At 40.9% G+C, this 126699-nt stretch overlaps 1 protein-coding gene across 11 annotated transcripts; it reads right to left on the bottom strand.

The window, feature by feature from the left end:
• Positions 1-28799: 28799 nt before the first annotated feature.
• On the bottom strand, positions 28800-116665 carry ZNF644 (zinc finger protein 644). Of its 11 annotated transcripts, XM_054164936.1 has the most exons (10): positions 116619-116665; positions 113818-114006; positions 59751-59792; positions 45851-45923; positions 42554-44591; positions 41544-42099; positions 40757-41362; positions 38107-38229; positions 30891-30993; positions 28800-29816 (listed from the first exon to the last, which is right to left on the bottom strand). In XM_054164936.1, the coding sequence occupies exons 5-10, from the start codon at positions 44558-44560 to the stop codon at positions 29624-29626; spliced, it is 3588 nt and encodes a 1195-aa protein (XP_054020911.1). In that variant the 5' UTR covers positions 44561-44591; positions 45851-45923; positions 59751-59792; positions 113818-114006; positions 116619-116665; the 3' UTR covers positions 28800-29623. The 11 variants fall into 11 exon arrangements, with proteins under 11 accessions (XP_054020911.1, XP_054020910.1, XP_054020909.1 ...); XM_054164935.1 differs by lacking the exons at positions 113818-114006; positions 116619-116665 and adding an exon at positions 81265-81321; XM_054164934.1 differs by lacking the exons at positions 113818-114006; positions 116619-116665 and adding an exon at positions 80955-81110.
• Positions 116666-126699: the final 10034 nt, after the last annotated feature.

Genomic DNA, 126699 nt, shown 5'->3' with positions numbered 1-126699 from the left:
GCTAGTTTTCAGTGGCAGGTCCTATTACCGAGGCTCGCTCTTACTAACAGCTGCCTTGCAGGCTGAGCTGGTGATCCGGTGCTGGATGCCTCAACAGTCCCCAGGCAACCCAAGGAAGAGCCAGGTCCTGGTCTGGGCTAAGACCATGCATGACACCTGTGCAGAAGAAAAAAGAACGCTGAGGTGGCCACAGTGCAATAACAGCACTTGTGGGCTCCAAAATGTATGCCTGGCAATTCGGAACAATTAACATATGGACAACTTGTCATGTAAATGAGGCTCATCCCTCAATCAGGGGTTAAGTGCCACAACAAACTCTCCAGGACAGGAGCAGAATCACCATCTCTTGAAATCCTTAGGACCAGGAGCTTTTCTGGATGGCACATTTCACTCAAACACAGATTATTGGACTTAATGCCTTAGGAACTGGATGAAATTATACACCCGGAGGGCAGGCAGATAATGTAATGGTCTCTTTTCTGGCCTTAAGAGATGTTAACTTTCCCACTCTACTTGTACAGAGTCATCCCCAGGCCGCGGGCTTCCCACTCGACCCCAGAAACCCAGTGTGGGGTGGGTGGGAATCAGCTTCCCCCTCACGGGTGGGTGCCAGACAGAAGCTGCCTGTGCAGCTTAGTGCTGACCCTGGCTCTTTGCGCCTGCCAAGGGCACTGGCTGTGAGGAAAGAGCCTGGCGGCACGTCTACTATTGCAGTATCATGATTTATCATCCTCTTTGCCCTCTGGGGACAGCGGGGTGGTGGGAGAGCACTACAAGGAAGGGGGAAGATCTGTCCCGCAAACGATGGTAGCGGGTTGGTGTGTGCGGCTGCGTGGCTGCCCTCCCCGTCGGGGACCTGGGGCTGGGCATGGGATCCGTAGGGCCGCCCGGGTACGGAATGGGGTGTACCCAAGAGATGTTCCATGACGAACTCGACAAGCGCCAGAGGAGATACCCCTCTGAGTGACAGCTAGGTAGGGTGTCTCTTCGGAGCAGCCTGCCCCAGGAACTTTGTCTGCATCTGTGGTGGATTGAGGGGCCAAGCTCCAGTGGACGAGGCCACTTACTCCCCATGTAGAGTGGATGATGGGTCTAGGGGTGGTGTTAATGCTGATCTATAGGGAGGGAGAGGACTGCCAATACCGCCTCGGCCGCCGGTGCGCTCCGGCTTCGCTTGCCCCGTCGACAGACTCCGGGGCTCCGAGCTGAGGTACTCCGAAGCCAGAAATACGTGCTTGCAACCCGCCGGCGTTCCTGGGCAGAGAAGGGTGCCAGCGGCAGGAATAAACCCCAAGTGCCTCCTGCTGCGGGCTCTCATCAGAGCCACACCACCGCAGTGTTGGGCACCACTGGCACCTTTAATTTTCATATGACAGCTCTAACGCCACCTGCGCTGGGCAGCGCCACAAAATTCACTAACCCGACCTTACCCAGCACTCCTAGGCTGTGCAAAGCACTGGCACGTCTGAAAACCGAGAGTTTACTTTTACGGTGTTGGGACTGCAGGGGCTTTTACAACAAAACGGTCCGGATTCCTGAGGACTTTTTCTCTTCCAGCTGCTTTCTAAATATAGCACACGACAATCCACTACCTAGTACCTCGCTTTTACACTCAGGGAAATTCAAAGTCAAGCTGGAGGAAAGAAGAAAAAAAAAAAGAGAGAGAGAGAGAGAGAGAAAGATAAAACAATATTAAGGAAAAAAACATTGATCATGGAGTGTTTAAAATCCACGTCTGTATTAAGGTCACCCAAACGGCAAAAAGGACCATCTATTCGTATTTTAAAACAGCTATCATTTCCACGGGGACAGTTGTTTGCCTCCTGACCCATCGATAGCCTATTAATACAATTTAATTCTGCAGTTGTTTCTGTTTAAACAGTGTTTGGAGCGAATTGTTTCGTTTGTTTATGATCAAACAAACGAGCTCTGGTAATCTTATGTTTTATCTCCCTAACATATGGAAAAGCTATTTATCCCAGCCAATCACAATAAAGTGAAGAAAACCCCATTTTATAGAAAGGTATATATCACAAGTTTGTTCATCATTAAAGATATGATTACCAGTGAAAACCCTCCGAAAGTGGCACATTTATGATTCCAGGAACAGATGGGGACATCCATTTTCCTTGCAAATACTTTTGAAATTGCTCTACTGGTAGCAGTATAAAAATGATATACAGATGCCAGTGCCAACGAAGCCGGGACAAGAGGTCCAGATTTACACAGTAAAAGCTTCACATGCGCTCTGTCAGTTTTGATTGATCTGCACTATACCTCAGAAACTTGTTGACTGAGAAAGGAAACAGCGCAAATAATTCACTGCAACAAGGCAGATAATTCACACAGCCAATCGCTCCGCTCCGCTTCTCCGGGCGGTGACATACGAGTCCTCCTGCCGCACAAAGAAGCATCATTCTCCAGCGTGAGCAGCGGTCGGTGTCACGGAGAGGGGGAGGAAAGGAGAGAGGGGAGAGGGGAGAGGAGAGAGGAAGGTGGGAGTAGCGCACACAAAAGGAGAGGCAAGACAAGGAGAAGTTGCGTTTGGGCAATGGGCACAGCCTTCTCCGCGCGGAGCCCAGGCCGAGCCATTCAGCCTCAATTGTCATTATCATATTGATTAAGTTCATCAGAGAGCAATTTTAGGTTTAACGCCAGCGGATTGGGAGAGAAAGCAAAGAATTATCTAAGAAAAGCACAACATTCTTACCGCAGGGACGTTTCCCTGTTCCAGTTCATTGAGGGAGTTGATTAAGTTTAAATGAAGCAGACACTGGATAAAAGTAAGGGTATTGACCACTGGGCAGCGCGGTCTGCGCTTGAAAAGACCTGATACATGCAGAAAAGCAAGATTTGCTAAATGCTCTAATCTTCAATCAAATCTTACATCAATACAGACAAAGTTTGGTAATGAGAGATTCAATGAAGCATGCGGGAGAAAGAATTAATCCTCTTGGTCTAAACTGGGTTCAACTTTGAAGCCTGCTCCGAAGGAAAGACAGTTATCTAAATGCTAAATAAGAAACTTATTGTACTTTTCATGGCATGCTAATCTTTTGTCTATTTCATCTCTATTATTTGTATGCTCATAGACGGCAGTTGTCATGGTGATTATATCAAACCACTTCTGTGCGGATGGCTGCGAGGAATCAGGGCCTCCCTCTAGCCTCCGCCGGGGCCAGCCCGGCTCCACTCCCGCCAGCCTCTGCCCTGCGCGCCAGTGGCAGTGCCCAGCCCCGGAGGCACTGTCAGGGCAGAAATCGCCTTCCCGGCACCGGAGGCGTTTTGACAACACCGGACCCGTCCTTTTCCCCCTTTCCCCCTCATCACCCAAACGAGAGCGATTTCCCTCCGTGAAGAGGTGTGCTTCTTTCCCTTTCTCTCTCTTTTTTTTTTTTTTTGGTGAGCTTGCCTTGATAAGCTTTTGATGTCACAAATCAAACACTCGCCAGGAGGTAGATAATGGGGAGTGTGATCTCTTCTGTTTGTACATAGACAGCGCTTTTGCACCGATGCTGCCTTGAACCAATGTCAAACTCCCCGGGCTTTGCTGGACTCTGCCCGCCGCCCCCCGGTCCGGGGACCCCGGTTCCGCGGGGCGAAGAGGGCCGGCCCTGTCCTAGCCCGTCCCCGCCGGGAGACGACGCTCCTCTGGGCTCGGGCAGCCCCTGCCAAGGGGAATTAAGATTCATGTTATGCAAATGGCCAGGTGAGTGCAGACACTAATTGCAAAAGGTTTGGAGGAAAAGCAGCAAGCAGGGCGGGGAGGGGCGGGAAGAGAAAAAAGGGAGCAGGGCTTTTTGGTTGGTTTTTTTTCAGGGTTGTTTTTTTTATTTTTTGGCTGGACTTGCAAGCAGCCGCCGGTAGCAAGCACTGGGCTCCGATCCACAGGCAGCGCTGCGGGCTAGGGGGCAGGGGCAGTCCCGCAACCCGCACTCAGCGGAACCAGGCAGAACTGTCGGGGGAGTTGAAAATTCCCAGGCAGACATCATCATTTCTCCCCCGAGTACCTGTGAGGGTCTAAAGGAGGCTTTTAGCACAGCTCTGGAGGGAAGGTAGCCAGCACAAATAAGTGGGTGCAGGAAAGCGGGGGCCTTCCCCTGTCTTGCTCCCTGCGATACAATCGTCTGAGCGCACAAGGGTGGCACCCGATCTTTTATGTCTTTTACAAAAGTTGCCAAATTAAGGCCGGATTAGGGCTCGCTTCAGGATTTGTGGACTCTTTAGAGGCTGGGAGCTGCCCATATAGCCCACCAATGCTTATGAAAAGCTTAAAAAGTAATAAAAGGGGGAGTGATCCCGAGAGAAAGTAACATGTATAACTCTTATTAAAGGAGCAGCAAGCGGGGCTGTGAACTTGAATAACTGTTTGAACTTTAATTTGTTCATTAACAGGATTTGCCCCTGACTGTGAATGTTATTACTTCTCTTAAAAGCGAGGTGCAAATGCAAAGCTTTAATGAAAGAGCCTGGCAAAAAGTTAAACGCCTCGTAATTACACTAGCCTCGTTGAAAACTTAAAGTAACACAAAAGTGAAGAAAACAGGAGCGGGGATGATATTCTCCCACATGCCTCAGCCTCGGATGGCGGCGGTGGATGACTCCGGGCCTCCGGCTCCCCACCATCGAACCCACTATCGTTCATATATCCGCATGAGAAAAGGCTGTGCTTGAACGTGCTTGAGCACCTCCAAAACTTTTTTTTTTTTTAAAGTCATGTTTTCTGTTTTCCTTTCCCCCAATGGGGGAAGCCTGCTTTATTCTTCTAACTGTTTTGAGTGAAACATGGTGTCTGAAGTCTGATCTAATCTGCATGTTTGTATCCTAAACAGGGCATATTAGCTCCTCTCTCCCCTCATCACAACGACAGTAGATAAAACTCTGGAGAACCGGAATAAAACAAACTACTGCTCCTCTCAGAAGGTATACGACTTTGTACTGATGCGTTTGCCAGTTAGCTCCGCGCTGACTGTTGTTTCATCTGTCAGTTATTCCTTTCCGGGGTTTGTCAACTGTGTTTTTATAGATTCGCTTGTCATCCGCATCCTTCCTCAACAGGAACATGCAGCCAGGTCGCAATTAAATATACAGATACAAGAGCTGTTAGCAAGATTTCACCCTCCCATCCGCAGCCGAGCCGGGGAGATGATTGCCCTGTCACTTCTTCTTTAGACTTAAAACGCCTTAAAACTCGCCGGCAGAGCGGGTTTTATCCGGGCGCTTGCTGTTGTCCGCCTCCCTCTCGACACCGACGGCTTCTTTGAAGCATTAACTCGAGCGGCCCCCGGTCTCCCGCCGCGCTGAGCCCGGCACCCCCGGCCCCGCCATCCCTGCCCCGCCGGCAGCAGGACGCGTTCCCTGCCCAATGAGGGTGGGCCGGTCCTGGGGGGATTTCTGCGCCGGGGAAAAGCGCTGACAGCGAATCCCGAGAAAGACAGCCGTGCCCTGCAGCCGGGTGGGCAGGCGGGGCTCTGCCCGCACGCCGATGGCAGCGGGCATCCCCTCCTATCGTCGGGCTGCACGTCCCCGCGCGGGTGGAAATGGAGACACCTGATCAAGCCACAGTTTGCAGTCGTGTTTCAGATCAGTGGAAAAGCAGCGCTCCATAGAGAGAGTGGGAGAGAAACTCCCTCTATTAGTTTAAAATAATTTTCTACTTCTACGACTGCCTGCACTTTGGGGACATTTTTCCATCTTAACACTACCCAAGTCTAATAATTTCAATTACACCAGCATAAATAAATAGATCCCCTTTTTTATAGATGTAATTATTTACATGCTATGATTTTTTTTTCAGTACCAGTAAACATAAAAAACCCCAAACAATCAAGCAAATAAAAAAAATCCACAAACAAACAAAAAGCCACCAAATTGTTCAGTCAAACTGGTATCCAGGGGGGAAAAAAAAAATAGATTTTTTTCAACTCTCTTTGTCCTTCCCAGTGTGGACAGTCAGCACTGTCACTTGAGAGATGGTCTCTAAGACCTGGCTACCAACTGAGATGCAGTAAATGCAGCCTGGGCTTCACTAAGATGACATCAGCTGGGAAGAGGATACCATGTTCTGCATTTTAACTCATCAGAATCTTGTACTAACTTGGAAAAGGAAAAAAAATGAAACCTTCTGACAATAGCATCTTAGCTACAAACCCCCTTCCTCTGCACCTGGAGATGAAGAAGCAGGTTGGCGAGGGCATGAAGAACATGTGGAGCAGATTTCCTGCAAGAAAGAGGACAAACTCATACAGCTGTGCTCAGTGCCACACCCAAGTGGCCTTCAGCTTCCATTGCCCTGCCCCCATATCACAGATACTGTGCCCAAGCAACAGGACAATTATCTCCAATGATGCGCCTGAAGGAAGAGTCAGCCTTCCCACCAGACAGAAAAGCATGAGTCTGGCAAGGTTTGCCAGTACAGCATATCCAAGCTGTAGTTAGTAACCAGCATCAAGGTGTCTTGTGACTAGGAGCCTCACTTTGGCCTTAGCCTTGCAATGGCCACACATCAGTACAAGCTGCCGTACTTGATGGCTGTATGCGACGTGGCTGCCCAGCATTTCCTGCAGCGTCAGAGCAGGAACTACTACTTCACTGTTAGGTTCTCCCCATTTAACCTTTGACAATTGCTTTAGATTTTAAAGGAATTTTATATAGCATAGATAAGTAACATCCAAGGCTTTGTTAGACACTGATTAAATTGTTCAGCTTCACTGAGTGGACTTGATGAACTGAAAACTTGGAGCTGGATGTTACCTTCACAGGAATATTACAAGCTCTTTTTTTTTTCCTGCTGACAGCCTCACTGGCATGCTGAAGGAAGGAAGACAAAATGGAGCCTACCAGAGCCACCCACCAGAAACCCCGTGGGCACAAGAAGCAACTGAGGCTGCTCAGAAAGCAGCCGATTAAGGGGAAAGAAACACATCCAGCAGCTTGTAGGCCCTAAGGAAGTCACCTGGTGGTCAAGAGCCCCTCGAATTCAGAAAAGATTTTAAAATACGAGTATGCATCTATTCGGTCAATAGGAGGCACTTCACACTTTTATCAGGGTAAGCTGCTTACCGCTCCTGAAAAGGGCTTGGATGAGGACCATGCACGGTAGGCTGCAGGAGCCTGTAACCAGAACAGAGGACCTTGCCACAGCTTCTGCAGGTTGGGGTTGATTGTGAGATGCGCCTTCTATCTTCTGCTCTAGTACACTTCCAACAACCTCACTTCTGAAGACAACATGAAGTTTGCTTATAAATATGCACTGGCAGAACAATCCTCTATGTATTTCTGATCATATAATGCATGCAATTCGACCTGCAAGATACATGGATTGTAACACTTCTATAGAACAGCATTTTACACAGCACCTCCTGCTCCCGTGAGCTAGCCTTCTCTTCAGAGCTGACAATTCCCAACATCATTGTTTTCAAGCACTGAAATAATGTGACAGCAATCAACTGAGTTAGAATATATATCTGAAAATAACTATACAAATACTGTACAGTGCATCCGAAGTTGCTTTATGAAATAGTCAGGAATTAAAATCTCGATGTATTAGCAAAAATAACTAGACCTCTAAAGCCAAGAATCCCTTAGGCTGTAGTGAAAAATCATTGAAAAGCATCTGTATTTTGATGATGGTGCAATCACATAGAGGAGAAAAACTAAAGTCGTAAACCTGTTTGTCTTCTCCTGCAGACAAAAAATAATGGCTTTTTTACACCAGCTGCATGAAATTCTTCCTAGTGAAGCATTTGCATTTTAACTTGCAGGTATTAGTGATTCAATTTCACGTCTCTGTAAAACTGCCCTGTTCCTCGCAGACGAAATAGTCGTCATGAAGGGGGGAGAGGAAAACAAACAAACAAAAACCCAACAACAAAAAGGCCGAGTCCTCGCTAGGAAGGGTCTGGCAGCCTGCGAGGATGGCTTCTTTTCCGGACAGCTCGGCTAACCCGGAGTAAGGCAGCAGCCGAGACTCCACGGAGCGGCGAGAGCTCTGCCTGCCCAGCACAGCGCGGAGGCCGGTGGGGCCGGGCAGCTGCTCACCTGCATGCCAGTGGAGGGGCAGGCGAGGGAGGGGGGCCGAATTGGGGAGAGGACCTCTTCTAGAGTTGCTGCGTGGGAGTATTGCTATCGCTTTCTCCCCCTTTTCTTTCCAGGAAAGCAGTCAACGAAGCCAGAAGCCAGGGTGTGCGCGTTGCTCCCGGAGGACCGGGGTGCTTCCCCTCCCTGCTCCCTCTGGAACGGACACGCTGTCCTTCGGCGTGGGACCACCAACCGGGCGGCAGCCCCCAACCCGAGAGCCCCCGCGGAATGGTGCGGGGGTCCGCAGCACCGCCGCCCTCCCCAGACTTTTTTCTTTTTTTTAAATGATATTAGCAATGCACTGGGCTGTATCACTAAAATTAAAATATTTTTAATGGCAAAAGGTTCACAGGGACTAAAGCCCGCCAGCGACGGCAGCTGCACGGCGGCAGCGGAGAGAATCGCCAGCGCCGCCGCACCGCCAGCCTCATCGCAGGCTGTCGGGGTTATGTTCGCGGCCATTCGAGTTGCCCGTCCAGACCAAATAAAGAGAGAGAGATTATATATATATATACACACACACACATATATAATTAGCAAACCTCCTTAGCAGGTTGCGGGGGGACAGGGAGTCGCGCAGGGCGGCGATAAGTGCCTCAGTACCGAGCCGGCGGGGGAGCCTCTCCTCAGCCGTGGGAAAGGGCCCGGCCGGGTGGAATGGGGTGGGCAGATGGCTGGGAACCGGGACGCAGTCCTCCGCATCAGCGGACAGGGCAGGGGTAGGTACTTACGGTGCGGCGGCCAGCCCTGCTGGGGGACGCGGAGCAGGCGCAGGCACCACCGGGACACGGAACCGCCGACACCTTCGCGCGGGAACGGCGCCCCCTGGCGGCCACAGGCTTAGCCGCCGCGCGCACCCCCGCCACATCCGTGCCCGGTGAGGCGGGATCGGTGGCAACGGCCCGAGTCCCGGCGTCCTTTTGGTGGCCGTCATTTGTGCCGCCCTATCCTTGGGCTAAACCGATCAATTAGCGCCGCGAAGGCAACTGCCTCACGTCGCGGTACGGCTGTCCCGTGCCCCCCGGAGGCGCGACTGCCTGCCTGGCTCCCCGATCCCGGCTCCACTGCCCGGCCACCAGCGACCAGCTCTGCCCGCCTGCCCCAGCACAGCTCGATGCGACTCTGCCCGAGCAGGGAGCCGTCCGCTGCACACACACGTACGCACCACACCGCTCATCCCCACTTCCCACCCCCCCCCCCCCCCCCCCCCCCCCATCTGGAATCCGCAATCAAGAGCCCAATTTTGTCATTTGGAAACACTAATTATCTAATCACGCCACGCTGCAGAGCGTACTTGTCTGCCCAATTAGCTAGGACAATTATTAAAATTCGGAGGCCTAATTATGTCTCAATTTAATGCTGGCAAACTCGCGCACGGAGCAGTAATTAAAATCCTCTCCTTGCCTCTGCCTTTAGGGCAGCGGTTGATTAGGACCTGTCAGGGGCTGCGCTGCACCAAACCAGCCAAGCGGATTGTGCAACATGACCCCGCATTGTTAAGTGTGTCAACATATTAACCTGAATTCCCTTCAGCCCCCATAATCACATTTGGTAGGAGGAAGGAAAGGGGCTAAAACATGAAGCATTTTATTAAAAAAACATAAATTCTTTTTAATTAATGCTGTAAGAGATCTGACGAGGCTTGAGTTACCAAATGCTGCGAGTCATATAAGGCTGGTGCTTCTAATTACCAGTAAAGGAAGGTTTGCTCTTCTCTGTTAAAAAGACTTCCCTCTCCTCTCATTTAAAGAAAATGATCTTTCTTTTGGCTAGTGTATTTTTTTAAACCCAGCTAGTTGGCTTCCAGTGATAAAGTTGATTACCAGTTTTTTGTTTGATGATGGAACACAAGTGAATATTGACTTCTGCGAGAATCAAACAGACGACCGGAGGCGTAAATAAAACGGTCAGGATTTAACACTTGAAAGAAGTTAATAAAGTTGAAAATTAAAAATCATAATATTGAGATAGTTTCTAAATATTTATTTTTGCTCAGCTCTCAAGTTTGATAGGAAGTCAGCATTAAAACATGGACAGACAAGAACTGGAGTCAAGCGTGTTGCATTCCTGCCTGGTCTAGCTGTCTTCTGACACGGACAAGAAGCCCCCAAGCCCAGAACTCCCCAGCAATGGCCACCACAGACAGAAAGCAGACTACTCCTGCTGGCCTTGCAGCCAGGAGCATTCCCCTTTATCACATGCCTTTTGGGTTGGAAAAACACAGTGCCAAGAAAAGTGGTTTCTTCATCTCGAGTCAGTGAATTCTCGGGGGTGTGGGGCGATGGAAACAAACCTCAGCTTCCTGAGCAGGGAAGGCCTGCCTGCTGCGCAGGAGGGAGGGGCCCTCCGTGCGTGCCCCACATCTTGGAAACAGCCCTGCTTCCCGCCTCCACGACAGCAAAACGAAGAGCAAATCTGTGTTCTGGCTTGTTCCAGTGGCTGTCAGGGTGTTTTCCTCTTGTCAGCAGCAATTGACTGGTCAGGCTCACCCTTGTACGGCGATTGTAACAGCTCATTGACAGACCAGTGACCCAGCCGGACCCGATAATGGAAAACTATTGATTTCTGTGGGCTCAGCAGATCTAAAATGAATGCCCAATATAATGTCATCAGCTGTCTTGGACTATGATAAAGAGGCAAAGTATTAAAGACATGCTGCCTGTCCTGACTTGTTAAAAACTGCTGTGTACAAACAAAGAATGAAGTGGTCTCTGTTTTCCACTAATAGGCAATGAGCAATCAACTCCTGGGTAAACCAGGATGAAGACTTCAACTGCCCCTTTAACCCAGGAGGCCCATGACACCCCCTCCAGGTTTTAAACACTTTCCACAACAGAATAAGTATGTAGGTGAGTAACACCAAACTCTAAATGGATCTGCTAGCCTCTAGAGAGCAAGTCACGGTGGAGGCAGAAAGGCTGCCAGGAGCTGTAACCCAACAGGAACCATGATTAACTCCTACCTCCAGGAAAGCAAAAAAGTGCGAACAAGCCCACGATGCTTGAACTAATCACACCCCCCTCCTGTGTCATAACAGATGCTCTGGGCTGAGGAAGATATTAGGTAGTAATGAAAAATCTTAGTAAAAATTTGGTAATGCAAGGTGAAATTTTGCATTTGTACAGCAGCCCTCATGCAGTTGAGGTGTTCATGGATATAAAAGTACTGCAAGGCCAATTGAAAATTTGGGAAGGGAGAGATATTTACTGATTTGCAGAATGGTTATAAATCATACCCAAAGGGGAAGAGACACAAGCATGGCAGCCTTCTTGGTAAACACTCAGCTTTGGGAGAACAAGCAATAGCTCAGGGATCATTTTCTTTTCTTAGGGAGCCAAAACATGGCTTGTCCTTCCCTAGTAGATCATTCCACTCAGAAGAAGCATCTGTTGCTTCCATATCCCTGTGGATGGCTGGAGAAGCTCAAACCTCACTAGTACTTAGGCACCTCAGGAAGTCAGTGGGACATTCACCAGCACAATGTCTGTGGGAAAAAGGATCAGACAGATGCTGGCTTTCTGTGGCATACCAAGTACTTCCAAGAGTTGTTTCACTGCTTCCCAAACTCCTCTGTAGGGTTTGGACCCTTCCAGAACTTAACTCCTTTCAGATTAACCAAGTTTCACATAAGATGTGGGTGGAGAAAACAGAGATACTTACCCTGACAGATGCCAGCATACATTTAATTCAAGATCTAATACCAGTGGAGATTAGAACAGCTTTGTGATTCCAGTGAAAAAAAAATTCAAGTGACCTTAGGGAAACATTTATTTTAATTATGAACAACTGGTCACTTTTATCACCACCTCTTCCTGAATGTTTTGGGTTTTTTTCATCTTTTTTAGCCTTCTGCTCAATGGCATCTCCCCATATGTGCATCATACCCCTCGTACCATTGTTCTGTCTAAGACATGCACACATATATGTATTGCCTTTACCTTGCCCTGACAACAGGCCCAGCCCTGTGATGTGCTACATACACTTATCAAGAGGAAATGACTGCACGGATTACATTAACATGACTGCAGCTGAATACATTTTGGTTTCCACACACTTCATTTTCTACACACTTCCCACTGTGTAGCCCTGGCTCCATCTCTTGCAGACAACTCCCAGACCCATTTACCTCCACTCAAGCTCTTACTTCGTGTTCAATTTCCATATGTTGCTGTCAAGCATTTCTCTCTTTCGCATAACTTCAGGGCCTGATCCTGTGAGATTAAATGTGCTGCACCTGAGAAGCATTAAGCAAGGCTGTGCAAATTGCTGTCTGTGCTTTAGGTTTTGTTTTTTAATGATGATTTTTAATTAAATAAAATGTAAACTCTTGAAGCTTACTGTTTTGTTTATCCAAAGCAAAATGTGCTGTACAGGAAGTTATTTTGACTGAGGATCACAGTCCACCGGTATGGGCTGAGATTTTGTAGGCAACTGTCCTCCAACGAAGCCCAAACTGTGGTTTTTAACATGCACAAATAGGTTTGTGCAAATAAGTGATTCTGAGGTAAAGAAACCATGTAACCTAACCAAACCAAAGCCCCTGAGCATGTTCCATTAGCTAGAATGAGGAACTGAAGTCCCTCCTACCTATCTCAGAGTTTTCCAGAATACCAGAACCTCACAGGTGATGCTCAAATCCACATATATTGTCCCTGGACAGTTTTCAGCTCTTATTCCTGTTCATTTCTTGGAACCCCAAATCTCATATTAAGCCAAGTGCGGATAACATCTACACTACTCCCTCCCTAAGTACAAGTGAACATATTCAGGGCTTTAGATAGCAAGCTCCTGAGGCTGGGATTATGCTCTGTTGTATTACTGTTGTCATATTTTCCCCATTGTAATGTTCCATGTACATTTATGTCATTTATAAAATACAATTAACAGACATATTGGAATCCACAATGTCCCAAAGAAGGGAATAATAGAAGTGGAGTAACTATGTACTTTTTCTTCCTACAACTATGCTGGCTGTGATGACCCACTCACAACCAGCAGATGAGCAGTAAAAATGAAACACAATCCTGAACATTTAAAGCATATGGTGAAGCCGTCTATAGTTCATTTAGTTTAGCAGAGACTTCACAATAGGATTCAGCTTCTCCAGCTTCTCTCTGACTGAAGATGTTGACCCACTTTGGCTTTACAGTGCACCTCACCTCTTTCAAGTGAATACCACAAAGTAAGGCACTGTTATGACCTGCTGGCTCATCCATCCACCCAGAAAGTATCCAAATATGGTCCTTCAAAATGAGCTACTGGAAGGCTTGTACCTTGCTGCTGTCCTTTCCTGAGAAGAGTCACTCTGACTTGTACCTAACTGCACCTTCCAAATAAATTCTTTAGGGGACCACCTGCCCCTTATTTACAGTGAAAAAGCATCAATGGAATATAGACTGCCATTTCTTAACTGATGTTTCTAAATCAGGGGAAATATATGTTTTATAGTGTTTGATATTTCAACAGTATGTACACATGCCTGTCTACTCTCAGGTCTGAGCCTATCACACCACCTCAGTGACCTCTGCTCTCCTGGGAGTTATTTTCACTGAGGATCACAGTCCACCAGCATGGACTGAGATTTTTGTAGGAAACTGTCCTCCAACAAAGCCCAAATTGTGGTTTTTAGCATTTACAAATAGGTTTGTGCAAATAACAGATTCTGCTGTAAGGCAACTGAATGAAATAAAAATTAACCAACCCCCCTTCATGTTCAGATCAATCTGAAATAACACTTGCTAGTTTTCTTTCCTCAAAGAAAACAAATCCCATAAATTTTGCAGTGGGGAAGATGCTCCCTTTCACCCAAAATGTTTCATTTCAGCCACTTGCAATAGGAAAAAAATGCAAAACACAAAGGAAATAAGAGGCTAGATTTGCCACAGCTGCTGTCATTCCATTTTTATCCACTAACCCAGTAATTAGGGCAGTGACCCAGGATGTGGAAGATCCATGTTCAATCCTTTCTCTGCCCGAAGGGATTTGAATCTCCATCTCTCATCTCTGAGGAAAGCGCAAGAGCTGTGGTGCCGGAGGGGCTCCTCCTCTGCTGTCTCCTTTTGCTTGCTCCCTGCTGGACAGGTGCTTCACATTGGCTGGACACCTCGTGCAGCTTGGATGCCCCATCTCACACAGGCACAGCTCAACTCCCAGAGTCCAGAGACACTTCTCTACCTTTGCCCTGCAGCTTGGTGAGTACAGAGGTGCTGTGTGCCAGATGAAGGACTTTCAGTATGTTAGACGACTCTCAGATACACTATACCAAAATGTTTAATGTATGTCCATCACCAAGGTAATTCCCCATCTGGGTATTGATCTCATAAGGCAGAACGTGAGTTGTCCTCCCTAGATACATACCATAATGCCATGGCTTTTCCACAGCAAATAAGCAATTGCTAGGAAAACACCAAAACCCAAACCAAACCAAAACCCCAAAACAAACCAAGCAAGCAACCAACCACAACCCTCCAAAAGTCTCTTTCAGATAAGTATTGTATGTCTCTAAGCCTAAATCTCTTTGAGCTTTTCTAACCACTCCCCTAATAAAGTTCTGTCAGTTACTGTAAAATTCCTGTGGTGTTAGGAAACATTGATGTTAAGAAGGGTTTCCTAAAACAAACCTATTACTATTTGTTTTCTTTTTTTCTTACCTTTTTACCATAGCTAATTTTATAAGCAGCCCAGGAACCATATAATATTGAGTATAGAACTGAACATGTCAAATGTCCAGCCTTATGTATATTTTGCAGGGAAGCTATGCACAGGCTTTTTTTATTCACCAATAACATTGCCTGAAGTCCTTTTTAAATTACAAATACTTGTCATCTTAATGTTACATTTCCCCCAACTTAAAAATTGTCTTTACTGATTTAATAATGCTATTTAAAATTGTTTTATAGTACATATTTCTATTGAAAAGAATATACTTTACTCAAGTTTTACTCTACTGTCTGTAGAAGGTAAATAAACTATCTGGCACTTCTTATGAGCAGACTTTGATTACTGAGAAGTTCATAATTTCTTGGTATTTGAAAACCTTTTATTAGGGCTGACCTCCGGGGACTTTGAAGACAAGTGTCACAGTTGGAGATGGGGCTTCACCCACCCAAGTGTGAGAAGGACTCCTTTGTAATGAACATTAAAAAAACAAAAATCCTCCACTCTCATTTTTCTTTATGAGCCTCTAGCACAGCGTATTTACAGAATAATAAAACAGAACTTCAGAACTTCTCATACATGAGTAACAGGATTCTCATATCACACTTGTATGCTCTGTACACGACATAATTTACTATATCTTGCTTATAGCTAACAGTCTCAAATGCACTAAATAAAATAAACTTTCTGATACTGTTCTCATGCAATAATTAAATCATGACACAAAACTGTCTGAGAACATCCTTGTGACAATTTTTGCCCTCTCCTCTTCCCATGCGTTAAACCAGTCTCAGCCTGGCATGCTGCCTGAGTGGTTCATTTGTTGTTACCTAGTACAAATCATCATTCTGATGGTTACTAATTAATACCAAGAAGAAAATTCCAGTGAAATCCCCAGCACCAAAAAGCTATGCAGATGCAAAACTATGATGCTTTTCTGCTCAAAGAGCTAAAACTTTGAACACACAGGAGCTGGGAAGAAGGAACAGGGTATTTGCCAGCATAGTCATCGCAGAGCTGACTGCATGTGCAGATGGAGGGAAACCACTGCTTCCAGAATTAACTTTATCTTTTCCTTGCAGTGATTTTAGAAATGATTAAAGAACTGTGAAATCACAAGTTAGAGAGAAAAACAGTGACTGAATGGTTTGTTCTGGGGAATAACATGAATCACAATCCATCACGGTAACTTCAGACCTTCATCTCAAAAGTAATAAATATCTGGGATTTTTATACCCACTGAAGTTGGTGAGAAAATGCTACTGTAAATTATCTGCATTTGTTATGCATGTGTGAAGGGATGTGTAAGTGTGTATATGTGTGTATATATATATGGATGTGTGTATATACATACTCCTTGTTTAATCTAATTTTTCTATCAATCAAAAATACATTACATGGTACAGAAAAAGTTACAGCCTTTGATTGGTTGTTTGTTTGTTTTGTTTTTCCCCAGGTACTTTTAATCTAAAAATTGTGCAAGAGAAGAAAAACCCCAAAGATCTGAGCTATTTTGAATTGTAAAGAGAAGTGGGGGTTTTGTGCTGAAGGTTCACAGTGAGTGCAAACCCTGCAGTAAGGCAGCGCAGCTCCGGTGCCCTGAAGCCCAGAGATGCAGCAATAGCCTGCAGTTGCCTAAAGCCTGGTACAAGGACATGCACACCCTTCTTTAGACTGCAACACCAAACCCACCACAATACTACATCTGGTTCTTGCGAGTCCTCTTTGGTAAGGAGAAACACAGGTGCTGAGGAGTCGTGGTGCATATTCAACCATGTCCTGCTGTCTGTGCTGGCCTGTGCCCACCCTTGGCCCAGCTAACACCAAGCAGGGTTGTTGCACCAGGGTTGTTGTACTGCATTGTAAGCTGTCTTCACAAACACATCCAGAAAGGAAGGAAAGCTTCACGCATCCTGCTTCCTTACACTCTTATCGGTTAGTCCAAATGTGATTTTGACATGATCCAGAATCATGGCTTGAGAACCCATCTCCAGAGTCATGGGCAGTGCATTAGTGTGATCCTACTGGCATCCTGCTTTGAAGCGAGGTGTAAAACATTAATGATTTCATTGGCCAGCAATAATCCCTGCCAAAAACTTACCTGCTCCTAACCACATACGGGGTACTCTTAATTTAGTTTCACTTGGAGGACCAGATGCCCTAATTACATCATCCTGACCTCCTACAAAGTGTACTAGATGAACAAATGTTACATCTGTAACAGTGACAAGTACTATTTTTAATTGCATCTATGATGGTTTCATTTCAGAGCTCAAGAATCCTCTCTAGCAGGCCCATTTTACGTTTTTACATGACCCAAGAGCCTCAGTGAGGAATTCCTGAGATACATTCACTTGTATCTGTTTACCAAAAGTTGCAGGCACATAAGGCCATGAACATTTCTTGCCCATCTGCTCCATAAATTTTTCTGTTAAGGCTTATTGTGGAACACAGTAAATGAGTTATAGGTGTTCAGCTGTTGCTTTCCAGTTTTGCCACAGTTGCTACTCAGTATGCTACAGATAGAACCCATACCTATCTTAGCCTGCTTGATACAATCTCTGTCCCAATGACAGTGTTAGATCCAGCATCCAAATTACTGTACCTGCATCACTCTTAAGAATTCTTTCATCCTGGTTATATACAAGTGCTAGACAGGACTTTGAGGTCTGCAAATTATTTTATTGGAACATTATAGAAAAGGGATGTTTTACCCTTAATCCTGATGACACATTTAAATGTATCTTGGGACAACTAGAAACCCAATGCCTTGGAGACTGATTATCAATCACGGATAATTTTTCAGATTATCCTTTTTGTATTCTTACAGTTGATATTTGTATCACTGCTTGCCTCCATCCTCTCAGAGTATAAAGAAAACTCCTGAAAAGTAGTTCTCTACCAACTTTAAGAATAGCCTCTACCAACTTTAAGAATAGCAGCAGTAACATCCAACACCACGAGTGACTGTTGAGAAATAACTCTCTCTATGAGAGACAGCCACTATCTCCATCAGCTAGGACACACAGCTCTAACACACTCAGTGTCAGTGCTCTCATTTACTCCAGGTCACATAGGGTAGAACTTAAAGAGCTAGTCTGTTTCCTCTCTTGATGCTTCTCATTTCAGAGTATTCGTTGTGCTTGAAAATCAACATACAAAAACAGTGAAATATAGGTTAAAGGGAGAAGCACAACCTAACATGAGGAAAACAAGTTCCTCTCTGAGCCACAAGCAGAGACACCCATTAAACTTCTCCCAGTCTCCACAGAATAGTTCATTCCACAAACATGATTTGCGGCAAACAAAAGGACAAACAACACAGTGTACCTTCTGCTCTGTAAGCATTGCCAGTTTTGCAGAATTTCAGGTCCTTTTCTTCACTTTACCTACTGTTATCTTAGCACATAGGTAGCTCTCAGTGTAGGCACTACTTAAGTCTTTTGGCCATTGATCCTGTCTGACCAATTAACTTTCCAAATTTCTTTATCATTGGAGTATCATCTGTGACCATGACTTCAGGAATTTCACACGGTGAAAGCTTTTGCTGCATCATCCCAAGCTGCCTTGTTTGTGCTCTGAACATAAGGAAGCTTAAGACACAAGTCAAAAGTATTTGGCTGGAATAACCCTTTGTGGTACTCAGTGTTCACAGCAGAGCTGAGAATGTGTTTACTGGGATAGAACAGAACAGAACAGACCGGGTTGGAAGAGACCTTCAAGATCATCGCGTCCAACCCATCAACCAATCCAACCCACCTAAACAACCAACCCATGGCACCAAGCATCTCATCAAGTCTCCTCCTGCCCCAACATTAGTTAACACCTGCTTCACCAATGTATTTGTAATTTTCACTAATGGAATCATTTGGCCCAAATAGAGCCTTTCAAATACAGGCAATAAAATACTATAATCATAATCTTGGTTGAAAAAGATTTTCAAGATCACTGAGTCTAACCATTACCTAACTCTGCCAAGTCTGGTGCTAAATCGTGTCCCTTAGTATCATATCTACACATCTTTTAAACACCTCCAGGGATGGGCATTCAATTACCTCACTGGAAAGCCTACTCCAGTGTTTGATAACCCTTCCAGTGAAGAAGTTTATTTACATATCAGAATTAAGCCTACCCTAATGCAGTTTGACACCATTTCCTCTCAACCTATCACTAGCGGGGAGAGACTGACACCCACCTGGCTCCAACCTCCTTTCGGTACAGACTGAGAAGGTCTCTCTTGAGCCTCCTTTTCTTCAGACTAAAGAAGGTGTTTTCCATAGCTGCTCATAAGACCTGCTCTCCAGACCTTTCACCAGCTTTGTTGCCCTTCTCTGAACCTCCTCCAGCACCTCAATGTCTTTCTTGTAGTGAGGGCCCTGAAACTGAGCACAATACTGCAGGTGTAGTCTCACCAGTTCTAAGTACAGGTCCTGCTTGTCATGCTACTCTTGATACAGGCCAGGATGCTGTTTGCTGCTGAAGCCACCTGAGCACACTGCTGGCTCATCTTCAACAACCCTTTTCTGCTGGGCAGCTTTCCAGCCACTCTCCCCAAAGCCTGTAGCGTTTCACAGTGTTGTTGTGACCCAAGTGCGGGACCTAGCACTTGGCCTTGTTGACGCTCATACAATTGGCCTTGGCCTATTGATCCAGCCTGACTGAGGCAAGAAAGGTGTTGAGTACCTAAGTCTTGTCCTCCTCCTTAACCTTTATGTTCCTCCCTGCATTCATTAAAGAACAGAAATTCTCCTTAGTCCTCCTTTTGTTGCTAATGAAAGCTATGGAGAAATAGTGCCAAATTCCCCTGTCTTTGCCACTACTGCTCTTCTGTAACTGCGGATATGTGTTACACCTCTGCCTACTTTCTTGAGCAAGAGTGTGATGCTTCTCCACAGCTCCATGCTGCCCAGAACATTCCTCACTGATTGTGCTTGTGAACAACAAAAACACAGGAAGAAGATTTATAGGTGCGTGCCCAAAATACACTGTCTCTTCGCTTTTAATCTCTTTTGAATGACGTACTCCCACACGAGGTGAAATCAGGGCCGTATTCAAGCTTTTGTTGTGAGAAGATGCTGCGTCTATGTTAAAGCAAATTTGGTGTGTCCCATTGGGTTATGTGTCCCTTGCTGTGCCACAGCCCAGCAGCTGAGCCAGATGGCTGATGCAGAAGCCTCTTGCAGGAACTCATCTCTATAGAGGAGGATGTTGCACCGTACTGAGTGACCAGGCTGTCACTGAATGCAGCTCCGTCATGGTATTTAAATCACATTAAAGCTTCCTTTTATTACATACCCCCTTGTGATTTTGCCTGGCTACATTCTAATTACCAGTCTTGCTGCAGCACACGCTGGTTCCACAGCTCACTCCCCCTGCTAATTTATGGGAAATTATTTATCTTGTGCAATCCTAATGCATATACTGAGGTGAGATAACTCTCTCCTTTTTATGCTGCATTTCCCATTCTATAGCAGAAGTTGGGGGTTGGGTGGGAGAGAGACAACAAAATGGTAAGGTTTACATATGCTTTTAAAAACAGCAGATACATCTCTTATGGGTCCCTGACGTACTTCAGTAATTTTTGCTTTTTTCCTACATAATACTTGCTCTTGAAATACCAGTATATGTTTCCACGTCAGATGTCAGCTGCACAGGTTAACAAGACACTGCATTCTGCATTCCTCACTCTTTACCTGTTAACTGCTCAAATAGAAGATTTTGAAGTAGATTAATTTCACTAACTTTTGATGACTTATTTTCATCTTTTTTGTTTGTTTAAGCAGCAGACACAATCCCTCTCTCCTATCCAGTTAGTTTCCAGCACTAATCCAGTCAGAAATCATGTGGACTTTAATGGAGAACTTCATGAAAGCTTAAGGACTAGGACATCACTTCATTTGGTGTGTTCACAGTAACATCACTTCCATGGCTTTGCCATTCTCCATTTTCCAGTTACAGCGCTAACCAGACCTAAACACCATGATGATTTCACACCACCTTGTTATTTTCACAGCTTCCCTGTTGAGTAAGATCAAAGTAATTTTGCCTGTTAACCAAGGCAAAGTGCTAACATTTATGCTTATTTAGTTTGGTACAGAACTAGAGATGGGCCTTGTTAACCTGTGCAAGCTGAGATCAGCTTTGGGTAGGGAAATAGTTCAGATCTGCAGAGTGAAGAGGGTTAAGAAATCTCCCTTTTGCAGTCTTCCAGAAGTAACACAGACTTCTACCAAGACTTTCTCTAGTTAAAAATGACACAACTAACACTCTCCCGAGGGCAAAGGAAAGTGACTGAGAGAGAAAAGTACATGCAGAGAAAATAGAAGTGCTCAGATATTATCTTGATAATAAATAAGCTCTCAGTGACAGCAGCAAATACCAGTGCTGGTCTGTGGGCAGCACGTACTGCCATTTGCTGGCAGCTGGACTATGAAGCAACTGCTCAGTTTTTATTGCTATCCCAAACTGGTCAGAGCTCTCTCTCCATGCACAGTACCAACAGCAGAACAGATTTGTCAGCTTCAGTCAAATACCCAGAGACAGAAAACTAAAATAAAGCACCTAAATGCAAAATCAGCCTCACTGCTTGAGGATGGAGATCTCTCACTAACTGCTCAGGTATCTGTCCAACACCAGGACACTAGCTGACTGCTGAGCACTAGATAGCCAGGATTAACATTTTCAGTCTGTTAAGGTAGGAAAGACAACAAGGTAAGTACCTCCAGCTTCAAAAGAAAAATAATGAAGGATTCATCCACTGTTAATCTTACTCCTACAGCAGCAGGTATCACACACATCTAGTCTGTAGTCATGCTTGTATAACATACCTGTTTCTTTCAATTGCTAAGGTAACATGAAGCAAACATAGTCTGGACCATCACACAACTTCCACAGCCCAGCACACGTAAGTTGCAGCAGGAGCAACTGAAAAACAAGGCTTCCCTCGCCTCTCCTCACTCTTTATGAAATTCTGTGCCAGCTGCTGCATATTGCAGGAAATTACAGAAACCTGCAGGGTGCGTATTTTGTTTGCTGCTGGCAGTGGAGGGGGCTGCTTACCCAGTCTTGGTGCATTTCTACATCTAAATCTGAAATCACAATTTAATTTCCAAAGACTTTCCTGTTATCACATTCATCATTTGCTAGTAAATGGGCAGAGATTCTTATCTCCAATGTTTTCTACCAGTTTGTAATAGACATCCTTGTTTTACTTTGCTCAAAGCAGCTAACCAGCTGCTCACCTGCAACAATCATCCAAGCAAATAGCACTAAATACTTCTAAGGTTTCAGAAAAGCTACAGGGGGGAAAAAAAGGGGAAGGGAGAGAAAAATTGAGAGAAAGGCCACTGATCCACCTTTATTCAAACAAAACAGAAAGATTGACCAAAATGCTCATGCTACATAAGCTCCCAACAGCAGAGATTTCAATCCCAAAGTTCTGGGCTGGTACCAACTGCATACCTTGTGATTTTTGTGTAATTCCTCTTCCAAAGTGGCTCTAAAATCTAAACATCTTCTTCCCCACCACTTACGTACAGACAGGTACTGCATTCACATAAAATGAATCAGAAATTAGGCCATGAGCTATGCTTTTAAGAACACTAAGCAGCACTCTGTGTTCACAGTGATATAGCTTACAAGACTTTCCCCCGCAAAAAAGCTTCATTGCTGGTAGCCAATGGTAAAATAAAGTCCTAAAGAACAAGGGAGATTCAAAATGAAGAATAAAAAGCAAATGTGGATATAAGCAACAAATGAGGAAAGGGAAAACAAACCAAGCTAGGAATGAAGATAATGAAAGCAGTCAGGTTAGTAGCCCAGTGTGATGCAGCTAAGTACTGTCCCCAGATGGGAACCTGGGCCTGAGGGCAAATAAATGAGTTTGGGATCCTGGAAGAACACTCATGTTCTGGGTCAGGGTCTTTAGTAATTTATTGGCAGTCATGGTCAGCTGCAGTGAGAGAACGCTGGGGTTTGTAGTGGGAGCTCTTTTAATGAGAAGAGAATGTTATAAAATGATGGATACCGTACAGCAATGGAGATTTTAACTTGTAAAAAAAAACTTTTTTTGAGGCAGCAGAATGATGCTTGAACAGATCCTGGAGAATTCAGATTTCAGTATGAATTTTGTGACTGAGACCATGTATGGGAAGTGCAGCTCACGTTCCCTTATGACTGGACCAAGTGTCTATGGATTTCTATGCAGCACTTAAAAAGCATCATTAAATGTTCTCCAGGTGGCAAAGGGAATGGGTATAGTCAATTTTCAAAAGAAGAAATAAGAATTAAACCCTTTTTACCCTGTCACTATTTCTTTAACAGTTTGGGTTTGGAACTTATTCTTTGGCTGTTCAGCTAAGGATAATATTTGCCCTAACCTCCTCTGTGCCAGGAAGCCAAATACACCCCTGAAGACTTAGAGGCTTAGCAAATGCAGCCATCAGCTGGATTTCAGGGACTACAAAACAAGAGTCAACCTCAGGCTTATATTGTCGTCTTCTGTTTAGTTTTTGTTTCAACCTATGGGGTTTTTGTTTGTTTGTTTTTAAAATACTTCCCCCTCTCCCTCACCCTTCTTTATTCAAATAAAGCTATTTTCTTCCTCCTACTTTCACACAATTGTTAGGTGTGGGTGGGGTTTTGTTTGTTTGTTTTTGTTTTCTTTCCTTTTTTCCAGGGAAGAGACAGATGAAAGAATTACTTCTTGTCAGTGAGACTTTTACCTGGGTGACATGTAACTCCTTATTTGGTTAAAACACAGGTTAATGGTGTTAGCTTGCATTCTGTTCTATCAGTCACTTCCTTTCTGAAGCTATTTCAAAAGGCACAATGGGATTCAGAGCTTCAGCATTTGTTGCTACACAAATGAGGATGGATTTGGATGAGTTTCACCTGATGAAATGTTTAAACTTTGTTAAAGGCTAAAAAAGATGTTAAATTGGTTTCCAGTTTCCAATAATCAGAGGGTTTAAAAAGTGGTAGATTTTATTTAGGAACACTAAGCAGGAGCATCATGCAAGTATGTCTCATGTTGGAGGTCTCTGAAAAGCAGAGGATTATCATCAGCAACTTGGTATGCAAACCCCAGATCTTGAGTCAGAAGGGTACTTCTAAGTGAAAATGTAAGGTAGAAAGGCCAGATGCACTGTAATTTATATATGTGGAATATAAGCATCTTGGAAGCCATGAGAAAGCTGGAAGACTCTCTTTGCTCTGATGCTCGACAGTAAGAGTTGTAATTTTGAGGTCTCTTGGGTATACAGTTACCAGGGACATTACTTGTTTTACTTATCATAGAATCAATAAGGTTGGAAAAGACCTCAAAGACCACCAAGACCACCCTGTCACCCAACAGCTCATGACTACTAAACCATGGCTTCAAAAAAAGAGTGGGCAGAGCATGCAGGAGAAAGCAGCAGAACAAACTTTGCTTCCACCTAGAGAGTATAGAGACACATTTATTCTGATTCTTATTTCTAGCCAAAACAACATCACATCAGTCTTCAGGCAACATGTGCAAACCAGCTTCATAACCAGTAGCACACCATAGACCCCTCCACCACCTGTTCAAGCTTGCTGGAGCTACCTGCATTTAGGCTAAAGCAGCCAGAATCACTTCCCCAAAGGGAAAGCATTGCAGCCACACCACTGCAACCAGACACCAGCTACTTGGACCACAAGGTTTTTCTATTTTATACTTTACTCAAGTGCATCAAATTAAGTTTTGTAAGGTTTTATAAAAAGATTGTTAGCTGGCTTATGTTAAAGTCTTAATATGGGAGGTAAGGCACTGAAGTTAGAGTGACTTTGTGGTTTGCTTTTACATATACAAGGTTCATAAATACAAGTCCATAGTGCAATTGAGAGGGACCAGTGCCAGAGTATCCACTCCAGCAAAACATCACGGAGGGAACTCCCACTTCAGCTTTTGTTTAAAAAAACCCCAGCCAAACTCCCCAACAATCTTTTATGCTATCTTTGCTCAATCTCTGCATTTTTGTCGTGTTTTTGTAAATGGTTGTGATATGGCACTGAATCCTTTCACGATGCAGCAAGAGACTGCGCAGAGTTGCAGAGTGGTAGGTAGCCTGGGTTTTCCAGAGTGCTCTGGGTCCAGGTGCACGTGGAAGCTGCTGTGGAACTAGTGCTGAAAGGACATACTGCTTCCAACTGGGAAAGAAAGCATCAGTGAAAGTAGACTGTGTGATAACTGGGAGAACACACACAGAAGAGAGCTGTTAATTGTGATTGGCTTCAGATTTGCACTCCTGGCTATGGCAATGCTCCCTCCACCACCAAACTTTAATCCTGGTCTTCAGTGCTGCAATGCAAATAACCTCCCCATAACTCATCTCCCTGAATTTTCTGAAGGCTACAAATTTTCAGAAGCCAGCAAACCTGCCCTCTCTGCCTCACCATGCAACTATTTGGTTTAGGGTGGGAGTCCTTGGTTTAACCAACACATTCCATGCAGCTCTTCTCCAAACAAGAGGAAGAACACAAAGAAGCCTTTAGTGTTAAAAAGGAACATTTTATTGCAAGAGATTACAGACCTGGCACTATGGCCAAAAGTTTCCATTACATCAAAATTGCTAGCCATGTATCAGGCAACAGCACCTACAAAGCATGGTGGATTGAAATATCTGAAATCAAAATGTAAAGAGCTTTTAAAGTACCATCCTAAAAAGATTTTTTAAAAAGACAATCCAAAACTATAGAAACCATTATTTTTTGTTTTTAACCATGAAACTGGTGTTAGGTATCCACACATTACCTACAGTGATGAAAAGTGGAAGTCTATTAACCATAGTGCTCAACTAAACAGGTTTTCCTCGCAGCCCTTACCATTCAGTCAAAAGCTAGTGCTTGTTATTCACGGTTAAATCTTTCCATACTTTTCAGCCAACATTTATCTCCTGTAGGTTTCCAGAATCAAGTACAGTTGTAAATTTAATTAATAACCCCTCTATAAAGCACTAGTGACATGCAGGAAATCTGGTCCAGAAAAAACACTGAAGTCAAAATAGCTTTGCAGGAACAGATCTCCCCATCTCAGTTCCATGATGCTGACCTTTCGAAACTTTGGATGGATGCACATCTCTGAGCCCCAGATCTTGACTTGCAATCCTCCTGTGATCTACTTACCTCAAAGAGCTTGGTGATTTCCCTGAGTGTGGCTGAAAAGGCAGGACTCTGAACAGCACATAGCTCAAACATGAAGTCTGGCCCAGGACAAAAAACCCAACTGCAGCATTTCCCCTCACTGGTGCACTAGGTACTTACTTTCCCTCCCCAAAGCCTAGTGTTAGGTATTATCTGGCCTATGCCTTTTCTCCCACCGAGGGGTCTGCAGCTCATATCCTGACATCACTGTCTGGGGTAAGGCAAGACCAGACGAAGCTCAGATCTGTGAACAAAGCTGGACCACCTTGGCTTGTGGGACTAGTCCACCTAATACAACTCACAATCCACATGAAGCAGTATACAGCAAAGAGCAGTAAATGCCCAGGGATCTCTGTGAACTGTAAGTTGTCATCTGCTTGTCTCAGCTCCCATTTTCCATCCATGCAGCCTGAAGACACTACCACTTGGCAGCAGCTACCACAGGCACTTTAAAAATCACCTTTTCAGGGTCCCACAGAAACATCACTTCAAGGAACTCAAACAGTATAATTTTTTTAAGATGCTTTTGAAACACCACTGGGACCAGGGAATACAGGCAAATCACCTTCTAAAGCATGAGGGGTGGTCCTCTACAATTTCCCAGGCTTCTCTAGCATGCTGAAAATTCCTTTTTCCAAAGGCTGCCAGTTAAGAGACCTTTACCAGAAACTAGGGTAACTCCAGGAACACGCAAGATTGTGATAAGGAACCAAAATCAATACAACAAAAATCACTATGCCACCGCAACCTTTACCCCAAAGCAATCTAGATAACGAGAACAGACTAACCACTTGTGTTTGCATGTGCAATTCAGGAAGCCCAGCTCCTTCGCGCAGGCTTCCATAGAACCTACCAAAGCCATGCATCCCAAAACATGAGATTCATGTAATAAAGTGACTTGACTTCATTAACTCTCTTCTACTAGATTATTTAGAACCTCTGCAACTCTGGAAAGGGGGATGTGACAGAAGATCTGGACTTCCAAACAGTAGAAACCAAGAAAAATAGTAACTCCACTTGAGGACTAGATGCTAAAGAAAGCTTAAGAGTACTCAATAGTTATTTTTATGTTAAAAAAAAAAATAAAATCTTCAGCCCACCTCAACTACATATGCAATTAATTTGATCAGAAGAGTTCTAGAACTTTCATATATATTTCACACTATATAGTCAAGGATCGGATACAAGCAGGACACAGAGCTCCAGTGCCACCTGCTCAGAAAGCATGCTGCTGAAAACTTCTGCTCCTCGTCAAAAGAATCTCATTTTGGAAACTATCAGGCCTAGAGCTCTCCACTCTTCAAACAAAACCTTGCATTTTAGTTTATACAAAGCAGCTCACGATCGGGGTTTAATGACTTCAATAGAATTAACTAGGGTTTTATTATTATGAACCTAATAGAGTTTTTTGCTACTGCTAAATTTCACACAGTATGGCTTTACCTTACAGGCATTCTTAACAATACTAGATAAATATCATTTGCACTTAACTGATTTTTTTCCCATCTGTTAAACAGCCACAAAATATGGCGCTCTCACAAGCACCTTTTTTTGGTGATAAGGGTAAACAAGCACTCTATTAAAGCATTATAAACATTCAAGGTGACTTGAATATTTCCCTCTACTCTGTTTCAACACATTGATGTAAATCTTCCATTTTCACAGCATATAGAAAATAAAAAAATCCCACAAACATCCACTTAGAAATTTGTTAGTCTGCATATACGTAAGTTGTCTGCACTACACTTCAAGATTCCAGATATCTTTCCTAAAATCTCTTATTTTCTCTCCTCAGCCTTTGAGTGTACTGATGCAGACCCTCCAGTTAAAAATTAAAAAAAAGGGAAAAAAAAAAAAAAGGAACAAATGTTGACAAAGCTAAAGTTATCTGTAGTAACTTGTACAGTATAACACCTGTAGCACTTACTTAACTACAACCATGGCAGAGCTAGGATGGCCTTGTCTCAGGACTCTGTGCATTTTTAACCCACCTATTTCACCAGAACGTTATCAAGCCTTGTGTCTTAACTCTGAACTGCACACATACAGGAAGACAGACACTTGTATTTTCCACCAATCAAATGTAATGCGTCTGTGAACAAGTCAGTTTATTGCAAGTAAATGTACTTTCACTTAAGATCATGAGAAGATTCTAATCTCAAGCAAGACAAATCAATTTCACAAACTTAATTCACACAATGCAAATAAATGCTTCACATTATAGACATTTAGATTTTCTTTAAACCTTTTTATTTAGAGATTTTTCTGGTAAGGAGATATACCATAGGAAAGCAATTTCACTGGCAGTGAGGTATGTATATACTCTACCAAAATACTCCTCTTGTTTGAGCTGCTTTTAACTTTATTTACATATAAAGAAAATATCAATGCATATCCTTGGCTTAACTACAGTATCTGTTACCCTATTTGAGCAAAATGAAATGTTACTTGCATACAAAATTGATTTGTAGAGGAACTGGATTTGATTTAAACAAAAATGTTCTGAAGACAGTTTAAATGAACAAACACAATTCAGCATGACCAAGACACCTGCACCATATTTCCATCCTCACAGCACATTTATTTCAGTAATTCTGTAAGTAGGTCCTTAGCATGAGCATAGTGTTACAGTTTTCATACATATAATCACATCCAAAACAAGCTCTAAATTTTACGTTGTAAACATTCTCTTCATATGTGGAAATATTTTATGTTCAAATTTTCTAAAATGATCAATCTTTTAAACAGAATTATAAATGAAAAGTCTACTCTAACCGTGTAGTGAGCAATGCTTATTAGTACATTTCTACAGTGTTAAATAAAAAAGTAGAGAGGCAAACTTCTGTAAGCAAGTCTGACTTTAAGTAAATCATCATAAAGAAACAAACTTAACAAAAAAGATGCTCTGTAATAAAGGAAGTTGGGTTGAATCTACTATGATACAAAAACATAAGGGTAAATGTGATCTTTGTTGACAAGTTGGAGGTAGCATGGATCCACCACTTTATTGTCAGTGAGAAATGCAACTGAAGTAAAGAATATTTCCTTACCACAAATTTCCAGTATTATGTACATATGTCTCTTAGAAATTTGTTTAAACAAGTTTCCCTCCACTTTTTAGTACAAAAAGCCTCATGTGGTTTTAAAAAAAACACTTACACACCTAGATAGAATAGTACTAATTGCCCTATTTGAATGAAACAGTCTCTTGAACTATGAAGTACATGGTATTTAATGCCCTAAGTTGAGTAAATTGTATTAGCAGTTCTTGGTATTATACAAAACACTACATACATACAAACAAAATAGAATAATATCTTATTTTACTATGTAATTCTTTTTGGAATAAACAGAGCCTTGATTTGGGTAACACTGAAGAGAACGTGGGGGGTTTTTTGTTTTATTAAAATTTGTCTTTTAAGTACCCATGTGCAACAATTTAAAAAATGGCTGCCATACATGTAATGGTCTTGTATTGATAGTGAACACAGTAACTGACAAAAACATAATAAACCTTAAAAACACATCTTCCACTCTATATAAAATATAAAGACTACTTACTGTAACTTAAGTATTCAGTTTATTTTGATGTTACTGTAATCCACTGCCTCTATTTTTTCTGTCCTTAGCATTTATAAACATAATTTAGTGTAGCAATTTATTTTAAAAAATGACAAAGTATTTCAAATTTACATCCAATTGAAACTGAAAATGTTGCCTTGTTCTATGATGCTGCCTCTGCCATCAGTAGAGAAAATGAAGTTTCAGTAATTGAAGCAGGCTTTTTAAGTAGTGATGTGACTTCGACCATGCCAGCTCCAGTCCGTGGAAGATTTGCGTTAACAATGTGTCGCTGCAAGTGCTTTATCCAGTCTTCTTGAACAGACAAAGGTCCTCGAAAGACCAGACCACAAAACCTATGCAAATATTAAAAGGATTCCATCAAAATATAATTTTTCAGTACAGTTACATATAAAAATATTATGTGGAAAGTCGTATTTTTCTTACAAGTTTGTTTCTACCTTAGTAGAGACTTAGTTCTAAACAAGTTTGTTTAAAACCTTAGTAATTTGAGTTAATTTACAGCAACCCTCTCCAAAAAAAACTCTGCAGTTTATGCAACTTACACTCTTGCATTTTTAACACTGGTAATAACAATCTGTTGATCTTACAAAGGGTTCCTTTTGAGAAATAGTGTGGCCAGCAGGAGCAGGGAGGTCATTGTGCCCCTGGTACTCTGCATTGGTTTGGCTGCACCTTGAGTACTGTGTCCAGTTCTGGGCCCCTCAGTTTAAGGAGGACATCAAGACACTTGAACGTGTCCAGAGAAGGGCAACAAGGCTGGGGAGAGGCCTTGAGCACAAGCCCTATGAGGAGAGGCTGAGGGAGCTGGGATTGTTTAGCCTGGAGAAGAGAAGGATCAGGGGTGACCTCATTGCCCTCTACAACTACCTGAAAGGTGGTTGTAGCCAGGAAGGGGTTGGTCTCTTCTCCCAGGCAACCAGCACCAGAACAAGGGGACACAGCTTCAAGCTGCACCAGGGGAAGTTTAGACTCAAGGTGAGGAGAAAGTTCTTCACCAAGAGAGTCATTAGTCATTGGAATGGGCTGCCCGGGGAGGTGGTGGAGTCACCATCCCTCGAGGTCTTCAAGAGGAGATTGGACGCAGCACTTGGTGCCATGATCTAGTCGTGAGGTTTGTGGTGACAGGCTGGACTCGATGATCCTCGAGGTTTCTTCCAACCTTGGCGATACTGTGATACTGTGCGTGACATGACCAAAGATTATAGCTAGAGAAACAGTTGGCAACCTGAGTATGGCCAATTCAAATCCTCTTGTTCAAATTAATTAAAATAGGCTATTGCTTCTCTCCCCTTATTATTCAATTTAATCACAAATCCATTTACAGGATAGAATCTTAAATCATCTTCTAACTAAAATTAGCAAGTTTCTTACTAATATGTTATTTCAATAAAAAAAATCCTATGTACCTGCATCTGAGTATGTAAACTTCATCAGCACTATGAGGTAATTGCAGCATTTTTTTCTTGCTTCCAGATCTTGACCTTGACTTCTTTTGCTTACAGTCTAAAGCTAAGAAGAGAGAAATTTTGATATGTGAAAGCGATACTTCAATGAGTGTTAACCACACAGAGATATTTAATAAACATCCCCTATAGCAATAGTGAAAAGCAATCTACTTCCTTGTTATTTTACATTTAATTATAATGTAAATCCAAAACAATTACAGCATGCTCAAAGAAATGCAAAACACATGAAGCTTTTTTTTCAGTGTAGCAGTGCTTGCTCTTTAAAAGACTAAATAATTGACACTCAGCATTAAACTGTTCTTTCAGTATCAGCAAACACCTACCAACTTACTGCAGAATTATACAGAAGCAAAGCACCACTGGAAATTCCCTTTCATGCACAGAATGCTGTCAAAATCCTTGAACTTGTTTTGTAGTTGAAGTATCATCAGGTAAGACCACTCATGTTCAACCAGTTACAACTTCAAAAAGTTGTAGCTTTCAGCTAATACAATCAAGAGTTTCTAGTTTGAATAAAACACCTGCAATTTGTTTTCAACATAAAGCAAAAGTTTGTCCTTTTATTTTAAGAATGTCAAAATAAGCTTTCCCCTTGCTCCTGTCTGAATTCTAATGCATCTTACAAAAATTATGCATTAATCCTTGGCAGTGGGAGCTGGTTTTAAGACAATCAACAGGAATGGCAAGGCCATTTTTAAAACTGAGTTTTAGCATTTGAAACTACATATGAAAATAATGTGTGTGAAAAGAAACACATAGCAAATGAACTCAGATAGCACGGGGTCTGTACCTCCCATAATAGATGTAATAGTAACCTGTAACAAAACTGGTAGATTCAAAGAAGCAGAGTTGGGGGATGAGGGGATTAAACTGAGTTAATATTGTTATGATGAAAACAGCTGATAAAGCTCAAGAAAACAATCAAGAACTTTGTGACTGCTTGAACTGAGAAGTGTATTTAGCTACACTCTAGTCGAAAAAACAAGACACTGACACTAGAACTCCACAGAAACCTGAAGGATGGTAACAAGTGGTACTGTTGATACCAAAAGGCACAACGCAATGCTAACAGTAAAACTAGGCGGGGAGGGGAATGGTTACACTTCTCTATGTTTTGACTCTTGTAATACAAACCAGAAGAATAAATCATAGTATTCTGAAGCAGAAGACATCCTCTCATGAGGTAAAACATGCTGTTTTAGAGAACACACACTCTTAATTGCATCCTTCATTTTGCTTGCTTCCTCCAAATGAGCAGTTCTCAAGGCTTTTAACATGTACCCAAACTTTTAACTTGTAAATACATCAGACATTTCCCAGTTCCATTCCCAAATTTAAAGATCCCTACAGTATCTAAAAAACTCAGAATGAATTTCTGGGGTTTGAAGGTACCAGAGAACTAGTCAAACAAGTAGAAAGCAGATACCAACCTAACGAGACTTCCTTCAGACCCTGGGTCAAGCCATCTCTAGGAAGATGAGGCTAGACAGCACTTTTTTCTGATAGGAACAAGGAAAGTAGTCTGGATATAAAGGTGTAACTCAAGGTAGCAGGTGAGAGACAGAAATGGCCAAGAGAACCTCTGGAAAGGTGAATAGGTAAGTGGTTCTTAATGCTTTTATGCTCTCATTAAAAGTATAATATTCATATAACTAGGAAGAAAAAAAAGCTATCTTTCAGGCTACAGGAACTACCAAGTAGTATAAATATTTTACACACCAAAACATCAGTAACATCATCATCAGAAATGTAAGGAGATAAAACACTGAACCTAGACGCCCATTCTCTGAAGAGAAGTATTTGCATGAGGGCCAACCTCATGTCTGGCACAGTTACTACAGCAAAAGCTTTGCAGAATTTCACAGGAAGGAGGGGAATGAAGTCAGTATTATCCAAATATAAGCACACCCATGAGTTGCATCTGATGTCAGTTAGTTGATGTCCATTGATATGAGTTTAAAAAAAAAAAAAAAGCAGCAGTAGACAGCAGGCTCCTTCCAGAGAAGCCTACACACATTTGAAACAAGAACTAGCTTATTTCCTTCATGTTGGCAAACATCAAGAAATTTGATTCTTACTCACATAGGTCCCAAGCATTTCAGAGAGCCTTCACTTTCTTTCTGGAACTGACTCAGTGTTCTGCAACAGAACTCCTGAAGCCTCATGCTTTTGTGTATGCACAGGTGTGTAATCTTTGAAGAACACCCCCCCCCCCAACCCCCACAACTACTGCAATCAAATAGGCAGCAACACACAGAGTAAACTGCCACAGCAGAGCAAGAGAGGTAGTTTCTTCTTCCTTGAAAGGTACCTTTTCCAAGAATGAGAAAACAAAAGAGTGGGCATCCTCTCTGAGCCATCTGATGGAGGCTCTAGGAAAGAGAAATTATAAAACAAAGAGCAGCAAATACCACAGTAAAAGACATGAAGAAAAAAAAATCAGATCATTCAGTACATTTTCAGTACTTTAGCTACGACTGGAAGTAGATTTGCCTAAGGCAAGAAGCTGTTACAAAAGACAGAAAATACTAAGAATACTATGAAACCTGTGTTCTGTAAGGAGTATTTTTTGTTCCCTTTGTCATTTAACCTAGTCCTTCACATTTTGGAAAGCACAAAGCATGTTTTGAAGTTACTCCAATGAACTCCAAAGACACAGGAAAGCAGAAAGTGTCAGCATCTACGTAGAGCTGACTGAAAACTGTATTTCCAGCACCAGCTATCAGAGACACTGTTAACTGTCACGTTAATTTCATTTTCATCTATCCAGACAGTAGCAAATTTAAATGAAGTCACATGCACACACTTACATACTCCAGTGATATGACGCTTACAAGTGCTTGCAAGTACCAAGTAAGACACACCATTGCCTTATCTGTAATAAAAGGTAGCTATGTTCTGATTAAAATTGTTACTGCCTTTACTGTAAAGCAGTGTGACCTCCTCGGCAAGTACTCAGTTTTGAGAAGAAACCAAGATTATTTAGGTCTAGCAATCTGCATGGCAATTGCAGCAAAGTGCCAGGGAGAGGCAGGAGCCACCTACCATTAGTGCCTACTTTGTGGCTATGGCAACTCTCAAACTACCATCCTTCATTCTCCATAAAGGCCCAATTATTTTTGGAAAAAGCCTCCTTCCTTCAAGTTCGGCCACTTGGTGTTTCCTGGTTGCTATTCCAAACACTTTTTGAAAACGACTACCTGCACCACTACATCAAACCTGAAACAGCATGACAAGGAAACAACCCTTTTAAAACAAAAGACAATCAAACATCGAAAGAATCTCCCTGAGGCACTCAAATTAATTATCAGAACACACTATTCAGAAAAATAAATACTAGGTTAAAAAAGGTTGCATATAAAAAAAACTTAACTTCTGTGACTACTCATCAAAACAGACTACAAGTGGAAGGAGATAGGAGGCCAAAATGAGCATGCCTAAACCAACATGAATTAGGGACATCACAATCAGAGGTCCTTCATGCCATGACATTTGATCTGAGGTTCAAAATTAAAAGCACATCTATGCTAATTGACATGCTGTTTCTTGATGCACCCCCCAACACAGAATACTCACTTCAGGAAGTCTGAAATCAGACTTTATTCAGACTTCAGGACTTTTGTCACAGCGTACCAAAGCTAATACAAGTTGAATAATTACACACATAAATGGATCTAATGTACCACTTAAGCCAGCTGCCAATTAAAAAGAATAGCGAATCATCTTTCTTGTGTACTTATTCACTAATATTTCAAATTCAATCATTTGCTGTCTATCCTCATCACTACTACATAATAAAAGGCATTAAAGAAAGGCCTCTAGTAGTTTGCTCCCTGAAGGATTTTATAGGACACTAAAAATTATCACATTGTGGCACTGAATCAGTTTTAAATATAACAGCACAGTGGATCTCAAATTTCTGCAGTAGCTGCATATGCTTCCTCAGTAAACTTCCTGAAGCTGTAGTTTTGACCATGCAATATTAGAAATTATTTGGCAGTATAATGGTCACAGGAACTGCTACCTCAGTCATACTGTTGGCCCAAAGGCCCAACTCCTTGGCTTGGTATTTTATTGTTCTCTCCCAAATTCCTGAAAAAGCAGTTTCCATCTACATAAACAAAGATTAAAGAAGAGAGTGGTGATTCCCAGAAGATGATAGCCAGTAAGACAGTATGTGAGAACAGTCCTCAAAGAGAAGATGTAAAAAGTCAGGGTTCAAGAGAGTATTGAGACTTGGGGGAGAAAGAGAGGCCTAGAGAGAAGAAAAGGAAGGAAGGAAGAACCGTAGCAAGAAGAGTGAGATGCACTTGGAAGAGGTCACATAGGTCTGTGCAATGCTCTTATTAGAAGAAAGAAGTTACCATGTGCTCTGAGAAACACCTGTATGTTGGCTATTAATTGAAACAGGTACAAAAAGGAAATCTACTCAAAATGAGTGACCAAATCATTAGACTGTTCAAAATGGGCCTGCATAACAGAAAATAAATTAATGTTCTAGTCAGACACTTGAAGACCATCATACAAATACTAATACAGAAAAGCAGGAGAATATCCAAAAGAACCCAAACAAGGGTTTGCTATGCAGCGGATCCAAACGGCATTAACTTTATGCACAATTTAAGTTTGACAAACACCAACTTTGAACAGCCACCATTCTAGAAAATTTCACTTCTAGAACGCTTTTCTTGAGTCCATTCTCAATATTTGTCATTATGCTTAACTATGGTTGTTATACTGCTAAACTATCAAGTTGCATTAAAAAACCAGACAAAACTCAACACCCCATTACTAACCAAAGTGGGGCATCTGTTAGGAAAGCAATACAATACTACTATCAAAAACATGCAGACAAACCAAAAACCTGAGCAGAAAACTAGCACGCAAGGTAATGTAGTACTAGCAAAGGTCTCACTTTAGTGACATGCAGAGATTACATATTTCTCTTACTAAACAGTAATGCCTAGATAGTTCTCATAAAAAATGCTGAATGAAAGAATTACGGCATTTGTGTTTACACACAATTACTTAATTACAGCAAGAAACTGAGAGAAATATTCAACCACCATTTCAGTAGTTGTGTTTTCTTTAGAAGGCATTAAGGCTTCATGAAAACACATTACAGAACCTGTATAAATATATCCTTACTGTCTCTATACAGGTTCAAGGCTGAAGCAAAATTGCACACATCTTTAGATTGCTCTCAATGGTAGCCAATTTTTAATACAAAAATACTGAGATGTCCTGTAGAACAACAATCACAGCACAATTTAAAATTGATGTGTGAGAGTGTAGTCTTGCATTAAAATAATCCTCTTCACAAAGCTTTTTAAGTGGGATATCAAATAAAACCACTGTTTAAAAGCATATTTTCTGGTCTACAAGCCTTGCAGAGAGCTTACTCTGCTATCAAGCAAATTTTTCAAACTTTGCAGAGTGATAATGGTTCTAATGGTAATGACTCAGTTAATAGAGATATACATGGGTTGCATACAGTTGTAGCTACAACTTAAGCCTAAGTCAGTGGTTTAAGTGGAAGACCTTTATCCACACAGTGCAAGCTATTTATCTGGCTCAGCTCCAGATTCTTAAAGAGATTTGTTTGTTTGTTTTGTTTTGTTTAAAGGTAGGAGTGGGGTTTTTTGGGTTGGTTGGGTTTTCCCCAAAGCTTTGCTTCTAACCTTATTTTGTTTCTAACCTAATTTTAAACAAATGTCTAGCTCCAGGGACACAAGATTCAAGAGTTTTCTTTCAGATCTCTTAAAGAAAGTGACAACTGTTATGACAAGTATGGTGCTACTTCAGTAGCAAAATACATTTCTTAAACAAAAATCCCTGAAAAAACCTTAACAAGCTATATTCAACTCTTCCCATTTAGCAAAAGGGAAGCTGACATACAAAGAGCTTGTCCAGGATCCAATATTTAAGTACTATCCTGTTTGCCAAAGTGTCCCCTCTGTTGAATTACTGTTAGGATTTCAATGTGCAATTTAAATATCTAGATATTGAAAAATATGTCATGAGTAGGTGTATGAGCAAAGTAACTCACCACAGGGCTAATATCAAATCACAGCAGTGGTAAAGGAAGTCCACTGTTACTTCTCTACCAAGTAAACATGAAAACTTTTAGAATCACTACCTAAAGGCACATACTCCTACATATTGGATATTACGGTATCTACTGACTTCCTGCTATATCTATTTTGTTATGGCATTAACTTAGCATATGCTAAGTCCTGGCAGTCACAGGCCCAGTTTGTAAAAATATGTTTTATCTTTCTGCAGAGAAATCTGAATCTCAATTGGTCATTCCTAGCATAACAACTTATCTTCAGATAAAAAGAATGATACACTTTTCCAACGAACTATATGAAAGTCTGTGCTTATTGACATGGAAAGCTGATGGCTGCCCTTCTTAATTGAATACTCCTGACTTCCTATATCCAAATTTTCTTCAGTCTCACAAATGTCAGCCATAATCCAAGTAAGTAAAAAACTGCCTACAGCCAAGTAAACTGCAGGTCTGTGGAAATAAGTTAAAAAATAGAAAACCGAAAGAAATTAAAAATTAAATGTATTTTAATACAGAAACATTAGCATCACTGCCAAATGCTGTACTACACTCACTCCATGACAGACCAGGCAGTTTTTGGGTTGTGAGCCAAACAAGAAATGAAACCAACTACATACAATATGTTGCTATAAATACACAAACTGTAAAATCACTTGCTTTTCCTATTTTAACTACAGTATTCTTAATTTTATGTACTAGGTTGCAAAAACTACTTGTTGGGTTTTGAATTATCTTTTGTCCTGCTCTTATTTTTGAGATGCTTTTCAATACTTCATTAGAAGGTCATCTAGCTAGTTTGTAATTTGCAATACTGTCGGAGAACAAATTTAAGAGACCATCTCTTCGTTTTGCTTACATACCTTAAGTGTTGGATCCAAAATAAATGAGTAAGAATGAAAATCAGACATGAGAGTGGACAACAGCAACATACCTTTTCTTACAGGTTGCTGAAGTTTTATGGCAAATAAATTGCTTATTATAAGAAGCTTCAAAATTATTTTGAATTAACATATGCTTTTGTCCAGTCTGATGAAGAAAATGTATCATAGACAGACTTGCTTTTACATCTGTAACAAAACATACCTGTCCCAGTCAAAAGTCCAGCACTCTTCTTTCGTGCATAAGCGCGTAAGTGGTTGGACAGGCTAACAGCACTTGTAAACGTCGTATTGCAATGCACACACGTTCTAAGCTTCACAGGCATACCTATCATTCAAAAGAAAACTATAATCCAGTTCTCTCTTCAAAAAATGAAATTCTCAAAGCGTTGTAAAAAGTTTTCTGCAATAAAGATGCTTTAAAATATATTCACTGCATTGATGCCATTGTTTAGTATATTAGAAGGATCCAAGTTAACCGCCATTAGTTTTCCAGTAGTGCTTTAAGCCAAACCATGTTATTTGAAAAAGAACAGGAAGAAGGCAACTTGAGCCCTTTAGGCTACTCTGCATTTAATACCTACTATCAAGTTCCTACAGATCTCCACGTTATGAAAGCTCTAATCCCAAAACACAATCCTGCAATTTGAATAGCACAATTCTCTTGAGAAATTTCAGAGCTTGCAACATTGCCAATAGAGACAATTTGAAAAGTCTAGTTGACAAAGCAGTAATTAAAAGTGTGTTACCCATAAGACTGAAGAGCTTGATACTAAATTAGGCTGCTGTTGAAGGCTCGGAGAAAAAGGTGGTAAACACACCACTGAACAGCTGTTAGACAAAACATATTGTTCAGTGCATTTTCCGTTCATTACTTTAGATGCGCAATTGATAATGAAAGTTAATGATTTGAAGTTTTTTGCTAAAATCTTTGTGCTAAGTAAATGATCAACAAAGCAACATGCTATTTATCACAGGGAAACAGTGAAACAATACTGAACTCCTCACTTACCAGACAAAGACACCATTATAGCTTATTCTCTACTCCACCATAAAGTTTTCCCTTCATTTTAGAGAGACAGATTGTTTTGGTCCACTAATATTTCAAGTTTTCTCCTAATAAATGAGAATAAATCAAAAAGCTAAAACTACTCAGCTAAAAAGCCTTTGTTTGTAGGAAAGAGAGAACCCTATTCTACAGCATCCCACAGAAGACATGCTGTTTTTTCAGGCAAGTTACAGAAGAATACCTGGTTGGTAAAAAAATTTAAAAAAACCCAAACCCAAACCCCAGAATTAGAACTGTTTGCCTTTTTAGGAAAAATGGAAGAATTTCAACTTGATGTTAAATATTTTCTTATTAACTCAATTGGCACAGTGAGTTAGTTGTCAAATTCTGCTACCTCAGCCACAGACTTACAGAGGCTCATCCATAACGGTTAGTACTATGCAAGCAAATGTTTATTTTTACCTGGTTGTTCATCACAACCCAACAGGTGCTACCTAGTATACAGCAGCAAACACCAGAAAGCAACATACAACATCAGGTTTGGCAAGCTATTCCGTATCATTTTCATATCATTAAGCCTGTCAAAGATATGCTTCCTTTATTAAGCAATCTCCTGCCTGCAAGGACAACCACAGATATCAAGAAGACACTAAATATAATTCTGTTCCATTTCTATTGTGTCGTTTTAGAAAGCCACCTTGGTTAAGAAATTAATTGCCACACTTTTGTAGTCCCCTGAAAGAACTTCTGAACACACTGGATTGTTGTTGTTTTTATTTGTTTAAAGGAAGACAAGAATACAAGTGAAAAAGTACTAGGCACTGCCAGTTTTACTAACCTGCACTGGCTAATAACAAGAAAATCAACAGAACCAAATAAAGTCGGGGTATAAAATTAAGAACCTGCTCCTCAATCTAAGGAATCCTGCAGCATCATAAGGTGGTGTCCAAACAAGAAATAGGTAAATGAAAGCTCTACATTCACATTAAAAAGAATGTTGTAAGAATCTCCCAAGACTAGACATAGCAGTTATGTGACAAGTAGGTTAAAAACATCACTCTAAACCCCTGCTCTACTAGTATATACAGTATCTGGGAAGCTGATTATAGAATTGTTTCATTAGCACAATTGTCAGTGGAGGGGCAATTTCTGTCCATACCGGTCAGGGGTTGTACATTAGAAACCAACTGACTACAACTGTATTCCAACAGAGCTTGAACTAGTACAGGTCTTCACTCAGGACAGACAGGCCCTAAGCAAGCATTTCTCACAGCAGCCACAATTTTGAAACAAACAAGAATTAATCTGTATTTTAAGAGTACATTTGCCTAAAAACATCACAATCAGTTGACAGTGATCCACCAGTTTGGAATATTATGCATTTGTAATAGTATCAACAGTTCTGTTAGTTTGAGTAAATGCTACTCTGCACAAACCTCAAAGATTTAAATGAAGCAGGTCCCAAAACCAGGGTTATAAGCCCAAACATTTCAGAACTGTTAGAATACCAAATATACATGGACATTTCAATTTGTTACAGTAGGATGTGTCTTCTTCCTTACTGAGGCTTATTTTGTGTTTGCTTTGGATTTGTATGCCCAAGCATATGCAGAACGGGAATGATGCTCCATGCAAAAAAACCCCTGAGTTTTGTTTTGGTTTTTTTTTTCACATTAGGAAAAACATGTTAGAGAAATTTGATGTGCTACTTCTTGCAGTCAGTGTCTTCTGGAAATGAAACAAGAATTAAATGAACCCCAAATAAAATACTCTACATTCGCACATATTCTATGAATGAAAAGATTCTTTGGACATGTTGTCAAGACAGCTAGAAACATCTTCTTACCTGTCTGCATAGTCAAGTCCATTTTTTGTGGTTGATACATCAATGGACTGTCTTCATTTAATGGAAGAACACATTTCTGAACAAACCTCTTTCTTGCAGTTTGATTATGAATCTTTTGAGGAGAAATAATAGGATTCCTTTCTTCTCCTAACCTCTTATTTTTCAGGAGTTCTATCAGTGTAAGTGACTGATTTTTTTTTCTTGAATGTAGTACTGCTTTTGTTGCATCACATTCATTTAGGAAACTCAGCCCTTCTTCCTCTGATGCAGACACAGATGCATCTTCAGTCTTTAGGCCATTATGGTATGCTTCAAGAGGTATAACATTCTGAGACAAAAAGTCATCATTTGATGCAAATTTCTGAGCAACAAACGGTCTGGGAATAATGCGACGACTGTTCAGAGCCTTTAGGATTTTTTCATACTTCTCTTCATTTTGCATCATCTCGTTCAGAACACAGATCGGAGACTTGTGTGCATCCCACTTGGTTTTGCCAAGCCTCTTCAGGTGTCCTCGCACATGATTAGACAATCCAATTTTAGTATCAAACCAGCCTCCACAGAGCTGACATGTATGCTCAGAGGAAGTTTCAGATTTCTCAATTGCTACAAAGAAAATAATGATCACATCTTTAGACAATTATATACAGCTACACATAACAACACTCTATCACAAGAAGAGGGTCTTTACAAGATAGAGCAAGTCTTATTTAAATCCCTTCATCCCCATTACTTTATACCCCAATTTAAAAAAAAGAAACAAACCGTAACAGAAAAAACACCTTACCTTTTCTAACACGTTTAACAGGAGTTCCTGTTCCAGTTCTTTTAAAGTGTTGCATTTTGTCACTTGTCGCTATCTGTTCTGGTGAAACAACATGACGGGCTTCATAGCTTAGTCCAGCTCTGTGAAGATGTCCTCTGACATGATTGGACAATCCAACACCTGTTTCAAAGGTTGCTGGACAGTATGGGCAGGACTTCTTTTCAAGTGACAAATCAGTCCAATGGAAAACTGAATTATGCTTTGGCAACGCTGATCCTACATTTTCCAAACTCTGAGGATCATGCAAATCATGCAGGAAGTTACTACCCTCAGCATCTTCATAATACTCAAAATAAAAGCCATCATTCTGCTCATAACTAAGTGAAGATTTATCACCAGCTTCATGATCTTCCATTTTACCTTTGAATATAGGGAATAGGTTTAGATGCTCCTGATTAATATCACTGTAAGATTCATCCTCCATAGACTGTGTAGTGTAATCACATAGTTCAACATTATCCCATGAACTTTCATCCTCCGTTTCGTAGCTGTCTTTTTTTTCAGCAGAGTTTAGTTTCTGTAAAACAACAATAGTCATTTTATGCAGAAAATCTGGATAGCAATCCAAATAATCTCCTGTTACCAGAGCCTTCCCTCCTGGATTCTTTAACCACTCTTTTTACAGCTCTATGCCTACGATCTTTACAGCCTTCTGCCCTTTTGCAACCATTATTTGAATCAATGTGAAAACAATTATTACAGGGACTAATGATGAAGAAAACAAATGTAAAGAACTGACAGATTTGGACTCTTCCTTTTTTAAATGCAAAGGGTAAGAGTCACTAGATTTTTTTTTTTTTTTTTTTTTAAATCACACTGTGGCTTTCATATTTGTGTATATATAAATATTTACTGCTTTTTTTGACACTAGCCTTCTGTTTTGCTGCTTGATGAAAACATTAAGGCTTCTGGTCAATACTATTTCTAATTAAAAGGGTCTTGTTTGTAGAATTTAGACTGCATACACTTACAGATGACTGTGAAACGCTTTTCCGAGCCTTCTGTATCCTGTAGGGTCTCTTATGAAGTTTTGCGAAGCTACTGGACTGCGAAGTAGAGCCAAACGATCTTTTTACATCCTGCTTTAAAACAGAGTTCTTTGGAAAAGTAGAAGATTGTTTCATCAACTGTTTTGTCCTGCTACCAAATTCTAAAGAGTCTTCTATCATCCTGCTTTTTCTTTTTTCTAGTCTAAGATGGCTACCAAAGGGATCAATGCATGATGCTGGGTGCAAATATTCCATGTGTTTTTTTAAAATGCTTCTAGCTGAAGTAGTAAAGGGACACATCTTACACATATACGTTGATGACTTTTTTGAGGATCCTAAATATGGATTTTTCAAGGATGCTTTTTTCTGTGTTTTCCTCTGGGACATGTCGCCACCAAGAATTGAACATTTGACTACTGCTCCATGAGCAATCCCTCGATGGCATTCCAGTTCATTTTCTGTCACAGCCATGAAATTGCACTCCTCACAGCAATAATATCTTTTATCTTTTTCGTGGGTCTTTGCATGCTGCACAAACGTTTTGGGACAATTGGTACCAAATACACATTGTGGGCACTGTAACCGTGCACTCCTACCCTCATCCTGAAGTTCTTTCAGCTCACGTATTTCTTCCATCAGTTTCTGCCTTCTTTCTTGGTGAATTATCATATGTTTAAGAAGTGAATTACGATCTCGAAATGTCCTTCCACATTCCCTACATGCATAGGGCCTGGGGACATTAAGATGTCGGAAATGACTGTTTCCATCCAAATGGTACATCATATGCCTATGCAGATGTTTCTTCTCTCTAAAATTCACATTGCACTTTGTACAGGGATAAAATGATGGTTCATCAGTACTAAAAGTAGATGGTGATTCAGAATCATTCTGTTCACATTTGTTTTTTAAAGTGTTGGAAAGAAAAGTGCTAGTGTGAACCGGAGAAGTATCTTCTGCACAGTTACTATTAGGACTATAAATGAGCTGCTGGATGGCATCAACAGCTTCCAGCTCCTCATCTGCAGATTCAGGCTTCACTTTACTCAGTGAGTATTTTTGTGGTTCTATTTGTAGGTCCTCATTCTGCTCTAGGAAGTCAACATTTAGTAGTTTTGATTTACAACTGCTATCATCAAAACAGTCCTCAGTATAGCGTGTTATTTTACTGACATCCATTTTCCTTTTTCGCTTTTTTTCTGAGCCTACTTTACAGTGAACGGGAGAGTTCTCTACTGTTTCCTCATTTGTCATAAGGAACTGGATGAACTCTTTTTGTCTATCCCAGCTGGGATCACATCCTGATCTGAAACCACCTGTACCTGAGGAAATGCCTGTTAATGTATCGACACAATCATCTTTTACTAGCAAATTTTTGTCATCCTCACAGACTTCTACAGGGCCTACTAAAGTGCTATCTACACTAGTTCCTACTGATTTCTGTGAATCACAACCAACTGAAGAAGAGGTAGGTAGATTTTTAATGGAATGAGTCAGGCTCTTAGCATGTGCTACATCGGGTAACAAAAATAAAACTTGGTGCTGATTTGATTTCTGGGGTGTACTCTTTGCAGGCAGCTGAAGATCATGAACCACTGTTAAAGTTGAGCAGGAATCTGTGTGATGACCTACAGTCTGTCCGGTGGTTAATGAAATACTGCCTTTACTCATAATGGAAGTCTTAGTTGAGGTGGAGTGTGAAACTGGTCCATTAACAGCAGTTCCTCTAGATGAGACAAAGTCTTCGCTAGAAACAGTAGGAGCACCAGTGTGTATAAATAGAGAAGTCTGGCCTCCACTTAAAGCTTTTTCAGATCTGTCCCTTGATAGCTCCTCAGGCAGAGTCAATGTATTGTTTGTCTGAAATGACGCATCGCTCTCTTGTGGGTTAGGAATGCCACCTTCTTCCTCAGATACGAAATTGTCATCACAAAGGATTTCCTCCTCTTCTTTAGCACCAGTGACTTCAGTATTTCTCTCTATATCATCCATATTGCTGGTCTGTCCATTAAGTACATTTATACTGAAAAGGAAACAAGAAAATGATCAGGCAATCACAGAAGTAATGGCAATTTGAATTCACAACTTTCTTCAAAATCACCCTTCACACAGGAATCTAAACGCAGATTTTTAACAAGTTCAAAACCTATTTCTTGAATATTCAAGACCTGTTTAATCGATGAAGCAATCTAAAAATATATGCTCTTTTGCTATGCTATAGTAATACAGCAAAAAACCCCAGTATCTCAATTAAAACAAAGCCTGACAACCTACATGCAAGCTAGATGGGAGAAATGAGATTGTTAAAACCTGTGCAAATGCTTTCTACATATACATAAACAGAGTTTCTTCTTGGTTGTTTTCTAGAAGTGAAACAAGTCAGGAGTAAAGGCTTCTGAGACATCTTGCTAGTCATTTCAGTGTTTGTTGCTGTCTCTGTTTGTTTTAAAGGGAAAAAACCCCAACCAACCAAACCAGCAACCATATTTTCCTTTAAGCACCAAGAAAACTAAAATAATCTTTACGTATCTCAAGGTAGCACTTCTTTCAGAGTGTTTGTATACAACTGACCTGATGCTACACAGAAGCCGGCAGAAGTTTTTATATTGGTATTAAAAGGAGAAGACACAACATCTGATAGACATAGCAACGATTCAAATTCATTGAAAAAATTAAATGTCTTCTTACAAAAGGGCTCCCCTTGTTAAATAATGAGCAAATAATGTAGCATCTTCTCAAAAATGGAAAAAGTCTTCCCATTAGGAAAAAAGACATGAGGATTTACCTACCAGAGGAAATCACCATGTTGAATCCAGAACATAACAATAATAGTATCTACTAGTACAGAGAATTACTACATATCAATTGCTTCTGGGAGGCCTTGTGTACATAAACGTCTTTCTACAAATGACTTTCATTCATACACAAAAATCACACCCAGTCACACTCAATGCTTAGTAAGCACGACGAGAAGTTGCCTACACATGAAAATTGGTGTGTGATAAACAGGAGTGTGAACTTAAGTCCCCTTGGCATTTACTTCTTATATAGGTCCTCACAAGACAGTAAGCGCAAGGCATTAAAATACCCATCCCAGCCAGAAATATCTATGTATTTTACAGAAATCACATATTATACCCTTAAAGAGTACTATTCACTTTGATCTTCCGGGGAATTTGATTTGTACCATCATATGCTTAGTTTCACTTACTAATTAACACTTTGATTAGACTTAAAAGGAGTCATTACTTAGACTCTTTGAATTAAGATGTTTTAACTCACAACTAATATCCATGGCTCCCTGCAATGGCCCTTCATCGAAATCAAGAAAGACCACTCTTGACATTCTTTTTTCCTAAGAAGAGAGAACAACCTGGTTAAACAACACTCCTGTCATCTTTATGCATTACACTCTAAAGTGAGTCCAGCATTTCTACTAGTTTTTCAATTCAATATTATGACAGCTATCCACACAATTCGGAGTTAGCTATGGCCCCATGGAAATTCTGTTATTGTCTTTGTTTTGTTTAAAATCAGCAAAAGGAAAAAGTACTTTAGCCTCTTTTAAGCTTTCAAAAATCAAACGATGATTAATTTATTTACAAAATGAGTTATTTACTATTTTGAAGATAAAGTAATTACATTTGGGGTAGAAATACAATGAAAAGATGTTGCAACTTTAAAAACGGTTTCTGTCGCTACTCACTCATTGAACTACCTAATTTACAAACACAGCAACATTCATGTAAGATGAATATGAAGTGTTCAGTGTATGAAATATTTGGCTGTATTATTTATCTGTAACATACCTTTAAGCAAATGTTCTACTAGACACTCCAGTTTCTCATCTTCCCATTTCTTACATTTTTGCATTTCTTTGCTGTTTTGAGATGGGTCATTTTCCACCACAATAAAAACTTCCAATAAGATCACATTCAAATCTATCACCCTAAAATGGTGATAATGCACCACCCAGCAGGAGACACAGTGCAAACACATACTAAGAAGCAAGAATGCAAAAGTAAATTAAAATACACGAAATCTACAAGGATGCACAACAGCTCCAACAATTACAACTGCATAATGTAAGCTTCATACAGTATCAGGCAGCAGAATATAAAAATATTCACAAAAAGTTTAGAAGAAATTTAGTAAGCCAATTTTGCCTCAGATGTGCATTTTCCTTGTTTTGCTATTGCAGAGATAGACAAACGTATGCTCAGTCAATTTGAGAGCCTGTATTAGCTTTTCTCAACAGGAAGCAATGTTGCTAACAAAGTGGTAAATTCAGTGATAATGAGTGGCTTCGCCGTTACCACCTCTGAGGTAAAACCTTCCATGTTCCAAGTTCCACCCATCTGTTATGGTGTGTGAGGTTCAGAAGAAAAATAGACACTTCCCATTTAAAGTGACTTCATTGGTACTCCCTGAACAGCGGGGAGGCAAACTGAGAATATCATGCCTGCTTGGAGACTGCCATCCTCATTATCAGGATGGCTCCAGAAAACTTTTCACAGGTTTATGTGATGACGGCAAACCCTTGTCGCTTTTTACAAGGCCATACTGACACTAAATATTAGTGTTAAAGCTTAAGTTAAAAAGGTGGCCAGGGCCCCATATGATCACCTTTAAACCAATACTCTCTTCAGAGTAACTATGAACAATATCCAAAATATGACATTATGCAATAATGTAGGAGACTCTTCTTCATATAGTGGATTTACGAAGATTGCGAACTATTCCATATGGATCTGATTAGAAGTCTTCTATGGTAATACAGCTGTCCCTACAGATTTTGGTCTTCTAATCAAGCCTGAAATTCTTACTGTATCAATAACATCACTGTTGCATTTTAATAATTTTCTGCTAATTATCACACTATTTTCCAGCTATCAGGGTGGTACAATTCACTACTTTATGTGCAGGATAAGAAGCAATTTTAACAGCACTGTATTAAAGAAAACATTTACAATATCTTTTTAAATTACAGTAATTTAGAGTCTTGTCATGACACTGAGTCAAGATGCGATACCTCATTTACATTGTCTACTCCACATGCAGAAATTTATGCAGTAACAATGACAGGTTTAACTAGACACATGTGAGAAAACATTCCACATAATGCCATCCTTTTTGAGGAAATGTTATCATCTAACTTCAGGAACTATTCAGGAAGTATAACACTCAAAGAAACATTTCCTAATCTGAACACTCTGGGAGAAAAAAAATTGAAATTTTAGAAAGTCTGTCATTGTAAGAACTAAGATATAACTAAGGCTATACAATATTCTTTGCATGTTTCCATCACAGTTTTAAAAGTTCTTCTCTGTAGTATATCAGAAACACAAAATTGGCAAAATATAGTCATTAATCCTTACTTAGTGTACTTGAGAAATTAAACATTGAGATCAAATTTTAAACTTGCTGCAAACAGTGCTTGCTATATCCTCTACCAGGGTAAACATTATACAGTTGAGGTGACTTGGTTTTAAGCACACAGTGCAATATACCTAGGAGATAACTGTAAAAATGGCAATGTTCAAAAAGCTTATCCATGGACACAATCCCAGGCATATACCTTTGAAAGACACTTTATCTAAAAGACCAGCGCAAAATATGTGTAATTATTTCAGTTAAACCGAGAATGACTGCAGTGCAGTTAACAGTGTTACTCCTGGTCTACATGCTACACTATATAGAAATTATTTCACATTGTAAGTAGAAAACAACCCATTATTTAGCCAACTAAGCCACATCCCAGTCCTGTTTAATTAAGTACATTAATTATGTACATTTTTTTAAGTGTGGTTTTTTTTTTTTTCGTAACAAACTATCAGTATCTAAAATCATAATGAGTTCTGTAGACATGATTGCCTGTGGCCAGATACAGTAAGCATTAAAAAAAGTGTAAGGTCAGACCTATCTTCAAGCTGACAGATCACAATTTAAATGCCTGAAGCTAATCTTATTGTCTCAAAAATCTTGAACATCAGTATTTTTGCAAACTATCAGCACTTGCTATAACACCCTTACTACACTACATCTTGAGGTTACTACAGAAGAAATGAGGTGATAATTGCATATTAACATAATTATTCGTTAATCCCTCTGAGCAAGCTTCCTAGGTCACTCAGTAATTCAGATTAGATACAACCTTCCTGCCACCACTTTATGATGTCCACTTCCTGTTCATTAATAATTCTTTTTGATAGAAATGTACTTAACACCATTGTTCTATGTACACAATTAATTGTATTTATTACCAGTAGGTTTAAGGCATTTCCAAGTTCTTACCTCATAACAATGCTTGCTATGTGACAGGGTCACACACCAAGTTAAGAGTATTGCCTTCATGCAACACTAGTTCATTAAAGCTTACACTCCTGTTGATAAGTGTACTACACTCCTGCCTATTAGCAGTTGTAGTCAGAGATATGCCAGTTTGTTACAAACACCATGTTGTTTTTATAAGGATTTACAATAGATTTGAAAGCACTCTGGAGCTGAAAGATTAAAACTGAAAATTTGGTTGAGTTTGTGAAAAGCATGAAGTGTGTTCCTGCATTTTGATACCAAGTTTCACATCAAATGCATAAATTTACGGCAATCACCTAAAAGCACAAAGTGACTTAAGTGGTACAAAAACTTAGAATTAATCTCCTAAATTAATTTAATCAGCCTAATGAGTGAAACAGAAGAAATATAGTATGCTTCAGCAGTGCTGTAATGAAGGCAAAAATATATTTGTCCTGTGCTAAGTAACTCCTCATAAGTCAAGTTCTTTAAGCAGGTACATGAATTAGCAGGATACTGAAGGAATTATTCAAATATTCAAGAGACAGGAAAGATGTTTCAGGTTTGCAGTTCCCATTTAGATTTTTCTTCAAGACTAATATGTAAATAGAGAACACTAACAGAACTTACCATTTTACTGCCAAGTGTTCCTGCAATAAAGCTTTCTCAAATGACAGTATATTAAAGATGATGACACTGAAGTCAGATTTTTAGGCAACAGCAGACCAGGGAGAGATTAAGTACACTGTAGCACAGGACTGAAGAGGTGTGCACATCCTTATATTTTGCCCTATTACAGCCTACTCCTTTGACAATCCCAGCAAACATCAAGCACAGACCTTGTATCAAAAGTAAAATGTACAAGCAGCTTTGGAAAATGAAGGTTTGTAGAGAGTAGTACATTAGCACAAACAAGCCACATCTTGAGAAAAAGTTGGCACCTAGAGAATAGCTGCACAGTATTTTTGCCTTTTCCACGCAGAAATGCACATAATTCCCACCTCCTGAGTTTTGGGTGTTAATCTAGCAACAGGAATATCCAAAGTCAATAAACTAATGATATGTTGATCATTGGAAGAATATTTTCAGTTGTTTTTCTACTTCCTTCTTAAAAAGATATGAAGATCCACCCTTCGTATGGAAACATAGCCACAGAGCCTAACAACCACAGAATGAGTCAGTGACTCACCCTCCTTCAGCTTCTACTCATGTTTGCAAACTAAGGTGTTGAAAATACATTCCTTTCTGCACAGCAGAGACACTATCTGTAAACTGCCTTGCCCTCCCACACGTACTTTAAATACAAGTCTCTCATTATTAATATAACCACAGTCTGAGTTCCACTGAAAACAACTTATTGTTAATTAAGATCCATAGTCGTTCAAGTGAATACAAGCACATCAGAAAACTTTTATAGCTAATCAGACTCCTATATTAAAAATTATTGTTAAAGCAGCAAGGAAAATTACTGGTACAATACTAAGAAGCTGTATTATTCCTAAATATAGAAATATAAAATTATGGCCAGCCATAGTATAACCTTTTGTTACACTGTTGAAAGATTCACTAAGTTGTCATATTCTCTGTGGAAAAAGTTGACAAAAAAGAAACTTTGAATTATAGAAGAATCATCACACAAAAGCAACCTGTCTTTTCAGTAAGATCATAGCTGCAAACATGAAACCTAAAGCACACGTCCCAAAAATTTACCCGAATGCTTGTTTGTAATGAAACAATTTCTTCAAAAGCTGTGTGTCAGGTAGTAAGGAAACAAAAATCCCAAGTTAAAACTGTACATATTTCAGAAAAGATAACTATTTCTGGTCTAAAGTGTTTAAAAACGATATTTTAACATCTTGAAGCTCTTTCAGTATCACTAAGGTTGGAAGAGACCTCAAAGATCATCGAGTCCAACCTGTCACCACAGACCTCATGACTAGAGTAGGGAAGACACTACTGCCCACTGTAGGCTTGAACTCACAACGTTCCCATTAAGGGTCTTATCTGCTACCAACTGAGCCACACTTTCTGCATCTCACATGTGAAAGGAAAACAGTACACAACTGAAGAATGACTGTCTTACAATTTAGAGATCAAGGAAGAGAATACCATGTACTGCTACCAATCACTCTTAATCTTCTTCCTCTAATATTGATTTGTTTGGGAAAATAAACCAGTTTGTCACAATGGGGTGCATCATGCTAAAATCCAATACTGAAATCAATAAAATAAATGATAATACAATTGAAGTGTCACAAGAATCAGACATATGCCTTAAAAAAAACACTCTTGGAGTTGTATGTGCTAATGCAGCAGTTCATTGGCAAAGACTCAAACTGAGTTAGGTATTTATAAAAGACATCTAGCTAGATAAAAAAACCAACGAACTAAACCAAACCCACCAAAACATTTTGAATCTGGTAATTTAAGAACAGTCACACATTATCTGGCAATTCCACAGGCTTCCATAACTTCCCCCAGCACTCCACAACTGTGTTCATTGAGGACAGGCAAGTCACTCTGTTCCTGCAGCTCTGTCTATAGCTTGGGTTTTTAGCAGCATGATCTGTTTCTAATTGCATAGCTATTAGTTTCTACTAAAGATGAGAACTACAAATATTAGATTTTCCTAAATGCAGGCACAAGTCTGAAAAATGACTTAACACTGTGATAACACATTCTGTCCAAAAATGTTCCCTTATTTTTACATGCAAAGATGCATTATTTTTATGTCAATCTCACACACTCACACCTCTTTTCGAAAGAAAGTAAATGTTTGTGAAAAGATTTTTCATCTCTTACAAAAGTCCCAAAAGTCCTGCCTTTTTTTTTTTTTTTTGGTGAAGTACCATTTTAATCAGGGTGCCAAAAAAAGTAAGAGTTATTTAAAATATAAAGTGTAGTTGGTGGCCAGTATCAAGCGTTGTATATTGTAGTAAATACTGGGTTCAACGCTGCTCAACATCTTCACTGATTACCAGGACAGGGCAGAAAGTATTCTCAGCAAGTTTGCTGATGACACAAGACTTAGAAGAGTGACTGATACAGCAGCATCTTGTGCTGCATTCAGATTGACCTCAAGAGGATGACTGAAACCTTGTAAAGTTTAAAGTAAAGCATTATGTCCTGCATCATAAATAACCCCTAGCAACTGTACATAATGGAATGCAGCTTTGCAGAGCAGTATCTGAGGATCTTGTTGGACAGCAAGCTGAACATGAGTACCCTTTCTTGTGGCAAAGGTGGTCAACAGTATCCTGTTCTGCATTAAGATCATTGCTAGCATAGCAGAGGTGGTGATTCTTCCACTTCAACTCAGCGCTGGTTAAGGCTAGAAGCAGAGCAGTGTGTCCAGTTTTGAGCTGGCCAGTCCAAGAGAAATATGGAGCTATCAGAGAGAGTCCAGTGAAGGGCCACTGAGACAAGAGACTGGAGCATCTCATATAAGGAAAGATTGATAGAGCGAGGACTGTTCAGACGGGAGGAAAGAGAAGGCTTAGTAGGGAGTCAGACTTTTCCCAGTGACGATCAGTGACAGGATAAACAATGGGTACAAACTAAAATATTTGAGTTTCTATCTGAAGACAAGGAAAAGTTCTTTACTGTGAGAGTGATTGACATGGGATGCTCAAATTGGTTCTAGAGCCTCAATCATGGGAAGCATTCAAAAGTTGTCCAGATGTGGTCCCCGGTAAGCTGCTCTGAATGACCCTGCTCAAGGAACAGGACTGGACAAGATCTCCACAGGTCCCTTCCAACCTCAGCTATTCTGCAATTCTGATTTATCACACTTTGCCACATGGTATCCCAATTCTTCCCTATTTTAGTCCTCAGTGTTCCATATGCTTATATGCTAGATCATTTAATTTCAAAATATCGGTAATATAAACACAAGGCATTCTTAAAGTTTCCAACCACTAACTGCAGATTTATCAGTGCGACAGCTTAAGAAAATTATACAAAAATACATAGCAAAAGTGCATTTTATCCCAAGTTATGTAAAACATCCTCATAGCAGAACTATAATTTGATTCCCTTCTCCCTTCTACGTCTCTTCCAGCATTCCTGTTTCCTTATTTAATAATATTATCCCTAAGTAGTATTATCACACAAATTTATAAATATGCATTTCCCAAGTCCCATTTAATCTTTTATTAGTGTTTTTACAGTTCTAGAGATTCACCTTGTGGAATGTCCATTCTGTGTCACAATTTAGCCTTCCTCATACAAGAAACCTCAGAGGGGTCTAAGGAAGCCGGATTCTCAGTGTCAGCTTTTCAGGCAATACAATAAAAATACTTCCTTCTCATAGAACCCACTCTTAACCAGCAATGTTGATCTAACTCCACTCACAGTAAAATATTTCACGAAGAGCACATTTCAGGAAGTACCTGTGGCAGTTTAGGCTGGTTGCCTCCTGTTGCTGCCACACAAAATACACCTCTGGTGTCCTGAGTGTCCAGCCCAGTGGGTGGACATAGGAAATAGCGTATTTCATACCCATAATATCCTGTGCCCTATAAATCTATCTGCAAAGTCATACACCTCCTCTTTCTTCCCCCTCTGCTCCCATGAGAGAGACGCTCCCTATCAGGTAGTAGTGGGGGAGTTATCTCAAGGCCTCTTAGGCCTGGCTAGACCTAATGCCAGGAGGGGAAGGGGGAAGGGGCAGTCTCAGACATGGCCAGCTGAGACTAGCCTAGCGGTTGGGGGGGGGGGGGGGGGGGGGGGGGGGGAGGAGAGGGAAGAAAGAGCCCCGGGGGTTTTACGTGAGGAGGGGAATGTTGGGAGGCTTTTGGGTACGCTATAAGGGGACTCTGTATGCTTTAGGTTTCTTTTGTCACTATGCTTATAGCTTTCTGTAAAACACTAATTGCTTTTCCATTTAAAGTTTCCATCAATTCTGCAATCCATTTGTGTGAGTGTCATTCTTTTGCCTCCTTTGGGGGCAGGAGAGGATCTGCCTGGCCACAAACCAGGACAGTACCTACATTCTTCCAGGCTCTAGTCTCACCACTATAGCTCTTACATATGGGATAACAACAAAATGAAAGATCTGCTGTCACTGCAGAAGATTTTGGCTTGCAGAAAAGAGGAAGTAGCCTCAACATGAAACCATATGCTGCCAAATTACTCTGCTATATACCAGAATGTTTTTTTCTTTGCAGCAGAACCAATTTAAGTAACTCCTGCCTTCTTCCATTTACCTCAATTCCTTCTTTCACACTTTATCAACAATTTCATTATCCATTTTCAAAGGCCAGGACCCACAAACTGCTGAATTGGCACAATTGAGAGGCCAAAACTATGAGTAAGTGCACAAACTTCTATGAGATTTGTTGACAGAAAAATCTACCAGACAAATCTATTTTAAAGAAATTTTTATCAACGAATATAGGAAATGAAAATGCTGAGAATATTTCAGAAGGTAAAAAAGATTTGGCAATCCTCTATTTAGCTACTAAAGACAACACTCTCACATGAAGAACACTACCACAAAAAACCCAACTATGTTCTAAAATGACTTGAAATATACTTCTCAAAGTAATATGCTAGAAGTAAAGGTAAAATAATTCAATTAGGAGACATTACATACTATTAATACAAGAAATACTCTTAAATTACATATTAGACATGATAGTTTTTCCATAGAGACATGCAAACACCAATCCTTCTAGTAGGTTAAATAAAAAGCATTTTAATTTCTAAAACATATCACTGACTTTCCGAAATTTAAAACCAAATCTGCTCCCTCTTAACCTATGGCTGCACAAAAATCAAAGTCACTTTATCTGCTCAAAACCAAGTCTTTTTGAAGCCAGGTACTGCCACCAAGTGGTGGTGAAATTCTGTATGCAAATCTAATTCTTCCCCATGTACAGAGTACACAGAACTGAAAATGCCTCCCCCACTGCCAACTGAGTGATAATGTACTGACAAAGACATTTAAAGTTATTCAATCAAAGCAGAACCTACAGAATTTGCATATCTAAATGTAAAACTAACCTTCAATTTAGAAACTAACATTTCTCCTATAACTCTCTTTTTGTTCAGACAACTTTTGTGTGCAGCCAGGCAAAGAACCCTTTCTTTCAATATGAATCCAATATATAAACAAACTGACTATAAGAATTAGCTGTTTTTCATAACTCTATACAAGTTCCCACAGATTACAACTACATGGCTACAGAGGTCTTATTTTTATCATAATTCCAAATTTCAGGAAAGGACAACTCAATAATTGAAACAAAAGACCTCTTTAAGTTACAATCATTACACTGAATAGCTTATCCAGTTCACAAAATGACTTTGTAAAGATCACAACCAGACTAGGCAGTGTCAGTTCTACATATCACAGGTGAAAACTTGCATGACAACATGATGCGGCACAATGGATTTACAGTCCAACTTTCTTAAAGACAACATTAAGAACAGTCCAACCCATTTTATTGGGACAGATCTTTGACCATGACACACCTTTCAGCTTTGGAAAAATCCTGACCTTTTCCCTATTGTATTTAATAAAACTGTAATCCATTTTTATCTGCCATAACCTGAAACATATCTAGCAATCTCAACATACTTTTTTGTTGTTGTTGTTTGGCAACTATTTGCTATACATATTTTAATAATATCACAATTTTTATTCCTTTTGCTGATGTAGAGATTTCTTTAGTGCTAAAGCATGCTACTTTTATCAATTATAAAACTACTGCCCAAAATGAACACTCTGCTTTCATTAATTTCATTTAGAACCTTAGCGTAGTGAATGACATTGGTGGTATTTACCCATCCTTATCAACAAACTAGCTCTCATCATCCTCTACATTCTTTCAGTGGTCAAGGCTTAAAAGGCTGGTAGTTTAAGTAACAGTGCCAGGCACAATCTAAGAAAGTATAAAACAGATCTCTTTGACTAAGAACAAAAAATTCAGTCAGCTTTGAGAAAGTTATTATCCTTGTTGATGGACACATGAAATAATAGCTCTGTACATGACCAGATGAACAGATAAACCTTAATTTCAAGTGACAAGAAAAGTTAAGGTCACTCCCCTAATAACTGGATTTTGGTTGGCTGGGGTTTTTTTTGGTGTCTGCACTGAGTTGTGGGAATTAAGTTCATTACTTATAAATCTACAGGATACTGCAGCCATGACACTTGAGTGGAGACAGACAACAAAGACAGTTGGGAAATGCAGATTATTTGTTAATTTTAAGTGTTTCAGTTGTCCTTGATGCCCTTCACTGAACCTTATTCAGCTCTGCTATGTTGTTTTTCAGTCAACCAGATTAATACTCAAGCAGCAATACACATCACAATGTGATGCACCTATGGTGTATCAGAGATCTGAACAACTGGATCTGGGTTTTGTTCTGTTCCCTGATAATGCCTAATATTTTCATTGATCTACTGGCTATTGAGTTATTTTCACACAACTTCCACAACCTCAAGATCCCCTCAAAGCAGTAACAATATTGATCAAATGTCACTACACTATTTCTATGTATTCTTTTACACACTATTCTGTGCTTTTGTTGTGTATGCAAAAGTACAGGCTTTCTTCTCAGATAATAGCTTTTTTGTATTACATACAGCTAACCACCATTAAGATGAAAGGTCTTCACAGTTTCATTTGGAAGATTTCAAGCTTAAAGAAAATGCTGTTGTGTATTAGACTTCTCAACTAATTTTCTGTATTTAAACCACTAATGAGATAAATTAAGAAAGAGAACATAAAACGTAAGCATTAATTACTGAAAGCATTAGAAGGCACACAAAATGAACTAAATATTACTCTGAATTCAAGTTCCCATCCTAGTCACAATTCTTGTTTTATACTCATCCTCAGTGAGAGAAAAAAGTATTTCCTCCTGCAGTTATAGTTATTCCTTTTCTCAAAGCAGTACACTTTAGAAACCTGCAAAATCAGGCAAATTCAGTAAACACCCTCTGTGCATAACCACATGCATATTACAGCAGTACAGCTTACTTCTAATTGTTCATAGTTCAGAAGACAATTCATAATTGAAGTTCTGAATCACCACATTATACAAAGCAACACTGAACAGAAGACTTATTTTAAGATTCCCCACAACACATTTTGCTATAATCACTATTTTAAAGTTGACAGCAGTCTTAGAAGAGCAGAAAATACAAACAATGCAGTTCATATCTATTTTAACATGAACACAGTACATTTTCAGAGGTACATTAAGTCTACATATTAATTGGATATTTGAAATTAAGAATCAGCTCATCTGAGCAAGCAGAATCTCACTCTTACCTCAGAACCCCAAGTTACCACAAAAAGCTCTATTCTGAGATGTCATGTAAGTCAAACAGCAATCAGGAAATGAGAAGCCAGTTTTTGTTCATTACGGAAGCCCATGTACAGGAGTCCATCACATCCTGTCTCCACAGCAGAGAATTTACCAAACTGTGGGGCCTTATCTACTCTTGAATGACTCAAGCTAAAACAGATTAAAGCACACTGGCTCATTAAGTGTTTCATATAATTCAATGGAAGCTGGTTTTATAATTCACAGTATTCCTGCAGTAGATTATCAAGTAGCACGAAGAAAGGAAGAAAAAAAGCTGGGCTTAGCCAATTTTTTCTCAAAATAATGGTGGGGAGGGAGAGAGAGGTGCCAAAGTTACAGACAATTTTCCCAGAAGAACACTTTGCAATTGCAAATAGACACTGAAGTTCTGCAGCTCATGAGTACCAGCAGTAAATCTTCAAATACTTTTTTCTTTCAAATAGTTCCCAGAAGGGTTCCTGAGGATAGGCAGGGAAGGGGAAAACAAACAAACAACCAAAAAACCCCAAAACCACAACAACCCAAAACACCCCACAAAAAAACACCAAACCCACAACAGGATTTCATTATTAAAAACCTGAAATGTTCTTCTGGTACAAATTTCCCATACAGTTGTGTTTTAATAGAGTAAGTACCAGTTTAACATGCTGCTTTGACAATGCAAAGTACACTTCCAGTATTTTAAAATCAGGTAGGCAATATGCAGAGGATCAGTTTCCTTTGAAACACTCATAATTCTGGCTCTCCACAGCCAACAGAATGGTTTGATAGCTTTTTGACGATAATTTAGGGAAGAAAAGCATAATACTCACCATAATCTTTATTATTAAGGGAATGTGTGGTTTGTTCCTATTTTGTTACCACAGAAGTAACACTGCCCATAAATTACAGTGAGCAAATCCCAAGTCTCGATACAAGTTTCACTGACCACTTTTTCTGAGTGTTTAGCAGTATAACACAGAATCAGAGTAGTTTGGGTTGGAAAGGACCTTTAAGATCACCTAGTTTCAACCCCACTGCCACAGGCAGGGACACCTCCTACTAGTCCATGTTGCTCAAGACCCTTTTCCAAACTGGCTTTAGAATAGAATAGACCAGGTTGGAAGAGACCTTCAAAATGATCGTGTCCAACCTATCATCCAACACCACCTAATCAACTAAACCATGCAATCAAGCACCCTATCAAGTCTCCTCCTGAACACCTCCAGTGACTGCGACTCTACCATCTTCTCAGGCAGCCCATTCCAATGGGCAATCACTCTCTCTGTGTAGAACTTCTTCCTAACCTCCAGCCTAAACCTTCCCTGGCACAGCTTTAGACTGTGTCCTCTTGTTCTGGTGCTGGCTGCCTGGGAGAAGAGACTAACCTCCGCCTGTCTACAACCTCCCTTAAGGTAGTTGTAGAGAGCAATAAGGTCATCCCCGAGTCTCCTCTTCTCCAGGCTAAGTAACCCCAGCTCCCTCAGTCTCTCCTCATAGGGCTTGTGTTCCAAGCCCTTCACCAACTTTGTTGCCCTTCTCTGGACACACACTGAACATTTCCAAGGTTGGAATCTCCACAGCATTTCTGGGCAGCCTGTTCCAGTGCTTCATTACCCTGATAGTAATGAATTTCCTCCTAATGTATAATCTAAATTTAGCTTCTTCCAGTTTGAAGTCATTAACCTCAAACTGTCAGTATGTGCCTCTCCAGCTCTCCAGCTGTTCTGTAGGCCCCTTTCAAATATTGGAAGACTGAAATAAGGTCTTCTCTAGGCTGAACAACCCCAACTCTCTCAGCCTGTCTTCACCAGAGAGGTTCTCCAGCCCTCTGATTAGCTTGATGGTCTTCCCCCAGACCCCTTCAAAGAGTTCCATGTAATTCTTGTTTTGCAGGCTCCAGAGGTGGACACAGTACTTCTGCTCTGCTTTTCTGAGACCCCACCTGAAGAGGAGAATCACCTTTCTTGACCTGCTGTCTACACTTCCTTTTGATGCAGCCCAGGATATGTTTGCTGGGCTGCAAGCACACACTGCCAGCTCATGTTGAGCTTCTCATCAACCAACACTCGTAAGTCCTCCTTCTTAAGGCTGCTCTCTATCCATTCTCTTCCCAGGCTGTATTTATGATTGGGATTGCCCCAATCCAGGTGCAGGACTTTGCACTTGGCTTTGTTGAACTTCATAAAGTTGGCACTGGCTCACCTCTCAAGCCTATCAAGGTCCCTCTGGGTGGCATCCCTTCAATCCAGCGTGTCAACCACACCGCACCACTCAACACTGTGAATGGCAAACCTGCTGAGGGTGCACTCAATCCCATAGTCCGTGTTGCTAAGATGTTAAACAGCACTGGTCCCATTACTGCCCCATGAGAAACCTCTCTCCACATTGACCACTGACCATTACTCTTTTGAGTGTGATCATCAAGCCAATTCCTTATTCACTGAGTGGTCCACCCATCAAATCCCTGTATTTCCAATTTAGAGACTGGGATGTTGTGGGGGACTGTGTCAAATGCTTTGTACAAGGGAAAAAACTAGTCCAGGTAGTTATGGTATTTAAAAAGGATCACAAAACTTGTACTCACCTTTAATTAAGCTGTGAGATCCACTTCCACATTAAAACAAATCTGAAAAATAAAACAAGAACTTACTGTACAGCTAGCATTGCTTTCTGCTTGTGTCCTAGACTATCAAATGACAGGCAAAACACACAGAAATCCACAGATACAGAAGTATTCTACCAGTTTTGACTCAGAGTAGGAATACCAACATTTCAGTGGTCTCCTCTCAAATATAGGTAATTTCCAAATAACGTAACGTTGACGCTCTAATGAAGAAACCCACCAAGAAATCCTATCAAAGATACACATGCTATTAAACTAAGCAGACAGAATACGGGGAGAAAAGTTGCATGGTAAGAAAAGCTCTGCTACATTTTCTGCTAGTGCCTTCAAAGTCAACTGTCTTCAGTTTCCTGAATGGAAAATGAAGCACAGAAAGGAAATGGTTACATATGAAAGCTTGGTTTTTTTTTTTTTTTTTTTTTTTTTTTTTTTTGCTTGCCTTTTTTTTTTCCCCCTTTTTAAAAAATCTTTCTGGGGGGTAAAAAAAAAGTCTGAGATTAAGTGTCAGAGGGTTTTAAACCTGGGCCTCACAAATTCCTTATCTTTCCTAGGACAAAACTATGTTTATTATTTTAAAGCTAGATGGCCCATTTAAAATCATCACTCAATCTGCTTTCATGAAGGCTGATTAATGTCAGATTAAATGCTCTAATTTCAGTTTTGTTCATGGATCTTTAACAGAATTACACACAGAAATTTGCACTTCATATGTGAAGCATCTGTACTAAATAAATGTATCCACCACCTAAATTTAACTCTGAAAGAGGTATCTATTCTCACACACTGCCTAAGATTCTTTTCCCTCAGTTGGTTCACAAACAGCATGTTGATCCTGAGTTCCCCCGTCTGCCTGTAACTGCCTCAAAGACACCCGTTTAAATTACAAGGAGGATAAGAAAAGACATATCTTTCAAAAAAAAATCTTGCTGGGCAATATAAAGCAACAGAAGACAAATAGCCAAGTCTCTTTCCTTAGCTCCAGGATCATTTCTTAACCATCACATTAAACTGCAGCACTTAAACATTAATATTATTCAAATGATATGCTCATTTCTCAAATGTATTACAGAACACTTTAAAATTCTTCAGTCAAGTTTTAGACTCATATTCATGTGCCCAGAAAAACAGAAGTTTTACTTTCAAACAGCAGCAGAGCCCGATTGTACATTACAGAAGGTAAATGTAAAGTTACAGGTAAACATGCCCACAAAATACAACCTGCAGATACGAAAAGCCAAAACACCTTTCACAAAAATGCAACGGAAGGTCTATGCAGGCTTTACATTGCCAAACACTAAAATCAGCAGTAAGCCAGACATCTCAGGAAACCTCTGCACTTTGACTGGGCAGAGTCAACCCCACTTGTCTCCCTGCAAGAATTACATCAATGACCAACTCCATGTAAAATGGTCTCAGAATGCCACTGTAGCAATTCTCACATCTTCTGAGCACTGCCATTAGCTAAACAGTAGCAATAACTGCTTCAACACAGATGTGGAGGACTGCAATACAAATGCAGATAGAATCTTTGCATCAAAGGATTAAGCCCAGCCAACTATACATCACTGTGGTACAGCAGGTTGTCATAGGATCCCTTACTTCCATAGAAGCAGATCACTTTGGACCAATCAGTTCATTCTATTGACATAAAATGGGAAGTCTTACCTTACATTCCCTATCTGGAGGGCATGTACTCTTGTACTTAGCGAATTTGCTCTTTAGAGAAAAATCAAATGCAAGTACTCTTGAATTGAAGTATTCTTTGGTTCACAGAGAGCTCACAGATCGCTTTGGGGATAAATTTTGGGGTTATTTCAATCCACCACTGTCAAATTAACACCTAATATTCACTTCAAGACTTTTAATATTTGGATAACTGAGTACCTCCTTTTTTTCCCAGTAGATCCAAGACAGGTAGATCTCAAAGACTCCTTAGTGAAATCAGTGATTTTGAAATCACAATTGCTTTGGCTCCCATTTTTCCTGTTTTAATTCTCATTATCAGGAAATGAAGTGAGAATGAAAGACACTCTCCCTCACCAGTTAATAAAGACAATATCAAAAGGGACTCGGATGCAGGCAAGAAGTGTAGTTAGTGTTCACTTTGAGGCAGCACCATTCAGAGTCAAAAGGGGCCCATGGCCAGTACAAAAACTTTTGCAAAATGGCTAGGCTTCTGATCACTGATAAATGGCTGCTGTTATGATAAGGGCAGAGAACAGGAAGCGGAAGGAAAGTGCAATAGTGGAGTTGGGCGGTATCTCAAATGCATCCCCAGTGATGCTAAAGGACACAGATGGATTAAAAGTTCTTAAAAGAACAAACATTTCTCATTGACTGGTAAATGAGAATCAAAGCCGGTTCAGTGCCAGCAATGAATCACCTCGACCAGTGACAGAAAAACCCTCCATGCCAATGATATGTCTTTTCATGTGATACACAAAAAGACCCCATTGTAGACACAAGAAGTTCTCCATCATGTATACAATGACAAAGTGACATTTGTGGGTACTACTCAAAGACAGAACCCCCCCCCAAGGGTACGAGCAACCGAGAAATACAAAGATATTCTCAAAAAGCATTTCAAAAATAATTTAAAAGCCTGTGTATACAGGCTGTAAAATAATTGTAACATAATCACACTAGCCTAGTTAGAATTTTTAACCTTTCTAGCTAGCTAGAGATCAGCTACAAAGGCTTTCATACTACTACTTTCCCAAGTAAACAACAGCCACAGTCACTATTTGAAAATTCAGGTTCATAAAGAACTAAGTTAACTACCTTCACATCTATAACGACAGCAGCAAATACTATTCATAACTCTTGCATCAAGTTCATAACCATTCAATAGTAGGTTTATACAAAGACAATCGAATTAAAATGTGAGTTACTACACAAACTTCACCTAACTGCTTCTCTTGTCATTAGACATCATCAAGACTGAATTTATTTGTATTCACTATTTACGTTATTAGGGTCTTATTATTTTATAAACTATTTCCTATAACATGCCCCTCTCTGGGGGAAATGTTTAAGAAACACTAGAATGCAAAGTTGTATGAATCAATAAAATTTGCAGTAATCCTGACAAGAGTTTTGAACTATTTATCATAACTGATATTTCTACACATCTCTGGGGAAAAGATACTTGAACATCTTTAACCACCAATCCCTTTCTCCTGGAATGGTTACAGTCAGGAATTTCATTACCAAAGAAGTTTTTCAGGGGCTTTTTTGATTGACTGGGTGGGTTTTTTGGTTGTTGATATTTTTTAAAGAGAGTTATAAAGTAATGCAAAACTAGCTGTAGCCCCTATAGCTGATTATACTTGTGGGGGAAGGAAGAGGAACAAACAAAGGCTAAGATAAACTATACCATAGAAACTACTTTCACTGATGTAAGTTGTGGGCAAACAGTCTGTTTCACCAGCTCAAATATAACACAGAAACAGGCTTGCAACTACAGTCTTGACTTCAAGTATTTTCTGGGAATTAGAAAGTTCAATTATTTGGTTGACAGTGGCATGTACATTTATCAAGGTAATACCACCCCAGCATTAAAACCTGATAAATTCAAGAGTTGGGAGCAAAAGAGGGAAGACATTCTAATATCTGTGTAGCTCTGGAAAATTTACTTAATCGTACAGAAATCAATCCTAAGAATCAATGCAAGATATAAACCAGAGTAATCTGAAGAAAAGGTTATTACAAGAAGCCCATAAGAAGATCCAGCTAAAATTGTATATGCAACTATCAAAGGTAAAATAATTTCAGAAGAATGAAAACTTAGCTGACAATAGTCTCCCAACTCACGTAACACAGCTGAAAAGCTCTTTAAATAGAAGTCTATACTGCCATTTTCCCAACAAATAGTCAGCGATGACCTTGTTTTTACAAAACATAGTTTCCTACTTTCTGTTTGTAGAAGATTTGATGTGTTGATTTATATAAAAAAGTATAAAAATAACTTAGAAGTACATTCGGAACCCACAAACATCTAGAACACTCAATGCAGACTAATTTAAATCATCACTCAAATTTAAACACGAGGTTCTCTAAAATCACAAAATTAATCCCCTTTGAGAATTTGTAAAACTCCACTTCTCTCAACATATCTTATTCTAACCTTAGCTTAACCAACTGAATTATAAATGCCACAATCATATTTGGCAAACTACAAAAACCCAACCAAAACCAAACAAAATCCCAACAATCAGAATAGAATAGAATACAATAGAATCACTCTCCTTACAATAGCTAATGCAAAGTGATATTTAAGTGTAGGTACCCTACTGAAACTGAGTTATCCAGAAGTCAAATTAAGCAAAAAGTTAACACTTCACAACACAAAGAGACAAAAAATTTAAGTCATTTTACATGAGATGCTTCTGACTTCAAAGACCTTGCAGTGACTGAATGAAAGACAGTAAGCAAGAGACTGCAAGAGAGGACTACCTCTTGCATTTTGAACCTCCTGCTAGATTTTGAGTTATCTGAATAGTTCAAAGACATTAGAGTTCTTCCTTTGTCTACTCTTCACAGTAAATGCCACATTCACAGTTCCCAAAGCTGTGGTAGGGCTTTAATATGGAACTTTCATATGGAATCTCTCATTCTTCTACTCAGAGAAAGTTTTGCTTATGACAACACCCCATATGGGACAGCAAAGCACTTCAAGGAAAGTGTGACAGCACAGGAAATGCACACAGTTGATAATGCCTCAGACTGTGAAGCTGTTTCAGTCTAAACAAGATTACAAATAGATGAATGCAACATTAGTAGAAGTATCAAAGCAGGGAGAAAAGCAGTCAAAGTAACTTCAATAGGGGAAAAAAAAACCCAACACACCAAACCAAACAACTTGTGGTTTTACCTTCAATTAAGTAAAAAACCAGACTGAATTATTATTTAAAAAATCTGTATTACTTAAATGTAAAAAACCAAAAAGCCATCAGAGGGCAAAATATTCTAGGTAGACTGGGATATGGACTAATGAAACATATACTGGTCAAAAAGCTTGCTTGCCTTCTCCATCACTAAAACAGGTAAGAATGTAAACGTGCACAATAGGCACACAATAAAGACAGAAAGATACCTACAGAAAAGCGAGGTGAAACAAACACAACTTAAGAGCTGCTTACTTTGAGTGCACAATATCCAGCAGGCAAATATGTAACAACACATAAGTGAGAGCATCTGAAAGTTTAAAAGATGGGAGTTCTGAAAAAAATTGGAACTTAAAAGCCTTAAGTGAAAATATTAATATGTTGTTCTGAAGTTTACTAATCAATGCAACTTCCTCCTCAGCCTAAATTAGGTGTGACATTCTAAGTATTGAGATTTCATGAGGAAGTCTGTAGTCCATAAATATCCAACTAAACTGTCACTCTTTGCAATGGGAATTACCATAAGCAATAAGGTGCAGAGAAACAATTCACCTTCTTTCTGTATCATTTCTCTATCAGTTTAAACTACAGATCAACATAAAACTTGCTCTAACACCTGGACATTTTTAGTCACACTTCAGCCTATTTATCTTGACCATACAAACTAGCTCTTCACTTCCTGCATTTATCTATCTTAAATATTACAGGTTCTCTCAAACAGGAAAAACCCAAAGTACAAAATGACACAATCATCTCTCCATTTTGCTCCAGACTACCAGTGTCACGGTACATAATCTTGGCATCATCTTTGATGTTGAACACTTGTCTTTTCATTATGTTGTCAGCAAAATCTCTTCAATCCATTACCTGTTCAAAAACTGCCAGAAAGCCAAATAACTACAGAAAAGTGGGATCTGCTACAGGTATATAGGACATAGCACACATATGGGCTTCCAAAGAAGAGCAAACAGTTCATTCCAATCAATCTTCATGTATTCTCTGTACTTCACATCCCTTTCCTGGTTTACTGCATGACACTGAAATAATTCAATGCAACTGTACTCTTCCCTATAAACAAAAACACCTGCAAAAAGTTTACTCCACAGTACATACACTTACATCCTTACAAAATAAAATACAATGCAGATCCTTGAGCAGATTCCACTCTAGAATCTAATCCGTATTTATAGATCTTCAAACAAGATTTAGGTTGGCTATACTGTACTTCATTTAATTCAAAATATAAAAGTATCTTAGAAGCTCTGCTGTATAAAAAAGTCAATGAACCCATTAAGGGCTTAATTTCAGAAAGTCAGAATTACATCACCAGATAAAATAAACTATACAAAACAGTATCAAGCTGTTTAAAAAATAAAACAAACAAACTACTAGAAAGATTGATATTTTGTATTGTTGGGGGGCTTCTTCCAGGAAGCTGCTCTATAAGGACATTATGTTTATTAATAAAATTTAAAACCATTAAACAATTTTCTGGGGGTTACAAAAAGCAGTAAATAGAGAGTAGTTTTTCCAATAAATAGATTGCCATTGTAAAACAAGAAGTCTGATGATAACTATGAATATTTAAATCTCTGTTCCCATTAAGGACACTTTTAGCCAAAAAAAGTTATCTTGCACAACATTTCTAATAGTTAAGGCAGCACATTAATAGTCAAGCCATGTTGTTACTGTAGCAACAATGATTTCTAATAGCCATTTTCTTTTTACCTTTAACACTGTTCCAAAGCGAACAGTCCTTACTGCAATTTCTGTTCAAACTCAAAGGCACCAAACTGCTTGGCAGTTTTCTCTCTGGCTGCATAGTTCAGATACTTCCCTCTACACTGTCTTCTTCAGTTTAGTGCACTTACCTAACAGTATTCTCTGATGTTGGACTCAATACAAGTTCCATTTACACCAATAAAAACACAACAGCAGTCCATATTTTGGTTTTGGTTTGTATTTCTTTTAAACCACTTATTTTTAGGACACTAAACAGCCTGCAGGACACTGGAAGAAGAGAGATGCAACTCATTATTTTAACCTGCAGTCTCCACGAACATAGCCCAAAGTTTGGGCCATTACACTGACAGCAACTACAGAGAACCTCCTCTCAGATTACAGATTAAAGTATCAAAGCAAGTGCTATAGGCAAGAGCACTTTTAGTAGAGACAACATGTCTCTGAATTTTCTGTATTTAGAAAATCATTTTAAGACAAAACCGCATACACATTCACTTCCAACTCCTCCTCTACATTTTTGCAGTCTTAAAAATTACTCCTGAAGCACTTGTCTGGCTTTTTTAAGACTGAAATGCAGTTGGTTTTTTTAAACTTGAACCTAAAATCGTACACCTCAAAATTGGTGATAAATGACATTATTTCCACCTCTATCTTTTAAAAAAATAAATTAAAACCTCACTTTCTTATATAAAGACAGCTTGAAAGAAAGCAATGGTGGGAAGGCATTAACAAGAAAGTAAAATACATGACCATTTGTAACAGCAAAGGGTGGAAATACTGAAGAAGTTTTAGTGTGTCAGTACTCCCTACAAAACAGGATCCTAAGTCCAAATTCAGTTCCTCACAAGTTCATTCCATTTGAATAGGTAGCTATGCTGGGATCATGAGCTCTAAGCCTGCCCTTGTCTGTCTAGACAGCATTTCTGACATTTCCTGTATACCATGGCAAGAAAGGCAATATCCTGCTCATAGCCTCAGAGGACAGGTATTTGCTGTACATAAAATGTAAAAACAATTTCCAAGAGAACTCACGCTCACTTAGAATGTACTTTACAATGTACAATGTATGTACTTGTAAACCTCTGCTTACAAACTACTAATAAATATCTCATAAGTGAGGCCTTTAAGCTTAAAGTGAAGGTAGGTATATGCAGAACTCTGAACTGGTATGGCTGAGACATTTTACTCTGATATCCCCACAACAGAAACCTCTAGGAGAGGACAGATTAGACACTCCAGAGTATTAGAATCTTTAAGCATCACTACAAACTCCCAAAGAGCATGGTTGCTTACCAGAGGACGAAGCTGTTGCTACAGCAAATGTTCCAGTATGAAGAAAATAACCATATAAATTAATCACCTAAACCCAAACTCTAGTACTGGCATTCTTCCTGCAATAATTTTGTCCAAATAAAATATAGACAAATTTCATACACTAGGATTCAACTACAACTTATCAGATTTGAAGTGAAGCTATAAAACACTTTGCTTTCTAATTGGTTTTCTATACACTCTTATGATATATGAAAGATCATTTAGGGGAGTCATATACATCAACAGTAATGAAAAATTTGTCCATTTTGAAGGAGACTGCTTTTTTTACAACAGATTGGTTTTGATGAAGGAGTCAAGTTAGAATATGATGCCAACATTATCACCTTAATAGTTGTTGAACATGGTTTTTAAAATAAGTGAAACTCCTTTTCCTCACTGAGCTACTCAATGTTCATTCTTGATTTGGTGGCATTTTAAGGTTCCAACACTGTCCATCACCTACATAAATGGAAAAAAAGTATTTCCTGCTTTTTCACATCTTCATGCTAGATAGCTGTCAGGTCTTTTTATTATTGTTGTTTAAATAGGAATGACCCCCATTTTACAACCCACATTACACTACCACACCTGGCAAACAAACTAGGGCAAATGCTTCCATGCACCTCTTTGAAAAGTAGTTCAAGATCACTAGTTACAATTTGAACATACCATTGAACCAGCCACTCATCACCAGAACCATGGATCAGGTCTGATACAGAATCACAGTATATGAATGATTGGAAAAGACCTTTAAGATGATCAAGTTCAACCATCATTTAACTCTACCAGGGCCACTACTACACCATATCCTTGAGCACCATAACTAGAGAGCTTTTAAATACACGCAGGGATGGCAATTCAACCACTTCCCTGGTATAGAAGTTGTTCCTGGCTAACCTAAATTTCCCTGGCGTAACTTGATGCCATTTCCTCTCATCCTATCAGTTGTGACTTCCAAGACTGACACCCACCTCTGTACAACCTCCTTTCAGGTTAACTGTAGAGTGATAAGATCTACCCTCAGCTTCCTTTTCTTCAAACTAAAGAAGCCCAGCTCCCTCAGACAATCCTCCTAAGATTTCTTCTCCAGACTCTTTGCCAGCTTCATTACGCTTCCCTGGAGCTGCTCCAGCATCTCAATGTCTGTCTTGTAGTGAGGGCTCCAAAACTGAACACATTGCGCAAAGCATGGCCTCACCAGTGCCGAGTATAGGGGAACAATCTCTTCCCTGCTCCTGCTTGTCATACTAGTCCTCATGCATGTTGTCCTTCTTGGCCATCTGAGAACACTCATGGCTTATGTTCAGATAGATGCCAATCAAAACCCCCAAGTCCCTTTCTTCTGAGCAGCTTTCCAGCCACTGTGTCCCAACCCTGTAGCACTGCATGATGTTGTTGTGACCCAAGTGCAGGACTCAGTGCTTGGCCTTGTTGAAGCCTGAGCCCATCCATCCAGCCTGTCCAGATCCCTCTGAAGAGCCTTCCTACCCTGCAGCAGGTCAAAACTCCTACCTAACTTGGTGCCTGCAAACTTACTGAGTGTGCTCTCAATCTCTTCATTGGGGTAATTAGTAAAGATATCAAACAGGAGCGGCCTCAGCTCTGAACCCTGGGGAGTACCACCTGTGACCAGCTGCCAACTGGATTTAATTCCATTCACCACCATTCTCTGGGCCTGGCCATCCAGGCAGTGTTTGATCCAGCAGAGTGTACACCCATCCAGGCCTAGGGAAGTCAGTTTTCCCATGAGGAGGCTATGGGGAAGAGTACATAGAATACATAGAATAAACCAGGTTGGAAGAGACCTTCAAGATCATCGCGTCCAACCCATCAACCAATCCAACCCACCTAAACAACTAAACCATGGCACCAAGCACCCCATCAAGTCTCCTCCTGAACACCTTCAATGATGGCAATTCCACCACCTCCCCCGGCAGCCCATTCCAACAGGCAATTGCTCTCTCTGTATAGAACTTCTTCCTAACATCCAACCTAAACCTCCCCTGGTGCAGCCTGAGACTCTGTCCTCTTGTTCTGGTACTGAGTATCAAAAGCTTTACTAAGTCCAGGTAAACAACATACACAGGATTTCCCTCATCCACCAAGTGGGTTATCTTGTCATAGAAGCAGATGAAATTTGCCATGTAGGACTTGCCCTTTGTGAACCCATGCTGACTGGGCCTATATTGCCTGACTGTCCTGTAAGTGGCACTCAAATGTATTTTTTCCCATGATCTTCCCCTGTCACCAAGGTCACTGATGGGTCTGTCTGTAGTTATCCAGATCCTCCTTCCAGCCCTTCTTGTAGATGGGCATCATTTTTGCTAATTTCCAGTTTGCTGGGACCTCCCCTGCTAGCCATGACTGCTGATAAGTCATAAAGAGTGGCTTGGGAAGCACATCTACCAACACCTTCAGCACTCTTGGGTGTAACCTATCTAGCCTCATAGGCTTATGCCCAGGTGGTTCAGCAGGTCACTCAACATTTCCTCTTCGATGATGGAGCCGCTCTTCTGTTTCTCATCCCTGTCTGGCTACTCAGCAAAACACTGGTCCTGCTATTAAAGACTGAAGCAAAGAAGGCATTAAATATCTCAACTTTTTTCTCACTCTTAGTCACTGTGTTTTTCCCTGCATACAATACAGGATGAAGTTTCTTCCTAGTCCTGCTTTTGTTGTAAATACATACAACATCCATGTCTCATTAGCAAGCTCCTATTTATGGTCCCTGTGTTCAGATTGTGTACAGTAGTTTTACTACTAGCACAATCACTACACAGGACTGTTTACTAGATTAAAATTTCCAAGTGTTTTGTAAAGTTACAAAGCCTCTGCTTAAAAACTGTTATATGAAAAGCATTTTGCCATCAAGCACACATTTTCAAGATCTACTCAAGTTATGCAACCTGTGTTCCACACTATTTACTTGTACAGATTCTCCATGTCAGATTGCAAGATGATGTAATAGTCCTAGGCAGATTTCGCTTCAAGGTTAGGGCTTCTCTCTTCAAACATGAACCCTTTCAATGCTTGTGAACTTTGTTCCACGGTTCATTTCCTTTTGCTTAGCCATCAATCAGGCAAAAACTTTCGTTCTTTAACTGTTTGACTTATTTATTCCAAACACATGACAGCCAATAGACAAATTCAGTCCTTCCAACTTGTATCTTTTTAGTAGTATTTAGGTTTTCAGCTGTAAGCACACAGCATGCCATGCAAAGACATACCTCTGTTCATTTACATACACAATTCTAAGTATACAAGTTTTTACTGCTTTGTCACAGCTACAAATACGTATCTTCTGGCCTAGTTTCCACTAGCTAGCTACAACGATGCACAACCAAACTGAGGCAGGGCATACAGGGTCTAATAGATATATTTAAGAGTCACAATATACCTGCCACAGCACAAAAATGAAAATCCATTACACTGCATGGCCACTTCATTGCCATCATTTTGGTCATATGGCATACATTGCTACTCATATGAAATACTGGTCAAGTGATGAAAGTGCTGATGTTTCTATCTGATGATGAATTACAGCAGTGAATATTCTTGCTCAGGAAAGCATCCCGTTGGTATGCTCCTGAAAAAGTTGTAAGGTTTTCAGAAGACGAATGGCAAAAAAGCATGCCAGGGTGGTAATTTTACCTGTGCATTCCACTGGCTGTCCTTAAGGCACCTACTCTGGTTAGGACTAAAAAGAAAAACAACACAAACCAACCCCAAAACCCAACACCAAGCCACCACCAAAAAACCCAACCAACCTGCCCCTCCCCCCACTATCCCCCCCCCAATAAAAAAAATCATTAAAAAAAAAATAAATTCACCATTTGATTTGCCAATTTGCCTGATCAAAACAGATTTTCCAACCAAACTTCCAAAAGTAACCCAAGAACCAGAAAGGCAAGACACATACTCTAGGTGTGTTCCACGTGCTTTACATTGGGCTACAGGGACAGTGCAAGAAAACTGTCTCTAGGTTGTACAAGACCAAGAGAGGCAGTTAGCACAAGCCATTCACATGACTCTGTTTCAGAATACAGATACAAACCACAAGCTTTTAACAGGGGCAAAGAAATCTGTATGTTTCCCAGGCCTCGCTTGCACCTTAAAACACGTCCCTGAAACAGAACTACTTTCTTCTAGCAAGTAAACAGCTCATGTTATTTGCACTAACAACAAAGTTTCTTAAAGCAAATGAAAGTGAGCACTTAAGATACGCTTTGTCTTGAATATCCACAGTTAAAAGAGACTACTAGAATACCTCCTGTAAAGGCTTCATAAATTCACATATTGACTAATATGTCTCAAAATCACCCACATCACTAAAGGTCCTGTACCTATTTTTAGCCCCACAGTGTTAACTGCTTGCTGATGGACCCCAGAGCTACTAATACTACCTTGAGCTCATTACCGGAAATTTTCTAAGTTAGATCTTCAAGGCTAGCTCCAATATTTCATGTTTATTTTTGACTGAAACACTGAAGAAACTATAACCAACACTAAATGCTGTATGCGTTTATGAGTATCTATGAATGTGAGATCTTCTGGTTTAAATTGATTAAAAGAGAAAGAAGAGTTTTTCCTTAAGTTTACGGACAACATATAGGAGCATAATTAGAGTAATTCTGATAAAAATGTTCAGAACCTACTCTATTCATACTTAATCAACTTCAAGCAGCTTTAGAGAGAACAAGAGCCATGAACTACTCTCCAGAACTCTGTTAAAAGTACAGAAATACCTAATGTATTTCTAAAAATGTAATTTGAGCAATAATCTGGGTTTATGCTCTGATTCACAAAGCTAGAGAAAATTTGAGAAATAAATAGAAAACAAAAGCAAGTCACAGCACAGAACAAACCAACTTCTCCAAAATTCAGAATACTGTAACCAAAGCAACTCTTTGACTGTATTTATCACAAAACTGATGGGAATTTTCAGTATTTAGAGAAAATGAATGTGGTATTTGTGTCTTCTACCTTTTTATGAAATATTGGCACTCATCTAAAACATCTGTACTGAAGGCAAGGCTGAAGCAGCAGCAAGGTAGGGTTTGGGGGGTGTTTGCCTTGGGTTTGTTTTGGCTTTTTTGGTTTGTGTGTCTGTCTTGGTTTTGTTTGTTTGGTGGTTGGTTTTTGGGGGTTTTGTTTGTTTGTTTTTACTTAATAGGGTTGTGAAAAGTACTGGTAACAAAAGGTAACACTAACTTTTTTTTTAAAATTCTTTCAAAGATGATGTTGATTAGCATACAGTTTTGGGGTTTATTTATGAATAACAACATCTCCTTTAAGGTCAAGAAGAAATGCTAAAGAATCCACAGTGACAGAAAACATGAAGAAAAAGGACAAGCTTAAGAATATTTAAAAAAGTGCACTATCTACTGCTGAAAATGGCATTCCAGTTAAGATAAACCTGTTTTTCAGAATGAAATTGAATTCACAGAGAGATCAGTTTGAAAAAAATTACCTGGGGACCTAGAATTAGTATTGTGCGTTTAGAAGATGACTTTGAGCAGATGGAAACCACAATACATGGGACCACTAACTAATATTCCCTCCTTTATAGTTACATCATTTGAAAATAATATGTATCAGCATGCTTCAGGATGAGCTAATTAGACAGATCTAAAGTCAAGTTATTTGAAATGCATGAAATAGAACTTAATTTAAAACAGCATCCAACATTCTACACATCAAAATGATCACCCAGCAGAAGCCAAACGAACGCATTTTTCTCTAAATGGCGTAACAGACAAAAAACCCAACTCACCATTAATGCTCTGAATGATATGAAGAAATATTGTGCTGGGATACTGGAGTACTTACTATACAAAAGTATAAACCCTTCTCTCCGATTCCCCAATGGACATTGTTGGACTTCTGAAAAGATTACAGAACTTGGATGTCTTCACAATTTTACTATATGTCAATGTATTACTCTACAGGTCAATACATTACCCTAAACACAGCCTTAATTTAGAACTTTTAATCTTGTTTTATAAGACAAGACTTACATTGGAAAACAATAGATTGTTTTTGTTACTTGTTTCTATATAAATAAGCATCTGGATAGATAGACAAATGAACACATAAACTGCACTCACACAAACTCCTGCAATGACTACAAAAAATAAAACTCTTCCCATTATGATATTGGATTTTTCTTTTTTGTTTTTGACACAAATACTTGCTAGACTACCTCCTGCAAATCATCATCTCTGCTTGCTGCTCCTAAAACTTCACTGGACTTAAAAATGGAAGGCAAATTCCCAAGTTGTTTTCAGTGTCTAAAAGACATTTCTAAAAACGCATTACCAGAGTACCTGTACAGTATTTTTAGAAATATTGTGGCACTTTAGTCATTGAGAAACCTGAATGGTTTCTCTCATTTCTATTTTTGGTTCTCTCCCTTGTGCAGAAATGTTATGCCTGTTAATGCACATTACTGCTGGTAAAACTGCACCAACAGCAGTCTTACAATCACAATAGAGAGGTAGCTGTGGGGAACATTTTTTTTCTGGACAAGCAGTTGCTCTTCCTCTGCAAGCCTCTCACACAAAGAAATTAGACCTCTCATTCACCAGCACTTTCAGTCATGTCTACAGAAGTGAGAATCACAGTGAACTTAGCCAGCAAGACCATCCACCTAGAAAGTCTGAGAACAACGAGCTTGTCATTTACAGGAACATGACATTGTATACTAGTGATGCACCTACCTTCAAAACACAAAAGGAAAGATCTGTGAGAATCCGTGCTAAAATCAGCTCATCAGCAAGTCTACCACTTCTCATCACAGTGTGTGTCACTACCATCCAATACATTCCAAGGCTTTATAAGGACACAGAAAAAGACAACCGCTATTGCAAAGCACTTACAAAAAAAACTAAGTCAGACAAAACAAACCTTCAGAGGTTTCTCCAAAGCAAAGATGTAGAAAGAATATACAACAGATAGTATCTACAGTCTTCTTGGCTTATGTACCACACAAACAACCTTTCCAGCTCAGTTTCATCAATATTTCAGTTCAGTTTGCATACTGAACATGCAAGCTCTACTCCCTCCCATTCCATGATTGTTCCAAAGCCTCTGAACTTTTTCATCACAACTTATCTAGGTTAATTCACCATCACATGCTCCCCCAACCTTTCTTCCTCCTTTTTCCCCAGAAGGAAACAGACACAACTTTTTTTTCATTTGGTTGGTTTTGGTTTTTGTTTTGTTAACTACCTTGGTAGGAAGCACTAACTGGTAATTTGTTCTCCACTTTCCAGAAGATTAAAAATTCTTTTTAAGTAACTTCAGAGGTATAACAGTTGTTTTAATTTGTATACAATGCAGTTATTTTCATATTATGCCACAGGTTCTCTCTTTTTAAGTGTTGCTCAAGAATAGAAAAAAAACTATGGGATTTTACTCTGTGAAGAAACAAAGCATTTGGAACTTTTAAGAAAAAGGCTGTCTTCTGTTGAAATTATAATTTCTAATACCAAGCCAACTTACAGTAACTATGAAAAAAAACACCTTTCAGAAACACTCCCCATCTCTCTCCCTAGTTATCACAGGGAACACAGAATCTGGTGAAGCCCCCTAAGAACGTCTGTAAGAATATAGTTTCTCTGCCAAAAAATTATCATAAATACAATAAACACTTTAATAAGCTACAACCACTATTTGCTGCGATCCTAACTTTAGGATATCCATTCTGTAAAGATTTTATGTTTTCTGACTGGAAAAGATAAATATGGAAAATTAGTACTAGTTTCTGAAATTCTGTGGCCTACATTTGAAGATGAAGAAAGATATCAGCCACAAGCATTAAGGGCTTTTTCAAAAAGTAGTCTCAAGAATATTCTAACAACAGCCACTCATGAAGACAAAAACTGACATAATAAAAATTTTAAAAAGGCAAAAAGAATACTTTGTGAAAAGCAGGAAAACAAACACCAAAAAACCTAACTAAAAAAAAAACAAAACACCAAAACCCAAAAAACTCAACAACAACCAACAAAACCCAACACAAAAACCCAAAAACCCAACCACCACCACTTATCACCCCACTGACTGCAGTCAGACAAGAAACAGATACCCACCATATCCTACCAGCAGCAGTATGAAGCAGCTTCAGAGCTGCCATGCTTTAGCATACGTAAGTAACAGTTTTCCAAAAACAATCCCCTGACTGCCTGTTGTATGCCTTTACTGGAAAGAAATCTTGGGTGGAAAACCCATCTCTCTGTCAATTAAGGAGCCACACTAGGAAAGCACAAGGGATAAAGCACAAGTCATGCTATCAAATGCCCTAAACTGCTATACTGTGAAAACACAGGCAGGAGGAATTCACTACTAGTTTCAACATTGCAATAATTAGACTTGTTAAGAAACTTCTCATGTGTTTTACTGAAACTAAAATAGGACATGTTGGGTAAAAGCCTGTAAATAAAGGTGAATTATACAAGACATATACTTTGCCCCTTGTTTTGCTTGTGTTCTATCACTTTGTTAGGGGAAGTACTTTTACAAGAGCGTAACAGCTGCTCCAGAAAAACAAGTTACAAAAATTATCTCAATCCTTGTCTTCAGCTACAATTGGACAAACCAATATTGCACTGGTAATTCCTTCCATCCAGTTTCCCAAGATGCATCCTTTCCCCAGCTCTAGCCGCTTTGTGAAGACTGTAACAGTGTCAACTACCCATTTAAGGGAAGAAAAATAATGCAGTAATACAAATCGCTCAGTATCACTTTATAAAAAAATTACATTAAAATATCTGAGTGTAGATATCTCAGGCCACAACTTCTACCTTTTTTATTTTCACTTGGAAAAGAGTAAGGCTGTGCTCCAAACAGTCTCCAAAACTTAGAAGCTCTTGTAAGTATGGTAAACATCTAACTTGCAATGTTAAGCATACTGAAAATAGTTACCACATATTAACAACAGGCCTCAAGTATTTCAAAGCCCAGCAATTCCACCTTTATTTTGATTTGTGCGGGAATTTCACATCCCCTGGATTAAGTTTCAAGGAATATTGAATTACTAAATATCCCACTATCCTTCAACTAGTTGATTGTATGTAAGATTGAGCACTCAGTATCAATCAATAATTGTCAACTAGAGATTCATCATTTCAGGTAGCTGGATTTTGTCACATCTGAAACTGGCAAGTCCCATACCAAGGGTATCAATATAATCCACTTAGCTCAGAAATATTGTCAGTTAATATTTAGTGTAATGAAAACATACATATACACTGTTAAGCCACTGTCTTCCCTGCCTTTAACCTCACTGGCAACATACGGGCATTGCTGCAACAGTTCATCAACAGAACAGCTGCTGCCTACAGTTGAAAGGTGACAGAAATGCAAAATTATTGGATACTCATTTTTATTTGGATTATTTCCTTACTTTTATATCTGAAAAAGCTTGCTCTCCTTCACCAAGCCAATACCACTTATGAGTAAATACCATAGAATTCAGGGTAAACTTTGTACTAAGACGAAACACTCCTTACATGACACTGCACTGTGTACAAGGTAACATGACTGATCCCATGACTATTGTGCTTTCTTTTTCTTGAGAAAATACACATTAGAAGTCTATGCAGACTCATTATATCATCTTTCTTGACAAATGGCTGATCTGAGCATCAAATTATACTTCACATTATTAGTGTTATGTAGAAACACACTGTATTTGTTTCTGCTTTTAGGCAACCAGGGAAGTCAAGAGTGACCGTTTCACATTCTTGCCTACCCAAGACAAGGTCGTCTACAGTTCTGTGACCATGGGCATGACTTGTCTATCATCACTGCTCGTGTGAATGTTTCCTATTAACTGACACAAGTTTTGACTTAAGAGACAACTGTACAGAGGCATAAAGAGTGTATGTGCTATTTATTAAAACAAAACCAACAAACAAGAAACTAACACAAAACTAAACATGTAAAGGACATTTTTCATGGTACTACAAACTACAAAAAATCCTTTAACTCAAGACAACCCAGTAATACCTTTATGTGTATCAACCCGAATAATCAACATTCACAATTTCCTCGGGCAAGCTAATACTAAGCGTGCAAAGGATTATAAAAATTCAGCCTAAACCAGTGTAAATTTGGAGTGCTCAAGAAGTGCTAAACAAACATATTTTTAGCAAAGCCAAACTTTTTTAATTTCACCAGGTGTATCTTTCCACTGAAGTTGGGTAGACACTACTTTCATATGAAGGAATTGGGCTTTATAGGCTGTATCAACTTAAATCAGTCTCAAAGTCAATTTAAGCGAGTGCAACACTGTTTGGGTATAACCCCATTTTATTAAATGATTTTCTTCCCAATCTCTGAATGCATAATACAGTATAGTCACAATCCAGAACACAGACTGTATGAATTCAATTTGGTTTAAAATAACTGTAACATTAACAGTGCGTTTGATATTTAAAAAAATAGAAATAGTAAACCAAGTATTTTAAAGCAGTCTTCTAACACTTGCATCATTTGACTACTGAAGACAAATATTTTTTAAAAAATATAAGAACACCAGGAAAGTGAGTTACTGACTACCCAAACAAATGCTGAAAACCAACAACTGTTCAAAGAGCTTTAATTCAAACCAACTTCAAGTGAAAACTGCACAGCAAGTGACATCACCACTCTGTATTTCTTCCAGTTTTAATTTCTCAGATGTTTTGCAAGCTGGTAAGAAACCAGACAGTGCTTAAAATTAATAACTGTGCATGAGCATGTGTGTGTGTGTTTTATTACTATAGAGAATCTTATTACCTTTTTGGTCCCATTTTTTCCCAAGTGACTTACAAAATCCTCAATCAAAAAGAAGGTATATATGCAGGTAGGTTTTGCTAATACTTGTAAGTATAAGGCCAAACTATTACACAAAATAGTCCATTGACAACCCCTGCATTCAGTGTCCATATTGAAATTCAACCCACCCTGTTAAAGTGGAAGGCATTGCCCACTATTGTTTAACATCCTGTTTATTCGATTGCTGATGCTCCTATTTCAATCAACTGCTGCTGTACTAAATCACCTCTCAAGGATGCTCTATGTAATCAGTGCCTTTTTCTCCTAGTAGCCAGGTTACCTGTTGAGATTTCAAGACATTAGCATTATCATTTAGCTTTCATACACACTTTCCTAAATATATTCCTTGTAGTGCTACTTAATGCAAACTAGATGTTAGACCATGAAATGTTATAAAAACCGAGAGTAATGCACCTTTGCTCTGACTTTGTAACACTATTTGCCAATGTTTTTTAAAATTAAAAAAATACCATAAAGAATTAAGCAAAAGTAAAAAACTTACCTATAAAAAGACAAGTTTCTTTGGTGACTTTAACAACTTTCCCCCCCTTCACCCTACAAAACTGCTGTTATATGGCTAACTTTTTTATTGAAAAAAAATCAGTTTCAAAGAATGCTAGACATAAGAAATTTCTATTGCAATTCTTGTGTATCTCGCACATCCCTCTACAGTTACATCAGGTTTGCAACATCAGTTTTTGGTAAGGGTAATAGCACATCACTGCTCCTCCATGCACTCTACTTAAAGCCTTCTGCAATAAGAAAATTGTTGCATTTTCTGTGAATCTACACGACCCACTAAAAGCTTCTTGAGATCTATTTTGCATTGTCTAATCAGCCCATTTATTCTGCCCTCAAATCACCTGTCTTGCACAAGTCAGGTAGTGAATGATTCTGTGCAGAAGGATCAAATGAAGTTACCAAAACTCTGAAGCACTTCACTTCTAACTGTAAAGAATCTTTTCTATAAATTTGCTTTATAACTCAAATTAAAAATTACTTTGCAACTTGTTTTTAAAAAAACCGGCCAAACTTCTCAGTAAATGTGGATGCTTAAAGATGCTTATCAGCCTTTTAAGAGCGTTTGTTCATGTGTTAATTCATTAATCCACACATGAAATGGCTTCTTACTCTAAAATCTGGTGTGCATTCATTCCCCATATGTGTCTGAAAGCTAAGTTCCACGACACAATTTTCATAATTAAATTATGTGCTAGAAAGGGGGAGGCAGAAATTAGAATATCGCTGCGAATGAGATTTTGCTTAAAGGGACAGAGTTGTACAACGCTGATGGAAACTCATTTTGATATACCACGCTTGTTTTTCGTTATCACCGTAACTTGTCAGTTTACAGCCCATGCTACCCCAACGTATTTCCAATAGACTAAAGGTTACTATATGCCACAAGAAAAAACAACTTTCTGGATTTCAGGTAAATTACGTTGGTCATGACAACTCTCATCACTGCAACCTGATGTAACCCAAACTTTGTCAGAAATACCACCAGACCCTGAAGGCAGATGGTAGTCCAAACACAGGACTTCGTTACCTGAACTGTTAACTTTTCCTTCGCTGTTGTAAACCACCTCATCTCCAGGAATCCCGCGCACTGCATACAGCAGCACTGTATGCTGTACACAGGGCACATCTGCCGCCCCCATGGCGCGTCAGTAACTTGCCGGGTCTTTTGCAACAACACCGTGCATTTCGGAGCCGCCCTGCTTCACACCAAGAAGGAATGGAATGAAGGGGAGGAAGAGAACTGCACGTTACCCCTGCCCCGGGACATCAGCAGGCAGCCTTGCCCGCGCTGATCATGAGTTTGTGCGGACAGCAAGTATCGCGTCCTGCTCTAGGGAGGCAAGCGGCAGCAAAACGGCAAAAAGTAGAACGCAGGTCGGCCCAGCAGGACCCAGGAGGGGACCGACGACTGCCGGAGTCCCCAAGGGTGACCCTGGCCACTCCCGGCTGCCGGCATCTTCCTGCCTTGGCCACCCCTGCCTGCCGCGGCGCGGGGCATTACCTGGCTCCCCACGGCCCTGAGTTGCTGGCGACCCAGCCCCGGGCGGCTCTCTCCGCGCCCTAGGCCCTGCCGTGGCGGCACCGGGCTGCCCGGCTTCTCCGCGCCTGGCAATGGCGGCGGCCCCGCTCCCCACTCCCAGCTCCGCGCTCACTGGCTGCGCCGCTTCATGTGACCGAACAAAACCCTCCTCAGCACAGCCCTTTGTGTCCGGCCCGGCCGGGGCACCGGGAAGGCCGCTCGCCGGTTCGGGGCGGGGGTAAGGGGTGACGGCAGGGACGGAGAGAGGCGACAAGAAGGGCCGACAAACAGAGCGCCTCACCCGCCCTCTCTCCGCCGTGCCACCACCACCGCCGCCGCCGTCTCGGCCCGGCCACTTACCGCGGCGCGGGCGGCTGCGGCCGAGTCGCGATGCCGCACCAGGTCGGAGGCGACCGCCATGTTCCCCGATGCGGCAGGATAGAGGCAGAGCCACCTTCCCCGACAACCGCCGCTAGGGCGGCCGGCGCGGGTCGCCGCGCCCGCCTCAGCCCGCGCCGCCCCCACCCGGCGCCACGCGGAGCAGCGCGCGCGCGCGCACCCCCTTCCCTTCCCTTCCCTCCCCTCCCCTCCCGGCTGCCGGCGGGGGACGCGGGGGGAAGGCATTTAAAAAAAAAAAAAAAAAAAAAAAAAAGCATAACGGGAAACTCACGGGCTCGCCGGGGCCTGCGTCACGGCGGGGTTACGTCCTGCGTGCGGCACCATGACGTCATCGCGCAAAACGACCGACTCTGCCACTGCTTTCTCGCGCACACACACAACGCCCCACACGCGCAGGCGTCCCGGGGGGTGGAGCACGCATGCGTGTGGCCTTTCCGCGCCAGCGCTGCGCGGTCCCCTCCCGCCGCTGGTACGTGCGCGGCCCGTCCGGCCACGCGCGGCTGTGGTTGGCAGTCTCAGTTGTGTAGACTGGCTCCAACGAGTCGCTCCCTGCAGGCCTGACAGCAAGAAGGAAATGCCCCCTGCAGACGGGAGGACCATTTTATGAAAGACCTTGTTTGAGAAGGCGGACTGCCAGCGCGGTTGCTGCCCGTCCGGTACGGCCGCCTCTCACCTGCGCCAAGGCGCTCAGTGCGCTCGGGAGCGGAAACGCGGAGTGTCGGTTGGCTGGCGGTGCCTTTCCACAGAAAGTGGGAAACTAGGTCAAGTGCTGCAGGAGCTGTACAAAGGCGCTTACCATGCCAGTGAGAAAAGCAGGCTTCTGCGACAAGCCGCGGCTGAGGAACGATGCGAGGGCAGGAAACCTGAGAGCAGAGACGAGCCCGGAGGAGAGAGGAGACGTCCCGGGGATTGTCAGTCCACCTGAGTGGGGACGGGGAAGGGAAGGAAGGTGACACCGAGAAAGAACTATTTGTTCAGTACCATTTTTTCTTCAGATTAATGCTTCTCATGGCAAATCGCGATTTCAAGGGGCAGGGATTCAGGGGAAAACAGTAAATGCATAAAGTTGAGACTGCTTTAATAAACTACCTCTCCTGCCCCCTCCCCGCCCCCCCCACTTCGAATTGCTATGCCTGGAGAATGTCACCTTAGAGTGAGAATGTGATTAAGGCAACGTTAAGAGGGGTGAGCAAATGTCCCCGAGAGCTCGCTAAGACAGCTAAGATTTCAGGAGAGAGGAAAAGGGAAAACACAGCACATACAATTCAAAAGGGAGGAATAGGTAGTGCCAAGGACTGTTAGTCATTCCAGCATCTATTCCCAGAAAAGTATTGATGCAAATAACTACGTCTTTAAGTATATGGTAACTAATGAAGTGGTAAGTTATAGCCAACAGAGATTTGTCAAGATAGTCCTATGAAGCCAAACTCCTCCCATGCTGTGACAGTATAATAGGAGCAGTGGCAAATCTGTATGCCTTAAGTGAGGTTTTTGACACCATGTCAGAGAACTCTTAATTAAGCAAGGAAAAGACATCATAATGAAATTGCAGTGGAGCAAAAGCACATCAGCAGTGCTTCACTGTGATAAACAGCAGGATATAGTGAATACAGTTTCTGGGAAGTGGGTATGTCCTGTGTTTGGTACCAAGTCTAATTATGTGAATGACAGTACAGTTTACATTGATTGAACTTGCCAACAATGCCAAACTAGCAGAGCTGGAAGCATGTTGCAGGGCAAGAAAAGAATTCAAAACACTCTTGACAAATTGGTTGCAGAAATAGGATGCAATTGCATAAATACAATTGCCAGCTTAAGCGTTAAGCAGGAAAATTAACAATTGCACAATTGCAGTAGTGGGAACAGACAAACACCAGGTCTTCAGAAAATGGGTTGATGATCACAGTAGATCACAAACTGAACATGCATCAACACTGTCACACCTCTGTGAAAAAAAGCTGTAGTACTGAGAGATGTGTTAACAGAACTGTCATATCTAGGACATATGAAGAAATTACCATATTCAATGCTGTAAAGCCTCAGCTGTAATACTATATTCAGATTTGGGCTATGCATTTCAAGAAAATTTCCTTTCAAAGAAGTCCAATAGAGGGAATATGAAGAAGTGTGCATGAAAGAAATAATTTTTGAAAGACAAGCCGAACTGAAAATCAGAATTCTTAGAATTTTTTCGTCTAGAGAAGAAAAGACTAGAGGGAGAAAAATATATTGTTCACTAAATCTATTGCAGACAATAAAATTTAACGGTTTAAAACTTCACCCAAAGAAATTTAGGTTAGACACTAGGAAAAGTTTTACTATGATATGGGCATACAAAACTGGCATATGTTCTCTAGAGGGTTCTGGAAATGTCATTAATATTTTTTAAGACTATGTTAAATACCTGTTAGTAGATGAGAAGCATTTGCTGTGAAATAATGGAGGCAGACTAAGCAATCATTGTTTGCAGCATTTAATATGTTGGTGTGATCTAATGCGCAGGTGTACATATCCCACCTTTGGGAATCTTTGTCACATTACATTCTGTATAGCTGTGTGGTAACATATGCTCAGATAATTTGCTAATCTATAAACTTTCTATAGCCCTATAAACTCCACAGTTACAAACAATATGCTTGTTAGTGCTCATGTAACTACTGTGAATCAGGCTTTTGCTTTTCTTACTCTTTTTCCTGGCACCAGAGATTAATGTTCCCCAGAATGCATTACAATTTTGGGTCTCTCTGGAGCTTGCCAGTTACCAAAAGGCAGTGTGAATGGTTTATGTTTTGGGATGGAGACCCACCAAACTCATCTCATTAGAAATAACTAAAAGACCTTAAATAGGCCAATTTTTAATCTCCACTGAGTTAGACTGAGTTCAAACTGATAGCCCACAGGAAGAAGGCTATGAATTTCATTAACAGTACCCTAAAGCACACAGTCCCCTAATGAGTGCTAATATTATTCGAGAATTAAGCTTGTTTTCTGAAAAGATACATTTATAAAATCAAGTTCTGATATTTTAGATCATCTACAGTTTTCCACTGCTCTTAAACACAAGAAGCATTATCATCCCATGCAATGCACAAACTTGTATGAGTCTTGATCATATGTGCTCCGTGTTAACCAAAATACATAGTGTGGTGGGTTGAAAATTCCCCACAACATTAAACTTGCCAGCCCAGCCCAGTTGGAAGCAAATGAAGCTGTATTTACAAGCAAAACTACAATCTACAATGAAATGCAATGAATATGTACAAAATATACAGTATTTACAATATTGACAGGTATTTACAATTAATAAAACAGCACAATAACCCCCCTGGCCAAAAACCAGGGGAGCTAATAGCTTCTCCACTCCCTGTCCCCCTCCCTTACCTTCCTGGACACAATGGGACAAGTGAAAGAGAAGAGAGACAATAGAACTTAGCCAAAATAATGCAGCCAAGGTCAAGCAGAAGCAAGTTAGTGTCACTTAGAGCGAGGAAACCAAAAGAGATAAAGTTTACCAAACTAATTCTTATGGTAGATATCTCCCCAGTGGGATTGTTTAGAGCTATCATTATTTTCCTTTTTACATCAAATAGTAATTTATTTACATTCTACCACTTCTGTTCCAGATCTGTGAAAATTTTTCAAGGTATAGCCTAAAGCTACCATGCAAACAATAAAAGCATGAAAAAGTAAATATTAATACTACTTCTAATGCTTCTCAAATAATACCATATTTTTTATCATGCCAAATGATTTTAAGGTCATCACACTTATGTATATTTTGTCCTCTAGCAGACAATTTTAATCTGTACTGTGCTCTCTAAAAAATGCACATAATCTGTGGATCCAAATGAAAATCCACATCTGGTGTAAATTCGTAGAGCTGCAATGCAATAAAAGATTATGCCTGATGGTGTCAGAACTCTTGTTTTGATTTCTAATTCCACCAGCTTTGCTACTATTAGACAATCTTAAAGGTTGCATGTTGGATAAAGAAAACTTGAGAAATACACACAAAATTATGTAAAATTGGGATTGAATGAAACAGAAATTTTAGGACCAGCCTCCAACAAGGCACTTTTAAGATCAGTGAAAGAATGTGTGCAGTCAGTAAAGGACCATATGATATGATTCTTGAAAATTAAGCCAGATACTGCATAGCTGGGTTTTTGTTTCCAGGAATTCTGGCTGTGTCCTAGATTACCTCTCCACCAGCACAGACACCAGCCTAATAGTGGTTAAACTAGTATTTGAAATCCTCTTGAGAGAAGGTTGCTACCTAGTTCCTCTTGGTCTTCAACATGGTTATAAAAAGCTTAAACCAAGGCAGGATCTTTCATGTTAGCAGCAAAATATGATTAACTGAAACCAATTTATAAACTGTTTCTTCATATAAACATCTCTGTAGCTGAAGCTGCAGGGGGAGAGTCAGAGCAGGTCTAAGCTGAAGCGTTTTGAATGAAAGAAGATTGCAAATGCCTCCTTGTAAAACGCGCAGCAAAATCCCAAATGCCTAGAGGGAAAAACCTTCTAATGATAATTTCTTACATTTATATAGCACCTTTTATTCCCTAGGACCCCAAGCACTTCATTAACTCTATGCAAAAAGCTTCATCATGGAAATAGATCCACTATATGCATCATTTTAAAAAATATGTCAGTTCAGTTGATACATTTCTTTCAAGAGCAAAATATTCTGCTTATCCGGTGTATAGCAACCAACAACAGATAAAGTCTAAATTATATAATTTTGAGTTGCAGAACAATTTAAGCCTATATGATTTTCAAAATAGTAGTGCACTCATGTAATGGGTATTTATTGCATTTATCCCATCCATTTTCACCCTGCATTTACTACTTTGATCTCATTTTTATACCCTAGCCTTTGGTAGAAAATTTTGTCTTCCACGACGTTTTCAAAATGTAAATGATCCTTGATATCTGAATTTCAGACAAACCTGGGTTTTATAGGAAAAAGTAGCATCTTTTATTAAATCCAATACTATAAAATGAAAAAAAGTTGAGCAGTTTTTGAGTATCCAAGACATAATGCTAGTATTTTTCAGATAAGATGGTTGGTTTAATAAATTTTCTTACATTTAACTATAGTTTGCCTTGTCTTTGCCCTTAGACCCTCCAAACTATAAAAACAAGGTCCTAGAAACATGATGTGAAAGCTATCTGTGTACTATTGCTCAACCTGCCACAGAGATTTTATTTTCATCCTACACAGAAGTTTCTGGTGTCTTGGCCTTTCTTAAATAGATACAGTACTCATTTCACCAATATGAAAAAAATCCAGCATTTCCACTCAAACTTTGTAAGAATTGGAGCGGTTTGATTTATTTCAACATTGTAAAAATGGAAAGAGGAAAAATTACTTTGTGTTGTTGTTTGAGCTGCTGATTCATATTTTGTTGCCTGCATGTTTCACAGACTCTTTTGAAATACAGTTGTCAATGTTAATTAAAAAGAAATGTCTATTTTTCAAACAGAACAAAAAATTTACTATATTTAGTCTCTGTGAGAATTCAAGACATTCTAGTAATCTTTTCCAGTATCAATTTTAGGATTGCCTGTAAAAAGTTAAGAGAACAATATGAATGTACAGGTAAAAATAAAGACATTAGTCATTTAAACCTGTGGTTCTCTTAACAGTGATCGCAAGATAAGCTTAGTCTGGAAACTCAGGGATATTTAGAAACTCTGCCCAGGAAAATACTACTGCTTGCCACTGTTCATTGCCTTTAGAACTGTTATACTCTTGCAAGTGTTTTAAGTCTCCCAGCTAGGGTAAGATTTCCCACATCACATAATAAAAGACAACTGGCACTCTGTTTTCCCATTGCCAGGCTTCTGCCCATAGGCACCAGTACAAAAACACCATGTCTGTTGCTCAGACCTGTTTCACTCACTCGGCCTGCACTAACAATTACAAAATAGTTTTTGCCAGGAGGGCAGCGGCTCCATATCCAGCCTCCCACAGTTGTCTCCAGTTTTCAGTCTCACCACTAAGAAGTGTTTCTGTCATCTGCCACTGATCAGAGAGGAGCCAGCTGTGGGGGCAGCACTCTGCCTGGCACACGAGGCTCCATTCTTAGCTGCTCCTCAGGTACCACCATGGTAAACATTATCAATGAACAAATCCTGGATTAGTTATCAACAGTAATTAATAAACCTTGGTCTTTATGCTTATTTTATTTTATCTTGTGTTATCATAATTCATCCCACATTGAAAAGATGATAGCTAAGCCTACATCTTTGTTCCCTTCGGGAGGATCTGACATCCCTCTTCTCATGTCAGAGTTACTGAGCTCAAGTCTGGCAGAATTCAAAGACCACAAGAAAGCAGGTGAGTGTAGGAAAATGCCACCATATATTATAGAACTGACCTTCTTAAAGGCAACAATGTGTTGCCTTGGAGGGTTGCCATTTACATTATTCACAGGAAGTATTAACATATGAAAATACATTGTGAGCAAAAAAACTGTAACAAATCTCTTCCTGAGTCTGTTGATAAATTATAATTTAGTGGAAGAGAAAGAAAGCTGTGTTGATAAACTGGCCTTCAACAGATGATGAATGCATATACCTATATATACAGATATACACCTAGATATAACAGGTACAAACTAGCATGGCTCTGCTTAACCCAGCCTGGTAATTCAGATTACATTAGAGTGCCAAAAATGACATGCAGAGAGAAGACAACGATAGCAGTTTCAAGCTCCCTGTCCCAGGTGTCACACTGCTAACCTTAACATATCCCTGCAGAGGACAGGGCATAAAAAAGCCCAGCTCCTACCACTCCCGATCACATGCTATACTTTTGCTGTGATTATCCTATGCAACAAGGCATTACCAATGGGAAGGAAATTGCACTAGACCTGTAGAGTGCCATGTTCTGGTCTCCTTCTACTTATGTCACACTCCACTTCTCCCTAAACTTACTTCTGTGATTAACATTAGGGTCACACCCATATCTACAGCATATTTTCAAGACCTCAGTAATGTTAGCGTGGGGAATTAGTGGCAATAGTCTTTCCAGGCACACTCCATCTCCAAATTTGTGACTTCTGTTCCAGTGAGTGGCACAGGTAGCACAGCATGGGAAAGTCACCTCCCTCATCCAAACACCATTTCAACACCCTTACAAAAAGGAAAAGGTTTTGGCAGCCAACCCCCACCATTTCTGTATTTAAAACTCATCTGGCTAGATAGAAGTCAGGACAAAGGCCAAAGTGAAGACATCTTCACCAAAACCTTTTGCCTTTAGAAGAAAGTGCCATACATTTTAGCAGCACTTGAAAAATCAACAGTATCTCCCACTAGTCAATGTCATTGCCAGTGCATTAGTGTAACTACATACCAGGCAGGATTTCAAACTGCCTTCTTTTCCCCACAACTTCCTATTGTTCTGCCTAGCAGGCAGTTGTTAACGTCAGCATTGTGATTTCTTTCATTAAGCCAGATGGTCATACACCCTCTTGTTCTAATGCCTGACACAAACAATTACGTAAATCTTTATTATTGCTTGTTTGTAAAGCACCACAGGTTTGTGGATGGGAAGACATAATAATCATATTTTAAAAGTAAAGACAGGAAAATAAGCACTTTATTACTATTAATGTGGAAGTGCTGAGGAGCTTATTTTGTGTTTAGGTAAGATCACAGAACCAGAAAGTCTGATTGATATGCCATACCTTCAGTTTGTTTCTTAAATGTAAGGAGTTTGGTTTTGATCAAGACAATTAATTATGAATATAGCTGAGTTCTCTAACATCAGAAATAAAGCTTTAAAAACCCTCAAAAATGTCTAGAGTATATTGTACAGCATAGATAAGCATATAACTTCAGGACATGAAAACAGACATTGTTGTAATTGGATCCTGAAATGAAGGGGAGAAACAAAACTGTCATAGTTTTACACAGCCTTAGAGTTAACATGCAATTTTGGAAAACTATTTGTTAGATTATGTGACTGTACAGAATCTGTACAGGGCACAGCACCTTCACAAAAATTTAAAGAAGAAGTTACAACCTCCAGTTATTACAATGTTAGTTATATGCCAACAGAGAAGAAGCATTTTCAGCTTGGCCACATTCATTACCAACTCATCTGCCAAAAGATACCTTCAATGCAATGATCAAAGCTATATTAAAACTTCTGCTTCTTTCTTGTTCATCCTGCTTAAACTCTCAGATGAATTATTTTGAATAGCAGTTCATTCGCCATCATCCCATTCATGAAAGACTGTCTTAGGTTTGGGATTTGCAGGCAGAGCCTGTGTTACAACTCTGCTGCTTTTAGTGTGAAGCTCATAGGAACATAGAATGTCTCATTATAAGCTCAGTGAAACAGTTGCAAAGACTTTAATGAGCTTTCAACCAGGCTGAAAGGAAGAAAATTGTGGCACTAATTTTCCTAGTAATAGAAATCTAAATATTTAAAAGAACTGTAAAATACTTATTTCAGTATCATGGAATGCATGCGAGTAGAGGTTTCTCAGACAAAAGAAAGAAGAAACTTAGAAGAATGGTTATGTTCACTTTTACAATTTGTCCCAGTTTCACAGCCCTTGCCTTTGGTGGTTTACAGCAATGTGTTCATAGGTCAGTGTGTGGAAATGGACTCATGTAAGACTGGAATGTGTTTCCAGTTAGGCCATGCAGATAATTCATAGAGTAAAAATGGGGTATGGTAAAAGCAGAAACAGTCACTAGAGTAGTTTCAGTTTGGGAATTTCAGCGAAAGAAACTGCATCTGAATACTCTAAGGAAGCACTCAAATCTACTAGTGTATCAGATGTGTTTCTCTAATTCCATCCTAAGTATATTAAAATTCCTTTTTAAGAAGTTATGTGAATTGTTGTTCAAGTATATCCGTGGCTTTGAGTTACCATGTTTATATTCTGCTTTAAAACAGCAGAACAATTTTTACTTACTCTGTGCAAAAGCAAATCCTGATTTTGAATGCTAACAGGAGCCAGATAATGGCGGTTTAATATTTCATGTAGATGTCTTAATCAGCAAGTCATTTAACCCAATCAGTGTAAGACGGAGAGTACTTTCAAAAGAAGTATCCCATTTACAAATAAGCAATAACCATGTTTTGGTCACATTTTATCAATTACATGTTCTGTAAGAGGAGGGTATCGTTACATTTGTGGTGGTACATTAGGAAGCACTGCTTTTCACAATGACTGTTAAAATGGTACATGCTGGGGAAAACTGTGCTTATTAGGATTGATTTAAGACAGTGGGTACTCACAAAGCATGAATTGTATATGATTACTTTCATAGTTAATGCGTTCTAGTTTATATCATTCTTTAGTTTGTATCATTCTTTAAACAGAAATAATTATACCTTGATAATTCTTTCTTTTCCTGACAGAGTTGACAGAATTTAAATTCCTGGCCCAGGGAAGCACAACAGCAGCTCAAGGCATGCAGCACTCCTGTGCTGCAGCAGGACAGTGCAGCGGGCAGTTCAAGTCAGCAAGCACTGTGAGGAACAGCAGACAGAGCCAGCAGATCGATAGCTGGCTCTGAGCCTGGTGTCACCTGCAGGACATTGAGTTCTTTAATCATGGGTTAATTTACAGGACACCAGGCAACAGACAGGATATACCTGTCACAAAGGTGGAAAAAGATCCTAGCTCAGGAACTAGCAGGGCTCATTGAAAGAGCTTTAAACTAGATTTGAAGGATAAAGGGCACAAACCTGGGCTTGATAGAGAAAAGCCTGGGGGCAGCATACCAATGTTCTGAGGAGGGTGTGCTAAAGAGGTCTGTTGGTCTGCCATTTCAGCAGAGGCAGGCAATAAAGACCCACACAGCAACAGACACAAGGGTTATTGATGGGTTAGTAACCACAGGAGCACCTGAAAATAGTCAGGCAGGAATTAGAACTTCTCCCTGCAGAAAGGTGGTAGGACCTCCGCTCTCCATCATTTTCCTCCAGTCTGGCTCACTGGAGAGGTCCCAGATGAATGGAAACTGGCCAATGTGGTCCCCATCCACAAGAAGGGTCGGATGGAGGAACCCGGAAACTACAGGCCAGTCAGCCTGACATCAGTGCCAGGGAAAGTGATGGAACAGATTATCCTGGAGGCAATAACTGCGCACCTGAAGGATGGCCAAGGGCTCGGGTCCAGCCAACATGGATTTAGGAGGGGCAGGTCCTGCCTCTCCAACCTGATCTCCTTCTATGATCAGGTGACCTGTCTGGTGGACATGGGGAGGCCTGTGGATATGGGTCTACCTGGACTTCAGCAAGGCCTTTGACACCGTCCCCCACAGCAAACTGCTGTCTAAGATGTCAGCTTGTGGCTTGGACAGCAACACTCTGTGCTGGGTTAGGAACTGGCTGGAGGGCCGAGCCCAGAGAGTGATGGTGAATGGTGCCATATCCAGCTGGCGGCTAGTCACCAGTGGTGTCCCCCAGGGATCAGTGCTGGGCCCCATCCTCTTTAATATCTTCATCAATGATCTGGATGAGGGGATTGAGTCAGTCATCAGCAAATTTGTAGATGACACCAAGTTAGGAGCAGATGTTAGTCAGTTGGAGGGTAGAAAGGCTCTGCAGAGGGACCTCGACCGACTGGACAGATGGGCAGAGTCCAATGGGATGGCATTTAACAAATCCAAGTGCCGGGTGCTGCACTTTGGCCACGGCAACCCCATACAGAGCTACAGGCTGGGGTCAGAGTGGCTGGAGAGCTCCCAAACAGAGAGAGAACTGGGGGTGCTGATTGACAGCCACCTAAACATGAGCCAGCAGTGTGCCCAGGTGGCCAAGAGGGCCAATGGTATCCTGGCCTGCATTAGGAATAGTGTGGCCAGCAGGAGCAGGGAAGTCATTGTGCCCCTGTACTCTGCATTGGTTAGGCCGCACCTTGAGTACTGTGTCCAGTTCTGGGCCCCTCAGTTTAAGAAGGACATCGAGACACTTGAACGTGTCCAGAGAAGGGCAACAAGGCTGGGGAGAGGCCTTGAGCATAAGCCCTATGAGGAGAGGCTGAGGGAGCTGGGATTGTTTAGCCTGGAGAAGAGGAGGCTCAGGGGTGACCTCTACAACTGTAGAGGGTGACCTCTACAACTACCTGAAAGGTGGTTGTAGCCAGGAGGGGTTAGTCTCTTCTCCCAGGCAACCAGCACCAGAACAAGGGGACACAGTCTCAAGCTGTGCCAGGGGAAGTTTAGGCTCGAGGTGAGGAGAAAGTTCTTCAGAAAGTTTGCGCACTAAGTTGGGAGGGAGAATTGATCTGCTTGAGGCCAGGAAGGCTCTACAAAGGGACCTGGTCAGACTGGATCATTGGTCTAAGGCCAACTGTATGGGCTTCAACAAGGCCAATGCTAGATCTTGCACTTGAGTCACAACAACCCCGTGTAACACTACAGGCTTGGGAAGAGTGGCTGAAAAGCTGCCCTGTAAAGAAAGATGTGGGAGCACTGATCAGCCGCTAGCTGAACATGAGCTGGCAGTGTGCTCAGGTAGCCAAGGTGGCCAAGAGCATCCTGGCCTATACCAGGAATAGTGTGACAAGCAGGACTAGGGAAGTGATTGTTTCCCTGTACTCAGCACTGGTGAAGCCATACCTTGAGCAGTGTGTTCAGTTTTGGGGCCCTCACTACAAGAAAGACATTGAGGTGCTGGAGCAGATGACAGCCCAGGGCCAGGTGGAGTGGCCTGGGGTGGTAATGAGGGCACATCTCTGCAAACCAGAGGGCTGCATGGCCAGATGGTGCTGAACAGGTCTGAGCAGGTATAGCATGAGTACAGGTGCAGAGCTGCAGTAAAGGGCCAAGCCATATGGTTCTGTTGGACAAGTATAGCAATGCTCCAGGGAAAGGCACTGAAGAATGGAGATGATCCAGACTATATGTAGAGTGGAGCAGGGGAACAAAGAAAGTCTCTAAGGAATCTCCCCACAGCATCCTGGCCAGAGCACTCCCAGGGAGCCCCAAAGGGCATACAATGCTCAGGCAGGAGAGTCTTAATGGTGGCACAGAAGCCCTTCTACTTGACAGAAGGACAAAGCTAGCTGGCCTCCCTGCATTTGGCAGTTCTTTTATTCTGAGTGAGATGAGTGTGTTTTCCTTGCAGGGAGACTGACTGAACAAATCCCATTTCCCAGCAGGAGCAGGAAAATTAAATGGCTTGGGGAGTTCCCTACTGCTTATTTGAAATGCTATGTGAGTGATTACCTGTGCACCTAAAAGTTAAAATAAGCCAGTGTAAAACATAGTATGTATCAATGTCAATTACAATGCATCCCAACCACGGGATCCTTTCTCCCAAAGGTTATACAGTTTTCAAAAATACGCCTTTGAGGCTGTGAATGGTGAAGAAAAATAATCTCAAGTCCTGTATTTCATTTAATGTAGAAACTTTTGTTTTGCTTTTTTACACTATACTGGGTTTGAAGAGACTATGGAAATAGGTACTATCATAAAAGAGCTTGCAGAAGAATCCAAAATTTCTCCTTATTTTTTACAGTACTTCAATGGAACTGTAAGTGTAAGAGGGCTGGCTTGGTCATAGACTCATAGAATGCAGTTGGTTGGAGGAGACCTTCAGAGGTCATCTAGTCCAACCCCCCATCCCCAGCTAGAGCAAGTTGCCCCATCAAAGCCTGATTTTCAATGTCCCAGGGATGGGGTCTCCACCACCTCTGTGGGCAACCTATTCCACTTTCCACCACCCTCATACTAAAGAACTTCTTCCTAATGTCCAATATAAATCTACTCTTCTCTAGTTTAAAACCATTGCCCCTTGTCCTTTTGCTACATGCCCTTGTACACAGTCCCTCTGCAGCTTTCTTGTAGGCCCCCTTCAGATTGTTCACTCTGATTTACGTGAATATTATTTTGATTTTTATTTTCCTACTATTTAAAAGCACTTGCTAGATAGAAGTTCCCACAGCTGTTTGGTCACATAACAACAGACAGACTCTAATATCTCATGCATGGCACTCAGCATGGTGTGTCAGAAAAAAGGCCCTAAACCTGTTCTTGCATTCTAATATAAGTGTATATGTCACTTTGTAGGAGCTCCAAATCCTATCCAAATTCTGCAAAGTCTAATAGAACAACAGTTGCCAAATGACAAAACCTATCAGAAGAAACACAGTAAAAAGACTCATCTTTGTTTCTGATCTTCACAGCTTCAGTACAGGCAAGATAAATGCCAAGGTTTCCAAAATAAAGCCAGTTAACCACTGTAACTGCTATTAAAATATAAACAAGGACATAAAACCAGAGATGTTGGAAGCTAGGATATGAACGTTTGAAACAACATCTATGTATACAATTAAGAGTTTTGTTAACATCATTTGCTCCTGGGGCTGTGCAGCTCCACTGGCTGCGGCTGTGCTGAGAACAGAGACATAGACCTCTGGGGCCCTCAGCATCTAACCAGCAATGGGGAATCCCCGAAGTAAAATGTTTGTGCACTGATGCTGTGGTGTGGTGGGAGGAGAAAAGGGACTGCAGAGAGGTGTAGCTTCCTCCTCTTTACTGTCATGCAGGACACACATTACCCAAGGAAGTAGCAAAAGTACCTTAATTCTATGTGAATTTGAGTAAGTCCCTGGAGGTGTTCAAAAGATGTGTGGACTTGGTACTTCAGGACATGGTTTAATGGCCATGGTGGTCTTAAGACTGACAGGTGGATTTGATGGTCTTTTCCAACCAAAACAATTCTATGACTCTATGATCCTTCTCAGGAACTCCTCATCTTAGTTCAGGCAAGCAGGCTAGTTGTTTTAAAAGCTCTGCCAACATGCACTGGTAGCCAAAACCAGGACAAATCGCTTGGATGATGATACAGAGGAGAACTTAATGGGCATCGGTGTGTTTAAAATATCACCATTTTTCTTGTATAGACACAGCTGTTGAATAAATGCACTGCTCAGCACTGATCATCGATATGACAAGGTAAATGAAGATGACACATTCCTAAGTAAGAATTATGGTTCTGCCTATACACAAAAAATGGATCCGTTCAATTTAATCAGTAAAGAAATGGATGCAGCACAGCCAACATAGACACAAAATGTAAAAATGACATTGCATACATCTATTTAAGACTGAACATTTTAGCAACCTTCTTTTCAGTAGGTACTATGCTGGCATTTTTTGTCTGAACACAACATATAATGATCAAGACTCTGGATATGAAGAAGATGACTGTGATCCATGACCCCCTAGAGTCCATACTCATCTTTTGGGAGCCGCTAGAAGAAGCCAAGCAAGATTGTTCATCTGCAGAATTGGACTGAACAACACCATAAGACATTGCTGTTAGTGGGTAGGAGATCTCTGCAGAGGGACCTTGACAGGCTGGACAGATGGGCAGAGTCCAGCGGTATGAGATTTAACACATCCAAGTGCCGGGTTCTACACATTGGCCACAACAACCCCATGCAGTGCTACAGGCTGGGGTCAGAGTGGCTGGAGAGTGGCCAGGCAGAAAGGGACCTGGGGGTGCTGGTAGATAGTAGGCTGAACATGAGCCAGCAGTGTGCCCAGTTGGCCAAGGCGGCCAATGGAATCCTGGCCTGGATCAGGAATAGTGTGGCCAGCAGGAGCAGGGAAGTCATTCTGCTCCTGTACTCAGCACTGGTTAGGCCACACCTTGAGTCCTGTTTCCAGTTCTGGGCCCCTCAGTTTAGGAAAGATGTTGAGTTGCTGGAACGTGTCCAGCAAAGGATAACAAAGCTGGGGAGGGGTTTGGAGCACAAGCCCTATGAGGAGAGGCTGAGGAAGCTGGGATTGCTTAGCCTGGACAAGAGGAGGCTCAGGGCAGACCTTATTGCTGTCTACAAATACCTGAAGGGAGGTTGTAGCCACGTGGGGGTTGGTCTCTTCTCCCAGGCAACCAGCACTAGAACTAGAGGACACAGTCTCAAGCTGTGCCAGGGGAGGTTTAGGCTGGATGTTAGGAAGAAGTTCTTCATAGAAAGAGTGATTGGCCATTGGCATGGGCTGCCCAGGGATGTGGTGGAGTCACCATCACTGGAGGTGTTTAGGAAAAGAGTGGATGGGGTGCGTGGTGCCATAGTTTAGTTGATTAGATGGTGTTGGATGATAGGTTGGACTCAATGATCTCAAACATCTCTTCCAACCTTGTTAATTCTATTCTATTTTATTCTAATTACTGGTCTATTCCTGGTGCTTCAGTTATGCAAAATAAATACACTAAAATAATTAATCATTGTCATTAAACAACTGTAGTGTTGTACATACATTGCACTTGAACCTAATAAATGATGACAATTCATTATTTCAGCTTTATGACAATACTTCCGTGGTAAATATTTCTACAAATTCTAAAAGTCAGATATAAAAAGCAGAAGTCTGTACACTATAAACTGCCACGAAACTGAAGACTTGTCAAACGAAAATGAGCTATAAAACCACTAATATTCAGGCAATGTCACTCTCATTAAACACCTAATGATGCCACAGGCATTTTAGTGGGCAAATGCTCATGAGGCTCATGAGGAATTAGGAGGGGAAAAAAAACAGAAAACCTACAACAACAAAACCCCTGCCCCTAAAACTGCTTGCCAAGCTGTTTGTACATTCTGCCACAGGCGGTTTCTTGAAAAAGATGGAGATTTAAATGGAGACAGTCAGTGACTATTAGATGCCCATGATGGTGAAAGCAAGCAGAAGAACTGATGCTTCAGATTAAGGGCTTCATTTTGCTTTCAGTTGTGTTTTGCCCGTCTCAACATTTCATAGTATTTAAATGAATCTGTTACATAAGGCATTTCTCCTGTCTGTGCTGCTGAGCAGCCATATTCTCCTTTCTGGTATGGATTGTCTTGGGAAACTTGCCAAGCTGTGACAGAGCAGCGCATAAAAGGAAATCACGTTCATAAGCTGGGGGTGGGGAGAGCTGCAGGTGAACAGATTCAGTGCAGCAACATATGTATAGTCTCCTGTCTCAAAAATCCAGGGTTTAATTCAGATGGGAGCCACAATACTTCTTTTTTTAAAAAGCACACAGGGCTGCTAGAGACCCCAAGCCATCCCATTCCCTTGCTCCTGGGAGGGTGTGGCATGGTGCAGTACAGTGGCTCAACACTGCACTGGCTGATCAGAAGAATGAACACGTATTTCTTCTTAAGATGCTGGAAAAGCCCCATTCAGTCCTGAAGTCTATTCCTGACATGTGCCAAATACCTCCTTCACACTTAGGAAGGATCTGAGATTTAACACATCCAAGTGCCGGGTTCTGCACATTGGCCACAGCAACCCCTTGCAGTGCTACAGGCTGGAGTCAGAGTGGCTGGAGAGCAGCCAGGCAGAAAGGGACCTGGGGGTGCTGGTCGATGGTAGGGTAAACATGTGCCTGCAGTGTGCCCAGGCAGCCAGAAGGGCCAATGGCATCCTGGCCTGGATCAGGAACGGTGTGGCCAGCAGGAGCAGGGAGGTCATTCTCCCCCTGTACTGCACTGGTTAGGCCACATCTTGAGTACTGTGTCCAGTTCTGGGCCCCTCAGTTTAGGAAAGATGTTGAGTTGCTGGAACGTGTCCAGCAAAGGATAACAAAGCTGGGGAGGGGTTTGGAACACAAGCCCTATGAGGAGAGGCTGAGGAAGCTGGGACTGCTTAGCCTGGACAAGAGGAGACTCAGGGGTGACCTTATTGCTCTCTACAACTACCTGAAGGGAGGTTGTAGACAGGCGGATGTTGGTCTTTTCTCCCAGGCAGCCAGCACCAGAACAAGAGGACACAGTCTCAGGCTGCACCAGGGGAGGTTTAGGCTGGATGTTAGGAAGAAGTTCTATACAGAGAGAGTGATTGCCCATTGGAATGGGCTGCCCGGGGAGGTGGTGGAGTCACCATCACTGGAGGTGTTCAGGAGACTTGATAGGGTGCTTGGTGCCATGGTTTAGTTGATTAGGTGGGTTGGATTGGTTGATGGGTTGGACACAATGATCTTGAAGGTCTCTTCCAACCTGGTCTATTCTATTCTATTCTATTCTATTCTATTCTAATTAAGAACAGAGGGAAATTAAGGTGGACCCAGCCTCTTGTAAGAGTAAGTTATTATCTGCCTGCCAGAACCTGCCTGAAAAGCATTTCCTATGGAATTCAGTGAATTATCTCCTTGTTAATACTTATTATTTTATTTACTAATACCCAAGCTCTCAAGTACTTGTTGGCCTTTCATCTCTAGACCTGAAAGTGCTTTTCAAAGGGGAGCATCATCAACAAAGGAACACAGACATTTACATTTGGGCTTTGTCATGTAAAGAGCATCTCAGTTCACCTGTAAAAGCATATTTGCCAGTTGAGCTTTACTCTGGTCACCTGCCCTGGAAACAATCTCCAAATCCTAAATGACTGGGGGCAAAGGGAGGGATTTTCAGCTGAACACAAACAGCTGTAGGGGATTGGGCAATCCTGCACAATGCTGCACCTAGCTGGAAGATGTGGAGGTCAGAGACCCAGTTTGAAGTCTACAACACTGGAGCAACCTCCAAGCATCTCTAGATCAGGCCAGGGTTCATTATTGCAAGGCATGGGATTACAGCACTGAGTGCTTTTAATTGCTCCTTCCCTGAAGAAAATATTTACTATCCTTTTGCCATCTTTGGTTGTTATAGTAAAAGGCAAGTGAAGAAACGTGCTTGGGTTGATACATTCTTGGGCAGATTTGCACTGCATACAGACTAGAATTTTTCATCTTAATGACCTGCAGCTGAAACAGATGTTTTGCTTTAGTGTTTTAAAGCACTTCACAAAACTTAGCACTAATTTATTCTTTCACAGTGCAAGGAAAAAAAGAAGTTTGGTATCGTTACTCACATAACAGAACAATGTGAAAAATGGAAACAGATGTTTCTCATTTAAGCATGAATAAGAAGGAAGTGAAAGGAAAATAGTTGCTGTAGTAGTAGTTATTAAGAGAAATATGATGGCTTGGTTAAGTCAAGACAATTTCTTATGGATCCCCTGTCAATCCTGAAAGATCTTTCTAACAACTCAGTCCCTGATTTGGCAAGCACATGGAAGTGATTAACTTCAGCTGCAGAGGCTGTCCTGCATGCTTCATTTATTGTATTTTTAAAAGCTGTATAGCCAAATGAGTACTTTACAGTTAGAAGTTGAGAAATCAACAGCATTGTTCCTGTAGACAGTAAAGCACTGACTGTTTTCACAAACTTCAGACACCTACATTTGAATATCAGAATAGAAATAAAGTCAGTGTGGTCGTTTGAGGCTGTGCCTTTAAGAACAAACACTGCTGGAACACACTGGCTAATGTTTTTGGTACTAGAACCAAAACATTCTGATATTCTAAACGAATTTCATTGGTTGATAAACAAAAATTCAGCTTTAGATTGTGAAGCGGTTGGAAAATTTTTTCCTCAGTTCAGTGCGGTTTGGGAGTTGGGGGAGTTTGGTGTTTCAGCCTGTTCTCCCTGCCTGCTTCTTCTGCGAACTGCTGGACTTGGCCTTCAGATAAGCAAACACTAATCCTGCATGGGCTTTTGAAGCTTGCTAACAACTCTTTTCCTTAGTAACTTGCCTTTCTCTCTCTCTAACCCCTTTTTGGGGAAAAAGGGAGGTAAGGGGGGGAGAGAGGGGGTTCCAAAGAGGGGATCCCTCCCTGAGGGAGGGATTTTTGTTGTGTTATTTGTCTTTGCTGTGTATTTCTGTGTATATATTGTAAATACCTGTATATATTGTGTTATATATAACCTGCTTTCCATATATGCTTGTAAATATATAGCTTTTGCTCTTCGACTGAGTTAGCTGTGGTTTCTTACTCTGTGGAGGAGGGAGAGCTAAGCCCTCTCTCAACCCACCACATTTATTGGCGCCCAACGTGGGGCTTGCTGACAAATTAGTTTGATTTATTGCTTGCTTAAGTCGAACGAGCAAACATGAAGGTGTTTTGGCTTTTTGAGCGTCTGTTCTTCTCGGTCTTTGGTGTATTGATCTACAAGTATTGCCTGGGTATGATTATCGATAAGATAGGTAAATATATAATGCAAAAATTATATTTGTGGTTTAAGTACAAGATTCGGCTTCTGTATGATCAGTGCCTGGAATTCTTTTATGTTAAAAAGTACAGAAATGTTACATCTAGCACACTGCAGGATTCGAACCCATGACCTCAGCACTCATAGTTCAAAGCACTGCCAACTGAGCTACTGCACATTCCTGGATACAGTCAGATTGTGAAACCTCTGTATGATGTGACTCGAAAGAGGAACAGTTTCCACTGGGGACCTGAACAACAAGCAGCCTTTGACCAGATAAAGCAAGAAGTAGTCCAAGCAGTGGGTCTGGGACCTGTGCGAGATGGTCCAGACATTAAGAACATTTTGTACACGGCTGCAGGTGACAATGGTCCAACCTGGTGCTTGTGGCAAAAAGCTCCAGGTGAGACACGTGGACGACCTCTTGGTTTCTGGAGTCGAGGTTACAGAGGTTCAGAGGCTAATTACACTCCAACAGAGAAAGAGATTCTAGCTGCCTATGAAGGAGTGAAAGCAGCTTCTGAAGTAATTGGAACTGAGTCACAACTTCTCTTAGCTCCCAGATTGCCGGTTTTGAATTGGATGTTCAAAGGCAAAGGTTCCACACCACATCATGCCACAGATTCCACCTGGTCTAAGTGGATGGCCCTGATAACACAGAGAGCTCGAATGGGAAATCTTGAAAGACCTGGTCTGGTGGAGGTGATCTCAAGTTGGCCTGAAGATACCAACTGTGCTAAACCTCCAGAGGAGAGAGTAACTCGTGCTGAGGAAGCTCCTCCTTACAATGACCTTTCTGATGATGAAAAGAAATATGCTTTGTTCACAGACGGTTCCTGTTGTCTCGTCGGGAACAAGCGAAGGTGGAAGTCTGCCGTGTGGAGTCCAACACGCCGAGTTGCAGAGGCGAAGGATGGAGAAGGAGAATCCAGTCAGTTTGCAGAGGTAAAAGCTGTCCAGCTAGCTCTCGACGTGGCTGAACGTGAGAGATGGCCAAAGCTTTATCTCTACACCGACTCATGGATGGTAGCCAATGCTCTATGGGGTTGGCTAAAGAACTGGAAAAAGAATGGCTGGCAGAGGAAAGGAAAACCCATCTGGGCAGCTGAACTGTGGCAAGACATTGCTGATCGAATCGAGAGAATTCCAGTGAAAGTGAGACACATTGATGCTCACATTCCCAAGAGCAAAGCTACTGAGGAACAGCAGCACAACCATCAGGCAGATCTAGCTGCAAGAGTTTCTCAAGTAGACAAGGACTCTGAACTTGATCTCGACTGGAAACACCGAGGTGAGATATTCTTAGCTCGGTGGGCTCACGATTCGTCAGGACATCAAGGCAGAGATGCAACATACCAATGGGCCCGTGACAGATCCATAGACATTTCCATGGATGCCATCACACAAGTCATCCATGACTGTGACATTTGTGCTGCTATTAAGCAGGCAAAGAGAATTAAGCCCTTGTGGTATGGTGACAGATGGTCCAAATACAGGTATGGTGAAGCTTGGCAGATTGACTACATCACTCTACCACGTTCTCGTTCTGGTAAGCAGTACGTGCTTACTATGGTAGAGGCAAACACTGGATGGCTGGAAACTTACGCAGTCCCACATGCAACTGCACGCAACACCATTCTCGGTCTGGAGAGACAGATCCTGTGGAGACACGGAACTCCAGAGAGGATTGAGTCAGACAACGGAACTCACTTCAAGAACAACCTTGTAAAGAGCTGGGCAAAAGAGCACGGTATTGAGTGGATTTTCCATATTCCTTACTATGCACCAGCTGCAGGGAAGATTGAACGCTACAACGGTTTGTTGAAGACCACTCTCAAAGCCATGGGAGGTGGATCTTTGAAAAACTGGGAGAAACATTTAGCACAAGCAACCTGGCTGGTGAACAGTAGAGGTTCAGTGAACCGAGCTGGACCTGCACATTCTGATCTGCTACAGAAAGTAGAAGGTGATAGAGTTCCTGTTGTTAGGGAAAAGAATCTGTTAGGTAAAACTGTTTGGGTATTTTCGCCCTCAGGGGAGGCTAAACCTGTCCGAGGGGTGGTTTCAGCAGAAGGTCCGGGTCACACTTATTGGGTAATGCAAGAGAATGGTGAAATTCAGTGTATTCCACAAAGAGATTTAACTTTAGCTGAGAGAGTTTAATTTCAGAATGTTGTACAGCTACAGCGCGTCCAAAGGAAAGAGTCCCTGAGGAATCTACGGTGCACGAACCCTGAGAACCCTGAGAGCCCTGAGTCAACTGAGAGTCCCTGAGTCCCTGTTTCCCTTTTTCTTCGCTTCGTCTGCGGAGAGACAAACTGTTTTCCATTTTCTTGATTTTGGATTTTCTTGGACTTCTGAATCATCTACATCTGAGTATAGCCGGAATGGACGATGAACTTAACTTACGAACTGTAAATATTGTTCTGGATTGGATGGACAGTACGAACAGCCAATGAAATTGTTTAGAAAGGGGTGGACTGTGGTCGTTTGAGGCTGTGCCTTTAAGAACAAACACTGCTGGAACACACTGGCTAATGTTTTTGGTACTAGAACCAAAACATTCTGATATTCTAAACGAATTTCATTGGTTGATAAACAAAAATTCAGCTTTAGATTGTGAAGCGGTTGGAAAATTTTTTCCTCAGTTCAGTGCGGTTTGGGAGTTGGGGGAGTTTGGTGTTTCAGCCTGTTCTCCCTGCCTGCTTCTTCTGCGAACTGCTGGACTTGGCCTTCAGATAAGCAAACACTAATCCTGCATGGGCTTTTGAAGCTTGCTAACAACTCTTTTCCTTAGTAACTTGCCTTTCTCTCTCTCTAACCCCTTTTTGGGGAAAAAGGGAGGTAAGGGGGGGAGAGAGGGGGTTCCAAAGAGGGGATCCCTCCCTGAGGGAGGGATTTTTGTTGTGTTATTTGTCTTTGCTGTGTATTTCTGTGTATATATTGTAAATACCTGTATATATTGTGTTATATATAACCTGCTTTCCATATATGCTTGTAAATATATAGCTTTTGCTCTTCGACTGAGTTAGCTGTGGTTTCTTACTCTGTGGAGGAGGGAGAGCTAAGCCCTCTCTCAACCCACCACAGTCAGACTGAAAAGACATTGTTTCCTGAAATACAAAGAAGTGGTTTAATTTTACTGCAGCACAGACAAGAGCATTGTGAGACCCAAAAGCAGTAACCAGGGACCCACTACATATGCCACACTGAGAGCCCCAGCTTCCCCTGACACCTGGGAGGAAGGACCTGCTCTGCTTTGGCAACTGCTTCTCACTCCTCCCTGTCCCAGGAGAAGGAAAAGTCCAACTTCAGCTGCAGGGCCTTTTCCAGTAAAAGTCTTTCAGAAACCTCCAGTGCCATAGGATTCACTGAGGGAAATGCAACCAACAAGGAATTTGGGTGCAAACCAAAGATCTCATCTTTCATTGTTAGTACTACTTCTTGTCTTAGGCTTTTGGAAGATGAAGGATCCAAGCAGGGCAGTGCAGACCTGGAGAGAGAGTAACAGTCTTGTTACAACCTCCTGAAGGCAGAGACCTATCCCTGCCGCAGTCATCCTACTCCAGTTTCCACAGGTTTCCAAGGTGCCCTAGGGCTCATGTCTGTGGAAGACAGGACAGATCTACCCCACCAACACTCACTATCAGGAGAAAGATCCCTGCCACAGAAGAATCCTCCTGCCAATTCCATCTCACAAAGCAGCTGCTCAGTTTTCAATCTTTGTTATTCCTGACAAAATTATGCTCTTTCCAGCCCCACTGAATTACTTTTTGTCTATCTCTACCAACACATACCTAGGTTGCCTTGGAAAGGGCAGAATAACTGGCAGAAGTTTAACTACTCCTGATGTTCCCAAAAAGGAGGAAAGGCAAAAGAAATGTTCAGATTCCCTGTGGAATACAGCAGAGGAATTCTTAAAAGGAAAAATTTTAAATTACGCTTCAAATTCTCTTGTTTGAGTTTTAAGGCCAATATTTCAGTTATAGGAAACTGTCCCTTTCCACTCAGCATTTTTAATATGAAAGTAACATTTCCAAAATTGGCCGTGATTGTTGCTGAGAGAGATTTGCCCCTATATGCAGTCCACAGACTGTGCATGCAGAATTAATAATCTCATTAACATTGCTATATGCAAATGCTCCCAGGATACAAAGAGAAATTTGTATTTCAGATTAATATTTTATGGGAATTTTGTGTGTACATGATAAATGAATAAATGGAGGGACACAAGGGGACATGAAGAACATGTGCATCATGTGTGAGAAGTGCTTTAATTCTTAAATGTTTGCAATGGCCACAAGATGGTTAAGGAACAAAAAGACTTACTGTAATTACATAAGAGAGAATAAGAAAAAAATGGAAAAGAAAAAAAAAAGAGAGAGAGATCAAGGGACCCATTGTGTTTTATAGTTTATCCAACTGCAGAGCCGGCTTGAGAGATTCTCCAAACCCTCCTGCCCTGATCCTTTCCACCCTATTTGCCTTCCCATTACTATCCTTCTAATTCTGCCAACTGAGCCCTTTGCATATTCAAGCTTTAAACCAGCTCTAATGACAGCATGGAATCACACCCTTAGTCTGCTTGCTCTCATTCATTTTCAGCTGCTACATAATGAGGGTCAATACCATACAAAATCTCAGCACCAATAGAGTGCTGTGGATGCTAAAAACCCAGGCACATCAGGGAGACTGAGAACAGGTCTTAGAATCTGAAGATTAAAAAGGACAGTTATTTGGAGAGAACCACCACTGGTTACCCACTGTTTTGGCTTCTGGGTTGCCCCCTTTACCACCTCTCTAGCTATCCTTACTCCATTGCAGTTTTATTGCTACTCTGGAGTGACATGAAGCTCTCTTATACTTTACCTATAAGAAATGTAATATTGTATTTGTCCAAAAACCTACATGAGTAAAAGAAGATCCCTGAGGGGATATTATTAACTGCCTGCTACTTATCATTGATGGTTATTCTCTGAGACAACTCTCCTGTTTAATCTTTATGCTCTCGACAATAACCCTTCTCTCTTTTTGATCAAGTGTTTAATTTTCTTGAAAGATTTTCTGTGACTTTAGCTATTATTGAAGAGGATTTTAATTTTACCCCAACTCTTTAATGGCTAAATCTTGCATATCCACTGTTTCAAATAGGGGTATTTCAGTTACTCTAAGTAAATAGTTCAAGGATTTGGTTTTGATAGGTAGCTGTAAAATTTCAAATCAAAACAAAATTGAAATTGCAGTTTCTTTTCCACTTCAGAATAGAGTTTTTAGTTTCCCTGAATGACCTGTCAGTGTATTAGAATAAGAAATGGGTACTGCTAGACTGCTACAGAGCATACTCCAATGTCAGCAGAGCTTCATCAGCATGAGTGGCAGCCCTGTATGGGAATTCAGTTAGCTGGTTATTTCATCTGCAGATGATCAAAGATAAACAAGATAAAAAAGACAAACAAAGGAAAATGGTGATGTACATTCCTAGTCTCCATAGGCAATACTACTGCTAAATTTCCTCTAATTGTTTATAGTAGAACTTTAAAGCATGACAGGAGAGAAAAAAATTAAAAATCAGCAGAGGTTCAGCAGAGAGCAAAGCTGAGAAAACCTTGAAACCTCTTGCTTTCCCTTCTCACAAGCATTCTCAATCCTTCCTCACTGTCATCTCCACAGCCCAGTGGAAGTCCAGATCATGAGTAAATATACAGTAAGATAATAGTTACATTTAGCACAGCTCATGGAGTAAGGGAGGACTGTACGACAGGACTGAGAGGTCTTTTTTAGGAGGCTTGTTTTGTTATGTCATACTGGGCACTCCCACTTACAATGACCTTGTTGTCCATGATAACTACAACACTTTACAACGGTCTCCAGTTCTGAACCCAATACATTTGGCTTATGATTTTACAGCTGTCATTTGTGTCCCAAATATTGGCTGTCTACTTGTCCAATTTAAACATGTAAGTGGAAGCACAGTCTTGATCTGCTCCCTCCTCTGCAGCTGCTTTCTTTTCTTGGTTCCCAAGTTCAAATTGGGAACTCAGAACTTCTGCCTTACAGCCTGAAGGAAAATGGTCATTCACTCATCTTCCTTGCCCCTTTTCCACAACAAGCCATCCTCACTGCTACCCTCCCTCCCAGCATGGGCTTGCTTACAGGATTGAATCAGAGAGGTGCCAGGAGCTCTGCAGGACACACAGCTGCTCCATGACCAGAAATTCAGGTGAGGAAAAGATTCAAGTGAAAATAAGCAGGCAGAAAGCCTAGTTAGCAGACACCAGAATATACAGATATGAATCTATACATCTAAGCCTCAAGCTGCCCCATCTATTAAAAAACATGTTGAAATACTCCCCTGTTTCTCGATAAAGTTATTAGGGTTAATAAATTAATTATGCTTACATAACACCATATTGTCAGAAAGATCTTTCCCTAAATCAACATTTTCAAGTATTTCAGCTGATGACAGAAATTAATTTCATAAACAGGTACAACACAGACTACAAACAGTGACTGAAAATCTCAAAATGATCCCCTAAAGATTAATCCAATACTGCAAAATCTTTCAGAGTATTTATTTCCTGTTGCATTTCTGTTGAGGCAGTTGGACTCGGCAGTCCCCTTTGCATTTCAGCATCTGATGCCAGAGTACACAGCAGTACTGGTGGAAAGATCACAGCAAGAGAGATGTATTCACCAAAGAAATGGAGCAACAGACTTAAAAAGAGCATGATTCTCACAGCAGGTCAGCTGAAGTGGCAGCTGTGCATTTCTGGGCTAGTACCAAGTGTCCACTAGCACCTTGTAAGAGCCTTTAGATTTTATTCCTGTTGACTGAAATTCATAAATATTTTCTAACAGTACCATTGCTTTTCAAAGTGCTGGTTCAGCCCTAGCATAGGATGAACTTTTGCCAATATTTATCTGTCTGATATCCAAGGCTCAAACAAGAGGAGAATCTTTGTGTGGTGCCCTTCATACTTGCATTCAAATCTTCCCTGTTTTAATGAGCCATGGGCTGTTGCTCTGAAACTGAGGACATTAACCGTTCAGAAAAAGTAAACCCCTGCAGATTATCACCTGGCTTCTTCCCAGGTTCAAACAAGCAGAGTGCAAAAGCAGAGAATCTGAATACTCTGCCTGAACAATAAGCACAGTAGCTAATCACTTTGCCTGGCTTTGTCAAGCATATGAGTATTTTGTTTATGTCACGTGAATACCAGAGGTCTCCAAATGTCACTATATTCACAGAAACTAACTGTGCTGCTATTAAATGATTCTCTTAGCATTCCCCCTTCTCTGTGGCAGTGAAATAATACCTATTTCATGCTTCTAGATTTTTAAAGCAAATGTTTTATTGCTTTCCAAACAGCATTTAACTGCTGGGTATCACTTCTGAGTCCACCACCCAGTAATCCTTACAAAGAAAAGGATCTCAAATCTTGAGAAGTACACTTTGCTAGCAACTGGCCACTGACTAATGGTATTCCTGCACTTTAGTAAATCACTAGTAGATTTATTGCTACTTAGCCTGGTCATTCCATTTAGCACTGGAGGAATAGTTTGAAAAGAAGACAGGAATAAGTGTTGGCCAGAAGGATGGCAAACCCATCAAAAGCCCTTTGCCAAACTCTGAACGTAGCATAGATGGTGCTTTAATTTACTGGAAACACAGAGAAAGGGAACAGTCAAAGAGTTGTGCTGTCACCTCAGAAAAGACAAATGGGATAAGGCATTAAACAGTTAAACAGACCTGAACTGCTACAATTTATGTAATGACAATACCCTCCCCATCACCATAACCCACCTTTTCACCCTTGTCCACCCCAGCTCCCCATGGTTCAGGAGACTTTTTGAACAGAGTGATTCTAGCATAACATGAAGGAAATACCAGCTCTATCTTTTGATCATTTCTTATTCATCTTCTTTCTCTTGTTGGGTCAAATCTCAGTCTCACTGAACTCCTGATTTAGCCTATTAGTGGGGAAGAGTAAACTCCCATCCTCATTTCCTTCCTTCACATATCTTCTAGCTCACTTCCCATGTTTCCGTTTTTATAGTCCTTAGAGGATACAGGAGTACGCCGCTTTGATTGCCTTTACCTTATCCTTCCTATAGGTCATGCAGGTCAGTGGCATATCTGGAATAAAGTAAGACTTATTTCAACCATCAGTCATGCTTCAGCTGGAAGGCATAGTCCTGTTAGCAGGGAGACTGAAGTGCTGCAAAGCAACCCAGAGGACAGTAGTGTCTTTGATGGCAACTGTGTGCTTCAGCTGCTGCCTGCTAACAGGTATCCATGGGCACCGCTGTTCCCCTGGCTCTGTTTCTCTTTGATCATGCTGTGCTGCTATTGGAGCATTTCAGTAAACAGGCCCCAGAGCAGGGTATACACGCCACTGTAACCATGCACCACAGGCAAGATCCTCCACAGATTAAAAATCAGAAAACGCCATGGTGTTTTCCTGAGCTGAGGATTTAGCCCTGTATGCTTAATATTTCTCTGCCACTGAGCAGGGCCTCATCAGGCAAGACACTGAGCAGTGTCTGATTAAAACCAGTGTGAATAGAGCACACACAGCAACACAGATTCCTCAGAAATGGCCCTTTACAAAGAACCACCTGGATTCTACAAAATGAGCCACGTGTGGCACTTCAAACTGGACACCTTTGTAGAACTTCAACCACTACTGGGGTCAGAAGCCCTGGATTTGACCACATTCACCACTTATTCAAAAAGGCAAGAACTCTGCTGAGAGCGATGCAAACAATGTTTGCTTTACGACAACACATAAAGACTCTGTCTGAAGTCTTCTGAAAAAGTCTTCCTTTTAGTGGCATGAGAACAGTGCACACTACATGCTTTAAATGGGATCCGAGTCACTTTTTTCATTGCTACTAGAGCAGGTACTGCTGGAGATAAAAGCGACTGTCTCGGAAGAGCAGGTATGACATCTGGTACATAGCACCAAAAATAAATCTTTAACTTCCTCTCATACCTGCCAAACCTGCTCCAAGGAAATAAACCTGGGAAATATTACAAATACACACTTCTCTCAGATTTCAAAGGAAGAACTGACCTATTTTTTCTTTGCCCATTTTAAACGTTTCCTATGACAAAATCAGTTTGTTAAAACAATGGGCTCTGCTTGGAATAACCCAAATCATAAGAGAAAATTGCATGCATATAAAAAAGGCAAGTAGCCTGACGTTTGCCTTGGAGATAATTCAAGCTAATACTGCTATTTATAGTGCAGCAGCACCTTAGGGACCCAGTCATCCTCAGCACACCTACCTGGTAAGGACTACACAAACATGAAATTGGATAGTCTTTCCCCAGTAGTATACTCATACTTGTTGTGATTTATGGAAACTTATTGTGTAATGCCATATAATTTAGGAGCAGTCCTTTGTTTAATTATTTTCTCTGGTCATATTTGTATAGTCAGCATTTTCCATATCCTTTCAATAGCTGACTTGGCTTACAAGAAGACAAGAGATTTGTCTATTGGCAAAGATGACCTACTTAAATCAGGAACAATTAAAGCCCAGGTTCCTATTTACAAGCTTGACTAAGAACCACACACACACAAATCAAACTGAAGAAGTCATGGAATACTTCTTAGTGCTACAGTTCTGATCACATGGGAGAGTCTATGGTGGGGGCAGGGGATGGTCAGAAAAGGAAGTGCATGTGAGTCATTATTAGCAATGTAAATGGGACACATTTGGAGGTTGCCACCATCCCGATCACTCATCTGCTTTTATTAGCCCACATTCTTTATTGTTATTGTCTTTGGTTTTCTGTGCTTGTTGTTAGTTATGTTATAGGAATCTGTTTAGCATAGCCTATATGAAAATGCAAATGGAGATGAAAAACAGTAAAATACATACATGCAGCTTCCCTGTCATGTATACCTTTGACAGAAGCACATCAAATACAAAAGAATTGTTTCACTTTGAAAGTCTGCTTGTTCATTATGTGCGTTACTTTTTTACCAGCAGATGGCAGTTTACCATTATTTTAAATAGGTCCTTTTGTTGGTATCATATGTTTTGAAGTTCTGAGAGGTTGGTAAAAACCTTTGAGCCCACTTCAAAGTTATTTTTTAATTCCATTTCCTTCTGCATCACCCCCTCTAGAAAATGCAATTAAGCCTGAGCTATTTGTTTCAGTTTACACTCCTGCTGCTGATAGAGGCTAAACATTATCTTACACAGAGTTACTTGACAGCAACTTCACGCAGCACCCACGGCTATTACCCAGCTTCCAACACTCACTGCTGCCACCGGCCCCCTGAGGCACACTTTACATTCCCTAATGCCAAATCTGTGCTTGGGGAGTTGCACACATCATTATTAACAGGGCCAACATGAAGGATAAGGCTGTTCAAAGAGTCCTGTGGTTTATTTACTTCTGTGTTGCTTGGACACTCTTTCAGGTAACAGATTTTAAACTACCATCCAATCAACACTGCACTGCCTCCTGCACTGCAGCTGAGGACCAAGGGTGCAGGGAGTCTGTGCCAGGAGATGCAGCCTGTAGCAGAAATCCTGCTGCTACTCAAGGCTACCCTTTAACCCAGGCAGAGGCAGAATTATTGAGACTGTCATCCCTGGACTAACAGAGGGCTAAAAATGAGAGCTTTTCTACTGAAAAACTCCAGCAGGGAGCACAAGCAAAACAAAGGCCTGGGTCTGTTAGCCATACGCTGCTTTAATACCTAAGTGCCAGTTTACTCTGCACATCACCTGACGTGCAGCCCTCACAGGCACAGGCCATCTCAAGGCACCAGGGAGAGACTCATGCACCAAGACCCTCACACCCCACTGACCGTGGTGACATTGCTCAGTCTGTTTGAGCCCATCCTTCTTTACTGTCCCAACAATTGTGTCACTAGTGGCATTCAGGCTAGTCTGATGAGGCAATGCCATAGGACGCAGCTGGGTTTGTCATCTCATTAAACTCTGACACCACTACAGCACACAACACTCCTTTTGGCAGCACTAGCCATCAAGATTTCTGCTGGATTGAAGTAATCACTTGAACCCCCACTTCTTGCAGGAGCAGCACCATAAACAGAAACAAAAAGAACTCCTCTCACCTTATACCACAGGCATGCCAGCTCAGCTTTTCATAAGAGGATGGTATGTCAGGCACACATTTCTGCTAACTCACCAGCCCCTGCACACAACAGTGGGTTGAAACATGCTATACAGGGAACAGGTGGGAGGAAAGGGCTTCCCTCACCTGCCCACCTTACAGACTGGGGACAGACTGGTTTTGTGGCTGGGACTTTGTTCATTTGGATTTTTGTTTCGTGTGCATGGCAAACTGGCCTTTCCCTAGGGCTGCACAGGTCCTTTCAAGTCCTGCAACTTTTGAATTTGTGTTCCTTATATTCTCACACTGAAGCAGCAAATGAGATGCAGAGATCATTTTGCATCTGTTAAAGAACTAAACGCTGTAAGTTCCCAATGAAAGAGTGATGATACACAGCACTATCCTATCTTGGGAATGCAGCATTTTCTTTTACAAGCAGTCCCACATAGCCTCTTTTTAATGATCTGCAGAGAGACTGAGAAACTCACCAGTGGTATTAAATTAGATGCTGAAAACAACAGAGAGCAGATGCATTGTACAAATGGGCAAAGAGACATGAAAAACATGGGAAGGAGAAAGAAAATGTGGCAACGTTTGGGAAACACAGGAGAGCATTACAGTATGGGGAACAATAAGACACAGGTATACATGGTATCAGGCACAGATTGACCACAGCAGATCAAAAATGTGCCAAGAGGTACAGTTCAGCAGTAGAGGAAGAGAGACTAACAGGTCTTTTCTTTCTAATGCTTAAGACTCCTGAAGATGGAGGTTGCTGGGAACCCATCATGGTGAAGTTCTCATGAGGAGACCTGTGATATAAAATAACACTGATAACTGGAACAAATAGCAAATTCAAGTATTTATGAGTCACAGAATGACTTTTTAGCCTTTGATAGTTCCTAAACAGAGTCAGAAAACACATGCTGATCAACCTCTCCTCCTCACATTGGCAACTGCATAATTAAAGCAGATGTCCATGTGAACCTGACACCATCCTATCAACTTTTGTTTCCAAGAAGTACTTTAAATAACATTCAAAGTAGGTTTAACACCAGTTATTACTCTGATTATTGCATTCCTAAGTTAATGGATTTCAAAATTGTATTTTCTAGTTGAAGATTAAAGAGCTACTTCTAGGCTTCTTACCTTCTTTAATAAAGACAGACTCAATCTAGCCTTCAAAGTTGAACATTAATATAGAGGAGATTTGCTGTCAACTTAGTACGAGGAATGCCAAGTGATTACTGCTCACACTTGCTTTCTCATCCAAACCTCACCTACTCATGTTGAGAAGCAAACTGGATTTCTTACACACACATACCACTTTCATCTTGCAGATACTCAGGGATGCCTTCCACTGCTGGACCCCAGCTTTTCCTCTCTGCTTCAGAATGAAAGCAGGTTTGTGCCTCAGGGCAGAAAAAGGGCAGATTCTCACACCTGTGATGCACAGGTACCCCACATACCTCCTGGGCAGCCTGCTCCCCCTCCAGGGGGGTTACCGCAAACTGGGGAGAATGCTGCTGGCTCACCACATGGCCAATGTGCAAACAGCATCTACCCATATTTCATGCTGTGGTATATACTTGGCATTGGAAAGCAAAACACATTCCTCCAAAGAGCAAGACAAGCAGCAAATCGTGCTTTGCAACTGTCAGATCACGCACATCAAGCAGAGGAAGTCCATTCAGCTACTCCTACATTTCTCATATGCACATTATCACCTTCGTGTTGCAAGCAGAGTCCCAGAACTTCCCTATGACTAGTGCACATTCCCAGAAACACAGTCCCAGAAAGGTAAAGAAGGAAGAGACAAGACAATCTCTTGACAAGGTGCAGAGCTGAGCCATCTCAATCTCACCTTGCAAAGCCATGAACTTGTGAGCTCTTGGCCCTGTTGCTGGAGAAAACCAGGAAAAATCCTGACGAGAATCTGAAGCGAAACTATGCCCTGTAGATTTTGTCTGAGGTGCACTGCCTAGATCAGGTCTAATTGCCACACAATACAGGATGGAGAATCTCTGAATTGTCCCGGAATCTGTCTTAAAGACTGAACACTCTTACTTGCTTCAGAATATTGTTCACTGAGTTCTATTAAATCAGTAGCAGGACTCAGCCTCATTTGCCACTGTATGAATGTGCATTGCACTGGGAGGGGGAGTTGCAATCTGAGCCTAAAAACTAGGGTGTGGATTTCCACCCTCTGCTTTCCCTGGCTTTATGCCAAAAGCAGAGCAGCAACCAGGTGACTTACTTGTTGTCAGTACCTTCTACTTTTCTGAGTTTTCTATTAGGGCAGAGAAGCAATGATGCTTAAGAACTACATTATCTCACTTTGCATTAGATTTCCCACCTTGCTTTGTGACTCACAATGCCAAAAATCTTTTGTCATTTGAGCAATATGGAAAGCAGGGGATGAAGGCTCAAAACCTTAAGTTTTGCCTTGAATATGCAGCAAATGGCTAATTAGAAATTAGTATTTATGCGCTGTGGTCCTCTATTACAATTTGTTCTGCCCCAAAGTATCACTACAGTGTCACTTAGAAACCAAGAAGGGTTGAGGTGAAGTCTTTCATTAGAGAAACACAGCAGAATACCATGTGGAGAGCAGGAGCAGGCTGGAGGCTGACCGTGCAGGGCTCTACAGAGATGCCGGCCTGCAGGACAGGGACAGAGGAGCCCACGGACAGGAGAGCTTCAAAACATTAAATACCTGGTGGCTGAGAGCTGGTGCAGCTGCAGCAACCAAGAAGCGTTTGTCTTCATCTGCTGAGCAGGGCTGTGGGCTCCTTCCCGGTGGAGGCGGACGTGGGTGAGTCACGTGTAGCCGTGTCCCTGGAGTCCAGCTTCCTGCAGCGTGCTCTGCAGAGGGCAGCAGCTCAGTCAGCACAGGGACTGAAGCCTGTGGAAAAAAACCACTTCTCTCACAAAACGAATTATCGTGAGGATGTCCCTGAGCAACGCCTCTGCCTCTGCTTGTTGTTTTCTAGGTAGAACTAAGTCCTAGAAATTAATGTCTCAACCCTGGCACCATAATGTGGAGCTTCCCAATAACTGGAATGCTTAAAAATACAGCACAGTGTACTTAACAAAGTTTGGAATAAAACATACATCAGAAATTCAGGATTTGACTGTGTATCACGTCCCATCAGAAGCCAGCCTACGATTTAAGATGGGAAGAAACAAGGCCTGAGCATCTACAGAATGGAGAATACCCTCAAACGAAGCAAATAGCTTAAATGAACCATTAGAGCCAAATCCTCTTTGGCTGCCTAGCAGTATGTAAACACACGATGGCCACACTTGGGCAGAACTGCTGGGTTTGCAGCAAGTCTCCTCTAAGAACTTGTGGGTTTAGTCCAGCATCTGAGGAAATCTTTGGCCAAGCCACACACTGCTACTACTTTGCTGGGCTGTGGACAAATGCAAGACTAATTCTTCAGCCAGGGTTCATCTACTGTGGCAAATATAATTAATTCTTAAATACACTCACTAGGTCAGTAGGTCCTGTGAATTATAAGTGGTGTGAGGGCTACTGACAAAAGAAATTGCAGGATATACTGAGTTTCATTTATGGCTTGTATTACTGAAAGTATCCTTACCCAGGAGTGAATTTTGCTCAATGAAACTCAAAGTTTAAGTAAATGCAAATAGCCTACACTGAAAATGTGAAAAATAAACAAAATATCATTTAATTTAATTTGAGCACCCAAGCAAGTCATTTGCAAGTCTGTTTAATGTTTAGGAAGAAAAAACCTTAGTTCAGTCTCTACAAATGGTTTTAGTTACTTCTGTGACTTTCCATCTCTTGAGGATAATCTACTCCTAATAAGGACAATTGCTTAGATTTATTATCCCACCGAGGTCTTGTTAAAGATCTAAAAAAAAAAAAAAAATCCTATTTAAATGAAAAGGACAATAGAATATTTAAAGTCAGGGTCGTGTTTAATTAAAAGCTGAAACAGAATCCAGGTCTTTATGCATAAGAAAAGCAAAAACAGATTTCAAAGCTGTTAAGCTACATATAATTGGCATAAACTATCCATTGAGCCAAGGCAAAAAAAAAAAAAGAAAAAAAAAAAAGTAGGCTATCGTATGGAAATTACAGCCTATTAATAAATAACAAACCTGATACATGTGCATAGTGCCATACTTTTGCATGCATTTTTTAATTTGCCCAATTTGCTAGGCATATTTCAAAGCAAACATGAGACACACTAGCTGTTAGGTTGCACAAATCCAAAAGGGACAAAAAGACTGATTGAAATCAATGTATTAACATGCACCAGCACTTAAAAAACATTTCATAACGTTCCCAAAGAGAGCATGTAAACTGCAGCAGTGTCAGTGCAAAACTGCTGTAATCTGTGTTCCCATGTAGTCATTATTCACACATGGGAGTATACAGTTCCTACAGCCGTTTTTCATGCATGAATAGTTTAAAACCCCAAATCACTAACATAAATACGCAAGGGACACCTCCTTTTTGAAAAATCTTTCAAACTTTGAAAAGAAATGTGAGGATAGATACCAGCCCATGTATTGACACAGCCCCACTGCCACCACAAACACATCCAAACCTTCCCCAGGCTAAGAATTGCCACAGGGCCACGTGGCTCACAGCTCCTCAGCCAAACCCAGTAAGGTCAGGGCAGAGGAAAATCTTACCACTTCTGCCTTCCCTCACTGGCATGCAAATGGGGCCATGCATGTAGGGAAAGCAGGTCACCCCAACAGCTACTTTGGGCATCCTTTTCAGGAAATAATTATTTTTTATATAAAAAACAATTCCACAAACTATTTCTGGATTAAATAAATGGCACTTCCCCATTTTTTCCACATGATAAAGGATTATCAGCTGGCTGAGAGCAGGCAGACACGCAGTTGGGCTCTGCACAGAGAGGAAAGGCACACTGGAGAGCTCTGTGCAGCAGCAGAGAGCATAATACAGCCGCCGGAAAAGGTGACAAAATGGTTGCACTCCCCTCCTATCTGGCTCAGTTTGCACCAAATTACTAAGAATGACAAAGCAAAAGTCATCAGGGAATTCCAGCTCCGAGGTGAATCACACAACTCACTCCCTCGTCTGGAAAAATCCAGAGAGCAAATCTCTGCAGTGTCAGTCCCTTGTTTAATGATCTAATAAATTTTGTTGAAACACATTTCAAGCCCATGGTAAGCAGCCATGATCCCCACTTGCAGCTCCTGTGGAAGCAGCTGCTGTAGTTGGTGCCTTTGCTTTTAAATTGCATTTCTGCACAAATGCTCAGTATTTAAGGTTCCCTAAATCCATAAAGTCCTGCCAAGGGCCATCTGCGTGCCCAGCCACCAGGTCCCTCAGAGATCTAGGAAGAAGGTGGTGGCAACCCTGCGTCCCCACTGGCAGCTCCCTCTGTAATCCCTTCCCACTGAGAGCTGTCTCTTCCTGCGGTGGGCTGAGTGGGTTCTTTGCATAAATACAACGAAATACAGCATCTCTGTTACAACACAAGCTTTGCAACACTTCAAACTCACCTTGCACCTGGTGCTACTAACACCAAGGTGGAGGGCTCAGTAACACGGGAGAGCCACCGGTTACGTTAGGCCCGCGCCAAGGCTGAGGCGTACAACCCACGCTGGGCCGATCAGCCGCCCGCAAGAGGCGCGCAAAATGGCTGCCGCGGAGGGCCCCGCCCGCCGAGCGCCAGTGCGGACCCGCCAGTCTCCATGGCGGCGCCCGCGAGCAGTGGAGGTCAAGGAAACGGGGCGCGCCAGGCTTGGGCCGCGCGGGCTTGGGAGCAGGGGGAGACCGGTCCAGCCGGAGCGGCGGGTAACGAAACTCCAAGCGTGTTCCCGGCCAGGGCCGGGACGCTGCAGCCGAGCGCAGGGAGCGAGTTGTCTGGCGGCGTTCAGCCCAGCAGCGCTGCTGAACTCTCGTTTGTATGCGCCGTGATAAATGATGGCTCGTTTCCACGTACGGTTTTTGCAAGGCAGATGGGTGATTCCTGAAATGCGCCCCAGGCAGGCGATTGTGAACATAATTAGGAAGGGGAAACGTCCAATACAAGGCCTATGTGAAAGACATATTAAAACACTTAGTGTGCGGTGCATCCTGGGGGTTGTATTCCTCAATGACCATTGTAAAGAAATATGTTCTGAAATCTCTTGTCATAGAGTCTGTGGGAAGGCACAGATGTTTACAGATGTTAACTAGTACTTGAAATTATATTACTGATTCCACTTGGTGGCCAAGAGCTCATTTCCCATTCCATCTACATAGTAACTGGAAATGTAAATTTAATGCTGCTCTTTTTCCAGCTCTTTCATTAGAGATACACAACCCAGCACAGTTTCATTGTGGAAGGCTGTGAAGCTGGGATGAAATCTTGGAGCATCTCAAGCGCTTTCAGCCTCTAAAGCTAACAAGCAGAACTACATTTTGGTGAGTTACTACTAAGCTACAAATAAAAAATACAATTGAAAATACATTTATGGCTGCCAGTGGCAATTCCAAGCAGGATTTAAGATCTCTGTTTTATTAATGTTGTGTAGGTCACTTGTGTAGACATGAAACAAAGGCTATTTTCCAATTTATGGTTGAGTGAAATGTAACTGTGGAAGATAGCATTTTAGTCTGCTTTATGTTTTGCACACATGCACTTACTGTGAGCAATAACAGTATTGCCAAGAGATAAGAGACAGGCTTCTCAAAAGGGAGCTGTGGTTTGTGGAGTTTACTCACACAGTTATTTTAACTAATTTCACAGAACAGCTGGTCTGTACAACAGCTGGGCAGCACAGGGCAGGAGCTGAGCTCAGCAGCCAGCAGCAGCAATGACCTTTTCTGCCAGGACATGCTTAATACAGAATAACACTCTCAGTGAATGTTTTCATTATTGGTTGGGTTCCCATGTCTCCACTAGCACATCCCAGTCATACTAACTTCCAGAAATATCTGACCAGTCAGAGTAACCTAGCAGAAGAAAACATGGCATCTGCATCAAGTTTGTCCATAGGATAGGCAGAGCAAAATACAGTCAATGAAGGTAAGTAATGTCTCAAACTTAACATGCCTACATTGCTCCAGAAGCCTCAGTGCTTCATGTAAGCAACAGATGGTTCCTAAAGCTCTCTCTCTAATGGAGGCAATACTTTGTCCACCTTTAAAAAAAAAAAAAAAAAAAAAAAAAGAGAGAGAGAGAGTTACAAAAGTAGAAGTCTTAGGTCAGATGCCAGACTCTTACAGTAAAATTTGTGGAAGGTACTTTTTCATATAAACACATCTATCAGAAAATTCCTTAGTAAACTTAACGCTGTTGGGGAGAAGTTTTGCTGTCCTTGTCTGGGGCAAGCTGCTCTGAGGAGGCAAACACTGCATGGTGTGTGGCTGCTCTGAGTGCCTTTCTTGATCCCCAGTGCTGGGACTTCCATTGCAGGCCTGTATCATGATGTTTTCATGTTTGACACCAGCCCTACCTATGGCTGCGTTTGCAGGTTTTTCAGTGAGCACCTGTGCAGCTACAGCATGTAACACTTACATGTTCTGGAAGTGGTAGGCTGACATAAAGATTATGGAGGAATACCAATAAAGCACTGTACTTCCTTCTGTGTTCTGGAAAAGAACACAGGGCTTCATGTAAGGAAAAGGTGTGGCCTACAATTAACTAAGTATTAGCAATACAAGCATTTTGATAATTACTTCAGTGTTAGCACCTGAAACCTTTAATATTAGATGACACATTTTAAAATCAGCTTTGGAGTGACAAACAACCCAAAGGAGGACAATATATAGCTACTTTGGAAAGCATTAATGCAGAGTGAATCCAGACAATAGCAGAAGTTGGAATTACTCATAGCAGAAGTCAGAATTACTCATTAACTCTTCTGGTCCTCAGATCTGCTTTTCCAGAAGAAAAGCATTTTAACAACGAGACAGACACTTTGCTTTGGAGCACACTCCAGTCCTGTAGAGCTCATACAGATCTGACTGAGCAGGCGTGTTCCACATCTGTTATATTTTAACCATTTACAGGACCAGCAACCCAACTGTGTCTGTAAAGCTAAACCTAAATAAAACCAGGAAAAGAACAAGGTTTAAGAATAGTTAGCTCCTGTCTGCATGGATTCTGAATTAGCAATTTTCTTTAGGGAGAAGCTTTTCCTTCTGATAAGCACACCCACAGAACTCAGATTTCTGGGAGCACGTGTTAACAGAATGTCAGGACAGAATTACTCTTTTAGTCATGGTAAGTCTGATCTTTTTAGAGCTAGGTTATACATGAAAGCTTGAAAATCCATCTGCCCATCTTGTGACTGCCAGGTAAATCTTTGTTTCCAGTCTTACTTTCAATATGAACATTTCTAAAAGGTTCATAAAGCACCACAGCCCCCCACAGCCCCCCCCCCCGGCTCTACCCCACTTGGGAGTGTCAGATGTCAGTCACTCCTGAGCACTGCTTAGTTCCTCAGAGGTGGTGACATCTGCCTCTTCCCACAGTAACTCAGAACACAGGAGGCAAATTGGCATCCTCCTTGCAGCCATCTTCAATGCCCTGCAAAAGTCCTAGCCACTGAGTATAATAGGCAGTACTTCTGCAGTAAACTAAAGTTTATCAGACACAAGCAGGGAAAATCCAGGACAACTGAAGAGGGTCTTGGGCTTTTCTTTGTGACAATCCTTTTTGTTTACACAGGCTGTAGAAAAGTCAAGCTTTCTTGAGCACAGTTGGATTAAAAAGAAAAAGGTATTTTCTTTGTTCAAAATTCAAAGGAACACTGAACTGCACTAAACCTAAACATGCTTTTAGCATTTTGTTAGACAAGCTTCTTCTACAGTCACTATTAGTCCTATCTTCCTGTCACCTTTCCTCCGTTACTTGTGCTGTGTTTTAAATGCATGTCCGTGCAACAAAGCCTCTACACAGCTTTGAATCTTGCTTAAACTGACAGTTAAGCCACATGGTACACCTGTGAGTAGTTGGCAATTCAAACAAACAAGACCAGAAAAATAATGTACACCAGGTCCTGTGAGAGTGTTCAGACAAGAACTTGAAGTAATACATCATTTCTTTTCAGGTTGCCTCTTGGTTTGCACTGTATTTAAATACTGAAAAATGCTGGCAGGACAAATGTTTATGTTGTTATTCTTCCAGTGTTTCTCTAGGCCATAGGACAGTCATTGTCCAGAGGTAGGGTTTGGTGATAGAATGCATTTTAAAATGTTGGCCAGATGGTGGCACAGTAAATGCCCTTCCTTTGAAGGGCTGTACATGTCTATTAGAAATATTCCTTGTTCCATATGCATATCACAGAGGATTACACACACACACACTCCTCACACAGAACCACCACCTCCCAAAACACATGTCAGCAGAGTATTTACTGCCAAATCCAGAAGGAGTCTGTGATTCTAACATTGTCCCCATTAATGAGAAAAATGTCAGTAGACAACAGCTCTATTTTTTTCCCCTCCATCTTATCAAATCCTTCAAGCAGCTGATAACTAGCTTTTATAGATTGGAGAGTCAGATAAAATTCTGAATCTATTATTTTACTAAAACCCCAGGGGTCAACTTATCACCTGAAAACTATTTTACATGGACAATTTGACTTTCATGTGGAGTATCAGAACATACCCTAGATGGAAATCTAAAATAAATTATATGGAATACTGCCTTCTCTGTGCTGAAATTTATTGGTCCCATACTACAATAATTTTGAAAATTGTATCCCTTAAGCTACAGTGCTGAGGTATTATTAACTGCTTGAACTGAAAGAGCTGTTCTGATTGGCTGCTATAAAGTCTATGGACAGAGACTAATTTCTATTGAGCCACATGCTTATCCAAAGCTGTTTTCCACCATTCCAAACTGCCAGTTTTATTTTCTTCCAGAACACACAGCCCATTTTATTACTATCATCCTCAGTATGCACTGTCATTTCAGTAATTCTGTTCCAGAAGCTAAGAATGCATCTAAGCTTCTACTAATATGGTTGCCTGAGACAATTGCACCCAAGAGGGAAGAAGAGAGATCCAGTTGTATCTCTTATCTTCCTAATACAGGTTATTTTCCTCACTAAGCAAGCCTCCAGCCTCTGAAGTGCATCTCTGTGATATATCACAAGATAAATAGATATATTTCATGGTCAACTCTTTCTTAATCACTTTTACTGCCATACTTGTGGAAACGTAATTATTTGATAATGTGAATGCTCCTTTCACATCTATTAGTATGATTTTTAGAAACTACCCAACTGACCTCAGAGTCAAAAATCTTTATAACCGAGGAGGTACTGAAAAAGTTAATGATCCAGCTGCTGGGTGACTGTTCTTTGAGTAGAAATTCCCATCCAGGCAGAAAAACCTCCTCTAGGCATAACATGCAAGATACGAGAATGGAGCTCTGGGATGAAAGCAATTTATTTCTTGCACCCAGCAATCTAAAAAGTCTGGAGTACAACAGCTAAAATACTACACTGACAACAGGAAAAAAAAAAAGTAATAATCAGAACCCTAGTAATAAACCCTACTGTCTCATTTTAATTCAGATTAATAGCCTTTATGAACAGAAAGAAATCACTAAAAAGGAAGTTTTGACCTCCACATCCAAGTTTCTGGGCAGCACTACTTTCATTTTTTCTTTACTAAACAGGATCAAGCCTCTCCAAGAGGCATTTGGACTCATGACAATTGACTGTGGCCAATCAATCTGAGTAGACAACCTATTGCTTCTGGCAATGGCATTCAGATCAGTAAGGCTTTTGTCAAACAGGGATTTGAAAATCAGGGTTTGGCAAGTCTCTTCCAAACTCTTTACTGCCTGGCTCTCCCAACATCTTTCTTTTATGTTAGGATAGATCTGTGAAGCAGCAGGAGCCTGTCAGTAAGTTAACAGTCCGTCACAAAGCCACAGTCACAGCCTTGTGGGGAGAGAAGTGGCTAGTTGACTGGAACCCTCTGTTTGCCTTCTCTCACATTAGCTGACTTCCTAGGGGTATTCTCCTCAAGAATCTGGGGGAGCTCTGCCAGCTTGCCTGTGAGTGGTAGGAGTCTCTTCTGCAGAGCTTGGGTTTGCTGGCACCTAAGCTCTGTATGAGTACTGGGGCTGAAGCTAGCCGAACAGTTAAACATCTGAGTTCAGCCATTAGATAACTACTGCATTGCAGACTGTTCATTATAAAAATCATCTAGAGTTGTACTTCTGCTGAAATGAATGTCATGTTTTAGAGAATTTGTGCAGTGAGATGGAACAACTGAGATAAAATGGCATACATAGCTGTAGCTTTTTTGTTTTGGCCAAGCATCTCACTTGATCAGTGGTGGCAGGCAGAAATTTTAGAAACCTGAACTTATTTTACTAGAAAAAGTAACCTCAGGAAACTATTTGGGACAGTAAAATCAGTATCTCTGTGTCTACTTTAATTATATCCTACCATTTATTGAAGTGACTCAAATAAGTTAGGAGGATTTTTTTTCTGTCTTACCCAAACAACAGGAATTCCCTTGCATCACAAATTCATGGTACTGAAGATAAGAAAAAGTGCCAAATTTGGAGTTGTTCGCTTACATTGATAAATATTCCAGGCACTTTAAAGTGCTTAAACTGTTGAAATAGGTGTTTTGGAATCTATTTCTACAAATGAAAGCCTAATTAACTCAAAAGAACAAATTCACAATTTAATAATGAGCACAACTAGCAAAGCCTAAATCTTGCTGGAAGTGCGATCAGGTGTCAACATGTATCAGCTAAAAAAGAAGTTCCACAAGCTGACCTTAATATGTGTGACTATCAGGTTTTCACTGTAGAAATAGGTATTTTTCAATATCCTTTTCTGAGCAGAAATCATGTCATTTCTATGCAAATCAGACTATATTCTGCAGCTGTTTCATCTGTGCTGAAGCCATGGGAATTATTTGCACTTAATAAAGCCTCATAAATAGGTTTTGCCTCTAAATGGGTGGGGGAAGCGGCAACTATATCTTAGCCATTTACAGTTACAAACATCTTTTTATTTTGAAAGTTATGTGCATCCTTTCATAGGAAGTTTCACAGTTATAAAGGAAACGTTGTTTCATTTATATAAACAAAGTACCCCTACAGCTTCAAACCAAAATGTTTTGCATTTTTCTCTATGCACAGCTATCTAAAATGTAGAAATTTCCATGTAGCATCAGTCAGAAGGACTGTCTGTATCGTCATTACATGCTAGCTCTATGTAATCTATGTTAAATACAGGAAGAAATTCCTTGCTATATTATCTAGACACTTTTACTATATTTGAAAGAACATCTAACTTCTTTATACAAAGGATGTCCACCCAGTATAATCTGCATTTCTACAAAATGTGTAACATTTTCACATGTCACCAACCAGATGTGCCCCTCAAGTCCTGGCACATGGAAACTATTAAAAAAACTGCAGGAGCACATTCCACAAGACCAGCATGAAAGTGTAGTGGTTTAGCATGGTAGATAGTAATACTAAAGCAAACTGGGAAACAGCTCTCCCTAATTGGTATAAACTGTCTGCATTGAGACCTCTTGTTAAAAACTGGAGTGCAAGGTAACAGTGGCATGGCCTTCCCAGTCACTTTCCAGCCACAGGGGAGAGCAACAGTGATCAGCACTATCTAAAGACGAAGACAAAAGCCCTACAGCCCCTATCACTTAGGAGGATGCAGTCCTTACTCCAGCTCATGCCATCTGAAACACCTGTCAAGAACACACCGAGACCAACAGTTACAAGACTGGGAGAAAAGTGAGGGCTAGGGCAGATGCAATCTTACCTCATACAGGTTTAAACAACAAATACAGAAACATGGCTCAACTGGGGTGACCCCAAGCTGAAGAGTGGCAGCCAACACATCACTGCCCTTTTTCTATCTGATTTTGTCAAGCTGCACTTCACCACTGCAAACTGTCAACACGCTGTGTGCCTCAGTTTATTCTCATGTAAGTCTCCAATAAATTTAATGTGGTGTTAGACCTCTGCAGGGAGTGAGTTTTGCTGTGACTAGTGTCTCCTCTTGTATGTCCTTGGAAAAGACCCATCAACTCATGGATTACATTTCGGGGGTGTAATTTAAATATTCTGTCAGCAAAACAATTGACATGATACTGCACTCTTGCAGAAGGGGTGATATAAAGAGGTAATGGAAGACATCCTTCCTTTCCATGGTTGTCATAATGATGCCTTAGAGAGGTTCCATTTGTGCTCTACAAAATGACTGATTTTAACTATTTTTCAGGTGTATTTTGGCTCCATACCATGACTTGTGTTCACTCTTTATTATTATGGTGACTGCCTTTAAGAGCACCAACTTTGTGTACCTCATGTAATTATTGTGTGAAGGTACATCTAAGTAAAACTACACTCAAATAACAAGAGTCTGGCTTCTCACAACTGCTGTTATTATTTTAATAATTAATGGGTTAAACATTATGGTCTTCAAATACATGGGTAAAGACTACATAACTAAAATGATCATGAGACGTGCTGCATACAATTAAAATGCTGCCACAATGCATCTACAGTATTCTATATGCTATGAACGTACTTTATACACCAATGTGTCTGGCAACATGTATAAACACTATACTTATTTTTCTAACAGTTTTTGAGGATCATGTTTTTGAGTGCATATTGCATTTTCTTCAGGCACAGATACGGTTGACCTCAGTTTGTATTTTGAAACCAATATATGTGATAGGACAAGGAAGAATATAAGGAAGTTGAAGTTAAATTAAAAGCAGGTATGAGCATGTATTTTATTACAGAGAATCAGACAAGATAGACAGTAAAATCTGACTTCTTGTCACGTTGAATTTTCTTTCACTACTCCAATATGAAAAATAGTATTTTTATAATGTAAATTTTATAGAATCATCCTCAGACTAAAGTCTGTGGCATTCTGCTGTATCTCCTAAAAATTACTCGTACAATTCCAATGATTCAAAATGAAGCTGCTCATTTAATGTTATAAACTCTATGCAGAATTAAACCCAAGGATTCTTTTAGACTTCAACAACGTTTTTATGTGTTTCAGTCTGCATTTTATCTACTGGTAGTAGCTTATTGAAATTACCTGACATTACATTGTTGAATTTAATTAGGCTGTTTTATCATCTGGGCAGCACCTAAAAGGAAACTGCAAGCAGCTGCGTTAGTGGAGCACAGCCGTCTTTCGGTGTACCAAAATAAGACTATTCAACTTAGAAAAGCTGGATAAAAGAACTCAGGGGTCTCATGCACAAGAAAGGCAAAATTCAGTGAGGCTGGCTGTGAATTCACAGCACAACAGCTTCTCCATGCTAAGTGTATGTGGTCACTTTCATCATACTTAATTTGGTGACTTTCACCAGAGAGCAATTCACCTCACTTGCAATCTGAATCATCTCATGACAGTGTCTGCATCTTTCTAGTAACTAAACAGGCAGTGCAGGTAAATCAGGATTATCACTTAAGATGATTCAGTTAAATGCCTAAAATTACAGCTCTTTATATTTTATTATTACAACAACATCTATATTTACATTTTGGGGCATGACTTAGGCTTTTTGGTCCTCTAGCCATTGATATACAAAGCATCTGGGGAGAAACACCACTGTTCCTGCTTGGGAGCTATCCAATTTCCATGGAAATCTGAAGACAGTGATAGGCAGGAGGTAAACTCTGCATTCTTAAATCATAGAATCATAGAATCAACAAGGTTGGAAAAGACCTCAAAGATCATCAAATCCAAGCTCTCACCCAAGACCTCATGCCTACTAGACCAAGGCACCAAGTGCCATGTCCAGTCCCCTCTTGAACACCTCCAGGGATGGTGACTCCACCACCTCCCTTGGCAGCCCAATCTTACCATGACATGGAGCTGGGACAGCAGTACTATAGTAATTGTGAATTACCTCAGTTTGAAAACTTAATTTAAAAAATCTAATTCAGATTTGACTAGGTTTTTCTAATTCTGCAGTCAATTTGCCATTTCTGCCTGTATTTGTTTTCAAGCACATTGACATTAATTATTGCCATAGAGACCTACTATGGTTATCACTTTTGATCTTTCAATTATGATTTGAAAAATGGAATATTCACAAATGCTACCATATGAAAAGTCATTCCTTCTCCTGACAGAGAACCCTTCACCATATAAATTCTTCCAAATCATTTTTCTGAAAGTGATTTAGAGTCAGACCTAATATGAATAATGAAGCAAAACAACAATATCAAATTAAGTTCTTTTCTCTAAAAGAATATTTTTGCACCAGACATTCAGTGTTACTGTAAAAGCATTGCAATACTGAATGACTTATATTCTGAAATCTGTGAAATGCTGTCAGCAGCAGTAGCACAGTTTTGTGATTTCCCAAGGATGGTATCTTCATCAATGACCTGGATGAGGAGATTGAGCATAACTTCAGCAAGTTCACTGATGACACTAATCTGAGTTGTGGCTGGAAGGCTGTGCTGCCATCCAACGAGATCTGGACAGGCTGCGGAGCTGGACAAAGACGAACATCATGAGGTTCAATAGGGACAAATGCAGAGTCCTGCATCTGGGGAGAAATATCACCAAGCATGAGTACAGACTAGGGGTCGTCCTGCTGGAAAGCAGTTCC

The sequence above is a fragment of the Dryobates pubescens genome, chromosome 11, assembly GCF_014839835.1.
Source record: "Dryobates pubescens isolate bDryPub1 chromosome 11, bDryPub1.pri, whole genome shotgun sequence".
NCBI lineage: Eukaryota > Metazoa > Chordata > Aves > Piciformes > Picidae > Dryobates > Dryobates pubescens.
The sequence above is the reverse complement of the archived record's forward strand: the minus strand, read 5'-3'. Positions and strand labels throughout refer to the sequence as shown.

Coding starts and splice junctions, on each gene's coding strand:
- ZNF644 (XM_054164933.1), bottom strand. CDS start 81,317: ATGGTGCCGCACGCAGGACGTAACCCCGCCGTGACGCAGGCCCCGGCG. Junction 42,100..42,553: donor AAAGCGTTTCACAGTCATCT/GTAAGTGTATGC, acceptor GTTGTTTTACAG/AAACTAAACTCTGCTGAAAA. Junction 29,817..30,890: donor GTTTACATACTCAGATGCAG/GTACATAGGATT, acceptor ATATTTGCATAG/GTTTTGTGGTCTGGTCTTTC.